The sequence below is a fragment of the Aethalodelphis obliquidens genome, unplaced genomic scaffold, assembly GCF_003676395.1.
Source record: "Aethalodelphis obliquidens isolate GAN/ISIS:26980383/991018 unplaced genomic scaffold, ASM367639v1 scaffold3, whole genome shotgun sequence".
NCBI classification, from domain to species: domain Eukaryota; kingdom Metazoa; phylum Chordata; class Mammalia; order Artiodactyla; family Delphinidae; genus Aethalodelphis; species Aethalodelphis obliquidens.
Genome location: NW_020837947.1, coordinates 11,437,576 through 11,581,754, shown reverse-complemented (window position 1 = coordinate 11,581,754; position 144,179 = coordinate 11,437,576). Strand labels below are relative to the sequence as shown.

The following is a 144,179-nucleotide window of genomic DNA, read 5'->3' as shown; positions in this document are numbered from 1 at the left end:
TTAGAGATAAAAATACAATATCTGAAATGAAAAATAAACTGAGTAAAATTAACAACGGATTAGACACTGCAGAAAAGAGTGGTAAATTTAAAGCTGCAGAATGATCCAGCATTGCCACTTTCAGGTTTATACCCTAAATAAATCTTGCCTATGTGCACCAGTTGACATCAAAATAGGAACGTTCACAACAGTTGTTTGTGATAATGAAACACTGAAACTAATGCAGGGTCCCAAAACAGGAATATGAACAGATAAATGACAGATAAATAGTCAAAGAGCGGGTAGTAAATAGCTGTACAAATAAACTATAGCTATGAACATGAGCAGATCAGGATAAAAAGAATACAAAGAATACACGTTGTATGAACCCACCTGTATAAAGTTAAAAAATGGACAAAACTAAAGTATATTAATTCTACAGATAAGAATCTATGCGATAAACTATGCAGGGAATAATAATTCGCAAACTCATGGTATAGATTATCTTGGTAGCAGGTGGGGGACAGGAGATGTAATCAGAATGAGGTATACAAGAGGGTGTCAAAGATGTTTATAATTTAATTATTAACTTGACTTGGGTGGTAGAGATTCATATGTTCTTTTTATTAAGCCATACATACACAAAGCCATGCATATACATTATATACTCTTTTGTATTTATATGTCATAATGAAATTTTTAAAAAAATGCTTATAGTCTACAGATTCCCTCCTTAAACCTCTGCACTTCAAAAACTGCTCTCATCTGCCCTGAGGGTTCATCTTCTAGAGAGAGAAACTTGGAACACTCCAGCCATGGGAATGCCTAGCAGGCTTATTAGCTGAATCAAAGTCTATCTATTGAATAATAAGACATGCAGCCCCCTTCCCTTTCTCAACTCCAAATTATCACATTCTTTTTGTTTTATTTGGTAATTTGATCACATGATAAAATAGCCAGAAAAAGTTAAAACTTACCTCTGCCACTTCCTTTTGAAAAGTCAAAGTCATCTGGGTTCTGCCGTAAGCAAAAGGTCCATTTCTATGAGAAACGTTTTCAAGCCATTTGATAATCAGTGGAGTTGATACACTAAAAGGCAGATTTCCAATAATATGTACATTTGGAGGATCTGGTTGGCATAAGAAAAAAAACTTGGAATGATTATTTCATCAATATATTCTGAATACAATTTCAGCTAAGAGTAAAATCAAACTGGATATTAACAGCATCAAACAAAAATATACAAAAAGATATGGCTGAGTATTTTCCAGTCCATTTATTCTCCAGAAGCAATGTTTTCTCACAATCCGCTTTGAATTATCATGGAAAAAAAATCCTACCTAATTACTATTCAGTCAAAGTCTTCAGGTTTTGGCTTAGGAAAAATATGAAAAAGAACTGGTTTGAGGGAAAAAATCATTTGCTTTGGACATGATGAGGTCAAAGTTCCTATGGGGCACCCAGATGAAGCTGTCAGATACCTAGGCAGGGGATACAGGCTGGACGTGAAGATTAAGTGTGCAGTATATACACGGTAAGTGAAACCACAGGGGAGGAGTAATCCAGGCAAACCTGCTGCATGAGAACAGCAGGTTCCACCCCTCCCCCCCAGCTCAGAAACAACATGTAAGATGTGGCTGGAAAAATAACCACCAGCAAAGAATACTTAGAGAAAGCTCCCAACAATGTAAAAGGAGGAATAGGAGCGCCTGGTATCAGGAAGACAGGAGCAGAGAAATAGTCTAGAAGAGAGTAACAGATTAATGCCAGGGAACCTGAGATGGATTGAAGCAGGCAGTTAGGTCGGTTGTCACTGTGTCTGTGACGGGCTGGGCAGGCAGAAACCTGAAGGCTGGTGCCGAGAAGAGGACAGTGGGAGCCTGGCGTGCAGCGGCCAGAGACAAGGGGGGCAGCCGTGGGGGCATGCCAGAATCGCTCCTCCAGGTGTTCTGAGGGGTTTTATGGGCACGAAACACACCCCATTTATCTATGTATTCCAAGGAGCTGGCACATAGCAGGTACCCAGTAAACACTGTCTGTGAATGAAGAGCACCTTGGTTAGTCATTGAATGTGAAAGACAATGGAAATAAAGTTAGAAAGGTGTGGGTACAGCTTGGTTCACTAAAACACTTCTTTTTTCACCACTTGGAAAAAGTAACACTTTATAGTTCATTCCATCCTTACATGGTATCATAAAAATAGAAAGTTTATTTGAACAGAACCCAAAATATTTGAAAAATATCGGGTAAATAAATTAGAATTATAAAATCAAATTACTTTATCTTACTTTGGAACAAAGTGGAAAAGCAGAAAAAAACTGCAATGCGCATTACCTATTTAATTCTAGTCATTTAATTTTTAATATAAATATATAATAAACATTTATAATGTATAATAAATAACATAAATATTTGTGATCTAAATAATTACAAAAGAAAATAAGAAAACCAACCCAAAGTCACTTACCATCCTCCCACTGTCTTTTGAGACTTTCTGGAAAAGCATTTTCTATCTTAAATGTCAAGACATCTCCATGGACAATTCTCAGTTTTCCAGGTGCTGCATCAGAAAGCATCTAGTTTACAAAAAGGTCAATAAAATGAGCTCATACACTTTGGAGAAGAGTAGAACTAATTTTTTTCTTCAAGTCTGTGCATCGTTAAATAAATCTGAAAAGCCAGACTAAGAATGATCATTAATGAACTAATAGCATGCTGTGTCCACTGCAACAGGCAACTGTGGTGTTTGACTTTCAACACATAAGAATGACTGGGGATAGTGGCAGATACTAGTATAACAATAGCTTATAACATCACAAATAATACATTATCTTAATTCTGACCCGCAGAATGACTTGTATTTCTGTACAGATTTAGCAAAAACTCAACTCTTACCTGTCTTTTTAAATTACAGACTAAGCAGTCTCCCAAGGCAACAGAAATAAAACCAAAAATAAACAAATGGGACCTAATCAAACTTACAAGCTTTTGCACAGCAGAGGAAACCATTAACAATACAACCTACAGAATGGGAGAAAACATTTGCAAACGATGTGACCCATAAGGGCTTATTTCCAAAATATACAAACAGCTCATACAACTCAACAACAACAAAAAAACCCAATCAAAAAATGGGCAGAAGACCTAAACAGACATTTCTCCAAAGAACACATACAGATGGCCAATAGGCACATGAAGAGATGTTCAACACTGCTCATCAGAGAACTGCAAATCAAAACTGCAATGAGGTACCACCTCACACCGGTCAGAATGGCCATCATTAAAAAGTCTACAAATAACAAACGCTGGAGAGGGTGTAGAGAAAAGGGAACCCTCCCACACTGTTGGTGGGAATGTAAGTTGGTGCAGTCACTGTGGAAAACAGTATGGAGGTTCCTTAGAAAACTAAAAATAGAATCACCATATGACCCAGCAATCCCACTCCTGAGCATATAGTCAGACAAAACTATAATTCAAAAAGATACACGCACCCTAATGTTCATAGTGGCACTATTCACAATAGCCAAGACATGGAAACAACCTAAATGTCCATTGACAGATGAATGGATAAAGAAGATGTGGTACATATATACAATGGAATATTACTCAGCCACAAAAAAGAACGAAATAATGCCATTTGCAGCAACACTGATGCAACTAGAGATTATCATACTAAGTGAAGTCAGAAAGAAAAAGACAAACAGCATATGGTAACACATGTAGAATCTAAAATATGACACAAATGAATCTATCTTGAAACAAACAGAATCACGGACATAGAGAACAGACTGGTGGTTGCCAAGGGAGGAAGGGGGAGTGGGGAATGGAAGGATTGGGAGTTTGGGGTTAGCAGATTCAAACTATTATACGTAGGATGGATAAACACCAAGGTCCTACTGTGTAGCAGGGAACTATATTCAATATCCTATGATAAACCATAATGGAAAATAATATAAAAAAGAATGTATATGTATGTATAACCGAATCAGTTTGCCGTACAACAGAAATTAACACAACATTGTAAGCCAACTATACTTCAATTAAAAATTATTGATAAAAAATAAATTAGAGACTAAGGACATTATAATGAAATACGGAGAATTAATTAGGAGCAAATCATAGGAGAGATGGGCTTAATTCAACTAAATCTTTGTAGCCTAAATATATACAAAGGATTCTACATATTACCAAGATCTTTAACTTAATCGACGACTAGAGTCAAACAAGCAGAAAGTCATGTGTTGTCGCCAAGCTGTCCGTGGCAGAGTCTGAATCACTTCCTTGACCAGAGTACCCCTAAAGTACTTCTGATCCCCAGGCACTTGCAACCTAATGAATTACCCTGTATGGGTTTTTTTTTTTTTTTTTTTTTGTGGTACGCGGGCCTCTCACTGTTGTGGCCTCTCCCGCTGTGGAGCACAGGCTCTGGACGCGCAGGCTCAGCAGCCATGGCTCACGGGCCCAGTTGCTCCATGGCATGTGGGATCTTCCCAGACCAGGGCACGAACCCGTGTCCCCTGCATCGGCAGGCGGACTCTCAACCACTGCGCCACCAGGGAAGCCCACCCTGCATGTTTTAACAAAAGCTACCTCCCAGCCTATTTCTACCTTCCACTATTTGCTTTCCTTCCTCTTCCTTCAGTTTTTCTCAGTAAAAAAAGAAAAATAAATAAAGGAAAAACGTACTCTTTCCTTAATCTCTTTTTTTTTCCCTCCATCTCATCCATCTTCACATCACATCTTAAGAAATGCCCTTACAATACTGAAGTGCTGGCACCTAACTAAAAAGAGCCTTCCAGCTAAGCCATCTATAAATTTGCATTGTGTTAAGTGCCCTGGACCCAACACAAAACTTGATTCTTTAAGTCCTTAGTTAAAAAACAAACAGCAACAAAAAAAACAGATACAGTCCCTGAGCTTATAAAGCTCAACATGCAGGAGTGACTAAAATCGATGAAAACAAACACATCTAAAGTAGGTTACAAAGGAAGAGGTAACCCTCTACCCACATTAAATCTCATCTCAGGGAGCTCAGAGAACCTTGGCTCCAATTCAAGGAACTTTTGCCCTGAGCATCCCTTGGACCTTCTTCTCTAGCTCAATTAAAGCTAACTAATTTTCCTAACTCTCCTCTTCACTAACTGAGGCAACTGAGGAAGGACGAAAGCACCACCACAGAAGCCAGAGAGGAGACATGGACCAGGGCACCCAGTTGTAGATCACTTACACCTTTGGGGCAACAATGTGCCTTGCACATGCTTCTTTAGAGCACTGTGTATTACAATTATGTATATTTAAGTTTCTTTTCCCTGCAACAACATAGGTCCCTTAAGGGCACCTGTTTCTTATCTACCTTAATATCCCCTGCAGCTGCAACAGTACATAGTAGTGCTTCATTATATTTGATAAGTGAATGAATAAGTGAATGCTCAAATGGCATTCAGTTTTCTGTGAAGCTGGAATACTCCTCTCCTAGCCTGTGAGATTTGGGGCTCCCAAAATTTGTAGGGTCCAGAAACTTGCAAAGATTTATTTCACTGATAAATCAATTAGAAGTTGAGAAATGCATAGCTGAAATGCATATACTAATTAGAGGCTAAACATTTTAAGTCTGGGAATCATCTGCTTTGATACATTTAGCCATGGTAGTTCAGCAAAAATAATTGCGCACCTCTGATATTAAGGTACTCAGGGATTATTTTAAGTTACCATGATTTGCTAAAACTTAATCTGATGAGTTCCAGACAATTAATCTTAGAAAATATAATAACCTCAATATACCATAAAAATAAAAAAGGAGATAGCTCTCTATGGGACAGGTTCTTACTGTATAAAAACTGTGTATTTAATGATAGCATTTACCATCAATGAAGAACTTAAAATTTTTTTCTATAATTATGCTTCACATAATTAAAACAAATAAGCATACCAAAAACGAAGAGGCAGAACTAAAAGCTTATGTTTCACATGTCAATATACAGAAAGTAATGAAGTTATCAGTAATTAAGATTAAAACAATGTAAATTTTGCTTTTTGGCATTAATTTACATGCTCTGATAACTCAACCAAGTTTGAAATGTTAATTTTTTCCACCTTGACACACACAGCTGCATGCCAGAAACCTGATATAATACACATTCACCTTCCTTTTCTAAGTTTAAAGTTGCTTTTTTTTTTTTGGATTCCCCTTCAGGCTTAAGTGTCAGTCAGTGAAACAGCAAGTCGTCCTGTTCTTTAAAAGGTCTACCTTTTCCAGGACCACTCTGTAGCTTAATCTTCCCCTTTCCCACTCCCCACTGCAGAAGGAATGAATGCTGGTGTTCAGTTTTATGGCAAGGCCCTGAAACAATTATGGAGGCCAAAAAAAAGAAAATGCTATACAAACTGAAACAACAGTATGATTACAGACAGCAGCCATTTCAACACCTGATGATATTCAGCAATGACACAGAAAGACCTTCTAACTAACCACTAATAGAGGAAAATGTTTTCATTGTCATAATGATGTTTGGGGAATGACGAAGGGGTGGGAAAGATCACTATTACAACCCTTCAAGAATAACACTTCGAAACATTGGAGGTGTTGCCTCATGATGTGCTCAAAGGCACAGCTGACTATGAATGCACACACTTGATTACAGCCAAATGGGTATTTATACAGACACTCAAATTATTCTATCATTTTTATTTTAGTTTCCAATCCTATATTCTTCCAAAATGAGGCATGAGTAAGCTTTGAGTAAAAAATATTCATTAAATAAGGCTGTAAAAGAAGAAAGAAAGCCAAACCATGACAGGAGAAACATGCATGTAAATCGTGAGAGCTTTACATCGTGACAATCCTGGAGATGTTAGATCTCACAGCTGACATACTGAATTATATCATTTTCACTCAGTATTGGAGGTAATTATACCCAGTTTCCAAGAGATCATGTGTTTTTCTGGTATTAAGTTTTGTAAAGGGTACAAGGAACAAACAGAGAATGCCTTTAATAAAAGTGAGAAAACAAAATGCAAAAGTATTCTTCACATGGTCACCGAAAAATCTCTCTCCTCTAACAAGTCAAGGTCTTAGTGAATGCTTTCTGTGGGGGGCAAGCAGCTATGGTCTAACTAGATAGTTTGCTGGTGATCTAATTTGATGAGGAAAGAACTTATACCCAATTATAAGGTACTTATGCCCAATTACCAATTCCTTGAGAAAAACTGTATCAAATAGCCATTTTCTCATGGTGAGGGGCTTCTCATGGTGAGGGGCTTCTCATGCCACCTTCTCATGGTGAGTGGCTCATGGCAGCCAACACTGTACAGTGGGCTAAAGATTAATTACCCAGCCCAGTGATATTACCTTCCTTCTAACTTGCCACAAAGTAGGAACCCAAACACTGTTGAAATAAGGGCTGGACAAAACTGTTAGGCAAACTATATGATAATGAATCTACAGTATGAAACACAATAGGTGAAAAAAAGTTTTTTTTATTATATAGAACACAGAGAAAAGACTAATGCTATTATTCAAAAGGAATTTAAGATAATGTTACAAATGACTTTTCTAAGGGTGAAGATTACAGCATGATTTCAAAAAGTCAGCCTGCTTTGCTTTTTAAACAGGACCAGAACATGTACAGTAGAAACTCACTCACTCAGACTCATCAAGGAATTAGATGTTTGATTTAATAAATTTTCTATTCAACCAATGTAACTCCTTTAGGTGTTAACATTTCTTAAACAGAAACATACAGGTGGAAATCTTTCTAAACTGTATTGCACAATTCTCTTCCTAACCCACGAACAATGCACCCAATGTCACCCTTTTCTTGATGACTTGGGTCACTGTTGCCTGGAGAGCAAAGGCCTCAATGGTTATGATCCCTTAGTGCTGTGCTTTTTTTCAGTTTTATATTTGCTTTTTATAGCTTTTCTGCCACAGTAATAATTGTTACTTCTTGCTCTTGTCAGTGGGTCTGCTTCTAGCATTGGTCTCTGTACTTACGACTTACAGTGGACTAGGAAATCACTTTGGCTGTAAGTCACCTTTTGCTAATTGGTTGAGTGCTGTCTATGTTATGATTAACTATGGTTATAGCTATATCAAGTAACTTACATGTGTAAAGTATGTAATTATCATAACAGAAAGTCCTCCTTATTTAAAATTTGCTAGCAATGAAAGAATTTCAAAATTCTACTACCTCTGATTAAAAACAGCTCCTTTTGTCAGGATGACTAGATTACTTTATATGTCCCTTTACAAGACGACAGGGAAGGAGAATAATTATAATAGCAACCGTTTATTGACTACTGGCAATAGGCCTGGCTCTTTACATAAATTTCTATCTATCCTTGTAATAACCACAAAAGATAACTATCATTCCCATGCTGCAGATGAGAACGCTGAAGCTACAAAAGGTTCAAAGGCAAGCTCAGGGTCACAAAGCTAGTGAGTGACATATATGATATTTGAACATCAGCCTATTTGATTCTCAATGCCATGAACTCTCTACTTTGCCTATCAAGAAATAATCACTCTATTTACCTACTATAAAATCCCAGAGGTAATACTAACAATAATCAATGCCTTACTATCTCCAAAATTCCATGAAATAAACACATAACTTAACGGTTAGGAAGACTCCTAGAGCTTCTTACTCTGGTCGAGATGAAATATAGGAGACCAGATACATTCTTTTGCCTTAAATGAGAAACGGACAAAATAGTTGAGGCAATAATATTCAGACACTGGACAACAGGAAGTGCAGGAAAACCTGCAGATCCAAGAAGCTCTCACTGCCCCACGCGCAAGAAACATGAAGAAAATGACACCGAGGCATATCATGATGAAAATGCTCAAAACCAGTGATAAAGAAAAAAATCTTAAAAACAGCCAGAGAAAAAAGCCAGAAGCAAAGATAAGAATGACAGCAGGGCTTCCCTGGTGGCCCAGTGGTTGAGAGTCCGCCTGCCGATGCAGGGGACACGGCCCGGGAGGATCCCACATGCCACGGAGCGGCTGGGCCCGTGAGCCATGGCCGCTGAGCCTGCGGGTCCGGAGCCTGTGCTCCGCAACGGGAGAGGCCACAACAGTGAGAGGCCCGCGTACCACAAAAAAAAAAAAAAAAAATCTTGAGATGGGGAAATAAGCCTAAATTATCCAAGTGGGCCCAATGTAATCACAAAGGTGATGAGAGGCAGGATTAGAGGCAATAGTAGAGATGTAGAAGTGAGAGGTACATGAGCTAATGATGGCAGGTGGCCTCTAGAAGCTGAAAAAGGCAAGGAAACATTCTCCCCTGAAGCCTCCAGCAGAATACAGCCCTGCTGACCTTGCTTTTAGACTTCTGACACCCAGAACTGTAAGATAAAAATTTGTCATTTTAAGCTACTGAATTTGTGGTAATTTGTTACAGCAGCAATAGAAAACTAATACATAAGGCAGAGATGGCCTGGGTGGGTGGGAAAAATGCAAGATCCACTACACACTTGCCTCTGAGAAACACACTTAAAATATAAAAACAGAAATAGGTAAAAAGGGTGGAAAAGATATACCATTCTAACACTAATCAAAAGAAAGACGGAATGGCTATATTAATACCAGACAATGTAGATTTCAGAGGAAAGAATATCACCAGGGATCAGGAAGTTCATTTCAAAATGATAAAGAAGCCAACCCATAACAAAGATATAACAATCCTAAATGTTTATGCACCTAAAAACGGTGTTTAAAACTAGGTGAAACAAAAACTGATAGGACTGCAAGGAGAGACAGACAAATCTGCAATTAGAGTACAAGATTTCAATACCTTTCTCTCAATAAATGATTGAACAAGTAGACAGAAAATCACTAAGGAGATAGAAGACGTGAGTAATGCCAACTGACCTAATTGAAATTTATGCTGCATCCAACAACAGCAGAACGCATATTCTTTTCAAGAAACGTTTACCAAGACAGATCATATTCCACATGCCATGAACAAGTCTGAATTAATAAAAAATGATTCAACTCATGCAAAGTATGTTCTCTGATTACAATGGAATTAAACTAGAATAACAGAAAGAGGTCTGAAAAGCCCCCAAATTTGCAAACTAAATGATACACTTCTAAATAATCCACAAGTCAAATAAGAAACTATAAGGGAAATTTGAGCTGAAGTCTTTCTTTAATATCTCAAAAAATATTAAGAAAAAGGAAATTAGAAAGTATTCTGAATGCAATGAAAATGAAAACAACATATCAAAATTTGTGAGATTCTCCTAAAGGTGTACTGAGAGGGAAATTTATTGTACTAACACCTATAAGAAAATAAGAAAGGCTTCAAATCAATGACTTGTTTCCACCTTAAACTATAGAAAGAACAAATTAAACCCAAAGCAAGAGGAACAAAAATTTCAGAGCAGAAATCTATGAAATAAGAAAATAGAGAAAAATCAGTGATTCCAGAGCTGTTTTTGTTTAAGATCAATAAAGTTGACTACTCTGTAGCCAGACTGAGCAGTAAAGAGAGATATGCTAATTACCAACATCAGGAATGAGAGAGGTGACATCATTACAGATTCTACAGATGGTTTATTTACCATTAGAAAAATCAATATAATTTGCTATGTTAATTAAAAAAGAAAACCATACGATCATCTCAAAAACTCAGAAAAAGTATTCTTGCAAATCCAATATCCATTCATTATTTAAAACAAACAAAAAACTTCTCAGCAAACTAGGAACAGAAGGGACCTTCTTCAGCCAGAAAAAGGAGATCCAGGAAAAACCTACAACTAACATCATACTCAATGGTTAAGAGTCTGAATGCTTTTTCCCTAAGACCCGAGAAAGACAAGGATGTTCACTCCGACCACTTCTGTTAAACACTGTACTGTAGGTGTTAGTGCAAGATGAAGAAAAACAGTGACAAATAGATTGGAATGGAGGAGGTGAAACTGTCTTTATTTGCAGATTAAATATTAATATATGCAGACAATACTAAGGAAATCTATAAAACAGCTACTAATAAGTGAGTATAGCAAGGTTGTAGGAATACAAAGTCAATATCTAAAAAAAAAAATGGTATTTCTACATAGTAACAACAAACAACTTTGAGTTAAAATTAAAAACCAATACCATGTACAACAGTATCAAAGAATATGAAATAGTTAAGGGTAAATCTAAGAAAAGGTGTGCAAGACTTGTCTACTGAGAACAATAAAACACGGCCATGAGAAATTAGAGAAAACCTAATAAATGGGGCAACATGTCACGTTCATGCATCAGAAGACGATACTATTAAGATGCCAGTTCTCCCTAAAGTGATCTACAGTTTTAATCCAATCGCAATCACATGAGGCTTTTTTTTTTCAAAGTGGAAATTGCCAATATGATTTTAAAACTATTTGGAAATGCAAAGGATCTAGAATAGCAAAGACTATTTTGAAAAAGAAGAACAAGGTTGGAAGACTTACATGACCTGCTCTCAAGTCTTACTATAAAGCTACGGTAATCAACACAGATTGGTATTGGTGAAAAGACAGACCTATAGATCAATAAAGCAGAATTGGAAGTCCAGATATGGACCAGCACACATAAAGCTAATTGATTTTTGACAACAGTAACAAGGCAACTCGGTGAGGAAAAGACAATATTCTCAACAAATGGTGCAAAAAAAAATCTTTACCCTTACATCACAATATATACAAAAGTTAACTCAAAATGTGTCATAGGCCTACATGTGAAAGTTAAAACTATGAAACTTCTAGAAGACAGGAGAAATTCTTAGTTTGGGTTTTGGCTTTTTTTTTTTTTTTAATTTCTCAAAGTACTGTGACTCTGAAACATGCGTTAAATTTGAGTGCTAAAATTTCATGCACTTATAGGGGGTAAGGGGGAAGCAAATCATATTGACTCCATTTTGAGAATTTAGAGTTAGAATGATCTCGCGAAGATTAGTGTCTAAAGTTTCCTTACTGAAAATATTTTAGAGATACCTTCATAATTTTTCTGCTCATTGTAAGGAACTAACATTACCTAGTGATTCACAGGGATTTATTGTAATATTTTACTCCAAACTGTAGATTTGTAGATTTTCAAGGTTCATGTTCCTCTCATTGTGCAAAAAGAAGATCAAAGTGAGACTTCTGCCTTTCACTGTTATTTTTGTTTTGTCGTGGAATGTTTAGAACAAGAGGAGAGCAAGTTCTGGCAGAGTTTATAATTTAGCTCACCTAGAGCAAACCAACGAGGAGGCACTCTAACTACCAAATTAAGGTCTCTACTTAATCAACACTTGGAAAATTGGAGAGGGATTTTATTTTTCTCCTTCCCATTTACAATCATCCCTTGGTATCTGCAGGGGATTGGTTCTAGGACCTGCTGAGAATACCTAAATTCATGGATACTCAAGTCCCATAATCAGCCCTCTGTACCTGTTCAACCTCAGATTCAACTAACCTCGGATCGTGTAGTACTGCATGTATTTACTGAAAAAACAATTGTGTATAAGTGGACCACTGCAGTTCAAATCCATGTTGTTCTAGGGTCAACTGAACTTTGAAAACCACTGGATCTTATGTTGCTTATGATTCTAAGAATTTGTACATTATTCAGGAAATAAGCTTTCAACTCAATTAGCATTCAACTTTTAAAAAACTGAGATACAATTAACATATAACGTTACGTTAGTTTCCGGGGCACAACATAATGATTAGATATATGTGTACACTGTGAAACTATCACCACACACAAACTTTTCTTCTTGTGATGAGCACTTTTTTTTTTTTGATGAGCACTTTTAAGATTCATTCTCTTAGCAACTTTAACATATACAGTACAGTATTAACTGTAGTCAGCATGCTCTACATTACATCCCCAGGACTTATAACTGGAAGTTTGTACCTTTCGACTAACTTCACCCAGTTCACCCAAGCCCAACCCCCAGCCTCTGGCAGTCACCAATCTGTTCTCTCTATGAGTTCACTTTTGTTTTGTTGTTGTTGTTTTTTTAAGATTCCACATCCAGATAAAACATCCAAAAGAAAATGTAGGAGAAATTCTTAGTTTTGGCCAATTATTTTAAAACTAAGGTGTAAAAAGCATCAAATTAAAAAAAACATTGATAAACTTTACATGATAAAAACTAAGTTTTATGCATAATCACAAGAAAATGCAACCACAGTAAGAGAGAAAGAAACTCCACATGTCCAATACTAGTTTGATGAGTAGTCCCAATGTTTCCACAGCACTGGGGATTTTCTACTGCTCCAAAGGAATAACATTACTTTTCTCTTATACCTCTTTCCAGATTAGCAGTCTCATGAACAATCCTTAATTACCAAAAGTGCCCAAGGCATGGGGATGATAATTTAATTGATTACTTATATCAAAAATTGTATTGAGGGCTTCCCTGGTGGCGCAGTGGTTGAGAATCTGCCTGCTAATGCAGGGGACACGGGTTCGAGCCTTGGTGTGGGAGGATGCCACATGCCGCAGAGCAACTAGGCCCGTGAGCCACAACTACTGAGCCTGCGCGTCTGGAGCCTGTGCTCCGCAACAAGAGAGGCCATGATAGTGAGAGGCCCGCGCACCGCGATGAAGAGTGGCCCCCGCTTGCCACAACTAGAGAAAGCCCTCGCACAGAAACGAAGACCCAACACAGAAAAATAAATAAATTAATAAACTCATACCCCCAACATCTTCTTTAAAAAAAAAAAATGTATTGAGTGCCCACTAAGATAAGGCATTCATTTAATCCATAGCAATCCTATGAGCAAACCAAGGCACAGAGAGATAGTTACCTACCCAAAGTCATATAAATAGTAAACGGTACAGCCTGAAGTGAACACAAGCCATTTGATGCTAACAGTCTGTTCTTCGCTACAAACTCAGACTATAATGCTTCCACGTATTAGACATGTTTTCTTACATTACAACATGCTGATGGTGAAACCTATGTTATCACTATGTTCTTTCCCTTAGGCTGCCTCGTGATAATATTTTAAGAATTGAATTAAGCTACAAATGACATACTTTCAGCTAGCAGACATCTTATAAATTATTACAATTTCTTTAAAAAGTAATTCTATTAGCTTAGATATCACTAAAATGGAATCCTTAAAATAGATCACTCTCCTTCTGCCTTCACTGAGTTTTATGATTAATTTAGTACCTCTAAAAGAAAGTGGTTTTACATATTGAAACATTCTTTACAGGAAAAAGAAGTCTATTTCATATTTTAGTACCCAACATTTCTTTTTAACGTAAATTCCTTTCCTGCACATAAGACACTAAAAATTAATTTTGCCTCTTCTACAGAAACAAAAAAGAAGTCAAATACACATTTCTTGCACAGTAATTTACCTTGAAATCAACCTTCATGGTTAGGAAAAAAAAGCACAAAACGCTTTTGATAATCAATGCTACACAATTATTCACTTTCACCATTAAATAACACATTTAATCAGCTAATTAGATAGATCCCTACAAAGACAGAGAGACATTTATTTATCTCCCACGTGAGACACTACTGAACACCTGCTATGTGCCAGGCACTCTTACATGTCAGGGAACAAACCAAACAAAACTCTCTACCCTCATGGCGCTTACATTCCACGGGGTGAGACTGACAACAAAGAAGAACATAGTGTGTCAGACGATAATAAATCTCATGAGACAAATAAGACAAGGCAGAGGTTAGGAATGCAGGGACTTGCGTAAGTGGTGGGGGTGGGCAGGGGAGAAGAGTACAGTTGTGTTTTAGTCTGCCTTCAAAGATCTTTAGTTGAGATCAGAGAGGAGAATATATAAATTAAGCCGGCGATGAGAAATGTGATTCACCTCCCTGCCTAATGAGAAAGAATTACACATAAGAGAGGGTGAGATTTAGGGTTAAGATGTCCCTTTAAGGGGAAAAAGGTCAGATGAGTCTTCTTCTCTATGCCCACAAAAGGGTTAGATAAATAAACCTGCAGGGAATTACATAGTGTTATTCAGTTGCTTTTTATCACCTTATGCTCTCACCAAAAATAACAATATCATCACTTCCACCTCCCACCGATACACCGCTCTTTCCTCAAATAAAGTTATAAATCTGAAACCAACTCTATCAATAAAGGCTGGCAAAATTAGATGAAACTAAATACATAATTGTTTAAAGCATAAAAACTAGAAATAGCAAAATAATGAGAAAAAATCACTAGGTTTTTAAAAAAATTCAGAGGCATGAACACAAAGCCCTAGATTTTCAAACAAATCTTTTCTAACTGTTCCGGCGGAAATTAAACATTTATCCATCAATACATACAAAAGTATCAGAACGTCCTAATTTTAAACCAATATGTCCTCTTGTATGAAAGTAACAATGTAGATAATTTTATTATTCTGCTGGACTCGCCTAATAAATTGCTACTCATATGAACTAAAGGCTAAGGGCTCTTTTAAAGTTTCAGAATTGCAGAGGAATCAAACAAAGACTCTTTTAAGTGCATTAAGTGCCCCCCAGGAAAAATTCCCTTTACAAGATCCCTGATATAATCTGTTTCACTGTTTGCCACTGTTTCAAAAATATAAGTCCCTCCTCATTTTAAGTTCACATCTGCCTCCCTCAGTTACCTGTTTTAGTTCCCTTCTAGAGAAAACAAAAACAAGCTGATCCTCCCCCACCACAACCTCTCATAGGCAGCTGTCAATCCCCTCACTCAAAGCTTCTCTTCTCCTGTTGAAACACACCCAATTCCTTCAAGTATTTCCCATATGACATCACCTACTGTTTTAGATGCATGTATCATTTCATTTAAACCTCATCGTAAGTCTACATGTACAACGGTACAACTTAATTTCTTCACTTAAAAAATCCTTACACAGGGCTTCCCTGGTGGTGCAGTGGTTGAGAGTCCGCCTGCCGATGCAGGGGACACGGGTTCGTGCCCCGGTCCGGGAAGATCGCACATGCCGCGGAGCGGCTGGGCCTGCGAGCCACGGCCGCTGAGCCTGCGCGTCCGGAGCCTGTGCTCCGCAACGGGAGAAGCCACAACGGTGAGAGGCCCGCGTACCGCAAAAAAAAAAAAAAAAAAAAATCCTTACACAAATGCCTAAGCTTAACAATTAGTCTCTCTCAATGAGGCATATGTCTTCAGCTTTTGCTTGTAGACATGATTTTCTGAATTTAAATGAGGTTCTCAGAAGTCAGTATTGGCATTACTTAGTTTTACTTATTTTTGAAAAAATGGGCCATGACATGCACAGCTATTGGTAGATTAAAAAAAGGTCACACAAGGCAATTAGTTTGTTTAGTATCAATGCATAAAGCAGGTTTATTCAAGCTGTGGCCAACAGTTCATGTGGGCATGCTGGCTAGAAATGCAGATTCCTATAGCACTGCAGACTATGGAATCAATCTCTGGAACGAAGCCTGGAGAGCTGCACTTTGAGGAGCAAACTACAGAATCCTTGGATACCCTGGGGTTTAAGAAGTGTTGTTTGAAGATTTATGTTGAGTTTTTGCCTCCTAAAAAAGACACCAAGTATCTCACCTGTAATCCAGGAATAAATCGACCATCCTTTTCAACCACCAGAAGTTCAGCAACACCGGCATTGAGAATGGATCTTGTGATTCCCCCAGGCCCAGGGCCCACTTCATAAACATAAGCATTTGTCAGACTGCCAGCTTTCCTTACAATTTTATCTAGAGAAAAGAAAGTTTCAGTCGATTAGCTTGGCAAATTTCAACATATGGAATTTAAAAAGAAAAATAATCTACACAAATTCTTATCAGCAATTACTCAATCAACTAATCTTTTATATATAATATATAGAATATTTATCCCATTATTTAACGCTGAACCTAAACCAACATATAGTGGCCATTCAATATTCTACCATATAACTGGTGAATTGTACCAAACCCTTAATAAAAATAAGATTACCATAACAAATTTCCTTAACGTAAATTTAGCCGACATGGTCTTTTCTACCCATTCCTCTGCCAAACCAATCAATTCCTAGGAAGAACTGCCTGGAAAAGCAAGCACCACTTCTCTAGTTGTTGCACGCTGAATATCTGAATAAGCAAGATGAGTTTCGCACTCAGAATTTCCAGTGCTGCAAGTTAAAACTCCAGAAGCGGAAAGGGCCGGCAGCCTCTACTTTTACTAGCAGGCATCTAGCTGGTGGTCAGTATGGCAATGGCAGCAAGTTCCTAGCTGAGAGGACTTGCAGAAACTTGGATTCTCGGTTATTTTCAGGAAAAAGTGACATTTAGCAGTGGAGGTTTTTTAAGCTTTGCAAACGTGCAAGTTGATGTGAGAAAATTCATTTTTTAATTAATCGATCTAAGTAAGCAGACCTTAAGAAATCATGGAAAAGCAGATTACTGAGGATTCACTGCCAGCAACCATCACTTCTAGGAAAACAAACAACAGACTGGTTTTATTGACTGAGATATTAAAATCCAAGCAATTGGGCTTCCTGGGATAGTGGAAATTTAGCCACTGAAAACATACCAGCACTCCATTGCATTGTTCACTGATACCGCACAGTCTCATTTTTGCTTCTATTATTGATAACCAAGCCTTGTAGGCTTAGAGGCAAAAACAGGCTCTCAACCATCCAAAAATAGTTTTCTCTTTAATGGGTGCCAGGAGAAAACTTGCACCCACTGACCACCTATTTATTACAGGTGCTTTACATGCTTTCTCACAGCAAATCCTTACAGCACATTAACTAAGAGCTACTATCCCAGTTTAACTTCTCTAGACTTCCTGGTTTCCTTGTTTATTATTTTATTTGGGTGAGGTCACCTAGAAAGCAAATGCAAGAGAAGGGACTCCAGCTCAGGTGTAAATCCTAAAGCCAATCCTTCCTCCACTAAAGACCAACGCCTCTCGGAGGGAACAGAGTCTGCATTAAGCACAGGTATCGTGAATTTAATATTCTCATTTCTTTAATGGAGAGCTATCACAGTAGGTAGGACAGTCGTTCCACCTTCAACTTTTCAGAAACATTCAAATACAAATGACTATCAAAGAGGCACTGTCAATTCACTACGCTTGGGTTTCCATCTTGCTCTGCTCACACCTGAACTTCTCACCTCACACAAGTACCTTAATTTCCCTTCACTTTGGTTCCTATAGAAGAGGGAATAATAGTACCTAAATTCCAGAATTCATTCCTAAAGGTGAATAAAGACTCACATGAAAAAATGTACATGAAGGATTCTTTTGGAAATTTAAAGACCTGTATTTTCAGTCCTGAAAACGGTGCTCTATACCTAGAATGTGGCTAATGACTAGTAGAAAAGGTTGGTCCTGGTTTACCACCAGAAGCAAAGAATCTGAGAGGTGGGTAACCTTTTAAAGCTCTTATAGTAGAGCTCTCCTCGAATTAAGACGAGAAAACTGAAACCACGTTAAGCTATTTTTACCCAGTTATACTGCTACTGGCCTGTCCACACTGCTATTCTACGTCCAAAAGATAAATCATCCTATCCATGCTTTGTGGACTGTACTTCATTTAAAAGATGAACTTTCGGGGTGTGATCTACTGATCCTTTCAGTTTCTGAAGAGGGGCCAAACAGAATGAAATATCAAAACCTCAGAAACGTTAAGTACTCCAACCGTGAACTAGTGGACACATTTGATATACATCGTATTATTGAAGTCTCAGCTTTTAGAACGACCAACACTCAGAAACGGTGGTAGAGGTTAAACGAATATACACGTTTGTCAAAATGTATCACACTGCGCGCTTCAAACAGGTGAATTTTATTGTACTTTAAATGTTACTTCAGGAGTGGGAATGTAAACTGACTAAAATGTAAGCTCCTTGGGGACAGGCTTCGCCTTGCTCACTCTCATATCCCATCTTCAGTTCTAGCACATAGGGGCTGGTTTAATCTAAAATCCTCGAGGATTAGACTCAACAGGTAAAAGTTTAAATAACGAATCCCATGAAACTGACACTCTTCCGACACTGTTACTGATAAAATCCCTGCTCTAATTTAACTGCATAAAAAGCCAACCTAGTCAACACGTGCAGTGTATTTCGTATTGTTAAGACACCGAGACTCGAATTCCAAAACCGCCTTTCAGGAAACGCGAACCCTTCTACGCCTAGTGTTTGCTCGGCGTCCGCACAACCTGCCTTCAAGAGCCCACGGCAAACACTCCTAAGCAAACAACGCATTCCACCTCCCTGGGCGGCGGGACTCCGGAGTTCTTTCAGTTCAAAGCGGCAGAAGGGCCTGACTTAAGTCCATTACACGCCTGTGCCTGACCCCCGTCACCCGCCCGCAGGGTCCGCGCGACCCGCCCCCAACCCACGCCCCAGGGACGCGGGGGGAAGACATCCGGGGAGCACTGATAAGCCATCCACCTGTCAGCCTCAAGTCCAAGAGAAAATTCTGGGATAGCTGCTTCACGGCTTGCAGTCTAAACAACTTAATGATTTCTCGAATCGTGGGTAACGGCGGGAGACGGAAAGTGCCGAGCGTCCTGGACGCGGCCATGAGCCCCGACGCCGCCGCACAGGTCTCACGTAGGTCCTTCCCCGCGGTTCCTTAAGTGAAGGTGGGAGAAGAGCCGGGTAGAACTATGGCCCGCCTCCGGGCCTGCCTTATTGGTCAGACGTACCCCGCCGGAAGCGATGGGACGCGAACAGGAAGTCCAGGCGAACACATGGCGCATGCTCCCCGTCCGGTTAAGCGCGGTGAGGTCTGGGTACACGCTGGTTTCCGCACGTGAGGGCGGGGGAGGCGTCTACGGCGCCGGGCCTCTAGTGGTTGGGCGGTGGCCGGAGCGGCCCGGGGCGGGGGCGGGGCGAGGCGGGGCCTGGGCAGGAACGGGGAGGGTCGGATCCAGGGATTGGTGGATGAAGTTCTCCAGGTGGATGGGCGTACCTACAGCCTCTCTGTGGGGGGTCGCGGGTGATTAGAGGCAAGACTGTTGATTGCTAATAAGTCTCTTATGGTTAGGTGTTTTTAGAACCTCAGCACTGCAGGTGCGGGGTAGCAGGTTTCTAACTTCTCTTGGCCTTATTGTTACTATTTTTCTTTTAATCTGTTAAGTGAACATAATATCTGCTTTAATTGTGGCGCTGAGAGAGGTCACCTGGCGTGTAGATCCAGAACGTAGAGCAGTGCATGCTGTGTGGTAAAGCCGCAGTCAAAGATGGCAGTTACTGCTATAATTATCTGGCAGGTGAATGCGGCCCAGAGGAGTTAAACAACGTCAGCACAGCTTGTTCGTGAGAGAGCCAGAGTAGAACCCAACTCCTGTCCCTTCAAAATGTCATCAATTAGAAAAACCGCTTTGTTTAGTACTTTAGGCTGTAGGAAGTGTTTTCGTGTATATAAAATACTTGTTTTTGAACCTTTCACTAACACTGTTGTGAAATAAATAGGGTAAATATTACTAGCCTCCGTTTAGAGCGGAGGAAACAAAAAGAGAGGTGAGATACCGTAATGAAACTCACAAAGCTAGAAAACTGTAGAACCCAGATCCAATCTAAGTTTCCTGACGCGTGTGGTGGCTGCTCTTTCTGCTAATCTGCCTACGAATTGAGTATTGTTTGTCGCCTCTTGCATAGCTCCCCAGACTTTTCTTATTGCCCCTTCATCCTGCAAGCCTCTCTTTGTAGCAACTGGAAAACGAAGGATGAAAGGGAAGGAAAATTAAACATGATAATACTGATAATAGCTAACATTCACTGAGCTTTTCCAAAGTATCAGGCTTCACAGCCGAGTGCTTTAGGACCATCATCTCCTTAATTGTTACAAAAGATTAAGTCTTAGAGAGGTTCAGCAATTTGCCCTAGGCTGCCCAGATAAAAAGTGGTAGAGTCAGGATTTAAATTCACAATTCTGTGTCCAGAGCCTGCTTTTTAAGCAGTGCAGTGGAGAGGTCATATGACTTGCCTAGGATGGAAAACAACAAAGCAAAGAAAGATATTAAAAATCTCTCTGATAGATGGGAGAATTTAGCTTTTCTAACCCTGTTTTTTTGTGAATTGCTCATTGGTCACAAGTGAATGATAAAATTTTATATTTCTCAGAATAGTAAATTTAAAATAAATCTAATGGAAAGCCAAGTAACTGTGGGTATGATTTGGAAATGAGGAGTCCATTGAAATCCCAACGGAAAACCCAGCCACCTGCTGTTATAGCTATATTAAAAGGAACTGTAAGATAATCTGATCTGATCTACCTCCTAGCTTTAGAAAATTGGGAAGTGACTCCCATAAAGGTGAGGTGATTTGCCCAAGGTGGCATAGAAATGTAGGCTGAAAGTCTAGACCCTTGATTCAGAGCCCTTACTTTCCACAGTAAGGGCTGGGAAGGTATTCATTCACAGTTATATTCAGTTTCATTTATTCCTCACAACAGTCCTATGTGGATGAGATTATTATCCTTATTTCTGTGAAGAAATAGAGGGAGATGAGGTCATTTGACTTAGAGAGAAGACTTAACCTGAGTTCTTTCTTTTCTGAGTTCTGATCTTGTCCACACCCCTCAAGTATTAAATTATTTTAAAGTTAATTATTTAATTAATGTATGTTAATTTTAAAATAATCTTATTTTAAATATATAGAATATGAATATAAACTTAAGTTTATAGTTTTCATATGACTAACTAAAACACAATTACAGTGAATACATATTTAAAGCTACAAAAGCAGTACAGATGATGCATGATGTTAAATCACTGCTCTTGATGCAGACTGGCAGGATTCTGTTTTTTTAAGTTCAGCTTTGCCAAATGCTATAGTGTACCACGTAATGATGGAATTTTCTCATCAGTTTTCTGGATCCAAACTACCACTAAATCTTCGTTCAGAAGTTTTGCCATTGTCGCTTGCCTTTATCTTGGAGGAATATGAAAGCTACATGTTAAGTCAGCTTGTGTCTGTTTTCATTAGCTTCGAAACAAATGAAGTCCAATTACTTGGCACTAATGCTATCATGAGTACACATGTTGCATGGCAGTTAGAAGGAGGGTATTCAGATGATCCAGAATGTGCTCACGTGAACTTTTTAAAAGATTAACATTAGCATAAAAACAAAACAAAAATTTAAACGGCAGAAACAAATTTACATGGAGAATTGGTGGATTCCGAAGAATTTGTTTCCACATCTAAATATGAGAATTATTGTCTTATGCCATGCTGTCTTAATAATCAATATTTGAGAGGTGATGACCTTTTATTCCCCAAACAGTTACTTCAGTTAATTCTCATTTCAATTCCGTGGTGGAGGTTTATAAAGATATTCAGTGTGCCCTGCTATGCTGCCAGCAAGGGCACAGCTCAAACTCCAATCTTCTGACTCGGCTAGGCTCTTTTACCTCTGGTGTGTATTAAATAGTTGCTGAACTGAATTTAAAAATTCCACCTTAAGAGAATCTTCCAAGTTTCTAATAGTTCTTGAGATCTAATTTTTATCATCATAAATATCTCATCCTCAGTCTTTTAGTTTTCAGAAAATTTTGCATAACTTCCTGCAAAGCCTATGAAATCAGCAGAGGGTGTTTTAGTAGTGTATTTCACATATTATTGCAAACAGTTTTACCCCTTAAAAGAGACGTATGCAGTTTCATGAGTTTTGAAGCTTTGAAGTATCTGCTTCATCTAGATACAAATTTTAATATGCTAAAATATTATAATTAATACAGAAATTCCTAGCCCCACCTATCAGTGCAGATGAAGAACTGCAAGTGATTTCTACTAAACTATAGTACAGAATTCTAATCCTCATAAATCCCAGAATGGTTATATGGGAAAATTACTTATCATTTTAGTATTATTTTAATGAAAATGCATAGGTGACTTTGTTTGGTATAAGTAACTTAGTGTCTATTCACAGAAAAAGTGCTAATTCTAAAAGGTTGTCATTTTACAGTTCCCTGAAAGAGACTTGAAAGCCACAAAAAGCAGTATGTTTCTGCCATGTGGGAATTTTCAGGGAAAATTAAATGTGGCCAGGAATTGCCAAACTGAAGTTTTTAAAATGACTATTATGGTATGTAGAGTGCCCTTTTCTGATAGTATTTTATAATTCCATGTAATATGACTCCATGCTCTAGAGAAATGTTGAGATACATGTTGCACTATTTAGTTTTTTTTTTTTAATGACTGTTTGTCATTTAACAGTCATTAAACATTGATTGTTTGATGCCCACTGTTCACAGCAGCGGGCTGCCTATTCCTCCAGCTGAGAAGGGATTGGGGAAAACAGAAGGAAGAAGGATGGAGGGGCTTGGTCAGAGGAGGAGGGCCAGAGCAGCTCTGTTGGAACCCTGTCCTTTCCCTTGTGGCCCACCCGGAGCCCAGTGCCTTCAGACTGCCGTTGAATTTACCATACTCCTCTGTCATACTATACTTCCCCTCTCCTAAACTGTCCAATCGTCGATTGTTTGGGTGAGCCCCATGTAACCCCAAGGGCCTTTAATTTAGCCTATTCAATACTTCTGTTGTTCTTTTGTGAGGGCAAGGAAGGGTGAGTGGTTCTAATTAGGCAGAAAGGTTTAGGTAACAGTTATATTAAACCAAATCGAGTGGCAGTGCAAAACAAAGTATTAAATTATCATTACAAAATGTGAAATCATGTTTTGAAATGTATACACATAGTATTGTGACTGAAATCCTGTAATTGTAGACTATATAAAAAACAGTTTGCTCATGAGACTTGCACATGGGAGAGACAGTGGGGAGGGAAATGAGAGTGCTGGCTTAGGGCTGTAATAACTGTAATCATTAATTTATATTGTATTGTGTTCATTATATTACACAGTGTCATTATATTAACCATATCATATTTTATCACATTGTACCATATCATACTATAATTTATATATTACATTTTGAGTTAATAAGCTTTTGTGGTTTCACTCAGGAATCCAATCATGACTTAAACTATTATTTCTATTAAAAATGCCTCCCAAATTCCAGTGAATTTACAAATAATCTGCCACAAATAATCAACCTGAACTCTGGTAACCGTTTCTGTCATTCTTATTCTCTTATGCTGAAATCTGCAGCCACTCCATATCCCTTTTATATACTTTTCAAACTTTTTAGACTGTGATCCACAGTAAAAAAATGCCTTTTACATTGTAACCCTGTACACACATACTGTCACACGCAGACGGTTCATAGAACACTTAACCTAACTACGTGTGATCCGATCTATTTCCTAGTCTATTCTTTTTTAATCATTTATCTTTTTTTTCTAAAAAAATGATTGTTACAATATATTAGTTTCTACTGCTCAATGATGGATTCTGACCTGCAGTTTGTAACACACTGTCTTATTTTCTTATTGTCCCCTAAGCCTAAGAAGTGTATCAGGGTCTACTCTTCCAAGGTCTCTGTCAGTTTTCCTTCATTCCCCTGTGATGACTAACTCATGTGACATTTTTCTTTCTTTCTAAGTTTTGGAAATGCCAGCAGCGTAGGTCACTATCACGTACAGTAGGTGGGTAATTCTTTTCTTGAATAAATGTATAGAGTCCCAACTTAATTTATTGTAAAATATAATGATTCGTGTCATAACAGAAAGATCATATACTGTTTTCTCACTCTCTTAAACGAATTGATTTTGGGACGTCTCATGATACATTTCCATTCTTGTATATTAAGTGGAAGACAGAGCATTTTGCTTCTTTTCTGTTGCAGGATTAAGGTCTCGTATATCATGTTCACTGTTAGAAGGAGCCTTGGGAAGATAATGGAAGCTTATACAACTTGGGAGGCTTTCTTTAAGAAAAAGAATAAAAAATGATGAATATAAAATTAGATATGAGAGTCATTATTTATTTGGAATAATGAAAGAAATTACAAGCATGACAAATAGCACACACATCACAACATCTGAAAAGTAATGTAATGTTTTTACGAATTAACTCCTTTCAAATTGCTTTCCTAATTTTTCCCTGACATTTTTGGAAGCAAATTCTTTGGTGGTTTTTTCATATGAGGAGGTTTTGAGAATATCTTCCATAGAGAGAATAGAAAGATAATTTAGTGTTTCCTCCACTCTGATTGATTAAAACTTGGTTTTTATTTTTGATAGTTTAGAGACATTTATTGCAGCTTCAAACTCATTATTGGCAATGTCACGTAAATAGGATTGTTGTCAAATTTGGAAAATCTCTTTTAAGCTTTTTGCGTATATGATCTGTATATTTATAGGCCATTTCAAGTTTTTTTGTGCCGTGTCTAATTTTAAATACTTTGAATTGATGACACTCGTTAACAAATTTGTCATAGGCATCCTCATTGTAATGACGTATCATGAGTTTGTATTAGAGTCACTGATGTCAGTATTTGGTGTCAAATAATCAAGATATTTAATTTTTTCCAATGTATTCATATGATTCACTTCTCTTTATTAATTGGGTTATCAAATAGTCCATAAACCTATTCCTTACTTCTACTCAATTTATTTATTCCTCTTAATAAATTACTGTATTTGATATGATGAATTTTTTGGTTGCAATTCACTTCTTGATATAAGAATAATTTCTATTGACTTTATTGCTCTATTTATCACTCTATTGCTTTTGTTTCTTACTCACTATTTTTTAATCTAAATTTTCTTTCAGCTCTTTAAATACACAAGTTTAAAGATAACAGAAAGCATACTCCATATTCACACAAATCAGGAGTCTATAATTTTGCATTTGTTTTACTGAAATGTTCTAAAACATCTTTCCAAAGTTCAATTAAAATATGTATTCCTAACTCACCTTCCACTTTCGCCAGACTCCCAAAGTGGTCTTGGCCACCAGAATATCACCTGGACAGAGACAATGGTCTTAACTGTGGTTTAAATGCCTTACGTTTGCAAATTTTACAAAAACGCACAACCATGTGAGTGTATTTCCAGGGACCCTCCCAGGGCCTTGCAAGAGGTTTTTTCAAGTCGAGGCCTGTCGCTTCAACTTCCCGAGCTTCACGGCTCATCTGCCATGTGCAGGAACAAGGGCCAGGCTGAAGGACCTCTGGGAGACACTGTTATTAGAGGACCAGTCCTGCCACCAAGGCAGAACCAGGGCTTCTTTACAGCATGAATATCGTAGCTTGTAGCACCTCAAAATCAGATCCTGAGGCAAAGATGTGGATGCATGCAGTTTATATGGGAGGTAATTCCAGGAAGGACAGAGGAGGAAATGGGAAAGGGAGAAAAGTTAATTAAATGTGGTTAAAGAGTAGTTTAATGCTAGGGCTCTAGGACAACTAAGCCTCAATCTCGCGGAGGACACGTTGAAAAACTTTGTGAAGCCTAGCTCATAGTTTTCCCACTAGAAGCTGGGGAAGCTGCCCCAAGCCCTCAAAATGGAGGACAGCAGTGGAGGCGGGAAGCTGTCAGTCCGCCTGGCATCACAGCTGCAGGTAAACTTAGGAGGATACAGGGACACGGGGTGGGGCAGGAACTCACAGCACCTGCTGCGCTGTGCAAACCCTATTCCCCCTGAGAACTTAGGAACTCAGAGTTTTTCAGAGTGATAAGGAATCTTCAGTGTTGTGGACCTTTCTTATTTTATTACAACGACTTTGAAGTTAGAGGGAAGGGAGTCCAAAGACAATGAGGACGCATCCCAACTTGCCAAAGAAAGTTCTCTAATGCCTGCAATCAAACCGTAGAATCAAGACGTTCTGAGCTAGAGATAAGTATTTATTTTCCTTAAGCCAAAAAAATACACTTCGAGGGCTTCCCTGGTGGCGCAGTGGTAGAGAGTCCGCCTGCCGATGCAGGGGACACGGGTTCGTGCCCCGGTCCGGGAAGATCCCACGTGCCGCGGAGCGGCTGGGCCCGTGAGCCATGGCCGCTGAGCCTGCGCGTCCGGAGCCTGTGCTCTGCAGTGGGAGAGGCCACAACAGTGAGAGGCCCGCGTACCGCAAAAAAAAAAAAAAAAAAAAAAAAAAGAATACACTTGGAATTTCTAATTCCCTTCACTGAAATTCACCACCTCCTAAATATCATATAAACAAAAGTGGTGAAATATTTTAATACCTGTCCACAAGGAACAGTTCGTTCATGAGAATGAAGTTTGCCTTTCAAAGGGCTCCTCTGATGTGGACTTATTTTGAAGAAGGGAAAAATTGACCACTTCATTCTCAGATACTGTTGTCACCTATTAAGACTAGAGTTATGATAAATCAAGGCGTCAAACGAAAACATTTTTACATGGGGCTGGTCTTGTAGGAGAATGAATGCCAGGCTAAGTTAATAAAGCTGGGTTCTTGTCCAAATTTGAGCAGCTCTGTGATCCTTGAGAAGCCATTTCCCTACTCTGTGCCTCAGTTTCCCCATCTGTAGGATAGAGGGTTGGATTGGTTGACCCTGAAGTTCAATCCCAGGTGTGAGGCACTGTTGTTGAAAAAATGAAGAGTGTAGCATGTCATGAGGCATTGTGGGCTTGATCAAAGAAATTCACCTTTCTGACCTTCGATTTTCTCATCTGAAGAATGAAGCGGCTGGGTTAGCTATCTTTAGGGACATTTCTGTTCTATATAATCCAATGAAATAAAAATGTGCGTGTGTGGGGGGAAATCTGGAAGGATGCACAGAGGGAAGCCCAGCCTGGCCACTTGGTGGTGATCTTGTTCTACATTAAGAAAGATTTTCTAGCTTTTTCCAATAGTGCTGAAGTTTGAGTTAACTAAGCATAGTGAAGATAGATTTTCCAAAGGATACTGAAATAAAATCAGGTCGGCAAAACCTCCCAGAATTATGGGGGAATGACAATAAACAGCAATGCCAAATAAGAGACATAAAATCTCTATAGTCAAGGCAGTAAAACATAGAGGGGGACGTGAGAGTTGTGTTTTGGGTATTATTTAAAGGAATAGAGGGAGAGGAGTACACTGTACATTTATATAGTTTTTGAAAAACATGGTTTAAAAATTAACCCTAACATTTCAAGATTTAACTTGTAAAATAACCGAATACCTTAAAACTGCGTTGCAGCATAAAAGCCTAAACCACAAAACCTAAACCAAATCAATGAACGCGATATTTCTTCGGTCTGAATCTAAAGGAAACACATAAGGGAATTGTAATTTTGTTCCAATATTTTAATATTAAATAAAAGGAACCAATCTACAAGTTTTGAGCTTTTCCCCATTTTATAGGAGAGTGTGTCTCTATCAGGCCACCTAGCTTACCTTTAAAACCTTGGGATGATTGCTTCTGGAGTAAATGAACTGCACTGGTATCTGCAGGGCTTCGAGTCGAGGTCCGTTTCTGTGGAGATAAACGAGCATCAGTAGGAACGCAGGGGTGGATAAAGCCTTTCTGATTGCAGCGCTGCCCACCTCTATCTCTAGAAAAGGTTATATTCAAAAGAAAAACAATCTCCCCAGTAAAGCACCAGTGAAGATGGAGGGGCTTGTGGAAAAGGGCAACGATGGAGAAACTTGACTCTTGCATGAATCCTTCACCCTCCCAAATATTGCACATGGCATCTCGTATTCAATGCGATAAGCTGAGAGACGGTGGGAGGAGACACAGGCCCTGGCCTGCCATTTGCCACCACTGACTCCTCTGCTCATCTTCCCCTCTGGTTTTCTTTCTTATCCTCCCTCTGAGGTGGACACAGGTTTCCTCTGAAGGCCGAAGCGTGGGCCTTGTGGCTCTGGTTGCCATGGCTGCTTCTTTTCTCCCCTTTCCTTTGATACATTAGCTATTAGCTTACATAATCCTCTCACAGGAGGATGTCCCTATTCAAAAGAAAAAGAAAGTTAGAGCGCTAAGTAACCTTTAACAATGAATAGCATTCATTATGCATTTGCTTAATGATACAAAGGCTTTGTTTGCTCTGTTTCAGGTGATAACAGCAGATCAAAGGCACCGGACCAGAATGCACTTTCGAAGAGCCAGCAGAGACTGTATGGAAATAATGCTTAGCATTTATGTCGCACTTTATACTCTCAAAGGAGTCTGCAATTATTAATTAATTATCCCACACAATAGCTCTAGGAGGAAGGTCAGTGTCATTAGCTCTATTTTACAGACGAAGAATCAGATAGCAGTTAAGTGATTTCCCCCCAACATTTAAAGATCTCCTGTCAAAGCAGATCCGAGGGTAGGGGCTGCAAGTAAGTTATGAAGTGGCTGAAGGCTAAACAGACCAGAGCTGCCCCTGATGGAGGTTTTACTTCCTTTGATCTATCTTCTGAAAACCCTCTGAACAGATTGATGTTCTGGACTTGTGGACTGCCTCCCCACGGTTCCTCTTGCGTACTTGTCTTTTCTACATCTCTGCTGTTTTGTATGTAATTTCGTTCCCCTTTCTTTCATTCATTCATGAACCTTAATTGGGTACTTAATGTAGTTGAGATGGGCAGGAAGAATGGAAATGAACAACTGACTCTTCAAATGGTCCCTATCTTCCTGCACACACAGTTAGCAGACATTTGGTTCTGCCCCAAATGGCCATGGAGACAAAAGGTCCTTGAAATTTGATCCTGTCTAAAACCTTTGGGCATGGACCAAACATGTTCAAGGATGTTTTGGATAGGAAAAAATTTCAAGGACCTTTGGTATGGACTAAATGTCTTATGGACCAAATGTCTTACAGACATCTTGCACAGGACCAAATGTCCTGCAGGGACACACACACACATCCCCATCCTGGAGGACACTGGAGGAGGGAGTAGAGTCCCCCTTGTGGAGGGAGGAAGGGCAACACTCAGGTGATTCTCCTCAGTAGTAGTAGGCAACCTACTCCACTTGCCAGCTATTCAAGCAGTAGGGCTCCTGAGGGACCCCAGGGGAGAGAGAATGTAGATAAGGTGTCGTGAATGTTGGTTATTTCACACTTTTTGCCTTAGGCTTGGCCTTCTATTGGCTAATCTGATAAACTCAAATTCTGCAGCGTTTTAATTATTTGTGTGAATGTCTTCTTTTTCTTAATAGGACTCCGACCAATTTGAAAATAGAGACTAATTCTTGTAGCCTGTAGCCATTGCAGGAAATAATGGCACGAATAGCTACTGTGTATTGAGTGCTTTGTTCTTTACAATGCTGCTGTCAGGTAAGCCTCACCATGACCTTTGAGGCAGGTATTGTTATTACCCTTTTTTTTTGTTAACAGTTGAGGAAAGAGAGACTAAGAAAGTTTAAGTAATTTGCTCAAAGCCACATGGTTCTTTCAGCCATTTGAAAGGAATTTAATGACCTATGCTTTGTGCTAAGCATAGAGATCCAAGTGGTGAGCAAAACAGACATGGTCACTCCCTATTTTAGCTTATTCTTGTGCTCATAACTTGCTATCTCTGACACTGAGCAAATTATTTAACATTTCTAAGCCTCTCTTTCCTCATGTGTAAAGAGAGAAAAATAACAATATCTTCTCCATCATAGCGTTGGTGGAGGAATCAGGGCTGCTGCTAGCTCACAGGACATCTTGGCCTAAATTAGAGAAAGGTTCCCACTCTCAAGTAAAACATCTTTTTGAAGTTAGTATAGTATATATTTCTCATTAATTACAGTGATACAAACATAAAATAATTCTGAATAAATAATAGAAATCAAATTATTCAACAATATAATACATGATTTGAATTTTTAATCACAATAATTAAAAAATTAAATTTAAAAATACAAGATATGTAACAATCCCAAAAGTTTAATAGCAGTTAATTATGAAATTTCCATAGCAACAAATAAACAAGTGCTCTAATGTAATTAGCAGATCATTACATAGTAATCTCTAATTTATATCAATTTAATCTCACTTTGTATATTATTAATGCTAAATTAATATTAGTTACTACCTAGTTATTTGTATCATAATGAAAGTGCCTATATGTTTAAAATAGGAACTCTACAATCCCACTTGGCACAAAAAACGCATGGCAGAGTATGTGAACTGCAGTGTATTGACGCTGATAGAGATTTTTATAAAATGTTAAGATACTAAGCAGTAATTCAGTGAGGAAAGCAATTTCTTATTTAGAAACATAGGTTACTTTGATTTTGTTAGAGCATCAAGATATTTTAATAATCAAACATATTCTTCTTTCGTAAGTCCAATCAGACAGTGATAATATTCCAATCCTATTGAAAAAAGACATTTTATAGGCATCTGCCACAAAATTGCCTTAATAAATATATAGCTCACTCATCTCTGAAGTTAACAAAGTTATGATAAAAATACAAAAAAATTACAGAATCATAAGATGGCTATGATGTGACAGTCTCCTTAGATTTGCTACTTTTGTGCAGTGTACAACCTAAAGCACGTAGGCAGTGGTTTGGGGCAGGATTACAAGAGATAATTCTAGAAAGTACTTAGCATTCATGGGAACTATCATACACTGAGTGGTCAAGGTTAGTTTTTTATCTTTAGTTATTTAACCTACATAGTATTTGAGGTGCTGCAGGATTAAAATGCTCTTGCCCAAATCTTAGCTCCCTTTTTGATTAGTACTGAATATACATCGTTGGTGTGGATAATGCAGTTTAAAGAGTGATGCTCAACTAAACTGCACAAAGACTTTCTCAGCTGACTCCATCTCCTCCCCTCACCAGCACCGCATTACAGCAGGCATGACTGTAATTATGGGATGTATGGTGCTTTGTTATCAGTGGAAGTTGATTGCTCATTCTCAGATTCACTACAGAGAAAAATTCACATTGTGGTTTGTTTCAATGTTCTGCTTTAGTTCTCCTAATGGCAGCAGACTGGGAAAGGAGCCCCAGTGCTGACTGCTAAAGTATAAATAACTAGTAGCCCAAGTGGGTATGCTATACAGGGATAGTCAAGGGAAAGAAGTGGGAGTCCTTTAATGCTCAGAGGTAACTATATTTAAAGAAAAGGTAAAAATAGAACTTTGTGATGTGATTTAAAATGATTTAGGAGAAAAAAGGAGTCAAAGGTATAGGAGACATTTTCAGATAGAGAAGATTTAGCCAAAATACTTCCATTATGACCAGGAGACTATGAAAACATGAAAAATAACCAGCAGGAAGTGATGTGGGAAAGGTCAGGCACACTGGTTTGGGAAGCAGTGCAGCAGATAAACGTGAAAACGGAAAGCTGAAATTTAAAGTTGAAGGTGTTAAGAATGAGGTGAAAGCAGAGAAGCAAGTGGCCGAAACCAAGAATGACATTTCCACACACCGCGGCGGGTGGGCGTGCATTCGGGACCTTCTGCAAGACGTTGAAAGGAAAGAGAGCTAGTTGAAGGGAGAGAGTTCCTCCACTTTGGTATTGTTTGCTTTATTTTTAGAAAGTTACTTTGTTTTAAAGACCATGTCACAGTATTTTCAAAGGGCTTTGTCTTTCTTTCTTTCTTTTTTTTTTTTTTTTTTTTTGTACGCGGGCCTCTCACTGTTGTGGCCTCTCCCGCTGCGGAGCACAGGCTCCGGATGCGCAGGCTCAGCGGCCATGGTTCACGGGCCCAGCCGCTCCGCGGCACGTGAGATCTTCCCGGACCGCGGCACGAACCCGCGTCCCCTGCATCGGCAGGCGGATTCTCAACCACTGCGCCACCAGGGAAGCCCCCACTTTGTCTTTTTAAAATAATTTTAAGCATTGTTAGTTATATGGGGTTAATTGTTAGTTATATGGGGTTATCCCTCTCTTTAATGAGAAGGGGAGAGAGAGAGAGCGAACAGCAGACACAAAATGAAGCGATAGGAAGAATCTTTCTAGCAAGGTGAGAGGTGATTGCTGTGATAAGTAAGAAAATGCTAGAGAGAAGCAGAGAGAGATGGGGAATAAATGAGAAGCCTAACCTCTGAGGAAGTGAAATCACCAATAATAGGAACATTTTAAAAATTATATATATATGGATTTCCATACTTGTATATCTGTCTGTCTATATTTATAAAATCAAGAATAATTAGGTCAGGTAAGGGCAAACATTTTCCTGCAAAGTAGTAAATATTCTGTCATGTAATAAATATTTTAGGCTTTGTGAGCCATACAGTGTGTGTTTTAACTATTCAACTCCGCCATTGTAGATTTAAAGCAGCCAAGGACAATATGTCAATGGCTGAGGGTGTCTCTGTTCCAATAAAACTTTATTTACAAAAACAGATATCAGACTGGATTTAGCTGGTGGGTTATATTGTGTTGAGCCCTGATCTCAGGAGTCTAATCCCCTCATTTCCAGATGAAAATAGGAGACCCAGAGCATTTCAGGAAGCTACCCCAAGCGTCACAACTCAGTAGTGGGAAGTTCAAATGGAGACTAAGAAGTGTTTAGATATATGCTAATTTTGGAGGGCTCCTAATCTTTTTAAGCAAAACAGTACTCGGTTGCACTGGAATTCGGGCTCTCAGACATGTTTGAATGCTTCAGTCTGAATAATTGAAGCTTCTGAGTAGCCCAGGGGGCTTACTCTTAAAGCAAAAAGTCTTTCCATGTTAATTATTTTGGATAGATCATCTTTCTAAGATCTATTACATATGGCCACACCTTTTTAAACAGCATGTAATTTAACCTTTGTGAAAAAGAAGGTTAAGGTTCACCATTTAAAACCAATTTTAGAGCCAAGAAGCCCATTAGGTACCATCTAACCAAGGGCCCTCAGGAACTACTGGGACTCAGAATCCTGCTTAACCCATGCAGGTCTCTGTTCACTCATTCAGGGGCATCTGCCTCTTCCCAGATGTCAGTTGGTCAACAGGTCTCTGACTATGAGAATGCCTGGGTCCAGCAGCATCCCATTCGCCACTTGCTGTCGATAACCAAGATGATCAGATGATGAACTGGTCAGAACTGGGGCTCCTATGAGACTCTCTGTTCTTCCTTTCTTTTTTCTGAAGATTTCCCCTAGCTGCCAGCCTAGCAGAAATTAGAAGCCTCATTCCTGGGTTTAGTATTAGTGCTCTAAATCTGATATTTGGTCCTCAGGTCCCTAGCCCTGGTGAATGCCCCAGGAGCTGCTGCTTCCCGATAAGCTCCGGCTTACACGCCCGGTCCATGTCCCTAAATGTTAAGCTCTGTTCCTCTGTGTTGGGATTGGGGACTGCTTTTGAATTTTACCTCTATTGTCTCAGACTTACCTTCTTGACTTTTGCTGTCTTTTTCTCCATCATTTCTTCTCCCTCCTGACCAATCCCCATAGCCCAAACACAGAGTAGTTACTCACTGGAAATACTGGGGAACAAAGCCCTGACATGAAGACTCTTCCATTGCCTGACTCAGAGTCTGGGCACTCTGTTTGATCTGGGGACTGATCTGACATTTGAATCGGACATTAGCCACAAGTTCATTAAGTGCCCTGGTGACCATGATTTGGACCATTGGCCTAATTCGTCTGTGTTAGACTCCCGGTCCAAACCTGCCCTTCTAGGCTGACTCTGTACCCCTCACCTGTCAGCTACAGGTAGCATCTTGCCTCACAGGGGAGGCATGTCAGCTACTACAGGAGCAAATAAGCTCTGAGAAAAGGACATGGCTTTGAGCCACCATATTTCTAGGGTGACTGTATGTTCCAGTTTGCCTGGGATCGTCCCAGTTTATGTTTGTTGTTCTGGCGTCATTATTAATAGGGCCTCAATCAATGTCCTGATTTGGAGGAAATCTTGTATGGTAACCCTCTATTTCTCATCTGAAAAATGGGGATAATATTGCCAACCCTTTCCTTCTTACAATGTTGTTAAGAATAACCAAATGAGACTATATTTATGAAGGTGTTTCAAAATGATTTAAAGAAAACCCGCTGTGGCAACATGAGGTCGTGGTATTTTTTGTTATCATCTGTTTTGGCTCTCATAGACTTATTAGTTCAATTTCATTTTCTTGGATATGTTTTAGATTGTTGAGGTCATGAAACAAGTTATCTCTAGTTAGAGAGGTTTTGTTATATATATGGTTCCATTAGCAGTAAAAAAAAACCCTCACTTTTTCAAGTTTACACTTCATTTAAAAATACAATTGATTTTTACAAAATAGAAACATGCCAGTGCTATAATTTTTTCCCCCCACTATTCATGTTGGACTTCTAACTGATAAAAAAGGTATACAAATAGAATTTCAAGCAAAGGATAAGCCATGAAGCACCATTACTGCAATAACACAAGTAAGGAAAAAAACCCCGACAGAATACTTAATGCTGGGTGTACAGTGTATGTGTGTGTATCTTTGGTTCAACTTAAGGCATATAAACTTGATAAGTCTGCATTTGTCTGCACCTATTAACACTGAAATGGACAAGTATTCTAAGCAAGAAAGGACAAAATTTGGTGTTAGGTCACCAATAAAATGATGAATCAGATCCTAAATACCTGAGAGTTGACTGACTGTCTTTTAAACAGTGACATTACTTCTTTTAGGCAAAACAGACAAACAGTCTGACAATCCCACCTGTAATTAAACTCTGGTCTGATTATGCTGCTCTAAGTGTGGTCTCTGGTATAATAATGCTCTTTCTCAAATGGGATTGCTCTTCCATTGCTCTTTATTCCTGAATGACCTGATCTTTCCTCAATAGGGAGAAAATGTGCTTACTTAAATGAAATAATTCTTTCTTTCAGGGTCTGACAGTGTCATTCGGTGAGTTATCTATTTTCAGGCTTCTGATGATACCTCCAGGCAATGAAGGAGTTAATCTTCCTCAAATGGACACTGTGGGTTCCTTAAAAGGGTGGAAAGCATTTGTGGATTTCACAGAAGGATTCTTGGTGGCTCCATTAGAGTTGCTTGTCCTGACTCTTCATTGTAATTTTGTTTTAAAGTGGAGAAATATCGCCCTCTGAAGTTGAAAACTGGTCACCTATATGTTCTGTTTGACCTATAGCATTAAAACTTTTTTTAAATATGAAATTTCATACAGAAATATAGAATTCTGGCTTCTCAAAAAAAAAAAAAAAGGAATATTTCATGTCAACAAGTTGGCTGGAAACTGAGTAATAAGAGGCTGTCCTTCTAATGCTGCCCTCAGTGGAGACCTGGGACATTTGCCAACCCCCTCTCGTCTGAGACTTAAGAGTTTGCAAGTCGTAATCTATATCTTCATTCATTTAACAAATTATAAAGACCTGTTTCATGCAAAACTCTGTTCAAGGAACTGAGTCAATATGTATATAGCTCTTTACCCAAAGGCTCTTATGGAATCCCTGAGATACTCAGTGGAAGGCATTCCATGGACACATGAGTTGGGATGTGCTACCTGTTTCTCTCTTGGAAATTCATAATGCATATTAGCACATTAAAGGCTCTGAAAAGCCTTTCAGTAAGGAAACTTGTTGAATATCGCTTAACCATTGTTTCCTTTCTAAAAAATATATTTTTAAAGTAATAGCTATTACTTCCACAAAGGCTGGCTCTGGTGAACACACTTTAAGAGTGATCTGTAGCTTGGCTCTAAATTGAAGGCTGTTAACATTTACATGTTAATAAATGTAGGGAATGAATTAGAAACCTGGGAAAGTTTCTTGCAAAAATATTCAAAGGGGAAAAATAACTGAATTAAAGATGGTTTGTCTATAACCTGAAATAAGGTCCATAAGATATAAGGACTCATGCCTTTTTTTTCATAAAACACTGGATGTACTTTATACTTTCTCTTTTTAAAAATTACCATTTGTATAGAGAATTCTTCTAAAATTCAGTCAGTGTGGGAAGTGGGAAGAGTAAATGAATGTGAACCGTTTTGAGGACTGATTCACTAATACATTCACGTATTCATTTAACAAGGCCAAGTCCTGTGGGTTTTACTGCCTAAATATCTCCGGAATGCATACACTCCCCTCTAACTCACTGGTATCCTTACAGCAGGTACTACTGTCACCTGTTTTAAGTCAATTGAAAGACCTCCTCACTCTAATATACTGTACCCAGAATGAGCTATTAAAAATGTGAATCTGGGGCTTCCCTGGTGGCCCAGTGGTTGAGAGTCTGCCTGCTGATGCAGGGGACACAGGTTCGTGCCCCGGTCTGGGAAGATTCCACATGCCACGGAGCGGCTGGGCCCGTGAGCCATGGCCGCTGAGCCTGCGTGTCCGGAGCCTGTGCTCCGCAACGGGAGAGGCCACAACAGTGAGAGGCCCGCGTACCGCAAAACAAAAACAAAACAAACGAAACAAAAACAAAACAAAAAAAGTAGATCTGGAAACCTTTGAATAACTTCCAGTTGCTTTTGAAGATCAAACTCCTTAGGAAGCCTGCAAAAACTCACATACTCCAGCCTCAGCTAATTCAACCCTCTCACTCTTTTTCTGTATTACATTCTCTTAAGTCTTTCTGTTCTTCAATGTGCATTCTCCCTCTTGCCCCAGGGCCTTTGCACGTGTTGTTTTTGTCTTGCCTGCAACTTTCTTCTCCCTCTCTTGTCTCTCCCTCCCAAATTCTGTTGGATTAATGTCTATTTATTAAAATCTCTGCTCAAATATTGCTTCTTTCTTGACCCATCACCACTCCAGACCTACAGTTATATCAGGTTCCCCTGGTTTATCCTTTTATATAGCACCTTCTTCAGTCATACTTTTGTAATTCATACTTTTTATGATTATTTAATCAACACTTGTCTCTCTCTCTTTTGTTTACTAGTTTCCTAGCACCTGGCATAGTGAGGAACACTCAATAAATATAAATGAAGAGGTACGTGACAGAAGATAGAATTTTTATGCACATTGGGAAAAGAAGTGACAGAATCTACATTTTTTGGAGATTTAAAAATAAGCCAAGATTGTTTATAAACTGGGACATTGATCCTTATATCTTGATATGAACATTTTTTTTTTTTTTTTGCTGGTGGAGGGAGGGAGGTGAGTGGAAGATGGGATGCAACTAATCCAGCAGCAAAGAAAAACAAAACTATTTTTTCTAGCAAAATAAGTAATGGTTTTCTGGTTGGATAATTCTACACACAGAAAATGATTGATGAAAACTTCCTGTAAGCTTGGGCTATGCAAATACAGCAGGTGTCTATGTATATGCCAGGCTTGAATGCAGTCTTCAATTATTTTTTGGAAAAATTGCCCTGGTTGAGTTTTTTTTTTTTTCGGTACGCGGGCCTCTCACTGTTGTGGCCTCTCCCGTTGCGGAGCACAGGCTCCGGACGTGCAGGCTCAGCGGCCATGGCTCACGGGCCCAGCCTCTCCGCGGCATGCGGGATCCTCCCAGATCAGGGAACGAACCCACATCCCCTGCATCGGCAGGCAGACTCTCAACCACCACACCACCAGGGATGCCCCCTGGTTGAGTTTTGAATCATGCTTCCACATCTGTCAGTATGTTCCAATCACTACCCAAACAGGAACCAGACATGGCCAACTAGGCAAAAAATAATAAAATAATATACATGAATATAGTTTGGCTTCCCAGTATGGGATGAATGTTCCAACTTACTTATTTCTGTTTCATTTTAAAAAAAATGATAGGATGATCATGACTGAGTAAATTTCAGCAGGAAAAGGGCTCTGAGGTCCTGTGGCACTCTTCACTTGATACTATGGTGATCCAATATAGCCAAAGCTCTTCTGAGAATTAGCTCGTCACTTACAACCTTCTAGTACCCCAGGGTTCCTTTGGCAAACACTTTTTATGTGGCGTTAAAGAGTGCCCTAAGGAGCTCTTAAAAAGTTGATGAGAAAAGGTCCACTTTGTAGCAAGGAATGTTTTACCTTTTAGGTAGGTCAGTGGATCAATGTTTCTGGTCCATTTCAGCCTAACTGCATACCTTTTGCAGTATCATTTTTTTTTTTTAATAAATTTATTTATTTATTTTTGGCTGTGTTGGGTCCTCGTTTCTGTGCGAGGGCTTTCTCTAGTTGTGGCGAGCGGGGGCCACTCTTCATCGCGGTGCACGGGCCTCTCACTATCGCGGCCTCTCTGTTGTGGAGCACAGGCTCCAGACGCGCAGGCTCAGTAGTTGTGGCTCACGGGCCCAGTTGCTCCACGGCATGTGGGATCTTCCCAGACCAGGGCTCGAACCTGTGTCCCCTGCATTGGCAGGCAGATTCTAAACCACTGTGCCACCAGGGAAGCCCTGCAGTATCATTTTTTATCATCATCTTCCAATCTTTTTTTCCTCCTAGGTCTCATTAAGAGGCTCCTGAAGGAGACTGTGGCCACTAAAAAGTGACTTCCAGCAACAAATTCAACAGCAAAAACTCATTCAGACTCATGGGTATGTTATTGTGCAGTTCCTCTTTGCCTTACACTGCAAAAAAAAGTTTGACCACTTAAACCGGAATTGCTGAAAATAGCCAGTGATTAGGATGGATTCACATATAATTGGCACTGTTTTCCAAAATCCAGTTTTTTTTTTAATTTTTGGTAACATTTTCCAATTGACATATTTATTAAGCACCTATGATGACTGCCAAGGTTCCTTCCAATTCCAAGAACATTCTATTATTCTCTTCTTGTATAACCCATCTTAATTTCTGATTCTGTGACCCTCATTTATATGTGAGTCTGAGTTTAAACTCTGCTCAATTGAAGAGAATAATAATATCCATTTCCAGTAGCACAAGCTTAGAAAATGAGTCATATTACATAAATTAAATAATTGTACTCACTTTAGAAACTGATATTAATATTTTGATTTTTTTTAAGTTAGGGTAGTAACAACATACCACTGGCTCTCTCAACACCTGGATTATTTCTGATCTGAAGAAAGCAGACATGAAAGGAAATCCATTTATTCTCAAACAGAGAAGAAACTTGATAGTATACATGACAACCTTCAGTAATTAGTTCCATTAATATGAGCAACTCTTTAAAATCCTATTTAAAATATTTCCCAATTTAATATTATATTTTTTAGAAGGACAAGTCTATGCTATTTATCTAATGGATTTCTTGACAATTTGAAATGAACATGGCTTACCATGTCATAAATTTAAATGCATTTATTTAAATATGCCATACTTAATATGCAACTTGAAAGTCTCTGGGATGACATAAAAACATATTTGTCTAGCTCTGAGTTGCTCTTCTGAAGCTTGGCCATAGTTGTTGGTATTGCTTTTCTGGCTCTCAAGGAAATGATGAAAAATTCCCTTGCAGGTCTTAGGACCACTCCCTGCAATACAAACTCTATTTTGTAACTAACCTTTGCAGTTGTATAACTTCAAGTTTGAGATTGATACACATTTAATCATTTTTAATTATTGCTTAGTGTCTCCCTAGGTTTATCACAGTATTTGCCTTATAAAGGGTATCCCTTAAAGGAAAAAAAAATGCTCTAAATTTAGTGTTAGGCTTTGGTAGGTAGGAAGTAGATTCTATTACGAAAACAGTTGAAGTGAGTGGAGAGAGTTTTTGGGTCCTCATTCAAGGCCACTTAAATGGCACTAGAATTCTCAGTGTTGATTTTGACTGCTTTACGTGTACGATAATGGTGGGTGCTCACGCTTGTGTGTTTTCCATTTCCTAGTCTAATATCCTCAAGCCCTGTTTTTTTCAAATTTTAAAACCCAGCTAACCTCTCACTTTTTCAAAGAATGCTGAGTGAAGCTAAATTGTCTTCAATCACAGTAGTGTTGAAATCTCTCTTATTCAAGTGTTGGGGGAATCTTACAATTTAGCCTGTCTTATCCCATGACTGGTATTGTTTTCTTTTTCTGGGGTCATTAAAATGACCACTAGACTTCTCAAAGTTGATTTTTTTTTTTTTTCGGTACACGGGCCTCTCACTGTCGTGGCCTCTCCCGTTGCAGGCCACAGGCTCCGGATGCGCAGGCTCAGCGGCCATGGCTCACGGGCCCAGCCGCTCCGCGGCATGTGGGATCTTCCCGGACCGGGGCACGAACCCATGCCCCCTGCATCGGCAGGCGGACTCTCACCCACTGCGCCACCAGGGAAGCCCTCAAAGTTGATTTTAATGAAAGATAATTATGTTGCCTCACTCAACTTGCCAGGGATAAAATGAGCTAGTCTAGAAATGCTTTGAAAAGTTAAAAACTTTTACATTTCCCTTCTCCCCTGCTAATGGGAAATGGGGCTGGGATGACTCCCTGGTGAGTAGCCCATGGATCACAGAGATTTTGTCATTTTTGCTGGCAGAACAAAGGAGGAAGAGGAGTTTCCACATTGGGGAGCAGAGAATGTTTCTGTGTCATCAGGAGTTATAGACACACAGGAGGCTCCTGAAACTCCATAGAGTTACCAATTCATTCATCCATCATCCATCCACCCATCCACCCATCCATCCACTCATTCATTTATTCATTCCACAGATACTTTTAGGATGCCTTCTCTGTGTCAGGTGACAGGATAAAAGACTGATTTGTGTGCCCTGGAGCTTTTATTCCAGGTTAACTACTTTTGTTTTCTGATTTGTCTTCTCTCCTCCTTAAAGGGCCTCTGTGTTCTCCCTACCTGTGTTTGCCAGGTTCAAAGTGAGTTCAATACATGCTTTTGATTGAGGATGATGTTTACAAAGGGCTTTTAACCTAATTTAGCTGCTGAAATTTCTTATATAAGAGTTTCTCTTTTGCCAAAATCATTTGTCTCCTTTCTTCCTTGTTCTTTTCTTTAATATTATTTAATTTCTTGTATGGCTGTTTGTCATTCCTTTTCTTATCTCCCTATCCTCTTGAATTCATATTCTTCCTTGGCTAACTAAATAAAAATGTTTGGAGGATTTTTTTACCCCCATTTTAAAAAATCTCTTTTATCTCTATGTGACATTTTCCCTTTCTGATAGCTCTTTCATTTTAGTGCTTTTTTCTTTTGCCTTTTATTTGGCATTGCTTTTTATTCCTGTGCTCAGTGAAGTCAGTTTTTTTTACACATTCTTCCATTTCTTTTCAAGTTGGCCTGTATCTGCTCTCAGTTTCTCTTTTTTTTTTCTTCTCCACAAATCTCTTTTATCTCTCTGATCTTTTCCTCTCTCCCCTTCTTATTCTCTCCCCTCATTTTTCAAATTTTCCAATCTACCCTCATCTTTTTATTTTCTTCTGTGATTTCTGTCTTCCTTTTTTTTCAGTTCTTTTATTCTTTCTTTGTACTTTAAAGGGAAGAACAATTTGGAAACTTTTTTTCTTCTTCTTTTTCTTTTTTTTAAAGCTCTTGTCAGAAAAGGCTACCCTTTCTGGGCCTGCTTTCCTAAGCACAGCAACAACACCGGATGTGATGGGTTTGCGAACCCGCTGTCCCCGGCCCCAGGATCAGAGCATCGTAGGGCTGAAGAGGCAGCCAGCAGCCCACACCTCAGCCTTTATGCAAAAGTGCTCTTTCACCCCAGATATACAGAGCTGTTTATGCCTTTCTTAAAAGCCATAGTTTAGGAACTTCTTCAACTTTTCAAAGTACCTATGCCTCCTTTTACCCCAGCTGAATGAGGCAAAATGGCTGTCTCCATTGGATGGATGGGGCAGCTCAGGCAGAGCAAGGAAGAGCATGTTTCCTGAGCTCTCCCAGTCCTGAAGCAGCTGCGTCGCACCTGGGGACGACCTAGAGCATGCTGTGGTCCTAGGCCTTTCCCTCTGGATTCCAGGGGGGCATTTTCAATACTTCCTCCTGCGTCTCCCAGCAAGGCAGTGTCTGTGGCTTGGCTTCTCCCCCTTCTCTTATGCTCCTCTTCCCCTCTACTCTTCATCCTCTGAGAATATAGCTAATGATTAAGGTAGTTTTCCATCTACACTTGGATTGGGAGGCATTGCCCTGGGGTCTCACTCATCAAATCCCAGGCTGGCATCGTCCAGTCAGAAACGCCATGGAATGGATTCCTGGCCCTTTGGCTGCTGAGGGAGGACCATGTGTTTTTCAAGTCCCTTCTAGAGGACCACGGGATTCACTGATGTCTCTTTGGGTAATTCTGTGTTGTGCGTGGAAATGCTTGCTGTCGAGAGTTTTTTAAAAATGTACATCCCTATTTCTTCTATTTAAATAGATAATTCCTTTCATATTTTCTTTCCCTGTTTTCACTTTTCCTATATTTCACAAATACTTATCCATGATTACATATGTTTGGATGTAGACTGTTATCACATCCTAGCTTTTCCTCTCTAGGCCCTAACCCCAAATTATTCAGATTTCAAAGTTAGGATGAGAAGGCCCCACAGATACCATCAAGACTGCTTTCACCTTGGAGACTCTGAATATAGTTATGTAAGGGTAGCAATCATCTGTTTTCACCTTTAAAAGGGGGAATATTTACCAATGATAAACTGTATAGACTATAAAAATGTAATTTTTCAGCCCTTGGCAATAATCATATAGACTTAGTGTGCTAACGCTGGTTGTCTCAAGGGAAAGCTATAAAGGATCGCCTAATGAAAGGGATTTGGCAGTCCAATATTTTTGTGGCATGAGCCCAACATCGGAAGGAGTAATAAATGTGGTCCTTTGCATTCAAAAGGTGAGGGACCCCCTCACTGGAACTTATTCCAGATCCAGTTGCAGTGAGTGGTTGAGGGGGGTTTAGAACTCAGGGCTTTTGACTCCTACTCAAGTGCTTCTCACTGAAAAAGAGTGTTAATTTGTCCTTTCATTCAACAAACATTGACTGAGGGCTTGTTATTGGTCAGCTTGGTAGAAGACGGGAAGACACAGGGAACACACAGCTGAGCAGGAAGACAGCCATGTCACTCTCTATTGTCACACTGGGTGACATCACAGGTGCTGTGTGCTCTGCTACAGTAGGCAGAGGGGTTAGGGGAACCCCCAAATCTTAAGTTACTGCTTTTATTGACTATTTAATGTCTACGTGTTATACTTACAAAATGTGCCTATTTTATGTTTACTTATGTCTTTTAACTTAGGGTATTAACTTTATCTATGATCAGCCCTTTTACTACTTTTAAACCTCTTACACAACAGTTGTATTTCCCCTAGCTTGATGAGATCTCAGGAAATGTTTCTTTGATAATAATGATACATGGTTTGTTCTTCTACTGAGATGACAATCTCATCATAAATCCCTATTGAATCTCATTCTTTTGAGGTCCGTCCACTTTTCCAGCTTCTGATCCTTATTAACTTTAAACAAGATCTTAAAGTTGTGGAACATCCCCTACAAATTTTTCTTTTAATAAATAAATAAATTAATTAATTTTTGGCTGTGTTGGGTCTTTGTTGCTGCACGTGGGCGTTCTCTAGTTGCAGCAAGAGGGGGCTACTCTTCGTTGTGGTGCGCGGGCTTCTCATTGCGGTGGCTTCTCTTGTTGCGGAGCACGGGCTCAAGGCACGCAGGCTTCAGTAATTGTGGCATGCGGGCTCCGTAGTTGTGGCTCACGGGCTCTAGAGCACAGCCTCAGTAGTTGTGACGCACAGGATTAGTTGTTCCGTGGCATGTGGGATCTTCCCAGACCAGAGGTCGAATCCATGTCCTCTGCATTGGCAGGTGGATTCTTTTTTTTTTTTTTTACGGTACGCGGGCCTCTCACTGTTGCGGCCTCTCCCGTTGTGGAGCACAGGCTCCGGACGCGCAGGCTCAGCGGCCATGGCTCATGGGCCCAGCCGCTCCGCGGCATGTGGGATCTTCCCGGACCGGGGCACGAACCCGTGTCCCCTGCATCGGCAGGCGGACTCTCAACCACTGTGCCACCAGGGAAGCCCTGGCAGGTGGATTCTTAACCACTGCACCACCAGGGAAGTCCCTCCCCTACAAATTTAATTAGAATGTTCACTTGTCTCAGTGACTAAATTGAGTGTAAAACAGAACCCCATGCAAGGCCAACACCACGCTTTGACCTAGTCCCTGCTCACCAGCTGGCGTTGTAAGGAGGCTCAACTCACCCAAAGGCTCCCTAGGAAGTGTTTCTAAAGTCAAGGACAGCACACAAAGTTATTGCTAATTAAATGTTTAATATCCATTATATATATTAATTTTTAGTCAAATTTATGACAAGGTAGAGTTGTATTTTTATGTGATCAGTGTAGTTAATAGCATGTTAGGGTCCGGTCGTAGTCATGGTGCATGCTCTATTTTTGCTCATTTTATAAGACCTGGGGCCTAATTTTACTATTTCAAATGCCTATAAAATTTTATTGTTGTGTCTTTTCCTTTATGACTTATTGTTGGTCATATCTATGATTTATTGAATTTAAGTCCTTGATCAAGAACACCACCCCTAATTACAAACTGGTTTCTATGGGACGATACAATCTGCTTTACAGTGATATGTTTCATGATGGAGTTTTTCAGGAATTTTTTGTGGTGACAGTTGTGGACTTTTTAACACTTAAAACTGCTTAAAGTTCAAATTCCTATCAAGGGCCTCTGACATAAAAAAAAAAGATCATTACATTAAATAAATGAACCTAATTTCATTTTTTTGTAAATTATTTTTGTTTATATATTTTAAGAGCAGAGAGTCTAAAACCCTATTTATTTTGCATAAGAGATATTGAAATGTTTTGATTTAATACAATGACCATTTAAAGGGAAAGGGAGAAGAATGATTTAAAAGCATGAGAAAAGGAGGGAAGTCCAAAGGAAGGAAGAGAGTTTGCAAAAAGGAGAAACATGGAGAAGAAAGGCCTGGAGCAAGGAAAGAAAGATTAAAAAAAAAAAAGAGGTGGGCTGAGTCAGCAGAATGAAATAAGCTAACTAAACATAAGACCCTGTTGGTCACTGTTCCCATTTTTCTTGTCTACATCCCTTTGAACTAGCGATGACCAAGGACCCCTGTGCACAGACCTTCAGGGACACCAGAGGGTCTGGGTGGGACGACTCCAGCAGTCATTCTTCACAATGACACCCAGTGGCAGCTGGGGTCAGGCTGAGGTGGGAATTAGCGCTCGATCAGTGAGGTTCTCACCCCCTTTTCTCCAGCAAGGAAGCCACCCAGGGGTACATTTGTTATAGGCACCAAACCCCTACCACTGTAACTTCTGGAAGGCCATTGGAATCCAGGGTCAGACAGAGACAGCCTCTACAGAGCCGATCCCCTTCGTGCAGCCTCCTGTAGTCTCATTGCCACGTTCCACAGACCCTGTCTCCCCAAACGCTGGTGGAACTCTTCACAAATCACCCCCACAACTGCCTGAGTGACCTTGCTCATCCCCAAGTGAACTGAGCTCAATATCAATCATAAATAGATAAATACATGCCACTGGTCTTAGAGAATTGCTAAGAACTGCCATTGGCCTAGCACTCAAAATTTACAAAATTCTTTCCAGCTACACTATCTCATGAATCTCGATGACAACGTTGTAAGGGACACATTATAATTACTATTCCCATTTTACTGATTAAAAAAAAAACAGGCTCAGAAAGATAAAAAAAAATGAAAAAGAAAAAAAAACAAATAAAAAAACAGGCAGAGAGGTTAAATAACTTGCTTCATGCCACAGGGCTAGGAAGTAGCATAGAGACAACGTAACCGACTGGTTCTAATTCTAGCAATGTTCCTCTTATACTTTCAGAACTTTCCACTTACATTCAAAATAAATATTTGATGATATATCAGGGCAGAGATGGTGCAAATAATTCTTAGAAGTGAGAAATACAGGGATCTCGTTCTTCCGAGGGCTAATGCTTCTCTGCTGGAGGCTCCTACAGCTCTGTTCTTTTTTTGTCTCAAACACACACGTGCTCTCTTTTACTTTTACCTCGTGGGTGGAGTTCCACCGTCTTCTGCCCTTAGACTGTTTCATCTGAGTTTGCCCTCTGAGTGTGCAGAGAGAAGAACCATTTTGCTGTGGCTGCTCTGCTCTCCAACCGCCCCGAGCATTCACTTGTTTCTGACTGACTTCAGTTCACGAGTAGCTGAGAACCACGGACGGGAGAATCTTCTTCCTGGATCACCAGAGCTACCAGGAATAATGTTCTACCACTGACAACTCTCCAAGAAAGCCAAAATCATGTCGAATTTATATCCTTAGGTGTTTCTTTCTTTTCTATGACACACATTATTTCTTCCCATGTCTGGTCTTATTGTTGTATTTGTGTCATAAATGAATATCATTAGAAAAGCTGGTTTAGCAAATGTTAGCATCAACTACATTGATAGGGCTTCCCTGGTGGTGAGGTGGTTAAGAATCCGCCTGCCATTGCAGGGGACACGTGTTCGGGCCCTGGTCCGGGAAGATCCCACATGCCGCGGAGCAACTAAGCCCGCAAGGCACAACTACTGAGCCCACGCACCTAGAGCCCGAGCTCCGCAACAAGAGAAGCCACAGCAATGAGAAGCCCGTGCACCCCAACGAAGAGTAGCCCCCTGTCGCCGCAGCTAGAGAAAGCCCGCGCACAGCAACAAAAACCCACTGTAGCCAAAAATAAATAAATAAATAAAATTTCAAAAATATCATTTATACTCTGTTATTGAAAAAATGTTTTAGATTTGCATGCCATCAAGTTTTACAATTACTAAGACATATACATTACAGCCTACCCCGCAGGAAAATACTCCGTTATAATATATTGATAATAATATATTAGTATATATGTTATATAAATGTGTGTCATACCAAAAAGATATCCAGTTTATATTCAGAGAAGCTTATTATTCTAACATAAAACACATTTACCTCTTTTTTACTATGGTATGTTTGATGCCGAGATTAGAAGGGGAAAGACTAAAAGGAAAATAAAAAATGCTTTTCTTTTTTGATGATGAGTATTTTGGTAGTTTAGTACATTGTTCTGTAATTTATTATGTGGGTGGTAGTATATATCCTGCAATGGAAAATCCCAGTACTATCTACCTGCCCCTGAGGATTAACAAAGTTGGGTACTGTTCTAGGGGAAGAGATCATGGGGTTGAATACAGGATCTGTGCAATTGCTCTTGATAAATGGGAGGAAAGAGACCTTAACAAACTCCTGACTTAACTTGCCCAAGGTTTCTGGAGAAGCTTGGCAGTGAGCACAGCACAAAAGATGACTCTTAGAAGCCCAGGAACTTGGAATGGACAGGGGCAGACTTGGAAAAATGAAAATAAAACACAGTTGGATGAAACACACTGAGTCTACCTACATAGTTCAGGAAATCCCAGGTTGCCCGGTGTCAACGTGCATCCAGAAGAGGACCTTCGACTAAGTGGCACCATCCAATAAAAGGCGCAAGAAAGCGAGAAAAGTACAACTCAGCCAATCAGGCCAGAGGAACACCCACCAGAAACTCAGTTTCTCATCTCTCTGCTTGTCTTCTCCAGCAGGCACTCTCTTTGAATGGGATTGAACATACCTGAGAAGAGCAAAGATTAAAACCCTTTAATGACAGAAACAAAGGCTCGGTTGGTACTGAGTAACCAGGTTAACTCAGGACTCAGCCCTCAGCACTCCACTCCCCTGCACACTTCCTGTTTGTGCTCATCTGCTCCTTCACTGAAGTACTAATGACTTCAGAGACAGTGTCTCCTGCCTTGGGTGCAGCTGGCACCAGACATGACTCCATGATAGATCTTTCCCTTGGATGGTTTCCGGTCATCACAAACTCCACGTGACAAGCTCACTCTGCTCTGTCCTGGCTGCACTTCCTTTTCTAGAAACATTTTCCTCTTTCTACTCACAGCGATATCACGCTCCCAGCCACAAACACTCACAGTATCTTTGAATCATCTTGTTCCTTCTCATATCCAGTCAATTTCCAAGTTTTGTCAAATTTTCCTTAAACAGCTTTTTTGCTTCCTTTTGTGTCATCTCTACTGTTAATCCCTGCTGGACCTGGATCACACTTCAATCTCTTAACGGTTCCCCCTACAACCTCACCCAGTCCATTTTGCCTGACTTACTAATGCCAGAATGTTATTCTTTAAACACTTAAAAAGATCACGTTAAAAGACTTCGAGAGACTTTATTTTGCCAGTGGAATAATGATTGCATAAGACCACACAGTTCATTAGGGACAGAGTTATGACTAGAGCCCAGGATTTTTTAACCTCAGTTTCAATACTTTTTTTTTTTTACTAACGTATATTCACTGTGTCCTAAGAATTCCAGCATAGGAATGCATTATCTGTCCTAGTTTCTCCCCGGCTGCTTTAGTTTGTTTGTACTTTGTTTTAATCTATAAGCTGTCTCAGTTCTTTTTGGAAGTAGGAGGGATCTTAAAACTTAAGTAAATCAAAACAAATGTTGGTCAAAATAAAAATCCTGTATAAACAGATAAAACTACATCAAACATGTAGAACCTTTTTTTTTTCAGAGACAAATTATACTGAAAGAATTTGGTTTCACATGCTATCAGCCACCCAGTCCAGATGATTTCTGATCTGGGATTCTCTCTTCAATGACACCTGCTTCCAGGGAGAGTATCTGTTCTGACTGCACAGGCCGAGCTAGCTCTTGGTACTGAGCTCTGGCTCTTGTCCTATTGGGTTTCAAGAATACCTGGATAGCCCAATATCACAATATTGTAGAAGAATGGAATTCCATCCATCCAGGGGAGGTTGGCTGAAATCCCATTTTAACAGAATCGAAAGTTGGGTTGGAAGCTTCTAAGAAAGCTATTTATAAAGCTTTCACCTGGCCTTAAGAGGTCTCCTGCAAGAGGCCTGTAGCAGAGGGATTGGCAAACAAAAGCAGAGAACAGCAGGGATGGTAGCTCCATAGCTGTAACCTCACAGATACTGGGGGAAGATGCTCTCCCTAAATCCTAAAGCGGGGCTACACTGGGCTCAGTCTTCTGAGGGCCAAAGACCTTCTATAGCCCATTTTGGGCATAATAGTTGTCTCAACTATTAGTGGAATTGTTTCTTATGCCACCCAGTTATAACAAATGAGAAACTGATTCAACATGCAAAGCCCTTATTTGGCAATTTTCATCTTCAATGCACTTTCCAAATGTTAACTAATTAATCTGCTTGACAGTGTTCTATTTAACAGTGGTACCTACCTGTTTTATGTTCATAAATTCTTTGATATTTCATTTCTAGGTCTTTTTTCCTGTCTTCTTCGAAGGCCAAAATAATGAGGTTCTTTGCTGATGTGGTGCCTGTTCTCTTCCACAATCTAGATGCCCTCCTGGTGGTAGATGATCAAGTGAGAAAATGAGATGAGGATATGGGAAAGAGAGAAGGAGGGAAAGAGCCTCACCCTTGTGAATGTCAGAAATGCCACCCAGCGAAAGACTCCGCATTCAGACAGCGCTACCTCTGATGGCGCCAACAAGATCCCACCAGCTCCTGAGTGATCAGCAAGTATTTAGTGAGTGCTTACTACGTGCCAGGCCCCTGTTCTAAGCACTAGGCATAGAGCAGCAAAGAAAAGAGACCTCAGTCTTGCCCTCATGGAGCCCCAATATCAGAAACTCAGAGATCTACCTAAAACATCTCCCTTGAACAGTCTCATAAGTTTACATCGTCTTCTCCTACAGCCTTTCTCAGGGAAATGAGCTCCTCACATTTATTTTTCATGGGATAAACACAACTTGATTTATTCTAAAACTTTCTCTTGCAAGCCTCAAGGTCTGCTCCCAGGAATTAGTGACTGAATCCATACCCTTACCATCTAGACCACTAGTTCTTGAGATTTTGGGGTTTTGACCACTGTTAAGAATCTGATGATAACTAGGCATCTAATCAACAGAAGAAATATATACATATCATAAATATATACAATTTTTATTTATATATATTTATATACAGATATATGTAAATACATATGTATAGAAAAATGTGCATGCCATTCTAAAGGCCATGCACCCCAGGTTAAGAAGCATCGCCTAATCTAGAAATATCACTATTTTAAAGACTTCATTTCATTTAGATTTCAGCTATCACAATTAGACTTTGGAGACTGAAGAATACCAATTATAATCACCAACTCTCATAGGCAACTGTCTTCACTTCTTTGACCTCTTTGAGCATTTTAAAAAATTGAGGTCTAGTTGATTTATAGTACTATACTAGTTTCAGGTGTACAACATAGTGATTCAAAAATTTTATAGATTATACTTCATTTATAGTTATTATAAAATAGTGGCTATATTCCTGTGCTGTACATCATTTTAGCTTATTTATTGTATTCTTCATAAAATATACCTCTTAATTCCCTACCCCTATCTTGCTTTGATCATTTCTTTGAATTATTTTGGTCCTTCTTAAGGCAGGACTGAAAATGCACAGAGCACTCTAGCTGTGGATATACAGTTCTTTTTGAGAGTATAATATTGGTTTCTGCATAATTTTTAATCTTTTAGTTGAATCAGTACATTGTCTTTAAGGTACAGTCTGTAATGATGGCATGCTCCATGTTCTAGACGGTGACTAAAACCTTGGAATCCATCACTTTTCTAGGATAATTGGTCTTACACTTCCCTAAATGTATTCTCTTATACTTGCCTATAAGGAATTTCATCTGCCAGTTTTCTGCTCCCATATGCAGTCTTGTGAAAATTTCACAGCTTCCTCTGCATAAGTGGCATAATATTTCATTATTAAAAAGAACTTAGTGTCATGTGCAGACCTGAGGATTTTATTGTAAACAGTCTCTTGTTAAGATCTTAGCATCCATTTGTGAGTTGGCACAAGTTAAAAAATATTTTTCCTTTCCCTTCTCTCCTTTTTGGGAGCCAGTGTCAGTTCTCTTCTAAGATAAAACAGTTAATTAAATTCTGTGTTTGGTCCCAAATAATATATGGCAAAATATCAACAGTGGATATCTCTGGTTAGCTAGATTATGGATGATTTTAATTGAACTCATTTTGCTTCTCTGTGTTTTCCACATTTTCTACAAAGAATAAATATTGCTTTTGTAATTAGAACTATCAAATATGCATAATTTTTCATGGACTCGTATCCCACCCAGGCCTACTGAGTATTTAAATGGAGGACATTTATTGCATGCTTCCATCAGAATATTAGGGAGGTGTAATATCCCTTTCAGAAGCTATCTTGCCTTACTCTGCAGACTATCTTATTCTTAAATGTACAGGGAATCATACCCTTTGGTCCTTACTCATGAATGCTTGTCACATTAGCAGCTCCATTAAATTGATCTGTCTACACAAGTTTCGGTGGATCCCAAATTTCACCCTTGAAATGTCTTCTAAACTCTTGGGTAGAGCCCATTTATTTCCAGTAATTACTCAAGTTTGGGAAAGAAAATTGTGACAAAATGCATTATTGATTCAGCCAAGACATCTAGTTTATTTATTGCTATCTGATTTTGTATCTGTCACTGATCTGCTTCAAAAGTTAATTTAGGAGCTTCCCTGGTGGCGCAGTGGTTGGGAGTCCACCTGCCCATGCAGGGGACGCGGGTTCGTGCCCCGGTCCGGGAAGATCCCACATGCCACGGAGTGGCTGGGCCCGTGAGCCATGGCCGCTGGGCCTGTGCTCTGCAATGGGAGAGGCCACAACAGTGAGAGGCCTGCGTATCGCAAAAACAAACAAACAAAAAGTTAATTTAGGAGTGAGACTGTCACTAATGCTTTCCTTTATAAGATGATTCATTGTGCTATCTCCTTTTCAGACCTGCATGGACTTCTTATTTTGTGATCATCACTCAGTTGGTCTCATTGATTCTCTTGCTATCTTTCTGGCTCCCCTGTTTCTAACAAGTATTTTAATACTGGGGTTGGTTCCTCAGACATGTGTCCTGATTCTTTTTTTAGCTTAAAATTTTTTTATTTGCATCTTTTCTGCTATGTATGACATCACTGATATTTTTCTACTCAGGCACATTTATTTTTAACATGATGCCTTTAAAACAAGGCATTTCCTTTTTATTTATTTATTTATTTTTATTTATTTATTTATTTTTGCGGTATGCGGGCCTCTCACTGTTGTGGCCTCTCCCGTTGCGGGCCACAGGCTCCGGACGCGCAGGCTTAGTGGCCATGGCTCACGTGCCCAGCCGCTCCGCGGCATGTGGGATCTTCCCGGACCGGGGCACGAACCCATGTCCCCTGCATCGGCAGGCGGACTCTCAACCACTGCGCCACCAGGGAAGCCCTACATTTCCTTTTTAAACTTCACTTACATTGCAGGTTATGCGGAAATAAGCTGTAGGCTGGATTTGGCCTGCAGGCTGTTATCTGCCAAGCTCTGATCTAGATATTTAAGTATGGCACTTTCGATCCCCAGTGATTCTATCATATTTCCTTTGCTCATAAAGTTCTGCAACTTGTTTTTGTTTAAGAGGCCCTAAAATACAAAGCCATATCCCCTCCCGTGTGCTTACACCATATTCTTCCTATACGGAGTTTTTGTTTGGCAGCAAGAGGTTATCCGGTTCCTTACTTGCTAATTATATCACAGCCCTCATTTGTTACCATGTATTTCCATCTGGCCATTTGGTCTGATAAGTCTTTAATGTTTATGTGAAGCAGTTATGCACACTACATTGGTCTTTCACCACTTCTCCCATCTATTAGTTCTTAGGTTGCAGCATCCTTATTTTATTATCCTTATTTTGCTCAATATGTTCTGCACTTCCTCCTTGATTGCTTTATTTGAATCTTGGATAATTCAGATATTATGTTTCCAGCCATTTTTCTCCCCATTTCTTAATCTTAAACTTTCTGAAATTTGAAAAGTAACCTTAACAGTCTGGTGCTTTTATCTCAGATGATAGCCTACTTTTTTTTTTTCTTTTCTGTATGGACTCTAATTTTCCAAAAGATATCCTGGTTCTTGGTGAAATCTATAAATCTCTTCCTTTTACCATTATCTTCTCTATATATTCAGACACTGGGAATCTGCTCTCTTAAAAATTTATCATAGAATCTACCTTACTTCAGGAGGTTAGACTGAAGCTGTTTGCCTTGTAACTTAAATTTGACCCATGCATGATTCAAATTAAGTCCCTATAATTGTTTATTGTCCCCAGGGATTGCAGCTTGTTTTACGAAGGGCACCATAGGTGTTATGATGGGCATTTCAGTACATGGATCATGGCCAACACAGTCTATTTTCGAGCCAGTTGTCCAATCAACTAATGAAACTAGCTCCTATCCAAAACTAGCATCCTTCATCTTGGAGAAGTTTGGTCAGGCAAGAGGACTCTGGAAATGTCTTAGGAGTTGGATTCTAACTAAAGACCAATTTCTTTCCTCACTATTTAGGTATTTTTATTTGGTGTGAGGAAAATAGCTTGAAATAAGATTCAAGAGATGGGAATTTTTATTCTAGTTACATGAACTTAACGGAGTTAAACTAGTCTGGACCAAAGTTTCCTCAACTGAAAAATGAAGAATTTGTTGTAGTTGGCTTCCAATTCTGTCTCCAACATTCTGAGGTTCTGTAACAAACTGTGTATTAAGAATAATGATGTGCCCAAGTGGTATATAAGAATTGACATCTAGAGATGCGATTTTCAGGACCATGACACTTTCATATGAAGTAAAGTCAAGATTTAACTGCTTAATTCTTTAATGGAAGATTTTTTTCAGTGATTATGAAAATGACTATGTCTGTCAGGACTTCAACTCTGAACTCTGAAACTTGAAAATTACTGCCTTGACTAAGAATATGAAGAGTCTGAGGCACAGAAAGGCAGACTCTTCCCAAAATGAGAAACAATTAATTCTTCTGGGACCCAGAATTAATTACAAAGTTTTATATACAGTAATATCAGTTTGAAAAATACATTATTATTAGTTCCTGAACACTGTTTCTAATTATGGCTTCATGATATTCAGTGTGTGCTATTTCAGGGCCAAAGGTCAAATTGGTTTTGACTTCTTATTCCCAGAATCACTTTTCATAAGAGAAACAACTATCCAAGACAAAAGATCCCTCTTTCCTCTCGGTCCTAAGACCTGGGTTTTTGTTTCTTAATATAAAGCAAGGTGTTTAAATAGAAGAAATAACACTTGAATTAAGTGAGATTCCATTCAGCTTTTGGATTTGGTATCTTCTGTTGGTAGAAATGAGATGATTAAGAAATATGATTTAGTTTAATTTAATATTAAACAATAAAAGTAGAGAATATAGAATATTTTCTTAATACATCTTATACACTGGACACATTTTGCTGGTAAAGGGCACCCTCTGACACACGTGATGCCTTGCTCTACTCCAGCGGAGCTACTGAAAATGCACAGTGGATCTTCCTTCAGTTGAGACTTCTTTGTCTGTGATGTTGCCTGTTGACATCTTTTGTTGATGGCTTTGTCTCCAGACTCCTGACTGCTTATTTTTACTCTCTGAGTCTGGCTTTGGTCCCCCCTCTTTTTGGTGTCTGCTGCGCGTGACCCAGGCTGATACCACGTTGAGGAGGCTTCCAGAGATTGGTACAGACAAATTGGAGAGTGTTTTGATCTTACAAATTTAACTTTGAACAAAGAGAACAGGCTGTGGCACAGAGGCCTTATTGGACATGGTGATGGCTAAATGCAAGAGTCAGGTGGAAAGAGGCGGCCTTCCGAGTGTAAATTGCCTGGCTTATGTGTTGGAACAATTGCTGCGTGGGCTATTGGGCAAATACCCATGGCCAAGTGCACATAAGTGATGGGCAGAACACAGGAAGGAAGCCACGCAAAAATAATTGTCTTTAGTCACAAAAAGACAAACACTGTATGATTCCACCTATAGGAGGTGCCGAGAATGGTCAAATTCATAAAGACAGAAAGTAGAAGGGGGGTTGCCAGGGGTTGGGGGGATGGGAGGGAATGAGAAGTCATTTACTTGGTACAGCGTTTCAGTTTGGCAGGATGAAAGAGCTCTGGAGACGGATGGTGGTGATGGTGGCACTATAATGTGAATGTACTTAATAACCCTGATCTACCCTTAAAAAATAGCTAAGTTGATACATCTTATGTATATTTTACCACATTTAAAATTGTATTAAAAATCATTGTCTTTAGTTTATTTGGCTTACGTGTAGGTGTTTTCTGCTCGTATCAAAATCCATTGTATCAGTTGTTTTACCTTAAGAATTTGGTGACGTATCCTCCTAGGAAATATATCTCCTGATAGTTGAAATTATTAGGCAAGGAAGAGCAAGTTGAGATGGTTCCTGGAAGGGCATCCAGTATTTCAACTTCAAGATTAACTTTAGTTGGACTTCCCGGGTGGCGCAGTGGTTAAGAATCCACCTGCCAATGCAGGGGTTTGAGCCCTGGTCAGGGAAGATTCCACATGCCGCGGAGCAACTAAGCCCGTGCGCCACAACTACTGAGCCTGCGCTCTAGAACCCGCAAGCCACAACTACTGAAGCCCACGCGCCTAGAGCCTGTGCTCCGCAATGAGAAGCCACCACAATGAGAAGCCCACGCAACGCAACGAAGAGCAGCCCCTGCTCACCACAACTGGAGAAAACCCGCGTGCAGCAATGAAGACCCAATGCAGCCAAAAAATTAATAAATAAAAAAAAGATTAACTTTAGCATTTTCCTCAGACCATAGAAAAAGTAATTACTAAAGGACTTACTAATTCTATACTTGTAGCATATGGATCTTTGTTCTCTTCCTCTTTCTAATTTGAAACATTAGAATATCTAGGAGAACTAATAGCAATCTCATATTTCACTCAGCTTCACTCAGAATGTTCTCCAACTTGAAAATTTCTTATAATTCATATAAAACCCATTTGCCCAGCCCTTTAAGTTTGATGACTAGTAATCCCTAGTATATTGAGCTTAGTTAAAACGCATAGAACAGAAATCCCAGATCAACCGTGTTTTCTTAATATGCAGGCATTACCGGGCATATCTGCATGCCTTAGAGTGTAGAATGTGCATCTAGGATCTGGGAAAGAACTTACCTCAGTAGGAAAATTAGGAGCTCAAGTGTTCGGCACAGGATGTTGGGTTTGAGAAAATGGACATATAATGCTCCTTTTCTCTTCCATGTGCTTTGAAACTAAACAATAAAGTGGAATAAGGAGCTGGAGGAGGAAATAGCAGTTTTTTGGGTGTTTTGTTGTTGCTTGTTTTTTTATAATACTGAAGAACATGGCTTTAGAGTGGCGACGTGGACTTCCATCTTGAATCTCAGGATTGGACAAATACCCTCCCAATCACAGGTGACACTGCAGGCTCCTCCTGGAGGCACAGAGCCTTTGCCAGCAAGCCTTGGCATGTGGAAAGCCTAACACATAATGTGTCCTGCACAGGCAGAGGCTGAGCTGTCCATGCCTAAGTGCTTGCTCCTGAATTTGCCAGTAAGATCAAACAATCCTCCTTGTTGGAGAAGAGTGAGCGAGGAAGAGGAGTATATCAAAATTCACTGGTGTCCCTTCATGGTGAAGATGAAGCCTGGGCCGGGACCCTTCCTTCATCCAACCCTCACCACCTCCAACACAGCTGGCTCATCCATATCTTCATAGCTGTTGTCTGAATAGAGCCCAGGACCCACCACACAGACTCTTCTCTGGTCCAGTTTCCAGGGAACAGGATGCATTAAGAATGACCAAAATCTAAAAAACAACAACAACATGCGTGTTATTGAGAGTACAGGCCTCAGCAACACTGGTTTTCATGCTTAGGCAGGGACTGGAGACAGCAGTCCACACTGACACCAGTGTTCTGGGCTTTGGGGGGCAGCGGCCTTCATGGTAATGTTGGCAGGCATTGGTAGCAGCACTGACAACTGGAAATAATAAAAACAATAATCGTAGTAAAAGCCAATATTAGTAAGCATTTACGGAGTGCCAGGAATTCTGTTGAACAATTCACATGCATCATATCATCCTTTAAAATTTTCTTTTTTACAAAAACTTACGTGCTAAAAAGTAGAAAGTCAGAATTAAAATTACCCATAAACCCATCATCTACATTTATTTTTAAAATTTATTTATTTGGTTGCGCTAGGTCTTAATTGCGGCTCCTTAGTTGTGGCACGCAAGCTCCTTAGTTGTGGCATGTGGGATCCAGTTCTCTGACCAGGGATTGAACCCCGGCCCCCTGCATTGGGAGCACGGGGTCTTAACCACTGTGCCACCAGGGAAGTCCTCATCACCTATATTTAATAGTTATTCATACTTTTCTGCACTGGTGTCTTTTTTTATTTTGGTAGAAGTACTTTAAGTTACAGATATCACGACGTTACACTCTTAAGTATTTCAGTATGCACCTCCAAAATGTAAGGACATTTTCTACATAACCATAACATTATTATCATCCTTGACAATTCTCCAATATCTAAAACTCAGTGTATATTCAAATTTCCCCAATTCTTCTCCCCATATGTCTTTATAGCTCTTTTGTTTGAACCAGAATTAAATTGTCACATCTATTATGTCTCTTTAAATATCTCTTGATCTAGAAAATCCTCCCTTCCATTTTTTTTTACAGTACAACATTGCTCTCTCTTTTTTTTTAAATCATGACTTAGGCTTGAAGAGAGCAGGTCTTTTATCTTTAAAATGTCCCTCCTTCTGTATTTGCCTGATTGTTGTGGTGTCATCTGTGGTGTCATCTGTGGTGTCATCTAACCCATTCCTCTGTCCCCTGTATTGAAAAGCCCAATTAGATTTAGGTTGAACATTCCGGAAAGAATGCTTCACAGGCGTTGCTGTGTATTTCATTTTACGTTACATTGGGAGGTACCTAATTTCTGGCTGTCGCACCATTAGTGACACTAAAATTTATCACCGGGTTAAAGTGGTAACCGTCTGATCTTCCTATGGTGGCATTTATCATCTGAGTCTCACAACTGTGGTTATTTTACACGTGTGACTGGCATCTGACCCCAGATTCTATGTGCTTAACCCCCCTCCTGTCTCCTGTCAACGGTGTCTTTAACTCAGGTCCGAGGCATGGCCGACCTTTTGTGAGTAATACATGTCACCACAGTGAGCTGATGCAAGAAGAGAGGAAAATGGCAGGGAACTCTTCTGAGTATTCCAGACCCATCTGATAGAAATTTATGAGAGCAAAATCAGAAAAAAAGTTTGTGTAAACTGGTATCATAAGTTTAAAATTTTTGTTTACTTTCTTACTCGTAAGTTATTTTGGCCTGAAAACACATGGGTAGACAAAACCAAGTGTGTTAGTAATTAGTTTCCTTCCCCCTCATGGTACAGATGTGGGAGTGAGTGGGTTAGTAGCTGCTGCCAGAGAAAGGGTGCTGGGGCTGTGTGAGCGTGAGGCGTGCTCAGGGAAATCATTTGCACAAGCATTCCGTTCTCTTAATCACATCCTACCTTGGGCCATTTGTTCTCAGCTTGTACATGCTAAGTGTTGTTTCCCTATTTGATGGTAAGCCCTTTGAGGTCAGGCTTAGACCTTCTGTTTTTCAGCAACAATGCTTATGTGGAAAGAAGCTGGCCTTTGGAGTCAGACCTAATTAGTCTTAAATATGGGTAATTGTATCCACGTGTTGTGTGACCAGGTGCAGATGGTTCAATCTTTGCGTTGAAGTTTCATCATCAGTAAGATGAGGTAATGATACACGTCACAGAGTTTGCTATAAAGATTCATTCATTCAACAGGTATTTACTGAGCATGTTCTATCTGCCAAGACCAGCTCTAGGTAGAGGGGATACAGTGTTGATTATAAGACAAGGCCCCTGCTCTTGTTGAATTCCATGAATCAGATGTGATAACAGGTGAAACCTTTAGCATCATTCCATGGTTCTAGCACCGAGTGAAGCTCGGAGCTGATTGTTTTCTTTGCCCTCCTCTTAGCCTTACTCGCCTCCAGCACTAGCAGTAGTCCACACCATGCGGGGTGTGGGTGGGGGTGGGGTGGGCACAGCCGGTGGTGGGGGCATCAATTACAACTTGAATTGACAAGGAAAACATCTAGAGACTCCTTTACGCTGCTGAGAGTGGGATGTGAAGACAAAGTCTTCCACTCTCAGTTCTGTGGTCCGGAGTGTACCTCTGACATGGAGAAAGTCTTAGAAATAAGGAAACAGAGACTTCCTAATTGAGTGTGTTAGGATAAAAAGGTAAAAACATATCATCTATGTAAATAAAATGTTAATATATAGGTGTATATGTATAGATATATACACATACTCACAGACATTCTGGAGAGAGTGGCTAAATTCCTAGAACATTCCCCTTAGAATTTGGATCATTTCAGCAATTCATTTGAAATCCACCCCCCACCCCGCAATTCTAATTATCTCTCTATCTGTATTTGTTTTGCCTGCTCGATTGGACTGTAAGCTCCTTGCAGACAGTACTGCTGCCTTGCACATTATTTAGCCCAACTCATCAGCTGTAGGTATAATTCGTGCTCAAGGAGCACTTACGCCCAAGTCACAAAACAGGATTAACTATTCTGAGGATGCCAGGGTCTGGTCAGCATTGCACTGTTTCCAGTGGACATGTGACTTTCATGCAAACCTCCATAGTTCTTTGAGACTCTGCATTTTGGCCACTGTTACTATTCCACACCTCCAAGCATTTTCTGCTACAGAAGCTGACTGAGCAAACCCATGGAGATATTTTTCATTTCCTCTGATGGAGCACAGTGCTTTCGTATATAAACACAATAACACAGTCATCACATATGCACTTACATTATTGTAGCGGCTGTGTACTCAGCAACACTCCCGTCCAGGCAAGGAGCCCAGTTGTTCTATTTTCCATTCTGATCTAAATTATGTTCATAATAAAAGAGTTTTCAATCAAGGTAAATACAATTTCCTCCCAGCATAACATCTACATTCCTGCTCTCTCTGTCTCTCTTTTTCCCCTCCCCCCCCTTTTTTCCATTTATTCTAGGTCACTCACCCTGCTATGCAGGAGATTCTCCTCTGGTAGGGATAAAACCTGGCTCCTCAATGAACTATAACAACGGCTCTAAATGCATCTCCTATAACATACCTCCGTGATTTGCAAAAGTGGGAATAAATCAAAGCCGGGAAGAGATGCCACGTTAGGCCAGAAGCTAAATGTTACATCATGTAGCGCGAGGCTGGGGGAAGAGAGAACCTGCTTCGTCCTGGCAGCACAGTACCTTTGTGCTTGTTACCTCTGCCACAGCCCCATTAAACAATCTTTCCGAATCTATGGGACATTGTCACCTCTTTCTTCCCTGCCACAGCAGCTGGTATTGGAGGCTGCAGACATTGCTCATTCCTTTCAAGGTTCTTAACACACGCGTGAAAAGGAAAATGAAGCTTAATTTGTTAAAAAAGAAAAAAAAAGTGTCAGCTTACCCTCAGGCTCAGTGCAGGCACCAGGGGGAAAAAAAGCAAAGATAAATGCTTCGAGGTGAACTGGCACCAACTCTAATTCTCCACTCACTCTGCTGCTCTCCTGTATGTATCACATTAATCATGCTGGATGGAGAGACATTTCCAAAACGTAAGCAATTTTCAAACCAAGATGCACCATTTCAAACAATACAATAACACGACTTTATTTTGTAACGCTTTCTTTGTACCAGCAGTGAATCTGAACAATGTGCTGCAGATGTTAGTACAAATAATTAATACCTGGGTGGGGACAGGAGGGAGAGGTGGGAGGAAATTGACAAGCGTACGAAGAAGAGGAACAGGCAGCTGCCCTCCCCTTTCTCTTCCTGTGACTTTCCCCAGGTCACAGGAGCTAGGCTGGGTCTTGCCATTCACCGCAAGGCTGAGCTCTGCCCTGGTTCCAGGACCAATTCAAACAACAGATGGGCAGAATTTAAACAGCTCCATCGCTTCATCCCATGGAACTGAATATTCCAGCTTCCCAGACCCCAGAGCCCTGTGATGTTCCTGGGCTCCTGTGTGCTCCACTGCTGAGAACTGAGCTCTGTTTCGGTTCTCGCTACCCTGCCATCCTCAGTCAAGTCCAGGCACCTCTGCCTCTGATACCCAGTCCTCCAGCCAGTACTCTGATTCCTGGGTGTGAAGCTTCCTGTTGATGACACTTGCCATCCTCAATCCAATGTGCTACCCATCTGGGATTTCACTACCCTGGTCTACTTTCCTTCCTGGGACATGCCTGTCTCTTGGAAGTCTTAATGTCCACCGTTGCCCAACCCACAGCCCTTCTTTGGGCACTACACTTTGTCTTCCTGCCCAGCTGCTCTTGCACATAGGTTGGGTCTGTCTCCCGGCCCCCAAACTGCTGTAGTGTGGGGGGTTTGTGCCAGATCCCTTCTCATATTTTCTTTCCATATTGTGTTTTTACCATATTCTGACACTTACTCCAGGGTTTGAAGAAAGTAAGTGAATAGAAGCATCCTAGAACTCAATACTGTGTGATGGTGGCCAAGACAGGGAGTGTTAGAAAAGGACATCTTTGTGGACTGGAGGATCTTGGTGTGTTGTCCTAAAAATCCAAATCCCACAGCGACTGGGCAAGTGATCATGTGGGTTGGGAGATGGCAGTGGTGGGAGAGGCTAAGACAGCCTGGGTCTCTTTCACCACAGACTTCTGGAAAATTTCTAGACATCTGTTGTTGAGAGACAAGCCAGGCTTCCTTGACACAGACACAATAATGAATTGAACATGCCTTCCTGGGTTCCAGAAAACCAAGTGTTTTCAAACCCTTATCTTTAATATATGGGATAAGTGCATAAACCCTCAAGAAGGAGGAACTTGGGAACCTCCATCCACTGAGGACAATCCACATGTCCCTTGATAACTTGAGGAGTCATCCCTTGCCTAGCAGAGCAAAGAATCTACCAAGAATGTCTTAATATTATGAAATATATCAGGTGCATACAAAATTACAGCTTAAGTAATACCTATTAAAAAATCCAACTTAAGAAGTAAATATTACAGAAACTATTGAGGCCCTTCATCTTTTTCCTCTTATTAGAAACAAACAGCGTTCTGAATTTGGGGTGCATAATTTAATTTCTGTACACTTACGTGCATGTGATTATGTGTGTGTATGAGTAAATAATATTGTTTCGCATGTTTTATAATCTTATTTGAGTAGTTCCACACAATATCTACTCTTCTACACCTTTTCTTTTCTCAGTACGACCTTGAGGCTTATTCACGTCCTTCTAATTCTGGCGTCGGCAAACTACGGCCCATGGGCCAAATCTAGCTGGTGGTTTGTTTTTATACACCCCTTGAGCTCAGAATGGTTTTTACATCTGTAAAGGATTGAATAATAAATCAAAACAGTAGACATGACAGAGGTGGACAAAGCCTAAAATATTTATTTTCTTGCCCTTTGTGGGAAAATGTTTGACGATTTTTGTTCTTTAATTTCATCTGGGTTATTCTTATTCCTGTATTCTTCTAAATATTTTTTTTTCAATAAGCTTATCAAGATTCATAAAAAACCTTTTCAGAATTCTGATTGAAGTTACTTAGAATCTGTGGATTGTTTTGAGGAGAATTGACACATTGATAACATTGCACCTTTCTATCTGTATCCGTTATCCGTTGCTGCTATAACAAATTACCCCAAATTTAGCACCTTGCAACAACATAATGCAAATTTATTATCTTACATATATATATTTAAATTAATTAGTTTAAAAAATTGAAGTATAGTTGATTTACAATATTATATTAGTTTCAGGTATACAACATAGTGACTCAATTTGTTTGTTTGTTTTTGGCTGTGCTGCAAGGCATGTGGGATTTTAATTCCCCAACTAGGTATCGAACCCACGCCCCCTGTGGTGGAAGCACAGAGTCTTAACCACTGGACCGGTGGGGAAGTCCCAGTGATTCAATATTTTTATAGATTATACTCCATTTAAAGTTATTACAAAATAATGGATATATTTCCCTGTTCTATACAATATATCCTTGTTGCTTATCTATTTTATATCAATACACAGCAGTTTGTATCTCTTAATTCTTGCTATCTTAAATTTTTTTAGGTCAAACTCCAACATGAATCTCACTGGATTAAAATCAGGATGTTGGTAGGGCTGTGCTTCCTTCTGAAGGGTCATGGGGAGAATCTGCATCCTTGCCTCTCTCAGCTTCCAGCAGCTGCCTACATCCTTTGGCTTGCAGCCCCTTTCACCTTCAAAGTCATCCATCGCATCATTCCAACTTCTGTTTCTTGACTCTGACTTTTCTGCCTCCCTCTTCCATTTCTAAAGTCCCTTTTGATAACACTGGGCCCACCCAGGTAATCTAGGATGACCTTCCCATCTCAAGGGGATCATCTCAAAGCAACCATCATTTCATCTAGAATTTTAATTCCCCTTTGCCAAAGAACCTCACAAGTTCTAGGGATTAGGATGTACGCATCTTCAGGGCCTTATCCTACCTACCACAAGCCACCTAGTGAGTTTTTTTTTTTGGTTATTATATTTTTAAGTTCTAAAACTTGCATTGAGTTCTTTTTGTATCTTCTATGTCTTTGCCGAGACTATTTATTTTTGCATTTGTTTCACAGTGATTGCAGTTGCCTGTTGGAACCTCTTGATGATAGCTGCTTTAAAATTCTTGTTAGATAATTCCAACATTTGTGTCATCTTGGTGTTGGCATCTGTTGATTTTCTTTTCTCATTTGAGTTGAGATTTTCCTAGTTCTTCATATGACAAAAATTTTGGATTGTGTCCTGCACATTTTGAGTATAATGTTATGACACTCTGGTTCTTATTTAGATCTTCTATTTTAGCTGGCAGTTAACAGGTTTGGGTTCAGAACACACATCCTGGCCCACTTTTGTGGTTTGTGGTTCCAATATCAATTTAGTTTTTAGAGCCTTTGCAATGCTATTCTGGTATGCTTCACTTGTGTGCAGCCCAGAGGCCAATCTGAAAACTGGATAATATTCCTCACCAGAGTACAAGTCTCAAGTCATTTGCTGTTGATTCTGGTTGGTTTTACACACTGGCCTTTTGGGAATTTGCCCAGGACTTTAGATGTAGATTTAAGAATCCTTTTCTTCAGCAATCTTAGTTCTGGGATACCCGCCTCTCCGCCCTCTCTCCAGGCCCTTCTTCTCAACATTTTCTAGATATTTGTTTAGTGTAGGGCAAGAACACTTGACAGGTCCCCACCACACAGTCTCAAGGTGGAGGTGGGGCAGCAAAGGGTAACACCTCTGCTCATGTTAGTGTGATGAGGATATGGTTGATAGAGTTTTACCATTTTCTTTGTAAAGCTTTCATGTATTTTGCCAGAATTATTTATTGGCACCATATATTGTTGATGCTGTTTCTACACACTCCAAACATTAAAAAAATAAAATTGAATTTTGAGTTAAGTTGGCTAGAGATTTGGAGGATGTGGCACAAGATTGTCACATAAAAAATGTAATGGTGATTGTCCTTTCCTTAGTTAGTGGATTATTTAATTGAACAGTAAATCAAGACTGGATCGTTATTGAGCTGTTTTCTTTAAGATCAATCAGGAAGTTTTGTAATAAACTGAAGGTGTTTGGAATTGATAAAGAATTGTTAAAGCAGCTTTTCTTCTGTTCAGTCTGAGGGAGAGAACTGAGAAAAAGCAACTTAGACAGATTCAGAATTCGTATGAAAATTGATAGGGAGAACGATTTAAGAATTCAAGAAAAGAAAAAAGAAAAAGAGGAGAGAAAAAAAATCCAGCATGATAATTGCTGATAGATGTACAAGAAAACACTTTAGATTATTTGGTAATAAGGTGACCTGTGTAGATGAAATGCACAGCTAGGATGTCATCCACCTCTTAGTGAAGGGAAAGACTAGTTAACCTGATGATCAGGCCTTTCTTTGTGCCTATATGTGGATCAGCTTTGCCTATAAGTATGGACAGATTGCCTGAAGTTGGACTATCCATAAGCATTAACCTGGAAGTTTCTATTGTACATATTTGAGGTCACGAAAGCACTACATATGCTTTCCTGAAATGTTTTTAGGAAAAGATGGAGAAATAAGATGATGAAACAGTGGTTTGGGATAGGGATTTGAGGGCATGATGATAAAAAGAGAAGAATTAAAGATGACTCAGATGTATTTAGCATTTTTAGCATAGGCATTCTGGTAGAGGACGGTGGCATTAACTGAAACTTAAAAACACGGAAGAGCAGGATTATGAGGAGAAAAATAAAGAGTTTGGTTTTGGATATGTAAAATTTGAGAGGCTTGTTATACTTCCAATGGTGGAACAGGCAGTTGGATATATCAGACTGGAATCCAAAGGAGAAGTCTATAATGGAGTTTTAAATTGGGAACTCATCAGCAAACAGTGTTCAAAGCCATGGCGATGCATGCGATCAGTCAACGGTAGAGGGGAGACAGAAGGCGGCAAGAACTATGATCAAGTCCTAGGAGACTCCAACATTTTAAAGTTGGACAGAGGACCCTGAGAAGAAAACTAAGGGGCTACTATATCACCAGAGTCAGAAGAAGGGAGAAGCAGTCAACTGTTTCAGTTGCTGCTAAAAAAGAGATGAATTTCACATTCTGCAGGTATGTCTCTTGAAAATAGTTATAGCTGTGGAGATAAACAATCCAATTGGAGTGCGTTAAGAGAGACCATTGTGGACGTTCAACCACAGAGAGTAGATTGATATTGCCACAGTCACACACACATTCACCCATAGACAAAATAAAGGGCAAATCTCATCTAATAAATTTTAAAAACTTGTGCACAAGACAAGACACAGAGGATTCCGGAGCAGAAAGGAGACCAACAGTATGACTTGGCTTCTACCTCACTCTACTCCTCTGAAGCTTCACTCCTGAGTCACTAATACTCTTATTTCTGGAAAGAAGTGAAGAGAAAGGGTATTCTTATCTTTTTCCTCTTCCACTAGGAAGCTATGAATGGAGAGGGAAAGAAATCAATAGAGCTGACTTTCCCTGTTGGAAGAGACAGATCCAAGCTTCACACTTAACTCCCCCAAAATGGTCTGAAGCCTGGGAGTATCTCCCCATGGAAATACACTACACCCTCCCTCGCCCAGTTAGTTGGAGTAAACCAAGATACCAGACAGACAGTATACTCTTAGAAGATAAAATGGAGCCCAGGAAATCTAAGATAGTCTGTACACCATTCAAGCTGAGCTTCCCTCCTCTCTTACACTGTGCTCCAACCCAGCTGCTGTTCTCTCAGATGACAGAAAAGTGGATAAAACATGAAATACTCAGGCTAAACCAAACTCTGGAGGAGAAAACATGATTCACACAAAAATCTGCACATGAATATAGTGTACATTCTGAACAGTGACTGCTAATTGACATGGGTTTTCTTTTGTAATGGTAAAACTGCTGTAAAATTGATTGTGGTGATGCTTGCCCAACTCTGTTAATATACAAAACAACTGAATAGTATACTTTAAGTGGGTTAATTTTATGGTTGTGAATTACACCTTAATAAAGGTGTTACAGTAGAGAGACAGAGAGAGAGAGAGAGAGAGAGAGAGGGGGAGAGAAGGGTGGTTTTAGAGATGGCATGGAAAAAGAAAACCCAAGAAAGTATTCATAATATGGAAGAATCAATAAAATAACTGGACAGAGTCAACTAACATGAACAAGGTAAAAAAAAAAATACAAGGAGCATAGCAACTTTGCAGACATACTACAGGAAAAAAGAGAAAACAACCATAAGAATGAATTAACCAAATCTAGTAGAAATGATAACTCAGGTAATTCCTCAATATTCTTTCATGTAATGGAGAACTTAATGAGCACATTAATTTAATAAGAAAGAGAAAAAAGACAGAATTATAAAATAACAAAATGAAATCAACAGAGATACTGCAGGTCTAAAGTAACAAAGGGCTCCAAACAGCTTCTTTACAGAACTAATTAAAAAATTGTCAACAGTAAGATTTATTGCTGAAAGCATATTCCAAGCCCATAATCTCTCCCTAAGCTGAACTTTCAAAATTTTAAAAATGAAGAATTTTAGAGGGTTTTTCTTGGTCACCTACTTGGCAGCATAACCTATCCTAAACAGATATGAAGTTACTTATGATCTTTATTTATCCCACTTAATTTGAATATTCATATTTATACTTTTCATTGAAAAACATTAAAGCTTTTGAGTGCTGGGTGCTGCCCCTGATTCTACTGGGAGTTTATGCAATATATGAAATATACATTTATTTTCTACAATACAAAATAATTTTGAATTCCAAAACATATATGGCTCTAAGCATTTCAGAAAGATTGTGGACCAGTAAGAAGATAGGAGAAGCCACAAGTAAATTAAAGAGACAATGAGATTAATTAGAAAAATTCACGTACAAGAAAAAAGATCCAGTACAGGGATAACTGAAGTCTCTGAAATAAGAAGACAAAGGAAATAGAAGTGTATCCAAAGACCTAATGCAAGAAAATTCTCCTGAAATGAAGAAAAAATATTCAGAAAAGCACACTGTAATACAGGAAAAATCAGTATGAAGTATTCAATACCAAAAAGTTATGAACTTCAAAGATAAAGAAGAATTATTTAGACATCTAGGCAAAAAAGGGAATTTATTTTCAAAGGGAAAAGAATGTAATTGGCCTCATACTTCACCACAGCAATATTAGATGACAGAAAACACCAGAGTAATACTGCAAACTTCTGAGGGGAAAAGAATATGGTCTAAGAGCACTAGATGCAACCAACTGTCAGCTGAGTGAAAAAGCAACAGACTGACATTCTCAAATATGAACTAAGGGAATATAACACTCATGAGTCCTTCTTAAAACATATTGCTTGACAATTAATTTAACAAATTAGTCATTTAGGCTGAATAAAAACTCAAGAATAGAGAAATTATATTACAACGAATGGTGGTGAGCAGGGAATCCATTTCAGGTTATTCCTTTTAAAGTTATTTATAGAACTTAATAAAAGGCTACATTTAGTCAATATTTCTTGGATACTCCTGAACAATTCTATATGGACCTTAGAATCCCTCAATTCTAGTGTCATCTTCCCATTTTCCATATTATCGTCATCCAGTATTTTAGTTTTGCTTTTTAAAAGCATTCCTTCTGAAATAATCATTTATTTCTTTTACAGCCAATGCTTAGAGATTTTGACAAAATATTTCTCACTGTCTTTGCTCATCACTGCTTTTTGTATCTCATTAACTGAATTTCCTCCTTCCTTAAATCTATCCTTTTGTAGTTGTTTCAGTGAGGGAGATAAATGACAGGATTTTCTTTTGTTTGAAAATATCTGTATTTTGACTTCATTTTTTTTTAAAATTAATTAATTAATTTTTGGCTGCGTTGGGTCTTTGTTGCTGTGCGCAGGCTTTCTCTAGTTGCGGTGAGTGGAGGCTGCTCTTCGTTGCGGTGCACGGGTTTCTCATTGCGGTGGCTTCCCTTGTCGCGGAGCACGGGCTCTAGGCGCACGGGTTTCAGTAGTTGTGGCACGCAGGCTTCAGTAGTTGTGGCATGCAGGCTTCGGTAGTTGTGGCTCGCGGGCTCTAGAGGGCAGGCTCAGTAGTTGTGGTATATGGGCTCAGTTGCTCCACAACATGTGGGATCTTCCCGGACCAGGGCTCAAACCCGTGTCCCCTGCATTGGCAGGTGGATTCTTAACCACTGTACCACCAGGCAAGCCCTTGCCTTCACTTTTGACCAATAATTTCACTGAACACAAAATTCTCAATTGTTTTCTTCAGCACTTTGAAGATATTACTTCAGTATCATCTGGTCTCTATTGATGCTTCTGAAAGGCAGCTGTCCAATTTATTGTTGTTTATTTGTAAGTAACAGCATTTTCTCTCTGGTTACTTTACAGTCTTCTGTTTTACAGTGATGCTCTGGATGTTGAATTTTCTTTTCCTTTCTCTTCCTTCTCTTCCCTTCCTTTCTGTTCTGTTCTTTTTTTTCTCTCCTCTCCTCTTTTCTTTTCTTCCCTTTGCTTGCTCTTTTCTTTCTCACATGGTTTTGCTTCTCTGTTGCTTATATATTTTCCTAGGTAAACTTTAGCATATCTACCATTTCAAAAAGTTTTAAAGAGAATTTAAATTTCGATTGTAATTTTATTTAACCTATTAATTAATTTGGAACAAATCAATATTTTTGGTATGTTTAATATTCCTATTTAGGAACATGCTATTTCTACCCATTTAAAAATCTCTCTCTGTAAATATTTGCTCATTATCAAGTCATCTTGCATAATTCTTGTTAAATAAATTTATGTTTGCTACATTTTTGTTTCTACTTTGAATGTCATACAGAGTGAAGTAAGTCAGAAAGAGAAAGACAAATACTGTATGCTAACACATATATATGGAATCTAAGAAAAAAAATGTCATGAAGAACCTAGGGGTAAGACAGGAATAAAGACACAGACCTACTAGAGAATGGACTTGAGGATATGGGGAGGGGGAAGGGGAAGCTGTGACAAAGTGAGAGAGTGGCATGGACATATATACACTACCAAACGTAAGGTAGATAGCTAGTGGGAAGCAGCCGCATAGCACAGGGAGATCAGCTCGGTGCTTTGTGACCGCCTGGAGGGGTGGGATAGGGAGGGTGGGAGGGAGGGAGACGCAAGAGGGAAGAGATATGGGAACATATGTATATGTATAACTGATTCACTTTGTTATAAAGCAGAAACTAACACACCATTGTAAAGCAAAAAAAAAAAAATCCACATTTCCTATTTGATTATTGCTGCATTAAAGAAATCTACTGACTTTTTTTGTAATTTTTCTATCTAGATAGGTCAGATTCTACATCGTATGTAGAGAAGTAACCTAAAGCTCAAAACTAAAAAGCGATGCAAACAGCAAAGATTTTAAAAAATGAAGCAAAATTTTTTTTTAAAGTTTATTTTTGAACAGTTTTAGGTTTATAACAAAATTAAGAGACATGTACAGAGATTGAAATCTATTTTTAATGACAAGTATACTTATTAGACAAAATTAGTTGACCAGAGAGTGCATTTTATTTACAAATAGACAGGGAAAGAAAAGTAATAACTGAATATGATCAAGAGAAAATCTTTTAATATATTTAATTTTCCTGCTAAAGATTTTAGATATATACATTTGACTGCAGAAATTCCTAGTTGTAGAGCCTGAATCAAGTTTAAATGGAGAAATAAATAGAAAGATTAGGTATATTAAAATTAGTGGAGTTTGAATAATATTCACCAAGGAATACTTAAAGATACTAATAAATTCCAGTGCAAAATTAGTAGAAATAATATTTGAGACATCAGGGAATATACCCAACTTTTTTCCTAGAATATAGTTAAGTATATACCCTAGAAATTATAGAATCAACATTAATATCTGAGGATAAAGTAAAGGAAATGATCAATTTATAATTTAGAAATACCTGAAAGAGCTTACGTGGTTGCCTAACATTGTAAAAACAAATCATGTCATACCAATTTAATTCTGTTCTATGAAAAAATGGCAGTCTACAAAGATAAGAAGCATTTGTAAAACAGTCTATTTTCATTTCAATAAATGCTTTTGTTTCATTGTATATGACATGTTATTGTTAAGCTAAGAAAGTATAGGGTGACGTTCCATTCTCAATGGCTAGTTATTACTAACATATTCCCAAGTGGGTGCTCACATTAACAGGCAGTTACAAGAATTCATGATGGAGTTCTTTGGATTTGATCACTTGAATCTAAACAAAAGAATCTAAACTTGAACATCTAAACAAAAGGTTTGAGATATCACTAATTAAATCTATAGATATTACTGAGCTAAATACCAGTATTAGTCACTGGTGCTAGACTTGAAAACAATCTCGAAATATTAGAAAGAAAAGTTCTAAAAAAACAATTGATAATAGTAGAGAAAACTATACGATATGAGGATTATTTTGTGAACACTTTGGGGGTAAAAGAGCTGCATGGCATGGAAAGACTGGCTCAGTGTGAGTATATAAAAAAAAAAAAATCCCAGTATGTTTGTGGGGCAGAAGTTGAGTTGGGGTGTAAGTGTCAAGATGATCATAGATCAAAATGTGATAGTAATGAAAAGTATTTGTTAAAAGAGAGTGAGAAAGAATGTGGAATCAAGGAAAGAAGGAAGGAAAAAAGGAGAGGCAAACAGAATTTAGTCGTATTGAAAAGCATACGTCACACAAGCTCTAAAAAGAATCACACTTCTAGCCACTACTAGTCATGCTTAGATTAGAACGTTGTCTCATTTTAGTCAACACATTTTAAAAGGATGTGAAGAAATGAAAATGGATTTGAAGAAGGGCAACAAGAATGATTGAAGTGCTAGGGTATATATCTTAGGCTGAAAAGTTAAGAGTTCAGTATTGTTTGGACTAGAAAAGGGATAGGTAAAGGATGATTTTATTATCATTTTCAAGTATAGAAAGGATTTTTGTGAAAGATAACCTCCATTGGTGATTTCTCAGATCTATAGAGGATGAAAAAAAGCACAAAGGAGCTTAAGTTTAAAGCAGAAAAGATCAGGTTTGGATACAAGACAGATGTCTCTGCCATCAGGGAGATGAAATTTGAAATGACTTCTAAAGGAGGCTTCGAGCCAAGCAGCCATGCTGGTCTCCACTTGGACATATTGTTAAGCATGAAAACAAGCTTGGGAAAGATGACCTATATCAGGGCTCAGCAAACTACCTCCTACAGGCCAAATCTGGCCCACCGTTTTTTGGACAGCCCATGAACCAAGAATGACTTTCACATTTTTAAATTGTTGAAAACGAATCAAAAGAAGAATATTTCATGACAGAAGAAACTACTGTGAAATTTGATTTCGGTGTCCATAAATAAAATTTTGCTGGAACACAGCCATGCCCATTTGTTGAGGTCCTGGGGCTACTTTGGTGCTTGTAATGGCAGAGTTGAGTAGTTGCCACTGAGACCATGTAGTCCACGGAATCTGAAATAATTATTACTTGGCCCTTTATGGGGGAAGTTTCCCGACGCTTGACCTATATGATTGCAGCCACTTACACAACAGGTGGATTGTTTTCCTCCAAAGTCTAGAAGCTTTCTCTGTTATAATGAAAATGAATGCCCCTGGGGTCAGCTGATGAATATAAGCGGCACATTCTTTGAATTATCTTTGAGAGAGCTTTGGGTCCACAGAAGAACACTCCAATGTTACTGCTGCAATAGAGGTAAGACAAGGGTAGAACGTGTTACACAGGGCACGGCCAGCCAGGAGCCAAGACAGAATGATACAGTCAGTGAGTAGCTGCGGTTGTGACTTTATGTATTTGTTTTTCTCCACCCACTTCCTTTTTTCTTAGACTCTTTTCTCCTACTTTCAGTACCACGTTCTCCCACAGGTTCCCAGAGTCCTGTTATGCCCTGCATCACACAGGTAGGTGAGACCAAGAAGATTGAGGCTGGCAGGGGCCATGAGGGCAGGTGAGCGTGTTTCAATATAGAGGTGGTAACGCCTGGAGTTTTGGTCCACCTCTTGGATTGGTGATTAGAATGTAAGCTCCCTGAGAGCAGGCATCTGGTCTGTTTTACTCATCACTGTAATCCTACCACTCAGAATAGTATCCAGCATACAGTAGACACTCAATACCTGTTTGTTGAAGGAATGAATGAAGGGCTCTGCTCATTATTATCTGCGTGGTCTCGAGTAAGACTCGAAACCTCAATCTCCGCATGTTTAAAGCCAAGATAATAACGACTACTTGGTATGTTTTATCCAAAGCAAAATGAGATGATGCATTCCAAAAGGTTTTAAAAGTGTTAGTTATTACTATTGTTCAACCCTGCCTTTTCATAGTTGATAACATTTACACAAAAGTTCTAGCAACTTAGTTTAGCTCTCCCTTTGGAATTACTTTACTTTTCAAGGAAGGTCAAAAAGAAGAGGTGGAAAGGAAAATCACATTCCTGAAAATGGAGTCACCCCAAAGTTGTCATCTCTAATTATGGCATTTCAGAAAACAGTGTTGAAGAGGTGTTTTTGCGTATACTGACTATCCCAGGGCTGCTCAACTCCCTTGTAAACACAACTGACAGCTCTCGTTATATATAAACAGTGAGTCAGCACCAGGATTCAAGTTGTCTCTGGGAATCGGGAGGGGCCGGTCTCTATAGGGACTTGTAGAGACCATGTTTTCCCCTTATCTTGCATTGAACTATTCCTTGTAGTATTTTTGCAATCTCTGGCACAAGCTTAATTAGTTGCTCTAGTCTGGATCAAAAGTTCTCATACTTTGCTGTGCAAAAAGTTATCTAGGCAGACTATTAAAACATAGAGTCCCGGGCTTGAATCCAAGGAATGCATTTTTAGCAAGGCCCCCAGGTGACATTAAAGCACATGACACTATGAGCTACACTTTGAGAAAAACTGTCTTAGAGAAACTCCTCGGACTCCGGGACCAGCTCACTGCACCACCTTTACGTCCTCAGACCGTTTTTGTTGGGAAATGCCTCTATAGTCTCATTCTTCTTAGCTTGTATATTAATATGGTTCCGTGCCATGTACTGAATCCACATTTAATTATGTGTTCCAGGACCATAATATCCATGGTAGAAATTGATGGTTCAATTACATTTCAAACTCTAGCTTCAAAGGAACTTATCAAGTGGATTCATTTGTAAATGACAGTATGTTTAAAATGTATAAGTATTATTTTTAAAGACATCATTCCCATGGCTAAATTCGAGAAAATACTTTTTCAGAAAGTATTGCCCACTGGAAAAAATATGTTTATGACTTAGTGAAGCACTTTCAAGGTGTTTATGGAAATATCACCCAACGGTTAAGAGTGCTACTGGTTCCACCACTTCGCTGCTGGGAAACTTAGGGCATATTAATTCATCTCTTAAAAGCCCCCCTTTCTTTATCTCTCCATGGGGACAGTTCTATGCCAAACTCCTAGTGCCTCCGTGAGGGTTAGACCAGACTTAGCACACGGTGAGCTCTTGGGAACCGCTGTCTTACGTTATGACCCACACGATGTCTGCCTGCTCCGCGAGGCTGATCACAAGGTGCGATGTGGGCTGTTAACCCAGCAGTGGTTACAGATTTCCTGGAATCAGCACTCTTGCACTAGGTTTTTTGAGCTCTGGACTTTTGAATGATACATGGGTCAGGCAAAACGCTTCCCAGTGGGCAGTCTGCTGCCCCGAGGCATCCTTGCATCTATATTCAAAGACATTGTTATGGGTGGTGATATTTTTCCATTAGTGTAGGTGTTACCAAAGAGATTGCCCACTGGCCCATTCCCAACAGGCTAAGATTGCCCTTTCGTTTGCAGCCATGGTGACTGTTTGCAGATCGTGAAGATGCTCTTTGATGCTCTGCCTTTAAGACTCCATTTCAAAGGATTCTGATTGCTGGCTGCCAGGTGTACCACTGGCGTCTGCAGCAGTTCACAGTCACCCTGCCTCTTGTGAAGTTGTGGCTACGACATTACACAGCTGAGTACACACGTTTCTGTATTTATGTAACTGTCATGGTTACGCAATGACCAAAAAGTCTCACAAAGGCCATTCATTATCTACCTTCCACTAAGGCAGAAAGGCCAGTGGTTCACTAGCTCCCCTGCATCACTGTCCCCACACATGGCATTCTTTTGCTTGTCTTGCTTCCCCTCCTCGGCGTTTGTGGTTTCAAGTACGGAGCTTTCTCATCACGAAGGCTTACTGTGAAGCATGGAGCTGAGAAGCCCCACAAAGTGGTTAAGGCACAGATGCGGCAGCATTTTTTTCTTTTATGAGGCAACGGACAACTGCAACAGAACCCTAATGGGGTTGGTAAAGAAAAAATTCTTCCATAAACTTTAATTATCCACGATTGCTCAGAATGAAAAAAAAAAAGATTCTCTCTAAAAGAAGTATAAAAACACAAGGCATTATTCTTCAGTTTACAGCCTGCAAGCTGCAGAGTTTGCACACCCGGGAGGCACTGGATTAGGGACAACATTAGCGGCATCGATCAGTCTGGGCTGCTGACTTTCATGGGAAAAAGACAAATTTTACACAAGCTGCAAAGCTGGTTAACATTAACAGCATTATTTTTAGCTCTGATAAACAATAAGGAAAATCCTCCTGTCCCCCTCTTATTTGCTAAATAACTATTGTGCTCTTTTTTTGTGGGCTTGATGCATTTTTCAAAACAGTTCAGCTATGCCATGCCTGAAAGGCAGCCAAAATGTCACCTCCCAGGAGATTTCTGCCCAGCAGATATACGGGAGGGTGGGTGTGCTTGGGAATAATCCCACCATCTTGCTGGCTTCCCAGGTTCTGCTGCCTTGAGCCCTGCTCTCTTTAAATTGTATGTTTGTTTTTCTGTGTTGGCTTTTATGCTTGGTAAGTTATAACCCTGTAGGGGCAGACCCTAAACCCCATTTAAAAAAAATCAAATTACTTTATGCCCTGAGTGCATTCTGCAAATAAAATCGATAAACAGAAGCTTCCCATGGATTTATGGAGGCTTAGAAAGGAGACAACAAGAGCTACAAGCTCGGTATCAGACAATGGACACAACTTCTGGTTAATCTTTCCTAGAGAATGTTTTTCATTAGAAATGCCTCCAGAAGATTCAACACATAATTATATTTTGTACAACACCTTCTTTTTCATAACCACAGATGATAATTGTGTTGGCCTTTTTTTTTTTTTTTAAACCCATCTCCCAACTGATTTGCAGCAGCCTGCTCTACTACTTTTCTCTGCATCCTAATTATTCAGTTGTTGATTAGGGGCTACAGGCGTCCCTAATGGTGCTTTGCTCACGGCTGAGGCACTTCTCTAGCTCTTCCCACCAACTCCATCTTCTTTGGCGAGTCAGCACTCTTTTCCTAGCTTCCTCATCCCTCTTGGGGTCCCTTCACTTGCTGAAGCTGGTTACTGTGCTTGGCTCTGAGGAGCACAGATAAAGTTGCTGCCCTTGAGGATGTCACAGTTAAAGAGGGGAGAGAAATGAAAGCAGTTGACTCGTAGTATTGGATCCCTGGGAATGGTAGAGCCATGTTTCTGCCAATCTTGTCCCCTCCCCTTCTGATAAAACACTAAAAAATATACACCTTCACACTGATATACGTCACCCAGAAATATCCAAATATTTTTGCCATATCTAATGATTTGACAGATAATATCACCAAAGAAAATTTGCAGAATAGTGATAGATCCACCCTGTGCTCACCCACCTCCCTAATCCCACCTGCCACAAATGGAAGAGTGCCAGTAATTTTCGTTGAATCTTCACTTGATTATAACTGGAGGGCTGGATGCCCTCTGGTGCAAAGGTATATTTACGTATGCTAATAATATCCAGTCATAAGTTTATGGTGGCTTTCTTTTTCTTATGAAGCTATAATTTATTTTGTGTGGGATTTCCACTTAAGTCTATTTCTTTGAATATTCTGAACAATTTAGTCATGTAAGGAATGTTTAGGATATCCTTTTAGATAGGCAGACTTGTGTGCTATAATCAGAATGTTAATTTCTTAAAAATATCATTTGAAAACATTTTGCACATATGCACGTACAAATGAGAATTGGAGGGTGTGCACACAAGCAAATGTGGTTCCAGATGGACACATTTACTCGATTTAGTATAAAGGTATTTTTACATTTCTGAAAACAATGGGTGGTCTAAAATACATTCATGCAGCATGGATTAGAAGCTCCCAATCTTATGGTAAATTGGCACCTTCCTTCACAGTTGGGCTGGGTTGTGCTGTTCTAACAAATGGTAGTATTCTTCTTTATTTTTTCCTTCAAGAGAAAAGAAACGCTTCTACTGAAGTTATGAAGAAAAATGGCCAAACCTTCAAAGTTTTTATGGTAATTAGTTGCATAAAGTTTTATGCCTAAAAGGCATGGTGAAGTTATTAGTAGATAAGTCAAAAGCGGCAAACTATAAATATTATGTGAAATGTAAGGTCGAAGATTGAAGTCTTATGGAATCATTTTATTCAATTAATTAAAAACAACTGATCTACAAATCCAGAAGGCTGGGTACACGCATAATGTGTGTTTATCAAAAAAGTAGCTAGATGTGATCAAGATGTATTTATTTGCATTCTGTCTACCTTCTTGGAAACGATTTCCTGATTTTCTGAACATTTGCCAAAAGCTTGGGAACATATTGAGAACATCTACAAAAAATGAAATATAACTTCTATTTTTGTATAAGATGCACATTTCTAAAGATTAATAAGACATAGGTATCAGGGTATGTATTGTATGTATTTAATTAACCTATTTATTTTAATTAAGACAATAATTTCCATTGTTTTTGTGTTTAGAGTAATTTTCTGTGCTTGTCTAACTTAAGCAATATACAACGATTGTCACATGTGTGTGAGTTTGGCCGTATCAGTAAAAGACTTACTTTTTACATATCCACTTGCTATTTATTGATCTTCTTTTAAAAATATACTTGTGTTTTTGTAATACAGCTGATACAATTACGAAAATTAATTGCACATAAAAACAACAGAATATACTTTCCTATTTTCTACTCTTGGTCTTTGATCTCTTTTTAATTTTTTCTTTCCCTTTCCTTATTTGTTTTCATTTTGATGCCCATCAATTTGTTTCTCTATTACTGTTATTATTGCAATTTTCTGCTTCCTTTATAGCGTGCACTGTTCTCTTTGATCTGCTTCCCTTCAAGCTTTATTTTTGGTGCTGTTTTTCATGTTCTGTAAAAAAAACATTTTTGCCCCTCTTCCCTTTATTCTTTTGATTCAACTCCTTCTTCTTATAACAAGAACAGAGTCCAGCTTTAAGTGAACAGGTAAATGTTTTTAAAAGAGTAAGCCCTAAGAATCCTTGGCTTCATGCTGATGAGTAGAAATGGTTGAGAGCCTATTTCAAAGACCCTCAAGAACAAAGAACCTTTTCTGAGGCCACGAACAAATACACCAATTCTTTATGGCCCATCTTTGCCAAAAGATCTGAGCTAATGACAGGACAGACCTGTCTTATAAGAGTAGCCAAGAAGGCTTGGGAGGGAACAAACATCTCCTTGACATAATCAGGGGAAAACATGCCATTTATCTCTTTAATAACCATCTTGAGGAAAATTAATGTGACCTTGTCCTTTGTGCAGAACAATAATTGAATTGTGTGTTTTATTTATATCTGGACAAAGGCCAGGATATTGAAATACTTCTCAATATTAGATTTTCTTTTTAAAAAATTAGATTCTATTGGCATTCTCTTTCTGAGATTTCTTCATTAAAAGCTTCATTAAACATAAATCTTCTTTACACAGCAGAAAACAAAATTTTAAGGAGGACATTTAAAAGGTCTTTTGGAAGAGTAGTGCTACGTGTTTTACTGGTGACTTGTCTCTTCCCAGGGATCTGGCATTCCATGGATAAAATGATAATTGATCTTTGCCTACACATGTCTGATATTAGTTACATTGAAAGTTGAAGCTATATAACAAGTTGCAGTGTTCTAGAGTCTAAATCTATCACAAATACACTATTTTTAGAATTTGGGGCTAGGGAGTATGATATAGAGGCTTAATTCAGGGACATCCAAATCCTGGGGCCTCCTTCTACTCTGGAAGAGATGAAGTCATCCATTAGGAAGAGAGAGATTCCACAAGTTTTCAGCTGTGCTGAAAGATTCAGCTGGGCTTTAGGTACATGTATGTACTACACTTTGATTATGGCTTTTGAAAAGGAATGAACACACTCCTCACAAGGGCAACGAGAAAAGTGAGAGCTATATAGTTTTCCCACCTTCAAGCTCTTCTGTACTCATCACTCCCTGCAAAATCAGGCAGACTCACTTTTCAGCATGATGCAATATAATTTTGGAGACAGTGTGTGTGCAAACTCAGTTCCACTCTTGGTCTCTTGATGCTGTGTTTCTGGTTCACACCTTTCTGAGGGGAGGGAGGTAGTTAAATGGTTTGATCTGAAAGGCCTTCCCACTGGGCTGCAAACTTCATGTGTAACACAAATACAAATGTGAGGAGTCAATGAGGGACAATCATAGCAAAGAGCAGTCTCATCTATAAAAACTTAAAAACCAAGATCTATGTGTCCGTGTCAAAAGCCTGCAACGTGGGAACATTCACCCCATGATCATTGAAAACTGAGTGTAAAACATTTATCAGATGAATAGATTTTTTTTTCCAAAAGGAGAAAATACCAATGTGATTGTAACATAGAAGCTTGTAACATTTTGTTAGTTTTCGACCTATAATTTTTAAAGGAAACTGCAGATATAATAATCCAGTCTCTGCCTCTGGACGAGAAGTACTGGATGGGTGTGAGATGAAGGGTGACTTTCAGGGCTCAGAGGAGGCTGGGAGTCTAGGAGCCAGGACTGGGTGTTGAGTAAGGAGCACAGAGGAACTGGATTCTGAGGCTCCAGAAGCCAGGATGGGTTCAAAGCACCACATTTGGACGGATGGAGAGCGAGAACTGGATTCTAGACCAAATGTCAGCAAGAGTCAAGGCAAGAGGTGAAATGAAGCAGCTGGGTTTCAGGAGTGGTGCCTGCAGAGTCCCAAGGCCACCTTCATGGGGCTTGGCCAGCCTTATAGGGCATCTGAAGCTGAGCCCGAGGTGAGGAAGAGGTAGTGCAGCTGGTCCACTCGTTCCTTCCCTTAATCCTGAAGCCAAAGATTAAGCTTTTCTTGGCTTTTCCCTTTGGAAGTCTTTTATTCTCAGGACAATTCAAGACCAGGAGTAAGTCCCCACAAGCACTCCTTCCGTCTCTTCCCCGGGCTGACATTGGCATGGTGTGGTCAGGGGTTCAGAGTGTCCGCAGTGAACACTGTTTGGGGTCCAGGGTTTCTCCCAAAGGCTGCCTGGGCACAGGGTGCAGAAGGGTTGGCTGGGGGCCTCACAGCGCACGACAGTTTAGGTCAGCGTGAATTCACACAAAGGAAGCCATTGGAATTGGATAGGTTATGAACCTTGGGCAGCCATCTGGTCCCTCCTGCACACCTCCCTCCTCACCAAACCTCCTTCAAATAGCTGGTCCAGGGAAGTCTAACAGATTCAGTGACAATTAATTTTTTTTAAAAAAAGTAGAATAGTTCTGGCACAAAGAGAATATAAGAAAAAGTATAAAACAGCATCCAATTTGACCAAAAGAGGAATAATATTCACCAGAAAAGTATTCCAGAGAGCAGAAAAATGCTAGGGAACTACAAAAAGTTTAATGAAGCAATAACCTCTGTGAAGGAAGGCCACAAAGCATCAATGCCAGAACTGGGGGGAAAGATGTGAAGACAACAGGGAAATCACAGGAAATGAGAAATTAGTCAAAAATACCTTAGATTTTTGTTTTACTGTTACTGGTTCAATACTGATAAAATGGATAGAAAATAGGTTCTACAGAAGACCTAAACAACATGATTAAATAAAATAGTGATGAATAATATATATTGAACTCCATAACCTGCAAATAGACAATATAATTCCCTATCCTCCAAATACTGTGGTTTTTGGAACGCTCATCAATCTATATTTGCTTCTTTCTCCATCTCATCTAGTTTCATGGCCCCAAACACAATTTATATGCTCACACCTTCCAAGCATGTATCTCCAATCTGAACTTCTCCCGTGAACTCCTGACTCATATTCATCTGCCTACTCAACATCCCTGCCTGGATGTATAACAGGCAACTTAAAGCTAAACATGTTGAGAAACTGGACTCCTGACATCCCATGCCTGCCAACCACTCCTTACAGCTGTCCTCATCTCGGCTGTTGGGAACTCCATTCTAGCTTGGGCCATGTTTCCTATCCAACCCATTAGCAAGTCATGCTGGCTCTACCTTCAAAAAATATCCAGAATCCAAAGGCTTCTCAGTACCTCGACTGTGGCCCCCCCTATCCAGGCCACCTCCTCACTGGCCTCTCCATTTCCGTCCAAGGCCCCTTACAATCTCGTCTCTTATAGCAGCCAGAGGGATCCAATTAAACATAAAATGGATGGATTACTTCACTCTTCTGCTCAATCCTTCAAGTAGCTTCCCCTCTCAGAGTAAAATCCAAATAAAATGACCTGTACTACTCCCTAGTTGTCTCTCCTAAATGCCTTCTCCTGCTACTCTTTCATTCAACCGCTGTGTTCTGCAACCTCACTGGTCTCTTAGATCATGCCAGGAACAGTGTATCCTGCCTCAGGACCTTGGCACGTGCTGCCCTTTTGCTCTTTCCCAGTTGTTCATGTGGCACACTCCCTTGCTCCCTCCAGGACTTTCCTCAAATGTGGAAACTATTCTTTAAACAAAGACCATATTAGGACAGGCTACTTTCAAGATTTTTAGATGATTGGGTTCAAAACAAAGACTGATTTAGGCGATATATAGTAACAACAACTGTTTATATTAGTGCTTGGCCCTTTACGAAGCTCTTCAACATACTATGCACCTTTAAAATATGAAAATAACCCTGTGGATGCATAGAATCATTCATGTTTTATAATGAGGCCTTGTCTAAGGTCACATAGCCAGTATCTTCTAGAATCTTCTAGAATCAGCCTTCACTCCTGCCTTATAGTCCCAGAGCAAATGCTCTTCTTCCTCTACATATAATGATAATAATAGTAATAATTAAAATAATAATATTAATGATAGCAGCTAACATTTACTGAACTCAAAGCACTGTTTTAGGCTCTTTATAAGTATTCTCACATTTAATCCTCAGAGAAGCCTAGGAGGTAAACAGTTTTATTATTTGCAGTTTACGGAGACAGGGACTAAGTCAGTGCCAGGTTAAATAACCTGTTCATGGTAAATTGGTGGTAACGGCAGAGGTAGGATTTATACCCAGGCACTAGGACTCCAGTTCCTGGGTCCCTACTACCACCCCAAATCCCTGCTTGGTTGTAGAATAGTTTTGTCTGCTTTGCTAGATATGCTAGATACAGTTTACAGTCTGGCATAAGTGAGTTCTCCAGTTGAGTAATTAGAGGTCAACTGTGTTCACCCAAGATTTCTTGAAGGCATAGGGAGTTTAAGAAATAACATCTTGGGCTTCCCTGGTGGCAGAGTGGTTAAGAATCCACCTGCCAGTGCAGGGGACATGGGAACAGTGCTGGTCCGGGAAGATCTCACATGCTATGGAGCAACTAAGCCTGTGTGCCACAATTACTGAGCCTGTGCTCTAGAGCCCACAAGCCACAACTACTGAGCCCGCGTGCCTAGAGCCTGTGCTCCACAACAAGAGAAGCCACTGCAATAAGAAGCCCGTGCACTGCAACGAACAGTAGCCCCGAGTACCCGCAACTAGAGAAAGCCCGTGTGCAGCAATGAAGACCCAACACAGCCAAAAATAAATTAATTAATTAAAAAAAAAAAAAAGAAAAAGAAATACCATCTTCTGGACCTGGAGATGATCATACTAAGCGAAGTAAGTCAGAAAGAGAAAGACAAATACCATATGATATCACTTATACGTGGAATCTAAAATACAACACAGATGAACATATCTATGAAACAGAAACAGACTCACAGACATAGAGAACAGATGTGTGGTTGTCAAGGGGGAGGGAGGGTGGGGAACGGAAGTACTGGGAGTTTGGGATGAGCAGATGCAAACTCCTATACATAGGATGGATAAACAACAAGGTCCTACTGTACAGCACAGGGAACTATGTTCAATATCCTGTAATAAACCATAATGGAAAAGAATATAAAAAAGAATATATATATGTATAACTGAGACACTTTGCTGTACAGCAGAAATTAACACAACATTGTAAATCAACTCTACTTCAATAAAATTTAAGAAAAAAGAAATACCATCTTCGATTGGGTTTAAGTGTGAAAAATTTCAATGGAATTGATAATTGTCAGATGTTGTAATCTGCTTAAGCAGAGGTTTGTAGTTCCTGAAACATCCCATGACCACCTTTTCTAAGGTGGATGTTTTATCTCTAAACAAGATGCCCACTGCTGCAGATTAACCAGTTTGTGCCCGAGAGCTTTCCATTCCAGCAGCAATGGAGGCATTGTCTCTACACGGAGGCTCGCAACAGGCGGAGGAGAGAGAGCTGCCTTACCTGGGGTGACTGTAGGCTACCTGCCGGAACTCGTGATTCCAGTTCGGTCTTCCATAGAAGGTTTTCTGCCTTAATCCCGTAATCACGTCAGTATTTTCATCCCAGTGTAAAGCTATGTGAAAGGCCTAAAGTAAAAATTGTGGTATCAGATGACATTTAGAGGGAAAAGAAAAGGAACCTCTAATAAATGAAGGATGAAGTAATTATGCTCATTTGTAGATTTAATACACAACTTTTTATAGGAAATTCTTTGTAGTCTACCTTGGGCACTATTGAAACAAAGTGCTTTCTATGTGGTTGATGTGCAGAAACGTGAGCCTGGAAAGAAGATTTTTCTTGAAAGGATGAGAGAAATACGGTAAAAGGGGTAAAGGAAAGCAAGCACTAAGCTACTTCCTTTTTTTTTTTCTTCTGCCAAATTTCTCAAAAAGTAATCTCTAGCTCTGTCCCCATTCACTTCACAGTAAATCCTGGGGATGTGAGAAGGGCCCTGACAGATTAAAGTGATAGAAAAAGCCCAGGGTGAAGCTGGATTTTACGGTGAGATCTGCCTACTGGAGTGAAACGGTCTGTGTCCAGGTTCAAGTGCTGGGAGGATGTTGAGTCTGGCAGGCAGAGAGGTGGCCAGAACTAGCAAGGGGCATGGCTGGAGCTCTGTGGCCAACGGCTTGCCTTCAAATTACACGAAAGCACCCAGGCATCAAGTGGTCGATAAATAAGAGTCTGGGGAATAGCCATGCCTAGTGATGATTTTTTAAGTTGCTATGATTTGTTTCAGCCCACGCTGAACTCTGGTAGGTAAGAAGGATTCTTGCTTCTTACCTCCTGGGATATGTGTCTGCTCTGCTCAGATCCCGCCACAGCTCTTGAGCTCATGGGTTTTTACCCTTTGGTACTTCATTTGCTTACATCCTCTGAGCAGTATGGGTAACAACCCTGCTGGGCCCACCTCTTACCCCATGATCCTGCTGCAAGACTGGCTTCCCCGGCTGGCCTTCACATCAGTCTAGGAAAGCAGCCAGGGGTAGGGAGGCTGCACCCTAACAGGCAGTAGACGGTGGCAGACTTTGGTGGAGTCTCAGATATCCAGGCTGCAGGAAGTTGGCACCAGGCAAGTCTGAGCCTAGGTAGCAGGGCTACTACAGGAACTGAATTTGGGAAGAGGACTCCAGGCAAGAGAGGGAAAACTGGCAAGAGTGGGGCAGGACCCCCTTCTTAGGCAAGTTTTTCAAAGCACGAAATATGAGACAAGAGTTCAGGGATAAGAACGGAGGTGGTAGTTGAGGACAGAGCCTTGAAAACTGGCGGAAGCCGCATTATCAGAACTGGAACTCAGGGTCAGAGTTGTATCGGCCTCTGGATTAGAATGGCAGTGTTGCATCTCCACAGGCTTTTGCTTAACAGTAGGATGGATTGGTGCTCTAGAGGAAGCTGGTTCCAGCAGTGGGCAGAATAAGAAGGCAGAGACAGTTGACTCCCTTTTGACTAAGTGCCAAATCTAATGACCAACTCAGGCCTTATTTTCCTTGGCTTCTCCACCATGTGGTTGAACATTGCTTCTTCTTGGTTCTATTTGCATTACAAAATCCTAGTTCTTCTATTTCTCTCTGATTCAAGAAAGAAACAGTAGTTGTTATTTTCTTATCATATTCTCCTGTCTTGATATGTAGCTGCCTTCTCAGTCTCTAGCTCAGCTCTCTGCATCTCTTTCGGACCACTACTCCCCAAAGAGCTTCCATTTTCACAATCCAATTAGCATAATCTACAAAGATGAATTCAAACTTTCTCTCCCAAGCCTTCCTCTTCCTGCTTGAGTAGAATTCTGCATCTCAAACTCCCCAAACATATTTTTATGTAGAATTCTTTCTGTTCCTTCAAATTGACCATCATAGCTAAAAATGAATCATCTCACTTTCCAAATAATTTGTGACTTCAAGTTACTTCCACGTACAACTGTTAAGGATTTCCATAGGCAGGCAGAGTGCTATGAATCGAATGGTACAAAGAAGACAGACAGAAGGTCTCTGCTCTGTGAGGCACTGGTCATTGGAGGGAGAGGCAGACCATGTGCACAATTTCTATGCTCTGATTCAGACCACCACCCTTCTTTACCAGAGACAGAAGCGAAGTGCTCTGGAGAAGGAAGCATGTTACTCTGGTGAAGCCCCAAGTAATTTTGACTAAGAGAACTGGGCAAGGCCTTAGTGGGGACTGGTCTTGAAAGGATGATTCCATGCAGTAGTGCAGCAGGTGGGACAGAGGGCACTGAGTGACATGTCAGGGAAAGGAAACAGGATGAGGGGAGATGGAATTAAGAAAGTCCTTGGTGTGATTGGAGAACATGTATTGTTTGGTGGCTCTGGTGCCAGGGGAAAATGATGGGAATTCTATAGAACAAGTGGGTTTTGCCGTCAGGTCAGGAGGGGCCTGGAAATATCTGCTAAGAAGTTTGGGCATTATTCAGTAGAAAAAAGAGTTTTCCCCACTTCCGCCCATGGTACCTTCCAGCTACCAATCACTGATGTTCAAACATTTGGAATTATGTTTGCTCCATATTTCTCAGCCCAGTGTTCAATTAATTCTCCAAACCCTGTTGATTTGCCCTTCATAATAATAATAATTTGCCCTTTTCCATCTGTCCCTTCTGTTCTTGTCATTCTGCCACTTTGAGGTTGTTGAATTCAGTTTAGCAACTGGCTGTTTCTAAAACAGCCTCTTGATTCCTGACTGACAGCATGTACCAATTATTTTGTCCTGAAATTTAAGCATCTCAAGAATTTCCAACATGTCATGGCAAAAATTTAAGAACATGTCTATTTTAATTTGCTCGTATTCAGAAGAAAACTATCTCTTAACAGCGTACTTTTGGAAGTGGCAGGGATGGGATGGGGTAGAGCTGTGTTGTCACAAAATCAAACAGAGCCTCGGTCTTGCAACTTCCAAGTGACTGGGGTTGCTTAAGTGGACACTCAGGATCGATTCACTTTAGAAGCAGAAGAGCCAGCACAGGACCAGAAAGCAGAAGACAAAGGCTTGTTTGTACTTCACCAAGTGGATCATTAGTCAAAAATCCCATTGAATATGAGAAAAGTATTTGTTTGGAAAATATAATTAATACTATTTAATTCATGAAGATGTTTCAAGCCTAATTCCCAGGAAACCTCTATTTCAAGTATCCCAGAGGAATAAATATGTAAGGCCGACTGCAAATAAGACCCTAAAAAATTGTTTAGCTACTGAATTTCAAGCAAGTCTTATTCATTTGCAGAAGCACAGAGTCAAATTACAGTGATGTTCTATAGGGCCAATTTGTGTGTGTGTGTGTGTGTGTGTGTGTGTGTGAGAGAGAGAGAGAGAGAGAGGCTCTCAGGAGTGCATTCATTTGTAAATTTAGTAACTAATGCAAATCTCTGGTTCAAACACACTTTCCTTAAATATCTATAGTAGCTGTCACAGAAGTGCTGATTAGGACATAAATGTCATAACCTAGTAATCACTTCATTGTTAACTTCCATATTTGAGGAGTTAAAAAAGATTGGAAATGTAATAGTTATCATTCAATACTATCAACACTGAAATAGTACCATAGTGCAATATTTTGATATGCATTATTTTTGGTAAACTCAACCTTAATATGTCATTAATACATATTAATGGACACAGCAGAACACCTGTCCCAACAGATCATTTTGATCTTAGGTGAATAAACATACGTGCACACAATTTCTAAGAATGCCTTAAGAAAAATAAATCTCTAGATAAATCATGTATTCATAATAATTATTTTCTGTAGGAACTCACATGGTTTACAATACAAAATGCTGAACGTCAACACCTGTCAGCTTTTTCTGTTTAACTCTGAACAGCTCAAAACATAGAATTAGAACCAATTCGGAGCTCAACGAGACAATATAGCCAATCCATAATGTTTGCTTGATGTTACTAAATTTCAAATGCAGCTTTTAAAAAAAATTTATTTATTTTATTTATTTTTTATTTTTGGCTGCATTGGGTTTTCGTTGCAGGGTGTGGGCTTTCTCAGTTGCAGTGAGCGGGGGCTACTCTTCATTGCAGTGTGCGGGCTTCTCATTGCGGTGGCTTCTCTTGTTGCAGAGCACGGGCTCTAGGCATGTGGACTCAGTAGCTGTGGCACACAAGCTCAGTAGTTGTGGCTCACAGGCTCTAGAGCACAGGCTCAGTAGCTGTGGCACACGGGCTTAATTGCTCCGTGGCATGTGGGATCTTCCTGGACCAGGGCTCAAACACGTGTCCGCTGCATTGGCAGGCGGATTCTCAACCACTGCGCCACCAGGGAAGCCCCAAATGCAACTTTTAATGACATAATTTCTCTTGGATTTCCAAACTTGGGGTTTTCTCCCTTTAACCAACCTCTTTTTCCAATCTTCTTTTCCATTCCTCAGCAAATTAACTGTAGCTTTTTTTTTTTTTTTTTTTTTTTTTGCGGTACGCAGGCCTCTCACTGCTGTGGCCTGTCCCGTTGCGGAGCACAGGCTCCAGACGCGCAGGCTCAGCGGCCATGGCTCACGGGCCCAGCCGCTCCGCGGCATGTGGGATCTTCCCGGACCGGGGCACGACCCCGTGTCCCCTGCATCGGCAGGCGGACTCTCAACCACTGCGCCACCAGGGAAGCCCAACTGTAGCTTTTATTGCTACAATTGAATAGCTCTTTCTAATCTGGTTTTATTTTATTCTTTTTCTTTTAAAGAACATAAAAACAATACTTTCATGCTGCTAGATAACCGTGTAGCTCATTATTGAAATTATTCCTCTTCTCTTTGCTCTATCATGACACAAGTTAGATAGTATTGCTCATTCTCAAAGTCTTATCTATACCTGATTTTCATCCCAGCCAGTAAGAAATATATGATAACTCAGGAAGTGAGTTTTCCCTTGCTCACTCATCCTTGTTTCCAGCGAGAGTAAGAGATCGGCAAACCACTCAAAGGCTCCTGGATCTCGGCAGATCCAGTAGAAGTACACCTGTTAAGAGAGAAGGCAAGAAAACAGATCTGTCCCTCTTTTCATAATGTGCTGATAATCGCAGACTACTTTATCTCCACTAAATTATTTGAGCCCAAATGGGCACTTCTGCAAAATAACACGCTTCCCTCTGCCAGCGAACAAATAGTCACACTGTGATTTCTTTTGAAAAAATTCACATTGTGTTTGAAAAGGCCCAGAATGAATTCAGAGTCAGGAGCCTGTGGGCTGTTGCCAGTTTCACTGGATGAGGATCAATTTACCCCATTCCTGGCTGTGCTTCTTCTGAATGAGGTTAATAATCATAACTAGCTGTGCCTTTCACTCTTCCCAAAGGGGGATAAACTGTTAGACCAACGCCCTTCATCTTCACTTATGACCTAAGGTCTGGATTTGAACCGTCTCCAGAGACGCAAAGGCTTGTTCACTAATCCACTTCACCAGCCATGCCCTCCGGAGGGTGGAGATTATGGTAATTGCAGAATCAAGCCACACAGGCCAGAAGTTTCCCATCAGCCAGACATATCAGTGTCCAAGGAAGCTGGTGGGTGGTGGCAGAGGTTGTGTGTCAACTGCTATAATGAAATTACACTGAGGAACATTTCTTTTCTTCTTTTCTTTCCTTTTTTTTTTTTTTAAACTCTCTGTGTTTAGCAAATGGCATGTGATGAGAAGTAGTTTGGCTTTGCTAAAATAAAGGCTTAGATTTTGTGCTTTGAGTTTCAGATAATTGTATCTAGAAGAAACCACGGGAGATAGGTCTATTAATTCTCCTCTTTTTCTCACACTCCTACCCCCTACTGCCCACTGCTCTTTCCTGCACCCCCTCCCAAAAGAGATGCTGATTAACAGGATAGAGGAGGGGGCCGGCCTTGATCTCCACCAGGAAATATCGTCTCCAATAGCCAGTGTTCTCACCCTCCCCTCCCCCGCCAGGCTGCAAGCTCACCATCATCATATAATGAAATTTACAGGCGAGATTTAATTAACAGATCATATTCATGAGGAAAAAGAAATCACAGAACGTGTTTCCAGGCTAAGTATCTTGCCTATTCTCTCCAGGTTTGTGCAGGAATTTATGAAATTAATACTCAAGAAGAACAAAAGCTTAGAGCCTACATATTTGTTGGACAGTTGCTGCTTGGAAGGGTTCTTGGAATATTAATCTCAGGACTACTAATAATCCCCAGGTATTTTAGCTCCCCTACCCCAAAAGGAGCTTCTTCTCAGCTGTAAAACTGAGTCAGTGGGGCCCTCCTGACAATCGTGTTCATCCTTGTTGATTCAAAGAATTGAATTGAATGTACTGAACATTCTGAATCCTCACTCCATGTCAAGACTGTTTTCAGCTCTGGAGCTCGAAGAGCAAACAAAGGAGACAAAAATTCCCTGTCTTCATGGCGTCTGCATTTTAGAGGGAGAAGAAAGATGATAAATTAACAACTAAAATATAGACTATGTCAGAGGGTGATTGGTACTCTGAAAAAAAAAAGGCAGGCCGGAAAGTCCTGCAATATTAAGTCAAATGGACAAGGAAAGAGGACATTGAAGCCAAGACATGGAGAGAACTGAATGGTTAGGGGAGAGGCCCGGGGTGGGAGCTGCCAGAGGGGAGCCAGGAGCTGGTGGAGTGGAGTGTGGGTGGGGGGTGGGCAGCGAGAGGTGAGGTCTGAGGGGAAGGCGGAGAGGTGCAGACGGGGGCTGTGAGGCCGTCCTGACTTTTACTCTGAGTGAGGTGGGGAGACACTGCAGGGTGCCCAGCAGGGGAATGACGTCATCTGAGGAAGGATCCTGGGCCCGACCATTCTGGCAGCATTTTTATAGACTGGGCGGTGAATCGGGGAGGGGTAGGGGAAGGAAGGAAGAATGGAGGCCAGAGGCTGATTTTATATGCTATGTAGGTGATGAGTACTGCTATCCTCTTTCTTTCCACCTTGTATAGTGCCTCATTTAAATTACTCTTTCAAAACCTCAGCCCTGCCTTTAACTCGCTTTGCTCCCTGTGGAAATCAAAACCAACTAACTGAATTTAATGCCCTTCTCACCTATGCTCCTCCCCTCGTTCCTGCCCCTAGTAGCTTGTTTGATCTAAGAATATTAACGGTGCATTTGGTATAGAACAAACAACACTGACTTATTTTCTATTATTTTCACTCTTTAAGAAACATGCTAAAAATACATTCATCTGAAACAACAAACCAAAAAATCATTGTTTTTTTTAAACCTGTCAATTTCAAATCCAGTCCCAATCACCCTTACTTGAAAAACAGTCACATCTTAGCTTTCCTCCACTTACTGACCCTTATTCTTTCAAACAGAAATCATTCCTGTCCTTACTTTCCTGTGGCTTAGCTGTGTGTCAGTGTTCTGAGGGTTCGCCAAGCCTTTTATACGTTCTGCTTCCTTGTAATGGCTTTGTGTGTTTTTCCCTCTGTAACTGACTCACAGGTGACACTGGGCAGCTTTGGTGCAAGATGCAATGGAGGGGCACTGAATGGGCTCCGGTGAAGTGCCTCGGGCAGAAAGAGAAGAAAATGGACTTTGAAGAGAGGAAAAAGCACATTTACTTTGACTCCCTTTCATCTTTCTAATAGTGAGGGACGCTCACTGTGAAGGGACAGAGGCTCCCCACCTCTGTGTTTCCTCCAGTAGGAAGGGTCTGGTCAATGGTAGAACAAACGTCCCAAACAATAGGCTACACGTCTGTGATCTGTGCTTCCCAACTCTTGCCCCGCCTCAGTCTCCAAAAATAAAACCAACCTAAAATCGGTTACCTGTATAAAGCATGGCTTTCAGAAATCTATAGTAGATAACAGAGGCCTAAAATACCTCAGGTAACTTTAAAAGGTTTTGTTACACAGAAAGTCATCCTCAGTAAAATGATGAAAGTTCTGAACTTCTGTAGTAATGAAGTTTTCTTTTACAGGACTCAGCCCACACATTTTTGTAGATCTGATGGATCCCCAGATGTTGCAGGGCACCGCTCCAGGACGTTGTTATGGGGTTAGGGAGTTCTGTATGCATGTGGCCTATCACAGGCCTTCGCTGCCACATCGTTCCTAGCACGAACCACGAGATAAACTCAGCCAGAGCCAATCTTGGGGGGCCTGGGTCTCAGCTCCAGCTCATCCCCACCTTTCCCACAGCCTGGGCTTCTCTTTAAGAGAGTGTGGACCAGGTCATCTGGGCCCAGTAGGAAATGTCCCCATGCTATTTTTGGATAAACAATTCCAGGAAATGAAATAAGAAAAGCTACTTATCTATGTTACTACCAGAGCACCAGGCTCTTCCATCAGACATTCCCGTGCCATGGCCTGGATAGGTACCCACAAACACAGCAGGGGACACATCCTCAAATACAACCTGCATTTCTTTAGACCCAAAATCAATTTCCTGAGGGTGGAATGGGGACAAAAATTACCTATCTATCTATCTATCTATCTATCTATCGCTGAGAGCACCCAAGGGGATTTTTCCTTTCTAAGGAAGGAAATTGCACATGAGGGTGCAGGTTGAAGGTGTAATATAACATAGTAGTTAACCATTGTGAGCATGGAGTCCTGCAACCTGTCCTAGTCTCCTGGCTTCATCACCTTCAAGCTGTGTAACTGGGAGCAAGTTATGTAATTTGAGTCTAGATTATCACACATTGAAATGGCAAAAAAAACCCAGAACAAAAACAAAAACACAGAACAATAATCCATGAGATTATTTTGAAGATGAAAGGATAGGTTTCATGGAAGCATTTAGCTCAAAGTCTAAAGATGCAGTAAGTGCTCTGAGATGTTAGCTGAGATATTGCTACTACCTCACTGTCATCTGGAGGAGCTTACAGAATGAATGCCACATGTTTATATTAGAGAGCAAAGAGGGACACTTGCCTTACTTGGGGGTCTGTGTCCACCGTCACTCCTGAACTATAGAGATGGTGGTTATTGACAGGAGGTGAAACCAAAATCTCGAGCACCAGTCTCGAAACCTCAGCATTGGTCATAAAGATGTAGTTCTGAAAGAGGAACCCATTCACTAGTGAAAGGTACTCTAAGATCCATGTTGGGTGCCAGGGTTGACCTTGACCTTGAACAACAGCTCCCTCTAGGAGGCCGGTGGGATTGCACTGTGACCTTGCCTCCTCCTGGGCAGCATCCTATGTTCCCCACTGTTATGGTATGAATGCATCCCCCCTAAATTTGTGTGTTGAAATCTTAACCGCCAATGTGATGATTTGGAAATGGGGCCTTTAAGAGATGGTTAGATTTAGATGAGGTCATGAGGGTGGGCCCCCATGACGGGATTAGTGCCCTTATAGGAAGAGGAAGAGACCAGAGCTCCCTCTCTCGTCATGTGAAGACACAGCAAGAAGGTAGCCATCTGCAAGTCAGGAAGAGTCCTCTCCAGAACACAATCATCCTGGCACCCTGATTTCAGACTTCCAGCCTCCAGACCTATGAGAAATGTTTGTTGTTTTAAGCCACTCAGCCTTGGTATAGTAGCCTGAGCTAAGATTCCATGCTCCCTATACAATGTAACAGAACTGATAGAAGCTTCAATCAGGGAGGGTGATGGTGACTTTCCATGGAGGGAATCATGAATATTTTCTAAAAAGAGAAGTTTTCTCTTTGAAAAGATAGAGACTGATATTTAGAAAACATAATACCTCCTCAATAAATGGTAACTATTATTGTCCTGGTTTTTATTTTGTGGTTGCTGTTACCAAGGTCATCGTGGGTGAAGACAATAGCAAACAGTTTTTGAAGCAACTAGTTTTGAGAAGCTTCCCTAACATGGCTTCCACATCTGGTTTTAAAGAAATAAAATTATAAAACTATTTTTCCCATTATCCATTGTAATACTAAGACCAGCCTTTGTCAATCACTTTTAGTCCTTAAGACTATTGTTTAAAGCCATTATCCTTAATGTTAACTATTTCATGGCTATGCTGCTGCTTTGCCCTTTGACTGGGGCCTAAAGTTTATTGTGCCTCAGTTTGCTCAAATTATAGTTGTTGGACAACTGGAATGTTCATTAATAATAGAATGATAAAATCAATTGTGAGATAGTCATACTACAGAATTCACTGAAGGCGCTAAATAAAATAAAGTCAATAAATAGGCAGTGACACTTGAAGGAGCGCCAGGCCATGTTAGAATGAAAAACAAAAACACAAATTGCACACCTTTCTTTCTCTCCCTCCTTCCCCATCCCCACATCCCTATTTATGTAAAAATAAAATAACACCTTGCATATGTGTGTAGGTGCGTATGTGTACACAAAAGTGCAGGAAAGGAATGGAATAAGATGTGCTCAACCGTTTCAGGTGAGAACCCTGGAGGGCCAAGTGGTGGCAGTGGTTAATTTGGGAAGGGAGGTGAATAAAGGGAGTTTTTTTTTCAAACTGCTAAATCAATTTATTTCTAAACAGAAATGAGGTTTAAAAAAAAAACACAGCTAAATGAAGTCTTGATGTCTCTCATTGCAAGGGTCCCCAGAACAGTGCACTTTGCTCTCTGTAATGCCATGCTTACACATTCTTTTTTTTTTTAATTGAAGTACAGTTGATTTACAAAGTTGTGCTCATTTCTGCTGTACAGCAAAGTCACTCAGTTGTACATACATATATATACATTCTTTTTCAGATTCTTTTCCATTATGGTTTATCTCAGGATATTGAATATAGTTCCCTGTGCTCTACAGTAGGACCTTGTTTATCCATTCTAAATGTAATAGTTTGCATCTACCAACCCCAAACTCCCAGTCCATCCCTCGCCACCGCCCCCCACCCCACCCCCAGCAACCACAAGTCTGTTCTGATTGAGATTTTTGACGGAGTATTTTATTGGACTCTTTTACAAGGACCCTGTAGTCATGCACGGCTTGTGTGGTTAATAAACCAAGATATTAAAAATATTAATACTGGTCACTCCCCACAGGGCCATGGGGAGACCTCCTGGGGCCTGGAGTCTTTTGAGGCTGCCTAGTGAAAGGTGAGAAGCACGTGAGTCTCCTGGAGATGCAAGCTGGCCTCATGTTCCCTGGTTCAATTTATCAGGACACTCTCAGCGGCTACCAGAGATGATCAGTTCCAGGAGTAGCCAGAGCAGCAGGGTGAGGGAAAGTGAGAGTAAATAATTCCTCAAAACAGATTAAATTAAATGCATTTTTCATTCATTAGAAAAGAGAGCAGGCCCTCCTTTGTCTTATTAATATATTTAAGGAGAGTATGGAATTTTGCCTTTCTTGGCCTCTTTGCCTTGTTCCCACTGGCCCATGCTGTCTTTTTATTTGAATTATCTGTTTATTATATTAGGTTAAGAACCCAAAGGCCATTTTGCGCGGGACACACTATAAATACTCATTATCACGGTTATGTATTATTGAGCTGATGAAGGAAGACCATTTATGAAGAAATTAGGTTAGCTCAGTTTTTCTAGAATCTATTTTATTATCATCTGAAGATTACATATGCAGTTAAGAAAATGAACCAAATCATCCAGTTGGCCGTCCTCTCGGTTCTGACTGCACGGCTGTGATATTAGGGAACTAAAATGTGGAGGCCAATACGTTTATGTCAGCAATCTGCCCCCTCCCCACCCCTGGTTTGTACACACCTATTTCCATTCATCATTTTGACAGTTTGCACAAGCAAACTGTCCTAACTTTTTTCAAGAGCTCTTTTCACAAATTGAGTGTGATGTAGAATTAATCATCTCCGTTAGGCAGGAGCTGGGGGGACATTCATCCCCAAGGGGCATTTGAACCCTCGGCTTCCTCCATACTGTATCACAGGGATGTCCCAGCCGCTCACACCCCCTTCCTTCATCCCAAAAGAGCACTGTGTTCTCATTTGCCTCCAACTAAGTGAAGTGTGGCTCTTACTCTTGGGTTGGAAATATCCCTCTAATATATTACAACTTTTTCCCATTTTCTTCACAGCAGGGCATCATTATCTTTATTGTTATTTTGCCTTCTTGGGAAGTGTCCTCCTAACCACTTCTCTCTCTTCCTCTGCCGCTCCTCACCACGATCTTTAGTAATAACACATAGCTAGAAAAAATTTGAAAAACGCTAGCTTCAAACAGAAAGTGCTACATATGACCCCAAAGAAGATGCAGGAGTCCTATTGGATATCCTTTTGCATTTTACTTAGAAGTGTTCTAGAATAATGTGGCAGAGGAGAAGGAGGAAGAGATGTAGTTTGCAATGGTCACAACTAAGAAAACTTTGGTGCAAATTTTTTACTCTGGACTTGCAGTATAAGCCTTGTTCGTAAAAACGACTGCCTTTATGCCAACTTTTACACAGGAGGGAGAAAATCCGAACCAATTGCAGTTAACTATTTAAACTTAAAATTCCAGCTCTGAACCTCTATGCTGTTTTTTCCCCTTTCCTTGTTGCAGAAAAGAACACTCTGAAAACTATAGCCCAGATCTATAATTGTGAAGATGCTGTTAGATAAGAATGTACTGCTTTGCTCTCCCGCACTTAAAAAATTATAGAGATGCTGACAGTTTAGTGGAAGGAGTAGTATTTATATCTCAAAAGCATGTGGGCGGCCCTGACAAATATTAGTTACATAAGCCTAATGTTAGCTGTACTCAAATAAACACAGAATTGCTTTAAAACAGAAATTTCCTAAGCTTTTTCTCAAGCATGCAGATTCTGAGGAAGTGGATGTCAAGCGTGATTTTCAGCCTGAACTTTCTGTAGTGTGAAACCTCACTTCTTCCATAAAAGAGCTTTGAAACCAGAAACACAGGCTCCTGTCCTGAATCAGTGGCTAGCCAGTTAGGGACTTTGGACCAATCACTTCCCACTGTAAGTATTGTCCTATGCAAAACTGGAAGGTCAAGCCCCTTCAATTTTGTGATTTCATGCTTTTAGCTTCTTTTCTCCCATATACTATAACTCCTGCCTTTATTTTCAGTTGAGGGTTGTCTCAATATTACCCCCAATTTTTATAAGTCATTAAAACAGTGTGTTTTATTTCCAATTCTATGATCTCTGTTTTTTGGACTAGAGATCAAAGCCCCTGTTTTATACTTTTGTGGTAAATCCTTAGCCCTCCCACTGAAACAGCTTTGAGAAAGCCCATAAACAGCCCGGGAATAACACTGAAATGGTGAGAGAGAAGGTGGTATTAATATTCTGTGGGTTCCAATATGGACTTTAAGATTTTGTGGATTCTTAGAAGAATTTTCCTATTTGTGATAAAATAATTGGAATGTATTATTTTAATTATAAAGTTGCTGAACTAATAGCCTTTTGTTTAAATAAAAAAAATTAATCTTAGTAACCTAGAATTTTACAGAAAATTGTGCAGAAGCCATTTGTTAATTCTTTTGGCCAAGTGGACATTTATTCACTCATTGATTTATTCAAAATTTATAGTGTGTGTGCATATATAAATATATATCTCTCTAATAATGGAGATATCGAGAAAAGCCACGCTTAAGGAGCTCAGAATCTGTTAAGGGAAATAAAGTACTTTGTGAACGTTAAAATAAAAAAGAAGGATAAATGATATAAAAGGAGAACAGCACAGGGGTAATGGATGTTGAGAGAAGGGTCAGGTATTGTGAGTCTGGTGAGAGGAGAGTGATAGGCTTTTCAGCCAGTATGAGTGGGGCTTGGCACATAGTAGGTGCTGCATAAATACTCATTGAGTGAATAAGTGAATGAAAGTGAGACACACAATTCCATCACCATCTCCATGTGAAGCATAATGTGACCTTTTGTACAGTGAGAACCATGAAGCAATGAGCCGCTGCTATAAGTGGGTCTCACTTGGTAGACAGCAAGAGGAAAGAGTTTACAGAGATGGGGAAATCAACATAAACCATAACAAAGCTTTGCAGTGGAGTCCAAATGTATGAAACAGTGTCTGTTTTGCTTGCTTTGTGCCCTGGACTGAATGTTTGTGCCCCCGCCCCAAATTCATATGTTGAAATCTAGTCCCCAGTGTGATGGTATTTGGAGGTGGGGAGTTTGGGAGGTGATTAGGTCATAAGGGTGGAGCCCTCTTGAATTGGATTAGTGCCCATCAGTGTCCAAAAAACTTGCCCTCTTTTGCAGTGGAAAGTTAGAGCTAGAAGATGACCGTCCATAAACCAGGAAGTGGGCTCTCATCAGACACCAAGTCTGATGCTGGTGCATTGATCTTGGACTTCCCAGGCTCCAGAACTGTAGGAGAAATACATTTCTGTTGTATGTATGGTATACCACCCCATCTATGGTATTTTGCTATAGCAGCCCGAACAGACTAAAACACTTGGTTAATCTTATTGTGGTATAAAGGAAAGAAGATGGGATTTAGCTTAAGAAGAACCCGGGTTCAAACTCTCATTCTGATATTTATTAGCTCTCTGTGCTTCTGTTTCCTCACTGGTAGTCTGAGGATACTACTTATCTGAAAGAGGTATTATAACAATTCAATGATATGATTCTATCATTCCTATTAGCTTTGTGATCCAGCTTCAGTTTTCTCATCTGTAAAATGGGCAAGTGGTAAGTAAAGATGATGTGAGATAGTATGTGTAAAATGCCTAACTCCCTGCCTTCTAGGTAGTCAATGATTGATTAATCTAGGCTATTAGTGTTAGTACTAGTAATTTATATCTTTGGCAGATATAATTAATTTAATTATAATCTTATACACATTTAATATAATCTTATACACATTTATACAGTAATGTTTCTACATTATTTATTTGTCTTATTTGGTATTAAAACTCCCTGATGGATATGGACTCTTATTTCTCCATCGTGTATATCAGGAAACCTAGCTCCGAGAGGTGAACTGATGCACTCAGGGTGATGCTTCTAGTGAGGGTGGAATCAGGCTGAGGTAGATTCTCTGACCAGGAATCCCACAATCTTCCTACAATACAGTAGGTGGAAGCCATGTCTACCATGTGTTGGTTATGTCAAACCAAAGAGCCAAATGCACCTGAGTTCGAACCCTGATTTTGCCCTTCATTAACAGTGTATTTTCAAGAAAGTGACTTTAGTGTCTCTAAAGCTTCAGAGGCCTTATTTGGAGAACAGAGCTTGTGCTATCTACTTTCTAAGGTTGTTGGGAAGATTATAAAAATAAAATGAAAAAACATATGTCAAGCGCCTGTCACTTGGAAACTCATGAAATGATAGCTAATTTTACTCTAATTTGTTGGTTGAGAAAGCCCACCTGTAGAGCTCTTCCCTTCTGGCCTTGCCCCAGTGCTTCGCAAAGTGCCATTTCTTAAAGAATGATAGACGAAGAAAGTTTCCATGGCTAAATATGCTTGGGAAGGGTGGGTGAAATGAAACTGAATGAGTTTCCTTTCTGCAGAATTTATTTAATAGGCTAATAGAAGATGTGAATCTTCTAAAGGGGGATCTGTGACAGCATTTCTGAAATCATTTCACTACACAATTCTCTTTAGTGGACCTTCTCATATGACTAACGTCCCATAGACATGCTGACTTAATCAAGCATCTTCCTGGGATAGACGAGGAAACTGCAGCCAAAGTGTCAGTCAGAGAAGCGGCAGAACCAGGACCAGAACCAAGTTTGCCCGATGTCCTTGGCCCTCCTGAGTTGACACCATTTAGTGTTAGCATGGCTCCCTTTCTCCTGCTGCTCTAGTGTCTGTTGCTGATCCTAAGAGGGTTAAAACATGGGATGCACAAAGGGAGCAAGGGAACCATGGAGGCAGCTAGTCAGAGAACATACAAGAAATGACAAAAAGGAGATTTGGAGCTGGATGGCAACACCAGGCAAGCAGACAAATGAATCCCAACTGTGGCATTTTTGCTTCTCAGTTAAGACCCCGAGTCCATGAGATGAAGATATTGAATAGTACACTTGCAACCACAGTATCAAGCTCGAGTCTAAGGCTGCCTGTTAATAGTACTCACTGCAGCGCAGTCACATAGCCATTTGCAGCCTGTCCATATTTTACTGACATGAGCAATTACATGTCCTGTAATGGCAACGAAGCAATAAAATTTATGTCTTGTCATCTTTAACAAGATTAGACATAACCCTTCTCATAAATGTAATACTGAATGGAGATTTTTAAGAACATAAGTATGGTTAAGGATCCTTGAGTTTATCCCTCATAGTTAATTAAAACCCTCCCCAGGAATCGGCAGATGATAGATAGAAGGATGCTGAACCTTTGAATTCATGGAAGGGTAAGCTGATGATATTTTCCATACCTTGTTCAGCTTCCACTGGGTTTGTGACTCACAGCATTGGTACCAGATAGATTTCAGAAGAGCGGCAAAGGGAGTGACCCCTATTCCCGTGGCAATGCACATGCTCACTGGATAGTGAAACACATCTGTCAGTGCAGCTCCGAACGGCCCGTCCACCGCCAGCCTGCAATCACAAGGTGTGCCGTTTGACATTCAGAACACTCCGCTCTTGAAAACAAAGCCATCCTAAACGCGTGCTTTGTATAGGATGTGGTAGCAAATGCGTGCAGGGAAGTTGGCTCTGTGCTTGAGAATGCCCTATTGGGACACACATAGTGTAGGGCTGTGGTGGCCGGCCTTATGGCACAGCTCTTTTTTACAGTTCTTAAGAGTTTGTTTTGCCTTCAAGCATCATGAAGATTGGTAGAAGATGCCTTTTCTTTTCCTTTTTTTTCCCATCTGCCCTCAGAGGGAAAACACAGAATCATCAAGGTGGCTTAGAAGGCTTATCTGTCCTTTTGCTAATATGATTCTCCCCGTTCCCACCTCTTCGTATGTTTATATAATTTTAGTCTAATGGAAGCCATTCATTTGGAATAAACATAATTTTGGAATAATTTGTCAGTTGTGTGGAATTTCTAAAACTCATTATTTTAGATTATGCGAACTCAAAAATCTGTGATAATTAGGCCAGGGGTTGCACTGATGTTTCTTCTTTGCTTAGCAAATTTTTCTTTATAAGGATAATGCATATTCATTGAATAAGTGCAACTGTCTTTAACTTGGTCCTAAATGGACTGACCCCGGATTCTGCTCCATCTCTCATGGCCAGTTCTCCACACTGGTTTTTCTTTTGTTTCTTAACGTACACAGGACCCTCTTTGGCTAAGGGGCCTTTGCACATGATAATCCAACTAGTCACTTGGAATGCTCTGCCCCAAGTTCTCTCCTATCCTCTTATTTGGTTCATAGTTACCCTTCCATTAGGTCTCATCCCAATTATCATTTCTCTGGGGAAGTCTTCATGGATTTCTTAGACTACGTTAAATCCCCTCTTAGATAATTTATAACACCATGCATCTCTCCTCTGTAGTCCTTATCACAGTTGTAATTTTATAGTTGTTTTGGGTGGTGTGTGTGTGTGTGTGTGTGTGTGTGCATGACTTAATTTGTGTCTGTTTGGTCACTAGACTCTCAGGTCTGCAGAGGTAGGGACCATGTCTGTCTTTGCCCACCACTGCATCCCAGCACCTTACATGGAGCTGTTCAATAACAATTTATTGAATAAATTGTAAAGGGAATGTTTAAAATATTTCAGTCAACGGAATGTATTAAATAACCTCAACTATTCCAAAAGCACACATTTACATATGAACAAAGATATGCTAATTAAGACGCTTCTAAGTTATTCATAACCATTCCCTAAGGAGTGTCTGTTGAAGGCACCCGAGGTTGCCCCTTTTGGGCTTACTATGTGTTCATGAAAGTTCAATTGGGTTTATTTTAAAATATTCCATATGCCAGACCTCCTAACAATTCAAATTAACTCTCCTCAAGTTATCTTAATTAATAAGGCTTTATTACATATTGATATATGGAAATAGAAGAATAAAAATAAAAGGTCATTAATCAGAAAGGGTTAGTATCTCAGCCCACGGTAGATTCTTTTATAAATAATTAGATAAGGGGAATTGAGAGAAAGAGAATAAATATGAAACGGTCCACGATTAAAGTGTCTTATTGTTAATTGTTTTTATAATTAGTTGTATTTGGGATTTATTTGACACTGATTTTAAACGGTAACAATTAAACCCAAAGAAGAATTGTGTCATATAATTCATAGAAGTGCATAATAAACAAATTTCTACATAATTAAAATTGAGAACCTAAGCTGGAAGCAGCAGGAGGAAATATTGAGTCCTACCTCCTGGTTCATACAGAGATTCCCTCCTTTCACATCCCTGATCACTAATCACTTTCCCACGTGAAATTGTAGGGCCCCTTGTTCCATAGAGGGGCAGGGAGGGCTAAGTATTAGACAGGTTTTCCTCCTGTCTCACTGGGATCTGTCTTCTGACAACTCATGCCTTTTGCCTGCCTGAGAAACAAACCAGGTGTTTTCCCTTTCCTGCCTCTCAACCCTTAAACTAGTTGATCTAGATATCATGACACCCCAACTGTTCTTTTTTGGACCAAAATATCTCCATCTCTCACAATGTTGAATTGGCTTCTTTTGCACAAATTCTCATTTGTCAAGTTCACTCAGTTACTTCCTGTCTGATGTGGATACAGTTTCTAATAAAGCAGCTTAGAAGTGAGCCCCCTTTCCAGCAGCCACATCACCTGGCCCTTGCTGCTCCTGTCAGCAGCACCACCCACCACCTCATCAACCTCCCGTCTTGTCTCTCTGAACCCATGAACTTTATTCATCCACGTTGTCCCTCCTGTGTCATCAGCACTTTCACTGTCAACTCTGTGGTAGATGACCTTTCTTATTTTGCCAATGACAATAGTAGCTAACTTTTTTTTTTTTTTACTATGCATTATGCTAAGGGCTTCATATGGACTGTCATATTTAATCCTAAACAGAACCTATGTACTATTACTGTCATCTTCATTTTACAGATGAGGAAACTGAGGCAGGTGTTACATACATCCTCCAAGATCCCATGCAAAATTGGGCTTTGAACCCAGGCTGTCGGACGCTGGAACCCTTGGCTCTGGGCAGTAGATTAAATCGCTAAAAACTCTAACACAGACTCTGAGAAATTCCTCCATTTTACTTCAGAAGGTGAGGTCTTTTATTTTATTTATTTATTTTTATTGAAGTATAGTTGATTTACATTGTTTCAGGTGTACAGCAAAGTGATTCAGTGATACATACATATATATCTATTCTTTTTCAGATTCTTTTCCATTATAGGTTATTGTAAGGTATTGAATACTGTTCCCTGTGCTATACAGTGGGTCCTTGTTGTTTGTCTCTTTTATATACAGTAGTGTGTATCTGCTAATGCAAAGTCTTTTAAAAGAGCTTCATTGTCCTTTTTCCTGAGTTCAGAGGAAGAACTTCCCTGCTCTTCACTAAGCTTTGCATGTCCTCTTGGGGTCCTCAGTCACTGCTTGTCTCACAGGTTCCTGGGACTGGATTAAATCCTTTCTGGGTGCAAAGCAGTGAAAAATTATGGTACTCTCCCTAAACTGTTCCGTTTAATCCAAAATTAAAACAATGATGAGAGGTAAAATCATCGAAGGAAGTTCAATAAGATTCTGATTTGTCATGTGCTGAAGATTTAAACAAATTCTAGGTTTTGGGGGGTTTCTTATGCCTACACATATATAGAGGCAGAGGTCAAACGAAGTTAACAAATGAAGGGAAGCTGCACTGTGTACAACAACTCATTTTTATTCACCTGGTAAATATTTATTGAGTGCCAGCTGAGAGTTAGGGCCCGTTCTGGTCACTGGGGACAACAAAGTGAATCAAAGAGATAAAGTCCCCATTCTCGTGTGGGGAGATAAATGGTAAACAAATAAACAACCAGGTATTTAGTGTGTCAGGTGGAGAGGAAGAAAGTAAGGCGCGGGGCACAGTGATCACGACGAGTGTGGAGTGTCTGTCGGGGTTGCTGGATCACAGGAAACGGGAAGGGAAGGTCTCATTAGGAGACATTAGAGCAGAGACCTGGGGGCAGTGAGGGGGCGGCCAAGCAGAGACCGGGGGAAGAGTGTGCCAGGGAGAGGGAGCTGCAGCGGCAAAGGCCCTGAGGCGAGTGTGCTTGGTGTGGGAGGGAAGCAAGAGGCTGGAAGAGTGGCTGAGTGAGCGAGGGAGCAGGTGGTGCAGCAGGGGTGCCCAGGGAGGTCTGGGGGCCAGATCATGTCAGGCCTTGCGCTGAAGATGCACTCTGGAGATAAAAGCATGCTAAGTATCATACGATATTATGTGGAACCCTAAGAAAAAGATACAAATGAACTTATATACAAAACACAAATAGACCCACAGGCATAGAAAACATACATATGGTTACCAAAGGGGAAAGTGGGGGAGGGATAAATTAGGAGGTTGGGATTGACATGTACACACTACTGTATATAAAATAGATAACCAACAAGGACCTACTGTATAGCACAGGGAACTATACACAGTATTTTGTAATAATCTCTAAGGGGAAAGAATCTAAAAGAAATAGATATATGTATATATGTAAAATGGAATCACTTTGCTGTACACCTGAAACTAACACAACATTGTAAATCAACTCTACTTCAATAAAACAAAAAGAAAGCAAGCATACCGACTACGGAGAAACACTTCCCGAGCTCTTGTTGGGGGACTGGCTGAAATGAGAGCTGGTTTGTGAAGAGGAAGGTTGGTCGATAGGCCGGACGACTGTATACACTCAGAGCAGAAACCAGGCTAGCAAACAGGATGAAGGTATCCACCTTGGCAATGCCAAGGGAGGGCTGGGACCTGTGTGTGTGCATGCATGTGCGTGTGTGTATGTGTGTTTACTTTCATTCCTGATTTTAAGCATTCACACTACACTCTGAACCTCAGAATTCTGTTACACGGCTTCCTTTCCATGATAAAAAGGATAAGGTCTTAATGGAATAGTCAGATGTTGTCTTGTGACTTGGGGCTCTCGTCTGAATAGATGATGTTTGTACTTGGTTTATCATCACATTGCTCTTTAGTACCAGTGTTTGAAATGAAGACTGTGGCTCTTCCCACCCACTCAACACAAGCAAGCCCAGTGCTACGTAGTCACAGTTCAGTGTCCCATGGGAAGACAGAGGAGGGACAATAAGCTGAGTAGATTCTGTGCCTTAAATTTATTCTGGTGCCTAGTTTACCACCGGTAAATATTTGTTAAATTAAATGAGTTGAAGCGTCCATCTTGGGTCCAGGTATTCATTCCTCATCAAATATTTACTCTGTATCCACTACGTGTCAGACACTGTTCTAGGCATGGGACGTATAGAGGAGGACAACCTCTTGCCCTTAGGAAGTTCCATTCTAAGTGTGTCCTTACTGGGTTCACCACCTGAAGTCTTGTAGCTGTGGTCACCTGCTTGGCAGTTCCTGATACCCTCCAAGGATGGCAGAAGAGGGGATGTCTTGATGCTTCTTTTGAAATATCAAATTCCTTCACAAAGTTTTTCTCAACATTTTTTTGTGTGTGTCCCTGTTTTTCTGGGTCCCGAAACATGGGCTTTGAGTGCTTATTGTGTAATCCTGCAGCAGGAGTGGGAATCAATTCTAAGCCATTGTTTACTAAAAGGAGCCAAGGACACTGGGACTTCTGTCGCATGCCCAGGCTTTTCTGAATAGGATGTTGTTTTGGATTCAATTGTTTAGTCCAGTTGATATGCTGAAATCCTCTCTTCCGATGTGACCTTATTTGGAAATAGGATTGTTGCAGATGTAATCAAGTTAAGATGAGGTCATCCAGGAAGATGGGCCCTTAATCCAGTGTGACTGGTGTCTTTGCAGGAAGGGACCACAGAAACACAGAGACACAGACACAAGAGGGGAGGACAACATGTAATGACAGATGCAGAGACTGGACGGTCACAGCCGCAGCCTCGGAACGCCGAGGATGGCTGGCAAACCACCAGGAGCTGGGAGGAGCTAAGGAAGAATCCTTCCTACAGCTTTCAGAGGGAGCACGGCCCTGCTGACACCGAGATTTCAGACCTGCAGTCTCCAGAACTGTGAGAGAATACACTTCTGTTGTTTTAAGGCCTTGGTTCATGGTACTTTGTTACGACAACTCCAGGAAACTACATATGGTATCAGTGTTATTCCAGTTTCTCAGGTCTACCCATCATCCTTGTAGCAAAATTAAATCATTTGTTTGCACACCAGTGTTGATTTCAGAAGTCCTAGAGAATGGAGGCAATGTTTTGCCATCTTTGTATTTCTGGCACACAGTGGAGGTTAATTAATACTTTTTGCAATCACACATGTGGGACTGACATTGCACACCACCACTAACTTTCTTGATTCTCAGATTATTTTGTCATTTTCTGAGCTTTAGTCTAATCGTTTAGCTCTTTCTCCAGTGTATGGAGGCTGCCAGGTTAATTTGGACTGTAAAGCATCCTTTTTACGAAGACCAAACTTTACAAATACAATTGAAAAACCTCGGACCGTGACAGCAAAAAGTTCACCGGGCTGCCTTACTCATCACAAGCTGTTTATAATTTGCCAAAGTGATGTTTTGGACCTGGGAAAGCAAAATGTTTCCTCTCCCTGGATCATCACCTGTCTTGAACATTTGTTTTTTAAAGAAATGTACTTGCTCCAAATGGAAATCTGCTGAGTTATATCTTTTTAATAGAGAGTCTCAAATTTTATAAATGGATTCAAATTTACCATACAGAATAAGATATTGCAGAAGTTGTTAGCATGTTGATGCACTAAAGGACCTTATTTTTTATAATATTCTAACTTACACATAAAAAAGAAATGGGCTCCCACCTTGGCAGGCTCCAGGGCTCCTTCAGGGCCTGTCCGTCTGCCCCAAAGGCCTTGCATAAAGCTTCTGTCCAGTCTCCTGCTGCCCGGATGTGCACACTGAAGAAGTCCTCCTGGGGAGCGGAGGTGAGGGTGAAGGGGTGCCACTCTAGCGAGGATATGGACGGGCACTGGATCAAGACGTACTGCCCCGGTGCCATTTTAAAGTCACGCTTTTTCATGTGAAGTTCCAGCACTCCAGATGGATGGCTTACCACCTAAATCACAGCAAGAGAGGTGCTGGTTCTTTCACTCAGGTTAAATACGAAGACAATGGCCTTCATTCCATCAAAGGTTTTAAAATTTTTATATCAACTTTTCTGAGGTAGGATTGACATAGACCATGCATTATGAGTTTTCAAGAATCGTTCCAACCCGGACATGAAAGTGATGGCAACTCCAGCACAAACGGCATTGACCTCCTTCAGCGCGCTAGGTAGGAAATTTGGGTAGCTGCATCCAGGGGCAAAGTGGTGTCCAGCACGTGACTGTTTGTCCCAAGTGGCCACTATTTCGATAGCACAGTTAATTTCAGGCCCAAGAGAATATAAACTAGCATATCATCCACAGCACTTAATCATGCTTAAAGTTATCAAAATAGCCACAGAATCAACTTCGTGTTTTAAAATATAGGTCCAGTTTGTTACTATTTTCAATGATGTGCATCTTTTCCTGCTTCTTTGTGAACTAACCCTGGTATTTCTCCATTCTGTGTAAAAAACAGCCTTCGTACTCTGAAATGTTTTATTCATTTGGTTTGGTTTTAGTCAAGTCTCGTCCAATCTCCTACCTAGGCTCTGAGTCTTAGATGTAAGAAAGCGTGATGCAAAGGCTGTTCCTTTTTAAAGAGCTCTATAACTTGCTACTTATCAGAGACAATGAACTAATTTCCCTTCTTAGACCTCCCTCTTGTTTCCAGGCCCCCACGTCTTCTTTTGTGGCAGGAGGTATAAGGGGGCAGAATCTAGTGTCTAGATACTGTGACAGTATTTTTCCATTCAGAAGAGAATTTCACAGCATTTTAATCATTAGTTTCTCCTCTCCCTACTGATACTCGTTCTGATTCTGCTGTTAAATGGTCTCCCTAGTAACAGCTCGAGTAGATTTCCAGAAGTTTTACTGTCTGGCTCTTGATACAGCTTGATATCCTTTGGTGCTTAACTTAAAAACAGCAACAGGGAAGCAGTTTAAAACAGAAATATGAAGCAATTTCTGTGCATCTGCGTTCATGAAGACAGTTAAAGAGACAGAGTATTCTGTTAATATTGTATTCGCAAAGCTGCATGGGTTTGGTTAGCAGAGAGTTTCTTTTAAGAGATTGAAACAACTAGGGGGAGAGTCTGGGCTAGGCTTTCGGTCTCCTTGGCATTTATTCTTTTTTAAAACATTTTTTGGCTGCACCGCGCAGCATGCCTGATCCTGGTCCCCAACCAGGGATTGAACCCCTGCAGTGGAAATATGGAGTCTTAACCACTGGACCTTCAGGGAAGTCCTCCTAGGCACGTATTCTTGATCTATCTGCTGAGGTCTTCCTCCAGCACGAGGTAAAAATTGGAGAGCGGTGAGGAGGGAGGGCAAGATTGGAAAATATTACCACCGTGCCTTCATTCCTTAGGGCAGGGCCCTTCCTCTCCATTTTGAACCCCCCCAGTGCCCTTTCTCCCTTTGAACCTGAGGGTGACTGTTCCCGCATTTCTGTTGAGTGGTTCCAAGTGAGAGTGTGTGTATTTGAAAATATGTGAACATTATTTGCGTGTTCGCAACGTTCGTATTTTTATGCTGTGGAGGAAGTGATTATACTCTAAGTCACTATGACCCATGTAAAGCATACTCAGCCCTCCTGCGTTTTCCCCCTAGAGAGACACCGAAATAAAGAGAAATACAGATGACTCCAGGGCTGCACCATAACCCTTATCAGAATTCTGTGTACCAGTCAGAGCCCTGCTCCCTGTCTTCAGTAAAATTAGTCTCACTAAAAGATGCACAGGATACAAGAAATTATTAGAACAGAAGATGAGCCTCTAAATTACAGATGGTTCTGCAATAAAAATGGCAAATTAAAAACTTGGGCTAATAAAAAATTTTCATCTACACTCAGGTTTTTATCCAGACATAAACCTGCATGCATACCTTGGTAATGACAACTTCTTGTTGAAATCGCCAGAACCTAAGTATTCTTTCACACGCATACAAGACCACAGGGCCTAAAACCCATTTCCAAGCCTGCAGAGAGAGAGGAAAAGGAAATGAAAATAGAATCCAAATATTTCCAATTTGAACCAATCAATATGTAACATGACGGAGTTTAGACATTTTCCTTTAAGTTTGGGCCAGTTGTCAACAACAAAGATATCTCCTTGTATTAAATGCTATAACATTCAATTATTCCTTGAAGTCTACAAGCTTATTTAAGAGACTAAACCCTTCTGTATTGGTTTTTAGGCTTACTTGCTCAGTGATGCTTTTATGTAATTAGAAATAATTGCATTTGCAAAGAAATAGAAAGCAGATTGATGTTTATGTCATATATGATAGGGTCATAAATGCTCCCAAACTCAGCCAAAGTCAAAGGCTTACAAACTACATTACTGAGTTAATAGGACACGAAAATTCAATAAAAAATGTTTCGAACAGTAATTTTGGGGGCCAACAATGCATCACAACTTGGGGGATCTGCCTAGAGCAACTCACACACCCACCCTCCCACTCCCACTCATACACATGCGTGCAGCCAATGTTATATGGAATAAAACAAACTTAGTTTCTCAGCACTTTATTTTTTTAAAAGTCTTTCTTTATTGAATTTGTTACAATATTGCTTCTGTTTAATGTTTTGGTTTTTTTGCCCACGAGGCATGTGGGATCACAGCTCCCCAACCAAGGATTGAACCCACACCCCCTGCATTGGAAAGCGAAGTCTTAACCACTGGAATGCCAGGGAAGTCCCCAGTTTTCAACACTTTAAATCTAGGTTTACAGAATCAGAGCAAAAGCTTCAACACTTGTCTGGAGAATTTTGACAGGGAACTTCCCCATTCTGTGTTAACCTTTTATGAGTATAATTTGCCTTACTGAGGGTCAGTTTACCAGCAGGCCACTCTTGTACCATGGGTTGAGTTACAGCATTAGGTGTGTGCTTCCCCTAAAAGGCAAGGAATGGCAACTTAAAATTTTTGAAGATTTGATATCTAGGTTTGATATCAAACAACCTTCTGAGGCATATGATATTCTCTTTATTTTGCAGAAAAGGAAACTAAGGCTCAGCAAGATGAAACAAATTGTCCGGGGTCACAAAGGTGATAAACAAGGTGCACAGTGAAGACATGAACTGGTCTTGACCACCCAGCCTGTGCTCTTCCCATGTTATCATGCTTCTTTCTGTCCAATGCTGACATTAGAAAGGGTACGTATTTTACAAACTATTAGAGACTCATTAATTCATTGAATTTTAGGAGGATAAGCGTTCTTGGATATCTAGTCTAGTCCTTCTTTTAAAGAAGAAATAACATAACGTTCTGGGAATGAGTATGAGTTGCCTAGGGACACAGAAGGCGGTCCCAAGAGAGCCAGGACTAGAACCCAAGCCTTCTCCTAACTTCCCCGAATTCCCTCCTTGGAATTCTAAATCCACCGACCTTACTCTTAGAATCCTATCTCAGGAACAGAAAGGGTGTCCCCTTCTCTTGAACTCAGATATTCACTAAAAACCTCACCGACGGACTCATCACCTTCCTTGTTCACTACTCCCCTATCTATTATCCTTCTCTGTCTTTTCTGTTGACATGATGACACAAGCCCCTCAGCATCATTTTTGCTTCTGTTGTCTTTCCTGTTTCTTCTACATCTCTCTTGTTTATTTCTAGGTCTGTTTGCACTGCACTTTTCCTCACCTACATCAACCTTCTGTGCTTTTTCCCTGGGAGTCTCTTGTTTGCCTGACAAAGGCTCGATTTATGTAGGCAACACAAAGCAATTTGACCCACTTATTCTTTTCTGCCTCAGTGGGGTTCAGCAATGTGTGCAGAATAGCAGAGAGAATAAACCCTTCTGTCCACCTATGCTGTGGGTGAGGTAAGGATGATGATCAGAGTAAGGGATGAGGCAGGAAGGGGTAGACATGAAGGATGCGGTTGGACCAAAGCAGTGAATCCTTAGGTCTCTTATGCTCGAATGAACCAAAAAATATTTTGAGAGTTGGCTTGGATATTTACAGAAATGATAACAAGGATGCAATTCTTTCTGTATGAGCTTAGAGAGAGATTTGCAAAAACACTCCCATAGTTTCTATGTAATTTTACAAGGAATCTTCCACACCCATTTTAGAAAGTTTGCGACATCATACACTTCATTTTGTTGGTGTCAAGTCAGTCATGCTCTCTGCTTTTTCCATGTTGACAAAATGGAACGGATTATTTTTCTTTGTACGGTTAGTCAGGGAGGAGAATGTAAGCTATTAATCCTTGGCTCTATCTCTATCTAGTATATAAATTGCTCCAGGAGGAGAAAGCCCAGTTTAGTTACACTGTGATACTCCTGGGGCCCCTGGAAGGTAGGAATGGGGGGAGAGGATGGCCAGAGATGAATATTCAAAGATAAATATCCTGGCAGTGATGACCAGGATAGGCAAGAGCAAGTAAAAACAAGAAGGAGACACGGCCCAGAGCGGGAGGGGCAAGGTAGAACTTGGACTGGGTCCCAGAAGACCTGGCTTCTGGTCTTGGGGTAACCATCCCTCACCCTATGCCTTTAGGAAAATCTTGGGTATTTTTATGTTCAAATTTTCTGCTTTATAAAATGGGAGAATTGAAGGAAATTATTATTTGGGTTCCCTCCAAGCTCTTATATGTTTTAGTTCTACTCACAGAGATAAACACAATGTCGGGGTCATAGAGCTGTAGATAGCAGCAGAGAGATGACAAAATGAGGAGTGGAAGGAGGCCAGAGATTCAGAATGAATGTCGAAGAGTAGAGAGGTGAAAGTTCATGGCCACAGAGTTAGGAGCTCTGGCTCCTTGATGTGATTTTGCTAGGAATGCCCTTTGTGACCATAGGTAAGAAATAAAAGCTCCTTGGACCTCGATTTCTCCATCTATTAAATAAAGGGTCAGGTCTATTTAGTATCTAAGTTTCTTTAATGTTAAAAGACCTGTGGATTTTTAGCTTTATTTTTTCTTCTCTAAAAATACTCAAAAAGTCATGGTACAGTGAGTATTTTATGATAGAAATAAAACCATGTTGATTTAAAAGCTGCAGTAATGAAACTTGTTTCCTCCACTTTCACTCCTGGTTTTTCATTCCTACCAGAAATAAGAACATGCTGGCTTTGATTTTATTTTATGTATGTGTTTATGAATGGCCTCTTTTTCTAGACAATAAGATTTCCAGGAGCGGAAACCACATCCCTGAATCCTGCGTCTACTGCGATGCCAAGAATATAATAACCACTCGGCAAAAGTTTGCTGAATTGACTCTACCTCAGTTAAAGCTTTTTCCTATACCACTGACATCATTCCCTAGTAATTTAAAAAGTGCCCGTCTTATTACTATTATGATTTGTTAATGTTGCAGTTAAATGAACTAAGGTGCTTCTTTGGCTAAGGAAGACCAAGGCATCTTTTGGGATGGATTTTGCATGAGGAATTCTATAGAGTCTGGAGTCTTGCATGTGTCTGTGAGTTTGGGTAGAGAGGGGGAGTGAGACAAGTGGGGGAAAAGGGGATTGCAAAGTATAACTGTTTCCTTTGATCAGTTCAGTTTATATGAAGTGATGTACAAAGCATCCTTAGCTCTACCGTGGGAGTAGTACACCCCTAAAGGTGAACTGATAAATATTCTATTGAGAAAAGCACCGTGAAAATGCACCGAGTTAAGAGAGGCAAAGAGGAAGAGATGGATTCCTGCAAAGACGGGGTAGGTGTGGTGCAGTGAAGCGAGGGCACTTGTCCTTGGGATGCCTTTTGGATTCAGCGTCTCTAAGACATCAGAGAGAATATCGTACAGCTCAGCCAAGCGGTAATTGCAGAGCCCACACACGCTTTGAATCAGGATCCATTAAAAATAATGGGAAAGAGTGACAACCTGAGTTTGGGTGTGCAAGGAAGTATAGCAGAGGAGAGGGAACAGGGAGGTGGGTACGTTCCCCCCTTCTCATGATAGTTAACGTCAGCACACGCTTCTGGGAGCAGGCTCTAGTCTGTATTCATGAGGTGTGGGAGAGTATTGATTTTTTTATGGAGACACTGTAGCTGAACATTTTAGTGAGGCATTCATGCTCCTCATTAATATGCAGGCTGGGTAGTGGCTCCCGATGGTTGGGTTTAAGACAGAGGCAATCTATACCGGCCATTAAAAGAACCACAGTCTAATGGACACATCCATTCCACTTCTCTCGGTTTTAAACATTCTTCCTAGCTGTTTCCACTCTTAAAATCCAGCGCTTAATTTAATAGAGTTAGGGATTTTCGAAAAAGTCAATCATTATATTCTTCATATGCTGATGACATAATTTCCCGAATCCTCACCATTTATATACTGAAAACTATCTTCCCATTGTTTAATGGTACATATTTTTTGGTACTTGTTTCCTCCTTGTTTTAATCTGCTGGCTTTATTTACTTTCCTTCATGCATTACCCAGCTGCCCCAAGGTTTGCATTGTTCTAAGACCTGTGAGGATACCAAAGAGAATCACTATTTCTATCTATCTACGCCACCAAGTGTCATGCTTACAGCATACCCTGGAAATCTTACTTTTGAGATCTTGTGGACATTATCGTCTACTCTAGTTAAGTCTATTTGGGGCTAATATTCTCATTATTTCAGTAGTAAAAGCTTAATTAGAACAGGAAGTAAATGCGCGTAAACTCAATTTTTTCCATCTCGAAAGTTGTGGAAAGAAAGAAGGCAAGCTTATAGAGAGGGCATGATTCTCATTTGGTCGTCGCCTAATGTTCATTTGGGAAGGGATGCTATTAATTCTCAGAGTGGAGAGGGCAGTTGTTCCGGGGGTAGGGAGCTGAGTGCAGAGGGAGGTGAGCCAAACAGCTTTCTGACTCCTCTGGAGACAGGACTGTGCTTTCGGGGGTGGGGGGTGGGGTGGGCTCTGAATTCCCACCCTCTCAGCCATCCATATTTAAATGTAAGTGCAAGAACACATTTCAAAATGAACAAAGTGCTTTTGGCAGGCAACCTCTCGTAAAATGATCCATAACTCCAGTTCCCCATTAGCACACTTAATAAAGAGTTGGCTTTGTCTCATGGTGACATGCGCTGTTCTTTTTTCAAGCATATAAAAGCTCTAGCTATTTCGACTGTGGCGACAGCTATTTTTAAAAGCTCCTGGGCTCATTCTTACCGAAGGTTCCTTGCCAGAAAATTGAGGCACGGGGCACCGGGCAGCTGTCTGCCACTCCGCGAGGTGTTCTCTACAGAAGGTGACGTTGTGTAGCAGAAGACTCTCAGCGGTTTGCCCTCGAACAATCCGACTTGCCATTAAAAACAAAACAAAACAAAACCGCCAAATTTGAAACTGATTTTGTGCAGTGTTGGGATGCCACAGATACATAGTCTACGACGGACTCTGCAATAACAGTTCCACTGTCTTGAAATCTGGGCTGGGGTGTATTTCCCTGAGCATCTTTAAAAATAGGAATTTAAGAAGCTTCGAGTAACTCTGAAGATACCAGAAAAGAAGTACCCCTCGGTGGTATCCTGTGTTAAACTGAAAGCGTCTGTGTTAGAGAATTAATAATGAAGGGAAACTGTGGGAACACATCCTTTTGTAGACTGTTGACTTTAATTAGGTTACGTCTTGTCCTGAGTGCTGATTTGGGCTAATTGGCTACCTTTGTACTATTTGGAAATTTTGCAAATTTATTGAACTTCTACCCTTCCTGGTTTGTTTCTGAAGTTTCTGAAGCACCTAGAAGTTATCAAGTGAAGAAGTCAAAAGAAGTGCCCTGAATAATGGTATTTTTCCCGCCAGTGACCGAGAGCAGGCGTAGTATTTGACAGGGTAAAAATAGGTCAGTGTGAAATGTGCCTTCAAGACGATATTGTTGAATTGGAGAGTGAAAAAGGAAGCTGACCTTCGTGAATGGAGCACTGGATCAAGAGTCCTGTGGTACTGCTATATATATATATATATATATATATATATATATATATATATATATATACTTTTTTTTTTTTTTCATTTTTTGGCCGTGCCATGCAGCATGTGGGATCTTAGTTCCGTGACCAGGGATTGAAACCATGCCCCCTATAGTGGAAGCATGGAGTCTTAACCACTGGACTGCCAGGGAAGTTCTGATCCTGCTATATTATATTTGCTATAGATGCAGTACCCATTGACCCTGGACAATTCGCTTAGGTACAAATTCCTCCCTTTACCCACTGGTGCACAGGCTGTGAAGCATGTGATGCTGAGGTCATGTAATCCAGGTGTTGCTCAATTCCTAGCAGTTTATGAGTAAAATACATGGATTAACTTTTGAGGAACATGATCCTCACAGAGAAAATTTAGCATGACACAGCTCAGGTCCTGGGTAGCCTGTGGAGTAACATGTCTCCTTTTGCATCGTAGGGCCTGGGAGGAGGGCACGGCAATGCCCTTGGAAACAGCCTGGAGAACTGCCATCCTGGCCTTTGTCCCAGTCTGTTTTATGGAAGTCATCCAACTTGATAACATCCCACTGAGTTAGATGAGCAAAACTATCTGTGAATCTCCCATGAGCAAATGATGCCCAGACAGAGGAAGGGTGAATAAAAAATAGGAGCCAGAGGAAAAGAATCTGTCAATTTTAACACCTTCGTTCTCAGGCCTTGGACAACATTTCTTATTTTACCTAAAGGAACCTCAGAACACTTCTCAAATGCAGTAGGTATCTTTTTAAAAATTTTTAAACTTTTTATGTCTTCATCTATGCCATCCCAAAATAAGAAGATTAGTGGGCTTTAACACATTCCAATAATCCTACTTGGCATTTTTGTACAGAATTTGCAAATTACTTTTTGCTGTAAACAGTAGCTGTAGAATACTTCACGCTGAGAAGATTAAATGAGGCCCTTATCCCAAAATAAGCCTTCCAACTAAGTTAAAATGACTAAAAAAAATTTCATCTTATGAAATGTTATTTGGATATTAAAAAATATCTCCAGTGAAACACTGCCCATTGAAATCCTCTTGCGCTTCTACAATGGACCAGGGCGTGAATGCCGGGGAGGAAGGATCAGGGCGACGCACGTGTCATTTTTGTGAAGAGTTCTTCTAGACACATGTGAATTATGAAGAGCCTCTCAAGCGAACTACAGGGGTTAACACCCTGGCACCGGCAGAAGAGGCCGCAGAGAAAGGAAGGCCTGACAGTCTTTGGGGTGGAAGGCTTGGGGACTACGTACCATCCACCCCACCCTCCAAATACAAAAAGTCAGGATGAGGGATGGCACATTCAGAAGAGTCAATTGCAGGTATTTTAAAGTTAAAAGCCCTTAGCCAGGCAGCAGCATCAATATGAACATTGACAGACTAGGTTTCTAAAGGTTAGCAGAGGGATGGCCAATTTTTTAGGGTAAAATACACCCCTGGGGCAATTCTTCCTCCTACAATGTCTGTGTCAGACAAGCAGACAGATGATGGGGGAGCTCTTAACTGGGCAGAGGCAGTGGCAGCCGCTCGGAGCCCCTTCAAGAAGTGGAGGGCTGAGATGAGGGGTGCTTCTAGTGTGGGAGGGAGACTGGAGGACGCAGTTGACTTGCTGGGAGGTGCTGATTGAGAAGAGCTCCCAGAGGGCCCCGCATGGGATCCACAGTCACCGCGTGGTGTGTGACTTGCTTGGCCATCCAGCCTCTTGGGCCGTGTGCTTGCCCTTCCAGGTCTGGGCAGAAATAGAGCCCACCTCTGAGACTCGGCCCCCCTGCACTCTGCAGCTGCCGTGGTGGGAAAACAAGGTGCAGGACATGGTATCATGTGAGTGTGGGTAGCAGATGAAGAACTTCTGGCAAGCCATACAGGGCTTTGCAATATCACCAGGCACGGTCTTGCAAGTGTCGAGGAATGGTTTATTCACGAAAGTAGAGACCCAATCTTCAGGGCTTGTTACGAGTAAAGGTTTGGTTGCCTGAAGACCGGTGTCTTGGGTCTGACTGCCATTTATTTGTCCTGGGATCTTGAGCGAATCACTTAACCCTTTGAACATCTGTTTCCTCCTTATGAAATGGGGAATAACAGCACCGTCTCTATTGGACAGGACGGTTTTCAAGGTCAAATTGATCATGCATATACATAAATGTACTTTGAAAATTTAACATGGGAAAAAAGGGCATCAATTTATGAAATAATTAATATGGGACAACCTAGTTTACAGACATCAATTGGTTAATTGGTCTAGAGCCATTTTGGTAATATTTAAAGAATTGAAAACATTACCTTTGAAGGTGCTATACTTCAGATGCTGCTGCTCTAGCTTCCTGATGAAGGAATTAAGAGTTATCAGGTGGGTGTTGAATGCCAGCACAGCATTTTATTGGATATTTGAGGAAAAAGGATTCCTAGAGGTCAGACAGGGAAACTGAGGTTCAGGGAATTGAAAGCCTTGCACATGGTCACTCAAGACCAGTGGCAGAGCCTAGGTCAGATTGGCTATCTCACACACTGTCCCCTCCCCGACACTGGGATGATTTTGGTCAAGCAGAAGTAAACTCTGGGTGTCAAAAATATATATCCCAACGAATCCCATATAAATTGGATCGTGAAAATAGGTTCTGAATGAAACAGAGATCTATTGTTACTCAGCATTCATTAAAATTCTTATATACATGTCAAGACTCTCCAACAGAGTTAGCTAGGAAAAGTATAATCCTTCACCATCTACGTTGCTTATTTTCAGTATTATTAAAAAGGTGTTTGGCACAGAGAATGTGCTTTTTTCATACATTCTATGTGTCCATTAGTCTTGAATGTCATGTTTTTCCATCTAAAAGACTTTCTAAGACGCCGTAAGGACTCACCCTGCCCCGTGGATAGCCAGACCGATAAAGAAGATGATAAAAACGTGGTGTGTGTACCAGAACAACTCATAGGACGCCTGCCGGATGAACTCGGTGGAAGAGGTCATGATCAAGATCAAAGCCAGAGAGATCAACAGGCCAGTAATACCCGCGACTGTCCTTAGCAACTCAGTGATTGTGTTCTAAAAGAAACAAGCACCATGACATTAATGTCTCAGTCCTGTTTTTCCATTTTAGGATCAATATTTGAGAGTCCAAGCAGGTGGCAATTCACAATGTTCTCATCAGAAGCATATTAGCCTCGAAAAGCATCCCCATACACTTCAAGAAGGAACTTCCTTGCCCTCTCCTCTACTCCACCTGAGGGTAGAAATTCACTCTGCTCAAATTTTGCCCAATGCCATTTTGTTAACTACATTTATTTTTCCATCTGTATAAATCAATTGTCATGTCAAAATTATTATGTTGAATTGAAATTAGGACAATATATGAAAATGCATTTTAAGATACAATACTGCAAAATAAAGCCGAGTTTCAAGTTTTTAATTTTTAAAATAAGAATGTCGATGCTTAATTGCATCTTAACATTAATAAACACTGTTTTGGAGAGGTCCCTCAGGGGCATTCCTAACAAAGCAGCTGCACACTCTGTTCCCCTGGCGGTTATTCCTTGCTCTCGCTTTTTAATTGGAAGGACCATGACTTGCATTTCTTTCAAGTTACCTCAGGAGGCTTGGAATAAGGCTTTGTAAGTCCCAGGTGATCAATAAAGATACAGCTCTCCTTATCAGACAGACCCTGCCAAAAGGCCAGAATTCTGCCCTGTGAATGCAGAGGTTGATTAAATAGCTTTTTAGAATGTGAATCACAAAGCATTTTGTTTTTATTGTGAGTTTCCCATATTCTGGCCAAGTCATTAGTATTCACACATTGTGTTACTATCTTTGAGACAACAATGAGCTCAGTGAACTCACACTATATCTTTTGTCAGTAAAATCTCATTAATTTGGGCTGCTTTGAGATCTTAAGGTAATTTGGACAGGGACTTCTCTGTTGTTTATTTCTTCTTCACAGAGCAAACAGTGGAAATAAAATTGAAAGGGGTATGTGTACAACATTTAAAAGACTTTTTTCAAGTGTACCCAGGCATTTTAGAAATCCATTTACATCATATGATGTGCTAATTACAAATCATTCTTCTTTGCTTATTAAAGCAAATCCCCACTTCCCTCTTGTCATGACATATTTATAGACTGGTTTCAGTTGCAATGATTTGTCTTAAACAATTCCACCGTGTCTCTTTAGAAATACTCTGTAATGTACACACTGTGTTACTGATACCCATCTTTCTCTAAATATCCCAAATTAGAGGGTTTCCTGAACTTAATTAGTACTTAAATAGTATATTGCTTCTAAAATTACAAAATAACCATATAGGGAGTAGCTTAATCATCTTGTTAAATTGCTTTAAAAATATTTATAATAAGTGCTATTTATTACATAGTCTCTTCAAAATGTTGAGATTTATTCTCGGGTGTGTATTGCAATGAATTTTCCAGAGCCTTAGTGGGGAAAAGAGTTAACCCCAGTAGGTGCCCAGACACATCCTGCAGCTCAGATGAGTACACCAAAGGCATTCCATTCCCACAAGCTTAGGGCATCTGTAGCTTCTAATTGTTGTCAGCTAAGAAAATGTAGCTCTACTTGATCAGTGGCCTGCTTTTCAAAATCATCTTAGGATAATTAGAGGACATGACATGGAAGAATTTCCCCAAAAAGAGACTTTGAATTTTGCTTCTTCAAATCAGGCTGCGTGGGCAAAAGGGTCACTTAAAGGGATGGCCCAGATGGTAGTGGAGAAATTTCCATTCTGGAGAGTATTGTCTTAGGGCTCTCCTTGGGCAGTACAGATTTTTGAGCTTCGTCAACTTGCTGGATACATGTTCCAATATAGTAGGTAGTACATGGCAAAAGTTTAAATCAATCAGGAAAAGAGAGGTAGAGGGTGGATTAAAGGAGAGAAATGTCTTAGTCTTTACAGATGGCTTTCTGTGGCTACACTTTGGGTATTCTTTTTTGTTTCCCACATGGGCACACAGCTAATTAGCATTAATGATGTCACTGGCCATGCGGGTCTTATTCTGGAATTAGCTGCTTTGCCCAGCATCAGATTTGCCAAACTAGCTAGTCACCTGTGTGCCAAAAATGACACAGGAGAAGGGATCCAGAAAACAATCTGCAAACTGAGAATGAAGACATCCAATTCCTCCTCCCTGAATTTAGATGGTACTTCACATTCTTTATGATTCTAACATAGGCAAAAAAATATCTAATCATGAGCTACTTAAAAAAATTTAAATGTTAGGGTTTTAACAGGTTATTGCATTTCTTGTTTAGGTGTATTTACTATTTTTTGCTATAAACTAATTAAGTGGCATCGGTTTTTCTTCTTGTTCATAACTTCTCAGCAACATTGATGGCAGAAGAAAATAACTTTTTTAAAAGGTGAAACTGATGTTAGCATTTGGCATAAAAACCTCTCTAGCTTTTTGTTTCAGTAAAAGCTTTTGAAATACAGTATTCCTGATAAAGGGATCAGAAAAGGAAGAATCTGGGGGATGAGCAGCCAGGTAGCATGCGAGGAGAACTCACTGTGTGGAAGGTCCGGATGGGGTTGAGGTAGGTCTCATCTGGGGCGTTGCCAAGTTTGGAAAGTGCGGCTACAAGTCCCTCTGCTTCCGGCGACTGGCTCCAGTGGTAGTACTCCAGGTTACACAAATGCGCCAAGATGTGGATGGCTACGGGCCAGGGATGATATGGGACATGTACCATGTGGATTTCTTCCTTGGTAGTTACTCAGAAACTCAGTGCCTATCTGGTCAAGTTTCTCTGTTCTGGTTTTTGTAATATCTAAGGAGGAGTAATTTGTGCATCTCTCCCAAGTGTCTTGAATGGAATGAATCAAATACTTTTGAAGATATTGTATGATTCACAGCATTCATTTTAATTATATTCACATAAATTAAATTTCAATTCACCATAATTTAATTATAAACATATAATCATTCTGGACCTGGAATAGATATTATGATATACAAGCTAATTTTATATATATATATATATATATATATATATGTATTCCATCCTATACATATATATAAGAAGATACACACACACACACACACACACACACACACACACACACACACACACACACACACACACACCTTCTTTCCCAAGAAATAAGAAAGCATTGTCTAGAATACTGTACATCAAGCACACTAATATATATGCACACGACATACGTTATGGATACCAGAGGAGACAGTGTTTTTGTTCTCTTTCAGACTTTATATTTTTTATTCTTACTTTATACATTTTAGTGTACATGTATATATATACCTACATGTACACATACACACATATACTTGCATGTGTTATTCCTAGTGGACTGAAATAAGCCAGTATTTATGGAACTAAGCCTCTTTGTATATTCTTAAGAAGAAAATTCAGCTTTCTAATTCTGGGAATTGGTGATGTCTAAATTCCAAATGAAGAGAATAAGCTCAGAACACAGCATCATCCAGCCTACGAAGTCTGTGCCCGATGCTACTCTTCCCGGTCTTCTGAAATCTGTGGGGAAGCCAGCAGTCACAACGTCCAGACAAAGACATCCTGAGTCTTTTCCTACCAATGGAAGCCCCAGTTGATACTTGCCATTGGGATCAGATTCAAGTGTGAAATGAGAATTCATTACCCAGAGTACAGATAATTTCCCAGTTGATATGTTTTTCTTTTTTTCCTGCACCCACAGTGAAAAGCAGCAGAGGCTACTACTATTATAAATCTCTACAGTTGTGGGTGAATTCTGGGGGTCCTCCACGGCTCTAAGTTCTGGCTGGAGGTATGGGGAGTGAGGGAAAAAGGAACAGCAGAAAGTTCTGTGAGTATCGGTGGCATTTGATTCCTGTGGTCCCAGTATCAGATACGTCTAGAAATGACATCTTCTATTTAGCCTCTTCTCTCTGCCACTTGAGTTTCTTTTAACAGAGCCATTCCCTCTTCTGCGCTGCAAAGCAGTCCTCACGCTTTAAGACCCAATTCAAAAGCTGTCTTCTCAAGCATTCTTCGCTTCCACAAGCACGGATGTCATACCTTGATGACATTTCCCAGATACTATGGTTCTGAGTATTTATTTATACCTGCGTTTCTTTTTTCTTTTTTTATACCTGCGTTTCTTGATGGACTTTGACGCCTCAAGACTCGTTCATCTTGAAACCTCAACACCCGGCACATGCTTAGCACCAGCCTGTCCTTAGTAATGATCTGCAGAGTGACCATAAGATTACAGAAAGGGAGAAAGGTCCAGGGAGCCAATCTGTGTGCAACATTGTTGGAGTAGCGTTTTCCCTGCTAATACGTGTTTTAACACATTTTTCTACAGCCTTTTAGTTAGAAATCAGTTCAAATATACTTTTGGTTGAAGCTCACTTAAGAAGGCAAAGCATATTATATAGTGTTTCTGAGTCTGTGCTGTTGACTGTCTCTTTACGGGTTTGGTGAGGTTAGCACCAAAGGGGCGGTGTCTTTCCTCGTTAAGTTCCATTTGTTACTATATGCGGCCACGTCTACGAAGGGGCTGCCTTGTTTGGTCTTAGCGTCCACAGAGCTAGAAAAGCTTACCCGGCAGCAGTCTCTTGCAATATGCTGTATGTAAAATAGGAACTATTTGCTAAATTGAACATAAACATTGTCCAGTATTTTTTTGTGTGTGTGTGTGCATTACACGAGCCTCTCGCTGCTGTGCCTCTCCCGTTGCGGAGCACAGACTCCGGACGCGCAGGCTCAGTGGCCGTGGCTCACGGGCCCAGCCGCTCCGCGGCTTGTGGGATCCTCCCAGACCGGGACACGAACCCGTGTCCTCTGCATCAGCAGGCGGACTCTCAACCACTGTGCCACCAGGGAAGCCCCTGTCCAGTATTTTTAATTGCTGTTTTCTGGTAAGTATCTTAAAGTTTTGAAAAAAACAGGTAATATTTTTCATAGCTAACAGATATTGAATACTTATTATACCGCAAACACTGTTATAAATTCTTTAGGCATACGATCTCATGTAATCCTCAAGTATTAATCTTATTCCCACTTTTCAGACCAGTATATAACAAGTTAAGAGACCTGTAGTCCATTAATGGCAAAGGTAGGATAAAACCCTGTTCGCTTGATTCCAGGGCCCCATCTTTTGACCTTTAAGTTATACTGCTTCTTTTCACTGATCAATAATTGTTATATCCTTACAGTTTACTGAAAATGAATTTCTCCTAAGGGCTTAGCTAGACTCTTTGAATGGCTCAGTTGGTGTCTTTAATCTAGAGTCAAATAGCTCCTAAGACTTATGACCTTTGGAGTCCTCTTTGTAGGTGGGTGTAAATACTCCTTTTACATTATATCCCTTTACCCTCACTCCTCTGCTCCTAGCTTTCTTCAATTCTCCCTTTGTGGACTAAAGCACACCAGACAGAGAGGAGCTGTTCCCATTTTACAGAAATAGATACTGAGCTTCAAGCAAAAAATTAAGTGATGTATTTACCATTACATAATCCACATGTGATGGTCAGAAACGGAACACAGGATAAATTCTAGGTCTTTTATAGTCTACGTTCTGTAACATCTTTCTCCCATGTAATGAGTTGTTGATCACAATCTATTTTCTGTTAGGTTGATTTCCACATGAGAATTTGACACTGATAAACTAAATTTAAGTACATTTATTGAATGAGCAAAGATATTGAACTCTTTATTTATTCTTCTTGCCAGGTTTCCCATAACAGAGCTGAAGAAACTAATGAAGTAGTATAAGAAAACCCAAGATGCTTTGCAAAAGGTAGCTCCTGAGGGAATATATTGAAAATTATTCTTTCCAGTTTTTTTATGTACTTTAAAATTCATGTCTTAAATGTTCCTTTGCTCCAGCTACCTCTATTTTGTTTTCTTTTCACAGGTAGAAAATAAAAATTAGAATATCTTATTTTACTTATCTCAGGAATTCTCAGAGAGGATACTGCTTGTGCCCATTTTGTTTGTCTAAATGTTTTATTTCCTCTTAGATCAGACCCTAATTTTACTGTGATCTTGGCTTGGAACCAAAGGTATCCCAGCTACCAAATCCAGGACTGTTGGGACTTGATAGATACCAGGAGAGATACTGATTTTGTTCTTTTTCAGACATTATATTTCCTATTCTTCCCTTTATACATTTTAGTTATTTTAATATGAATAGCCGTGCTATATTTACAGTGACGGTTGCTTCAAGTATGTGATAAAATAGAGATATGGTTTTATTTTCCTCTTTCTTAGTCATCAAAATCATATCATGTTACTAGATTTGATATGAGCATGTAGGAGAAACAATACTGAAGAGGATACTTCTCAGTTACTTAACTTCTTTCAGTCCCTGTTTTCTCATCTGTAAAATGTGTGGACTGGACTAAACCTTGATGTCTAGGCTCCCTTCCAGCTGTCTGGCTCCTGTGTCTCCGTCTGAAGCTAATTGGGAGTATCTGTCAATCTAAAAGGGAGCTGGAGTCCAATACGAGAGCAATGCAAACATGAAACTTATGTTTCAATATGTTTTCAAAGTCAACACTGTCTCAAAGGGGTTTCTTAAGTGTTACGGCAAATCCAGTGTCACCAACTACACAGGTTCCTTCTTCCTGGTGCCTCTGGGGACTTTCTGCCAAAGCCCTTGGAAGAGCCCTAGGTACGCATTTCCAGATCCCACCTTAATGCCAGACGAAAAGATGCTGTGACTGGGTCTTCCCACAATTTTATTTTCTTACCAAAGTACTTTTACAGTTAAAAGAGAGCCACAATCTTAGACACACTACAAATGCACATTAATTGGTGTCTGAACTTCTGAGCTCACATAAGGAGATTTTATTGAAGAGTGAACAAAAAAACCATAAAGGCTACAATTAGAGCCAGTTGCCCTGAGAAAGTTCCTTTCCCTTCTTTCTTTCCTTCTTTTTCTTTTGCAGGAGATCAAAGGGAGTGTGATTGAGGGAGAATCTTGGAAGTGTGGTCAGTTCTTGCTATCTTTCTGCCTGCCTGTCAGTGATAACAGTCATTCTGAAGTTAGTCACCTCCTAATTAAGCAGCTTTTAGAAAGAAGGATGCTGGGACAAATCCTGGCTGCGCTTCTTGATTCTGCATTTCAGAATCTGGCCCCAAACTTTCAAGTGTGTGGTCTGATTTCTGCAAGAACACACATATTCTCTGGCATCCTGTGCATGCCACTCGTTTGTAAATCCCATTAAATCATGTTATAGGCAGGACAGGGTAGAGAGCCTCCTTGGACCTCCCCGTGCCTCAAGCAGAACTAGTAGCCATTCCTTTGGGATCAAGTCCTGAAGAGTTTGGGCCTCTGGGACTGTTCTCTGTGGTGAGTCCTCCAAATCACTTTTTCTTAGCACCCCGATTCTGAGGTCGTTTCTCTCAACCTGTCTGTGTTGTGTTTCTTGAGGTTTAATCAGCAACTCATCAGGAGCTACACGTGGGTCACTGTCCGCCCTGGAACCTAGCGGATGCAAGCTGCAGAATTTGCCAGAGAGAGCTGCCTTGGTCTCTATTCACAGACCTCTTGAAGGAAGCTCGGGCTCAAAGTACTACTATTCCATTGGAAGCGTCTTCAAGGTCTACTGTGGACCAGAGAGCCCAGAAAGACCTGCATTAATAAGAACGGAGAAGCTGCGAAACTATGATTTTTATACCAGTGAGGTTACAGGGCTCTGAAAATGATTTATTAGTGGCTGAAGAAGGCTCCAGCAGCTCTTATCATAGGCAGGCATGCAGGAAGGCAGGAAGCCAAAGGAAGAAGAGTTCCTGTCACTGCATTTTCGGTGATGCCCTTGATTATGGATACCATTGTCTGCCTCTTCCCTCCTCCACCCCAGCCTACTTTCACAAGGCTCTAATTACATCCTTTAATGATTTGACCAATTAAAGCCTGCAGTTCAACTTACAGGGGAATGGATGAGAAATTAGAGGCTGGCACGCAAACCTCGATGTGGACGCACTTCTTCCAAGGTTACACACCTCTATTAAGCCAGTCGGCTATTTGAAAAGCAGCATCATGGGCGATGCTAATAAAATAAGCACGGGGACATTTTCAGCTGCTCCCAAGTGAATACACCGGAAGGACAAAATGTGAAAAGCAAAGGTATATCTATGAAACCAGGGCTTAGCATTTTTTTTTTCTTCTAAAAGCACCGTTGCCAGCCACGTTTTGTAGTTAATGTGAAATGTAGTAATTGCTTTGTCAGGGTCTGGGAGAAGCAGAGAGCGATCTCCCCACCTTCCCGCCTTTGCCTGGAATGGAAACAACCGCAGCACCGCTGGTTGCCATGGAGGTGGGAGAAGAGGGGCGCTCTGCTCTCAAAAGCAGTCAGACCCTGCTGGCACAGCCCCAGGAGATGTTTGGAAGCTTGGCAAACAGTGGGGACTCAAGCAGAAGAGGGCCAGAGAGAATACCTGATTCTCTCCAGGGATCTGTGAGGGAAAGACGGAGGAGAAAGAGCTGCCTGCTTTGTCTTGTCATAGCAGAATGCGAACTGATTACCTTGGATGACTGACGTCATTCTGAACCTCTTCACTGCCCACTCTATCTTTCGTCCACCCCAAACTGCTCCCGGTTCCCTGGGAACTCCCGCACTCTCATATCTTGTCTCTTTTTCCAGGAATTCTCTTGATCTCTTTTGCCTGCTAGCTGACTTCTCTGCTCATCCTCAGGTTTGACCAATTTGTTCAGGACCTATTGTGTGCCGGGCCCAGGAAAGCCAAGAGGCATAAGGCACAGTCGCAAATTTTAAGGCGATGAGAGTCTGAGAAATAGTACTATAGGGCAGGAGGTGCGGCTGGACCCGCAGGTGAGGAGGGCCAACAGTCCAGACCTGGAGGCTCAGAGGAAAGCTGGCCAGGCAACGAGTCCTGGGTACAGCAACCACTTACCCAACGAAGAAGGAGAGGATAAGCATTTTGGACAAAGGGAATACCAAGAGCAAAGGCACAGACTGCTCAGGGACCGCCGGGAGCTAGGGAAAAGCAAAGGGGTGCGGTGAGAGGTGAGGGGAAGCACCAGTGGGCGGGGCTTGACGAGCGGAGCCTGCTGGCCCTGTTAAACCTGGACCTGATTCTCTTTGCAATAGCCACAGTGAATGACCTTGAAGTCTGTCGGTTTCCTAGAGGTCCACTCCTGACAACTGGTCTGCGCATCTTATAAGGATGGATAGATTGGATTATTGTTCTTTTAATTCCACAGAGGAGGACATAAGGAACTTATCCGAGATCACACAACCCATCACTAGCAGGGGTATAAAATAACTTGGTTATCTGATTCTAGTCAACTGCTGTCCCTATGAATTATACTCCATCCTGAAAACATTACTGACTGTACCAGTTTCAGACGGTTACAGCTCCTATCAGGGTATCTTGCACATGGGCGGGAGATATTCAGTACACATCACTGATGCAGGTATACTATTGATATATGATTCCAGATGAAGAAATATACATACGCAAAGGTTTAAGGAGAAACCTATTGTATAATACATATTTTCCTTTATCCTTTGATTTCTTTTTTGATTGTTTTGATGCTGTGGGTTTTTTTGTTCCTTCTCTCTGTAATATCTTTGTAACTTTCTCTTAGAGTCCAATTCTGCCTTAAAGCTATTGCAGAGTGATCATATTCTTCCTGCCATTGTACTGTGTTTTATCTCCTCTTTTAATACAGAATTAAAGATTCTTAAGATTTTAAAGGAAGCCTAGAGATTCCTTGAATTCCTTCTCTGAAGTGCTTTTCAAGGAGCAATTTGGATTCCACTAGGCACCTCCCCCAACAGGGAACTCAGCACTCTCAGGGGACCCTCGTTCTAATTTTAGATAATTTTCAAGGTCTGGCAAAGACTTGCATTTCTGAGCTGAAATCTGCTTCCCTGAGTCTTCATCCCTTCCCGCATTCACAAAGATTATTGGCACCTACATATACTCAGCGCTATTGCAGGCCTTGGAACACAAACATGAATTAGCCCTGTTCCTTGTCCTCCATCCCTTCGCTAGTGTTCTCTAAGACATGATGTATTTTTACGCTTAAGTCTTAACAAACTCCAAAGACCTTTTGCAAACGTTTCCGGGGTTGGTTTAATCTGGCATTGAAGACAGCCGGTAGGGAACTCTCCCCACACATCTCAGCGCACACCCGAAGTTGTGCTAATTGGCACTGGGGCACCGTCTGTCATGTCCTGTTGCTTAATTAAACCCGCATTTGTTTTGAGTGTTCTTTTTACTCTGCTATTTTTTATGCATGAGAGGATAAAAACAAATGAGAAAAACGGTTTATTGTTAAATTAGTTTGAGGGAAACAGTCCTGAATCATAACTCTTTATTGTTCAGATAGCCTTTTATTTCAATGTCTTTGTCGCCCAACAAAACCACAAGCCAGTTGGTTATTGCCCCTGTTCCTTTCTTCCTCACCAGAGTTTAACCTTAACCTTTGATGCTAATTTCTAGTGCCTGTATCTTGAATTCTCTTGTTTTCTATTCAAGAAATAGTGATAACACTTTATATACCTATAAAGCTTCATATCTTTTCAAGATCCTTTTATATCCACTAGCTCAATACTGTTCAGAACCTTGTTCACATGATCTTGCTTTTCTTTTTTCTTCTTATTGCCCATGATACCATTTGATAGTCGTTTTCCTACGACTGAATGGGACTTTGAGTATAGGTCAATTTTATTTCTGATGTGAATTATATTGACTAACGAAGTGTTCATTTTTCAAGTGGGTTTTTACCATGGTATTATCAACAAGCTTAGTTATTCACAAATGAAAATGAAGTTTCATAAACTTTTCCTTGACAAACTGAAGGCTTGGTAGGGAAGACTGCATGAGTATAAATCAGAAATTAAAAAATCCATTTATATAAGGTTTGTATGGTCAGATGGAAGGCAAAGATTTCTTTTACCTAAGGGTGAGTCTTTGGCAGGGAGGAAATAAAACTATAAAGTGAATGGGAGGTATTATAAAATTAATCAGGCAATTAATAACTAGCACTTACTTGCATTCATGGCTATCCCATAGGCAACCAGTTTGTGGAATTTGAGGTTTTTGTCTAATTGCCTCCTCCATGGTCCTCTGAAGCACTAGAATAACAAAAATTAAAAGTCTTATTCAGGGAAAATCATAGCAATAACAGTGTCATAAGAGTTAAGAAAGCAAGACTCAGGCCCTGTCTCTAAATTACTGAAGGTGAGGCGACATGACACAAAAATTAGTGGCCATTAATTAAACAAGCAAAATCAAATGGTTATTACTGGCTTTGCTGAAATTTCAACTCAATAAAAGTGACTGAGTTAGTAGTTGCCTGGCTATAAGCCAAAACTCTAGAATAAACCTGCTAATAATCACGCCTCAGCTAATTTAGAAAATGAAGATTATAACCATCATCCTCAGTGACATGGTTTAAGTAGTCTATAAATTATTCCTTACTACACCAAGAAAGGCTCTATATGCATCTACAACTAACTATTCATAAAATTATGAAGATGATTATATAATAAATTATGTAGTCTAGAAGGGTTATTGAAGGTCTTATTTTTCTGTACAGTGCATTATTCTGTTTGGCAGGAAACACAGGTAAGCACCCAACACGGTGACATCTACATAATTAGGAAATACCCCAATATGTCTGGTAGGGGCTAAAATTTACATACTAAAATCTATGTACAGTGACTGTGTTTTCCTGGGCTGAAAACTCAGAGAGATGCTTCTTGAGTGCATTTGGCTCATCTACTTATTTAGCTCCTTTTAATCAGAAACTGTAGTAATTCAAGCTGTTATAATACTTCCATCTTCACGAGTCAGGTCAATCTTATTAGCTCTTCTTTTCCAATGAAGCAAATGCATCAGGGGAAGGTTGAGCAATGAGTCCAATGTCATGTAGGGAGTCAATGGCAAAAGCAAAAGACAAATCAGATGTTCCAATTTCAGACGTTCAGTTTTAGTCCTTGTGTTCTCACTACAGAGAAACAGACCTCAATCTAACCAGGATTATTGGGAATTTCATAGTGAAGTACATCTTTGTTTTCAATGACACACATTAGATCATAACAACTGAAATTATTTCAGATAATTTAATACTTACACTACTTGTCCCTCTCATGAGTGAAAGGAGGTTTCGACTGATTGGTAACAGAATTAGCATGCAGTTAAAATTCAGGCACACTGCAGATGCTCGAGCCCAAGCCAGTGTTGACTGTCCATACATAAACACACAAGAAAGAGATACAGTGAAAACAAGGAAGCCGGGGAAAAGAGAATGCATTTTCTTTCTGTATTGATAATTAATGTGTAGTCCCCAAATCTACTTACACCCAGAATAACTCGTGTATAAAGGAAAGACTCTTCCTCTTCGTACCAACAGAATGTGTCAATAAACAGATATAAATTTACTCCCAGCCATGAGAGCTAGAGTAGAATGAAAAAAGAACCAATCAATACTGTCTTCAAACTTTTCTTCTATTCAAAATCACTTGGGGTTCTTGGGGTTCTTCTTTTAAAGTGAAATGAAGAGCTTCTCAATATCAACCACAATATACAGTACTTATTTCTCATAGATCAGTTTTTTAACAGTGATCGTACTGGTAAGAAATTGTTAACTTTATAAAAAAAGACTTTAAACATATATGGGTGTATTTTAAGGAAATTAATGAAAAGTACAAAACCATCCTAATCAACATTGCTATAACATTTTAAGTCAATAATGTCAAGAAGGAGGAAATCTTTAAAAACAACTCAGAAAGTACTCTGGAAAAATTCCAATTTCATAGTCTAATTCAAAGCCTTCATTCGATTTAGAGAAACATTCATACATGATGCAAAAGCAAACTACTTGACTTTAAAAGTCATGACTTACATGATTCTGCAAGGGTAAATTAAATATATCTATTGAATGTTTTCTAACAAGTTTTAGTCCTTTAACCAGAGCAATACTTGAAGTTATTTCATATCGCTCTACAAGTTATCCTAAGAATCAAGACATTCAATGTATATATTTAAAGTTAAATAACAAAAATGATACTTACTACTAATATGATGGAGAGACTTTCATTCAAAATCCAGCAACCCATCATGACAGCTTTGCTCTTTTGCTGTCAGCAAATTGTTTCTTTCATTCACCTGAACCTGGACGTTGTAACCTTACCCTTAGTAAGGGCTTCCCTGCTAAGTTATTTTGTCTTTCCGTCTTAGGAAGCACCTACTGGGAGCAGCTCCCGAGGAATTTCTAATTAAGGACTTCTCGCCAAGGGCACATCTCCAAGTTGACATGCCTCCTGACCTTGGTGAAAACAAGGCAAGTCTCTGTCTAATGATTCCTTTCTTCAAAGATTTCACAAGCAAAGAAAGCTCGTTTTATTAAATTAGCCTCATGTACTTTGTACCCCATTCGTTTTCTACATGATTGCAGTCAAGATGATAATAAATCCTTATGTAAATTTGAAGAATAACCTAGCTGCTGATGGCTGGATATTTTTATATCAAAAATATAGCAAAACATTTTTATAGAGTTTTCTCTATTTAGTTTCTTTACTTCCTTTCTCCCTCTTTGAAAAAAGCTTTTTATAGAAGACATAGAAGAGCGGGTAAATAAATATAAGTTAAACAATCTTTCAGAAGATGGTGAAGAAAAAAGAAAAGGATCTTAAAAAAACACAGATGGAAGAATTTTCATAAATTTAACATGTGGCTATGAAGAATAAAGGAGACATTTTTGTGCGATTGATGGAGTAAACCCTATTTTCTTCCTAATCCCACTTGGTGCACCCATGAGGTCAGTGAGAATACTCTTTCATACCTTAGTGATCCCAGGAGTGGCTATGCGTAGGCCTGGTCCATTCTCTGATTTTGTTTAAGTTATAGTTATTAAACAGTGACTATGGTTGCTCTGGTAGGCAAACTTGGCCCACCTGAAGCAAATTTTTGGCTAGTTTTGACTCAAATATTTCATTTAAAATTTTCAGACAATTAAGATGAAAACAGGAGGAGATTTGAATCATTTGAATAATTGCTTAAGCTTTCTGCATCTTCATACGGTGAATCTATTTAGTTATCCTAAAAAAATTAAAACTTTGAAAAAACCTGTCGAGAATAATAATTATGAGTATTCATTGACCTAAATAATAAGAGTAATTCTAAATCCTAAATCAATATCCAGGCACCAGGTTAAGGACTTTTCCAGTACTGTCCAATTAAATCATACACTGACTCACTCTATGAGGTAGGTTATGATAAGCCCCCTTACACAAAAGTGGAAACAGGCCCAATGAAGTAACTTGCAGTAGGGGCAGCTGGGACCTCAATCCAGTTCTCTCTGATTTTAGCATCTTCAGTTTTAACCATTACCCTAAACATTTCTTTTTTCCCCACAAATACACAATTTTATTTGCTATTTTCAGGGGAAACTTAGGCATGAACTGTAAGCCGATAAAATATGGATACTTAAAGAAGTACAAAAGTAAAAATATCCACTTAGAATAAATTTTAGTGAATTAAGTCTTGATATCTTTAAATTAAAAAAAAAAGCCACAAGCCTATGTATTATGTCAAGATCACAGCAGCGCCCCACGGGCCAAGAAGGGGCCGCCCACGCCTGCGGGCTCCGGGGAGGGCGCGTCAGCAGGGTTAAGTGTGCCCTATAGAAAGGTTGCTATAAACCAATGAAGCCAAACATTTAGCAACATACAACAGACCTTACAAAAAGGAGGAGGCAAGTCCTAGGTGCTGCAGAACTTGGTTCATCAGGTAATATTGGCAAATGAGAAGAGGGCACAGGCGAGAAGCCTCTGGAAGCCTTTGGAGCCAGACCTGCCTAGAAGCCCAAGGTCAGGTAGCAGAGCTGCCCTCCGACCCAGGTCCCCCCCGGACTGACAGGCCGCACGACCAGCCGAGGAAGGTTTCAAAGGAATCCTAGCAGCGCCAACGTCATGTAGGGGAGCAGGGCCCGTGCAGGCTGTGTCACCAACGCCCCAGATACATCAGGGAGATGTGCATAGTTACACAAGAGGACTAGAGGGCCCGTGCGAAAGAGATGTTTGCGATGTGCTGTAAACGTCCGCTTTGCAACGTGACCCGGAGTTTCGGCTCCAGAAACTGCACAGACACCCCGCCCTGACCTCCATCCCAGGCCAGACCAAGGCAGGAATGGGCGCCAGGTCCCCCGAGGCCCCGGGTGGGTCCGACGAGGCAAAACTTGTACCTCCTTTTAACTAACTTAACAGATCAGCCCCAAAGGCAGCAGGACATTCAGGCATTTCTAAGAAGTAAAAGAAGTAAAAGCGTCCACACAGGGAAAGGAAGGATGCGCAGGGCTCTCGCCTGGAAATGACAAATGGAGAAGCCTCGATTGTTCCGGGCCGGGTCAGGAAGGAGGCCCGGGAAGCACTGAACACGCGGAGGCCAGGAGAAACCACCAACCCATCTCATCGAGGAGGCAGCGCGGACCCCCTGCCCCGAGGACCAGGGCCTGGTGCTGCCAGGGTGAGCAGCGGGCACCCAGAGCCCGGGGCCGGGGCGCTGCTGCCACTGCCCACCAGTGTGGCCCGGGCTCCGTTACAGTCTGTTTATGTAGCACCAGGAACGCTGTCCTTTCAGCTATCTTCGGTGATTAAAAGGGTCAGTCAGGAGCGCCCGGCCTCAGGCCTGAGCGGTCCTTGGCGAAACCAAGCGGAAGTCCCTATGGGGACGCCCACCGGGGCCTCCTGGGTGGGGACGCCCGGCCTCGGACAGCTGGCCCCGTCCCTCGCCGCCCACCTCCAGGGCCCAGGAGTCACACCCAGACCTCTCTCGAGAAATTGTACAAAGCAGGTTTCTTCTCACAGCCAGTCTTCCTCGACATGGGGGACCATTGCATCTTGGGAAAAGGTAAAACATTTCTAAAGCTGTGGATACTGTCTTCCTCACATCCTTCCTTGAACCCCGTGCTTACAAAATGGTGGCCTTCTCGCAGGGCTCCCTGCTTGGGCCGTCGAGGGAGTCGTGCAGGTCCTGGGAAACCCCGCAGAGGAACCCACCTGTTCTGCACCCCTGTCGTTGCAGGAAGAGCCGGTGCTGCTGCTCGGACCTCCCGCCGACGGCCTGGTGGGCCCGGTCTGCGGAAGCTCCGCCCCTGGAACCTGGAGCCCTCGGTGCACATGCGTCACCCGCAGCTGTGATGTTTTGCTGTCTCCTTCTCTAATTCTGTCCTTTGCAAGTTTTACTAGTGAGGTGATATTGTAAAATTCCGCTCCCTCTGCAAGGTCTTTGTGAATGACCAGTGTCTCGGGGAGGGCACCACGGGCCGAACTAGCTGGCGTCTCTGACCATGAAAGAGACACCTGTTTCATGCTTGTCTGAGTCCGGGTCCAGGGGGGCCTGGCACAGACGGTGCAGGAAGGATTTCGGATCCCCGTCACAAGGCCTGAGGAGCGGCGCCTCGGCCGTTGAGCAGGACACGCTCTGGGGCGGTGCCGCGCTGAGGCGCAGAGCCCCTCCCCGAGGCCACCCCAGCCCCGCCCCTGCCCGCCCCCAACCCCGCCCCGAGGCCAACCCCCAACCCCAGGAGCTCCCAGCGATTCTCCTCCAAGATGGCGGCAAACCCCAGCACAGCTCCCTAAACATCTCCTTTTATGAAGTACTAATAAATGGATTTGTGCATCAAACACACTTAACATACAGTATAAATTGCATTCTTGTAATCGGACACATTTATGTCATAGGAATTAATTTAATTTAGTTAATAATTAATTGTGAATAAACACAGTCCTCCCTCAGTAAATGCAGGGGATTGGTTCGAAGACGCCCTCGCATACCGAAATCTGCGGATGCTCAAGTCCCTTATATAAAGTGGTGTAGTATTTGCATATAACCTATACTCATCACCCTGTATACTTTAAATCATCTCTAGAGTACTTATAATACCTAATACAATGAAAATGCTAGTAAATAGTTGCCAGAGTGCATCAACTTCAAGTTTGCCTTTTGGAACTTTCTGAAATGGAAAAAAAAATTTTTTTTTTCAGTCCGTGGTTGTTGAATCCGTGGATGTGGAGCCTGCAGGTACAGAGCACTAACTGTATGCTGTTATATGTGATTAAGTATGCCATCTATTTCTACATAATGCCGATAGGTTATAGAGAAATGAATATATGTTATCCTATTTTATTAACCATTTTCTTTTTAATTCTCTATATAGGAAGATGTCTTTGACATGTTGGAGACTTGCAGACTCAGGGGAGGAACTGTATCTTCCAGGGTTGGCTAATTCCTAGCGATAGAAAGCAACCTGCAGAGAACAGCCTTTGATATGCAAACCAATCAATCTAGAGCCCATTCCCCAAACTTCTCCTGGATCAAACTCTCACACACCAATCTAATGTTCTCTTTTCCCTAAGTCACCTGAGGGCCAGATACTGGACAACTAGGCACCACTTTTCCATCCCAGAGCCTATTGGAATTATTCAGTCTACCCAATCCTAAACTTGCTCAGGTTGCCCTCCCTGTCTCACCCATTCATTCCCACAAAAACCTCAATAAAGGCTCTGGCTCATGCTCATCCCCTTTCTCCTGCCTCCTGACTGACCCTGGTGCTTCCCTATGTGGCCCTGTGTGGTGTGTGTGTCCCCTCCTCTTGGGAACTCTAGGTAAGAAACTCTTCTTTCAAGGCAGACGTCTCCATGTCTGTCATCTTACCATACTTGGCTGGAACAAATCCCAGGTACCTTTTAAAACACCCATATTTCTAACCATTTTGAACTTTGGTATCAGAAGTTAAGCATTTTGATGGATGGGTGAGCTTTCTCCTTGTCACCCAGACCTGGCTGTGTTACCTCTTTTGAGCCTCAGTTTATACATTTGCTTAGAGAGGTTAATTGTAATATCTACCTCGTGAATTCAACCTCATTCCTCCTCCACTTTCAGTCCCCCTAACCAAGGCACATACACCCACACAGTTATAAAACACTCACACTTATGTGAGATAATGCTTCTTTGGGAGAAGTTTTAGAGTAGCCACAAAAATTAGCAAATTTGCTTCTCTTTAGAAAAAGATATCATTTTTGTAAGGAACCTTCCCCTCTAGAAACAGATAAAAATACATGTATTTTGGCAGCATTAACCTGAGGTAAGCATGCAGCTAGTGAAATATCCTCAGTAGCTTTTTTAACAGTGAGAAATAACAAAGGTGTAAAGTCTTCATATTCATTTCTTTAAGCCAATAATCTTCCATGATGAGATGATTTGTTATTTCTGAAGTGTTTAGGATTTACATGTCTTAGAGGCATTATTCAGTTGGGTTATAAAAATTAATTCAGAGAGACTACCTCCAGAATTTTATACTATCTTGTCTATTTTAGATTCAGTGATTGTCAGGAAGAGTTGGGCTTTTCTAGCCTTCTGTATTCTTCACACAGTGTTACAAATGAGAGGCACATATTGCTGAATAATAATTGTGGTCACATTTTTGTTGTTAATTGCTTAGACTATTTCTAGTGCTACAATAAAAATATAAAGGCTTAGGTTTAAAAACACATCTTTGCATGCTCCATTCTTATTTCTAAAATGTGACGTGTTTGTTCCTCATTTTGAATATGTAAAGATACTTTGTGTTAAAGTGAAGCTATTATTCATTTATAGTGTAAAAAAAAGGCTCATAGTTGTATTATGAAAGTATAAATCATGATTTAATTTCAGCACTTTTCTTTATAGATTTTATTTTTGTAGAACTTGCATGATATTTAGTTTACTCATGTTAAAAAATATGTGACTTTCAAATTATATTCAATTCACTCAGAACTCAACACTTGTTCAATCGATGGACATACCTTTTCTTCTCATCTTCTCTATATTCACACATAAGAATAATCTGTTGACATCACTGGTTGGTTTACAATGTTGGAATCAGATTTTATAAAACACAAGATATCATACCTTATATCACACACCCACATACAACTCAGTTCAGCCTCTGGGCTCCTCAGAAGCACTCAGTTTTGATAACTAAGATATTGTGGCTGCGCTCTTTATTTTTAATTTACCTGGTGAAGTTCGAGGATGCCTATCATGCCCCAAAATGTCTGCCGCAGTTTTTACTTCAGTGAAGAAATCTGTACAGATCAGAATTTAAATCAGAACTATCTGAATCATCTCCCAAGAATTGGGGCCAAGTGAATGGAGTTGCACCTAAGCAGAGGAAATTGTACGAAATCTACTAAAATGATATAAATGCTCAGAATTTGATCTAGTCTCATCTAATTGTTTTTCGTTGCTAATACGTTGTGTCCATTTCATTTTCAGACTTTTCTCAGAACAAATGAAGTGAAATCTGCATTGTGTGTTTCTAAGGCAGATACAGTCTTTCTAATTAAATGGATATCCTCATTGGTTCTTCCAGCTCCCTACATAAAAGATGTGGGTTTTTTCCCTTGTAAAGATCACCAACAACAAACTTTCTATAATGGAACAAGTAGGAGGGAAACCAAACAAATACGTTTACAAAGGCAGGTTAATTGCTTGTATGTATGACACAAACTCCCTGCTGCCCACAATACATTCCTGGACTGGATTTGCTGCATTATATTTTTAGTTCTTTTTAGTTTCTTAGTTGAACAGTTGACCAAAGAAAAACTTTGATCCTCAAGGGCAAGATTGATCATCTAGTAGCTTTTGCTGCTGCATACTAAAATCTAAGTTTCCTGTAGATATAGCAGAGTTCACAGAGCATAAAAATAGCATTGCCAAATTTCCTCTTCTAAGCCTTGAACATGTTTTTGCCCCTTTTCCTAAAAGCATTTATAAACAACTAAGTATTAAAGTGAAAAGAGGTGAAAAAAAATTAAAAAATACAAACACATATATCTCAGGTCTTTACATAGTTATTTTGAAGAACATTTGTTGTGAAAATTATGAAATTCTGTTAGATAAATCATATGTTGAATAAATTCAACTTTTTAAAGAAAAAGTAGAATAAAAGAAAAAAGAAAGGCCATGCATTGAAATATATCTGATTTTAAAATAAAATTTAATTAAATATATCACCAATACCCTACCTTTTCTTGTATTTTTGTTTTAGGAAACATTATGCTCTCTTAATGTCATGTAAAAATGGCTTGTTTCACAAACTTTGTTAACATTATCCAGTTCAAGCCTTTTTTTTCCCACCTAGGCATAATTCTTTCATTTATCCAAGTTTCATAATTTCAAATGAATACTTACTGAGACCGCTGCGCGCATCTCATGATGCTAGGCACAGAGGGTCTTACAGTCTGGTGAATAGTGAATAGTCCCCTATTTAGAAGCTTAGTGTAGCAGGGAACATGTGCAGCAACTAAAGAATCATTTAAAAGTGAGTACATCCTGGAGTGGTAGAGATTGTCCACCTGAGGGTCACTGAAGCACAAAGAGATCTAGCTGAAGGATTTACTGTAGGGAGAATTCTCTCTAGATGGGGATCAATCTGGGTTTTGCCAAAAATTATAGGGGCTTCCCTGGTGGTGCAGTGGTTGGGAGTCCGCCTGCTGATGCAGGGGACGCGGGTTCGTGCCCCGGTCCGGGAGGATCCCACATGCCGCGGAGCAGCTGGGCCCGTGAGCCATGGCCGCTGGGCCTGCGCGTCCGGAGCCTGTGCTCCGCAACGGGAGAGGCCACAACAGTGAGAGGCCCGCGCACCGCAAAAAAAAATTATATAACGTGAAGAAGAGAAGGAGGCAAATAAGTTTGAATTTCTATGTCTCTCAAAGGGTCAATTTGAAAAGCTCCCAAAACATCAAACAGCAAAAGCAAAAATTACTCCTGCTTCTAGTCCTTTCTGTGGTTACCTCTGATCTGGTTGCTAAGCCCAGAGGGCTTTGTGCTTTGTTTGCCTTCATCTTCCCTATCACTCACATATGTTTGCAGCACGTTTCATCTTTACATTTACTGAGTCACCTAAAATATTTCTGAAAGTCATTTGGAGAGCTACTTCTTATAGGGAACGGATGCTGGGTAGCCTCAGGATCATAGTTCAAAAGCAAGCAGAGTGACTAACTCATCATTTCTTACCCCCAAACTAAGTGGAACAGTTCAAAGCCTCCTGTTTTGCCAGTTTTAACTTTTTGGTTTAGGAATCCGGTGAACGTCAGAATTATCATGCTTTTTATGTGTTTTATATCATACCTAGCATACACTGCAACTTAATAAATGTTAAATAATAAACACAGAACCACATTCATTTCTCTTCTTCCTAAAACATAAGACAATTCTGTACAAATCCCTACACAGATACAACTGCAGGATTTTCGAGCAACGTTTTTCCTTAAAGTTTAAAAGTGAGAGGAAAGTTCTCCTGTCTAGGTAGTGAATTATTTAACTTCTAGTTCAGGAAAATTTAAAGTTTAAGAAGGCTAGTCTAGAAATCCCTTCTTTGCATATCCAAGCTGTTCATCTCTCAAAAGTCAAAGTGGATGCCAGAATTCCATAGATTTCATTTTTCAAGATGAACATTCATATTTGAACATATTTCAAGCCAGATGGTTTACAGTTCATGTATTTGTTGCTGTTTTCCTGCCACAACAACTAAATATTGAAGACACATATTTGTGATGAGGAGAGCACTTCCAAACCATCTCTCCTGCTGCTCTTTCACATTGCATGCTTCCTAATCCCCTGTGTGCTGCAGGGAAAGTTTCTGAGGCATCAAGCAGTGGATTACATCCTTTTGATTTAAAAGACAGGGGAGGGGTGAAGCAACATAAAACAAGCTTCCTAAAAACAAATATTTTTTTGTAACAGCCATGAATTTTCTGGTAGCAAATAAAAAAGCAAATGAACACCTATTGAAATATTCTGTTTTCATGATCCATTTAGACAAGCTGGAGAGTTTACTTTTAAGCCAAACTGTGGGACTGTTTGATCAGAATTCAGAAAAGAACAGAAAGATGAAACAAAGGTTTTGTATTTTTTTTTTTAAATAAAGCCATCAGATAAGAAAGTATTAGCTGGAGAAAGCATTGTACATTTGTTCTGAAGGATGCCAATGTCACTCAACAAGCACAACGGTATCTCTCTTCTAGGATGAAATGATTTGCTGCTCATTCGTCATCTCATGTGCAATTTGTTATTATTCTGCTCAGCTATCAATATTTGTATTATTACAACATTAAAGATTCATTTTGTTGACAAAGGACTCAGTTAGGAAGCTGAAACATAATAATACAAAAATTTAAAAAATGGAAAATAGAAGAAAGAATTGTAAGCACAGAAAAGAGGTATGTTTGCTTGGTAGCTTAACAAAATTTCTATGGATATTCAATAAACACTAAACTAGAAACTGGCAAAAAGGGACAAACCTGTCCACAGTCATCACCACAACCACCATCCAACAACACAGGACATGCACACACAAAAGACTCAGTAATAACTTTTTTTTTGGCCATGCTGTGTGGCATGCAAGATCCCCAACAGGGATCGAACCCATGCCCCCTACAGTGGAAGTGAAGAGTCTTAACCATTGGACTGCCAGAGAAGTCCCAAGTAAAATTTTTTTTTTTTTTTGCGGTATGCAGGCCTCTCACTGTTGTGGCCTCTCCCGTTGTGGAGCACAGGCTCCGGACGCTCAGGCTCAGCGGCCATGGCTCACGGGCCCAGCCGCTCTGCAGCATGTGGGATCTTGCCGGGCCGGGGCACGAACCCGTGTCCCCTGCATCAGCAGGTGGAATCTCAACCACTGCGCCACCAGGGAAGCCCCCAAGTAAAAGTTTTTAAAAGATGGTCTTCAGAACTTCATACTTAGAATCAAAATTGCCTAGACTCATCTGGGGGCTAGCCCTACTACCAGCACCTTACAGCAGCTGTGGTCACGTTCTGTAGCCATTCCAGGGGCCAGCCTTGCCCACCAGCATGCCATAGCAGCCATGGCCAGGCTCTGCAGCTGGTCTAGGGGCAGCCTTGCCTATGCATCATCGAAAATATAAAATGTGAGGGAGGCGGAAGGAAAAGATGAAGCTTTGGCATTTAATTTTTTTTCAAGTTTATAAAAATGGCAATAAATACATACATATCAATAATTACTTTGAAAGTAAATGAACTAAATTTGCCAATCAAAAAACAGAATGACTGAATGGATTTAAAAAAAAAAAGCTATCTATATTCTTTCTACAAGAGACTCACTTCAGTAGAAAGGACATACACAGACTGAAAGTGAGGGGATGGAAAGAGCTATTTCAAGCAAATGGTAATGAAAAGAGACATGGAGTAGCTATTCATATCAGACAAAATAGACTTTGAAACAAAGACTGTAATAAAAGACAAAGAAGGGCATTATGTAATGACAAAGGGGTCAATCCAGCAAGAAGATATAACATTTATAAAAGTATATGTATCCAACAGATGAGCACCAAGATATGTAAGCAAATATTAATAGACTTAAAGGGGAAAATTGAAAGCAATACAACAATAGTAGGGGCCTTTAACACCTCACTTACATCAGTGGATCATCCAGACAGAAAATCAATAAGAAAACATTGTACTTAAACACCACATTAAAGCAGATGAACTTAATAGATATACATAGAACATTCATCCAAAAGGAGCAGAATATACATTCTTCTCAAATTGACATGGAATATTCTCCAGGACAAATAACATGTTAGGTCACAAAACAAGTCTCAATAAATCGAGAAGACTGAAATCATATCAAACGTCTTCTCTGATCACAATGGCATGAAACTAGAAATCAATCACAAAAAAGGGAAATGCCACAAAAAATATGGAGATTAAACAACATGCTACTGTAAAATCAATGGGTAATCAAAGAAATCAAAGAATTTAAAAAATACCTAGAGACAAATGAAAAGAGAAATATAGCATACCAAAAACTATGGGATGCAGCAAAAATCATTCTAAGAAGGCAGCTCATAACAATATCAGCCTACCTCAAGAAACAAGAAAAATCTCAAATAAGCAGTTTAACTTTATACCAGAAGGAAGTAGAAAAGGAAGAACAAATGAAGCCCAAAATTAGGAGAAGGGAGGAAATAATATAGATCAGAGCAGAAATAACTGAAATAGAGACAGATAAAACAATAGAAAGATCAGTGAAACTAAGAGCTGGTTCTTTGAAAAGATAAATGAAATTGATAAGCCTTTAGCTAGACTAATTAACAAAAAAAGAGAGAGAGAGGACTCAAATAAATAAAACCAGAGATGAAAGAAGAGAAGTTATGACAGATAACACAGAAATACAAAGGATCATAAGAGACTATAAGAACTATTATATACCAACAAGTTGGACAACAATAAGAAAAGAAATGGATAAGTTCCTAGAGACATACAATCTTCCAAGACTGTATGATGAAGAAACAGAAAATTTGGATAGACAAATTATTAGTAAGGAGATTGAAACAGTAATCAAAGATCTCCCAAGAAAGAAAAGCCCAGGACCAGACAGCTTCATTGGCAAATTCTACAAAATAATCAAAGAAGATTTAATACCCATCCTTATCAAACTCTTCCAAAATATAGCAGAGGAAAGAAACCTTCCAAACACATTTTACAAAACCAGCATTACTCTGATACCAAAACCAGACAAGGATACCACAAAAGAAGAAATTACAGTCCAATATCCTTGATAAACATAGATGCAAAAATCCTCAACAAAATATTAGCAAACCAGATCCAACAATACAGTAAAGGGATCACATACCATGATCAGGTGGGATGTATTCCAGGTTTACAAGCATGGTTCAACATCTGCAAATCAATCAGTGTGATACTCACATTACAAAATGAAGAATAAAAATTATATGAACATCTCAATAGATGCAGAAAAAGCATTTGACAAAATCCAACATCCATTTTGATAAAGCTTCTCAATGAAAAAGAAAGAAGACTTAAATAAAAAGAGAGAAGACTCATAATAAAAGTCATATATGACAAACCCACAGCTACTCAAGGGTGAAAAGCTCAAACTTTTCCTCTAAGATCAGAAAAAAGAAAAGAAGGCCAACTCTCACCACTTTTATTCAACATAGTATTGGAAGTCCTAGCCACAGCAATTAGGCAAGAAAAAAATGAAAAGCATCCAAATCAGATAGGAAGAAGTAAAACTGTCACTATTTGCAGATGGCAGGATACTATATATAGAAAACCTAAAGACTCCATCGAAAAACTTAGAACTAATAAACAAATTCAGTAATGTTGCAGAATACAAAATCAATATACAGAAATCTGTGGCATTTCTATGCACTAATAAGGAAATATCAGAAAGAGAAATTAAGAAAATATTTCCATTTACAATTGTATCAAAAAGGAATAAAATACCTAGGAATAAATTTAACCAAGGATGTGAAAGACCTGTATATGGAAAACTATGACACTCATGAAAAAAATTGAAGAAGACACAAATAAAGGGAAAGATATTCCATGTTCATGGATTGGAAGAATTGATATTAAAATGTCCATAATGCCCAAACTAATCTAGAGTCAATGCAGTTGTTATCAAAATGTCAATGGCATATTTCACAGAACAAGAACAAATAATTCTAAAATTTGTATGGAGACATGAAAGATCCCAAATAGTCAAAAGAATCTGCAGAGATTCTAAAGAACAGATGGAGATATCATGCTCCCTGATTTCAAAATATGTTACAAACTATAGTAATCAAAACCATATTTTACTGGCATAAAAACAGACACAGATCAATGGAACAGAATTGAGAGCCCAGAAGTAAATCCCCATATATATGAACAGTTAATTTACAACTAAGTAGCAAAGAACATACAAAGGAAAGAGGATAGTCTCATCAATAAATGGTGTTGAGAAAACTGGATAGCCACACATGCAAAAGAATGAAACTAGACCCCTATCTTACATTTTACACAAAAATTAACTTAACATGGATTTAAAACTTTTATGTAAGACCTGAAACCATAAAATTCCTAGAAGAAAACATAGGCAGTAACCTCATTGACGTCTGTCTTAGAGGTATTATTATGGATCTGAATCCAAAGGCAAGGAAACAAAAGCAAAAGTAAACAAATGGAACTATATCAAACTAAAATCTCTGCAACATATCAAAATGAAGAGGCAACTTATGGAATTGAAGAAATATTTACAAATCATATAACCAATAAAGGGTTAATATACAAATATATAAAGAAGGCATACAAGTGAACAACAATAAAACAAACAACCAGATTAAAAAATGGTCAGAGGATCTGAATAGACATTTTTCCAAAGAAGACATACAGATGGCTTACAGGTACATGAAAAGATGTTCAACATTTCTAATTATTAGGGAAACTAGATCAAAACCACAATGAGATACCACCTCATGCTGACAGGAGTGAGTCTTATTGAAAAGACAAAAATAACAGATGTTGGAGAGGATGTAGAGAAAAGGAAATCCTGTACTGTTGGTAGAACTGTAAACTGGAAAACAGTATGCAGATTCCTCGAAAAATTAAGAATAGAACTACCATATGACCCAGTAATACCACTTCTGGGTATTCATCTGAAGAACAGGAAAATACTAATTAGAAAAAATATATGCACCCCTATGTTCATAGAAGCATTATTTACAATAGCTACAATGTGGAAACTACCTAAGTGTTCACTGATAGGTGAATAGATAAGGAAGATGTGGCACATATATATAATGGAATACTACTCAGCTATAAAAAGAATGAAATCCTGCCATTTGTGACAACACATATGGACCTTAAAGATATTTGACTAAGTCAAGTAAGTGAGAGATAAAGACAAATACTGTGATTTCATTCATACATGGAATCTAAAAAAAAAAAAAATGAATGAGCAAACAAGATAAAACATAAACCAACTCATATATACAGAGAACTGACTAGTGGTTACCAGAGTGGAAGTGTGTTGGGGGCAGGGTAATGGGTGATGGGAGTCAGCTGTGTGGTGATGGGTGGTTACTAGACTTGTGGTGGTGATAACTTTGTAGTGCATACAGGTGTCGTATTATAATGCTGTACAC

General features: G+C 40.1%; 2 protein-coding genes across 3 annotated transcripts in view; both read right to left on the bottom strand.

Moving 5' to 3' along the window:
• Positions 1-19,527, bottom strand: part of TFB1M (transcription factor B1, mitochondrial) — a 58,831-nt gene extending 39,304 nt beyond the window's left edge. For both annotated transcript variants that reach the window (XR_003427958.1, XM_027082882.1), the window contains exons 1-4: positions 19,326-19,527; positions 16,486-16,637; positions 2,447-2,555; positions 957-1,108 (exon numbers count right to left, since the gene is read on the bottom strand). Coding sequence is in view for 1 of the 2 variants with exons in the window: in XM_027082882.1 (XP_026938683.1) it covers positions 957-1,108; positions 2,447-2,555; positions 16,486-16,637; positions 19,326-19,458 (546 nt within the window). In the remaining variant the exon portion in view is untranslated. The remainder of the gene's footprint in view (positions 1-956; positions 1,109-2,446; positions 2,556-16,485; positions 16,638-19,325) is intronic.
• A 51,289-nt stretch (positions 19,528-70,816) lies between these two features.
• Positions 70,817-130,410, bottom strand: NOX3 (NADPH oxidase 3). The gene is made up of 13 exons (XM_027079294.1): positions 130,254-130,410; positions 129,541-129,636; positions 129,314-129,424; positions 128,228-128,312; positions 119,770-119,915; positions 117,118-117,299; positions 113,465-113,594; positions 108,242-108,334; positions 106,076-106,329; positions 99,613-99,775; positions 88,267-88,413; positions 83,413-83,537; positions 70,817-72,558 (listed from the first exon to the last, which is right to left on the bottom strand). The coding sequence occupies exons 1-13, from the start codon at positions 130,299-130,301 to the stop codon at positions 72,432-72,434; spliced, it is 1,707 nt and encodes a 568-aa protein (XP_026935095.1). The 5' UTR covers positions 130,302-130,410; the 3' UTR covers positions 70,817-72,431.
• Between the last annotated feature and the right edge of the window lie 13,769 nt (positions 130,411-144,179).

Excerpts from the sequence above, each read along its gene's own strand:
- NOX3 (XM_027079294.1), bottom strand. The coding sequence starts at position 130,301 with ATGATGGGTTGCTGGATTTTGAATGAAAGTCTCTCCATCATATTAGTA. Across the intron at positions 128,313-129,313 it reads TCATGAGAGGGACAAGTAGT|TGCTTCAGAGGACCATGGAG; the intron begins GTAAGTATTAAA and ends TTGTTATTCTAG. Across the intron at positions 113,595-117,117 it reads CTGGCTATCCACGGGGCAGG|TCGGATTGTTCGAGGGCAAA; the intron begins GTGAGTCCTTAC and ends TTTAATGGCAAG.